General features: G+C 43.7%; 3 protein-coding genes across 4 annotated transcripts; all 3 read right to left on the reverse strand.

Annotated features, from left to right (window-relative positions):
- Nucleotides 1-62,367: 62,367 nt before the first annotated feature.
- LOC133118695 (sialin-like) lies at nucleotides 62,368-73,884 on the reverse strand. Its single transcript, XM_061228845.1, has 11 exons — nucleotides 73,675-73,884; nucleotides 72,120-72,307; nucleotides 71,320-71,553; nucleotides 71,094-71,181; nucleotides 70,372-70,458; nucleotides 69,980-70,098; nucleotides 68,560-68,721; nucleotides 67,563-67,695; nucleotides 66,350-66,497; nucleotides 65,714-65,804; nucleotides 62,368-65,108 (listed from the first exon to the last, which is right to left on the reverse strand). Exons 1-11 carry the CDS (start codon nucleotides 73,754-73,756, stop codon nucleotides 64,971-64,973), a joined length of 1,470 nt encoding a protein of 489 aa, XP_061084829.1. The 5' UTR covers nucleotides 73,757-73,884; the 3' UTR covers nucleotides 62,368-64,970.
- Nucleotides 73,885-78,163: 4,279 nt separating this feature from the next.
- Nucleotides 78,164-114,376, reverse strand: LOC133118081 (ras and Rab interactor 2-like). Of its 2 annotated transcripts, none has more exons than XM_061227775.1 (12): nucleotides 114,212-114,376; nucleotides 104,016-104,138; nucleotides 101,025-101,125; nucleotides 98,151-98,349; nucleotides 96,603-96,717; nucleotides 93,732-93,804; nucleotides 92,521-92,612; nucleotides 87,567-88,556; nucleotides 82,966-83,274; nucleotides 82,598-82,729; nucleotides 81,204-81,367; nucleotides 78,164-80,497 (listed from the first exon to the last, which is right to left on the reverse strand). In XM_061227775.1, exons 2-12 carry the CDS (start codon nucleotides 104,073-104,075, stop codon nucleotides 80,117-80,119), a joined length of 2,616 nt encoding a protein of 871 aa, XP_061083759.1. In that variant the 5' UTR covers nucleotides 104,076-104,138; nucleotides 114,212-114,376; the 3' UTR covers nucleotides 78,164-80,116. The 2 variants fall into 2 exon arrangements, with proteins under 2 accessions (XP_061083759.1, XP_061083761.1); XM_061227777.1 differs by lacking the exon at nucleotides 114,212-114,376 and adding an exon at nucleotides 107,517-107,692.
- Nucleotides 114,377-115,556: 1,180 nt separating this feature from the next.
- On the reverse strand, nucleotides 115,557-121,028 carry si:dkey-187a12.4 (uncharacterized). Its single transcript, XM_061228783.1, has 4 exons — nucleotides 120,539-121,028; nucleotides 117,411-117,628; nucleotides 116,256-116,415; nucleotides 115,557-116,112 (listed from the first exon to the last, which is right to left on the reverse strand). The coding sequence occupies exons 1-4, from the start codon at nucleotides 120,834-120,836 to the stop codon at nucleotides 115,934-115,936; spliced, it is 855 nt and encodes a 284-aa protein (XP_061084767.1). The 5' UTR covers nucleotides 120,837-121,028; the 3' UTR covers nucleotides 115,557-115,933.
- Between the last annotated feature and the right edge of the window lie 868 nt (nucleotides 121,029-121,896).

Consider the following 121,896-nt stretch of genomic DNA (forward strand, 5'->3'; position numbering starts at 1 on the left):
CACATCAGAAAGAATATCTGGTGGCTTTGTTCTGTTTTTCTATTGAGTCTGAAAAACACTTACACACTCTCCAAAGGCCTTACCTCAAGCAGTGACTAAGCTTCCTCCCTGAAACTGATACCTTCCACAACAATGCAAAAAGCCTCGACACTCGAAAGACTAATTTGAGTTTTTCACCTTTTCATTATTCAGACAGGGACACTCGTCAGTTTAAGCATATTTGCCCTGCATTTGATACTCTGAAACCCGGATAACTTGAAAACGGAGACAAGAGGAGAAATTGTCCTCTGTGTTTATTATTTGGCTGGAGTTGTTTGTGTTTCTCAGAACGGGAGTCATTCGATCAGCTCTGCGTGGAAAGTTCTGTTATAAGTGGCGATGGGATTAATGGCCTTTCTCGCACACGCATTCTCTTATAGTCTGCCATCCTCCACGTCAGCATGCAGTCGCCACTTGTGAAAAGTCTATAGTATTGAAGGAAAATAAATACATTTGTACATTTCTATTTAGTGACATGACCTGACAGGTGGAGTAGTAGGGGGGACTGTAAAACTTGGCTGCAGTGCCATCTACTGGTTGTTGACGCCAAGCCCATATTCTGAGCCCAAGTGTCCACGCGAGCAGCCCAGAAACAAACAAACAAGCCTCTAAATGAAGAAAGAAATAAAAATGGACACTGGAGAGCCATTTACTGCCTTTGGTCTTTGGCCTTTGGCATTGTGGCGGGCCTAACTCCTCCCACATCGACAATTTGAATGTTTTGTCAGTGATGTCATCGCCGTTTCAGGCTGACTGTATGGTTAAGTACGTTGTCTGCATAGAAAAGAAAAAGTCATAATGGAAAGAATCATAATGAAAACAAAAGGAAATTGTAAATTGGCAAATAAATGCTAAATATTAGGGTCAGTTTGGAGCTAGTGGAGCTGATAGGCCTACTGTTGTGCTTTTACAAGGTCTAGCTGAAAAAAGGGTTATTAACTCATTATTATTATTATTATTATTATTATTATTATTATTATTATTATTCACCCTTTCAGGTGAAAGTAAAAATTTGAATGTTCTTAACATTCTAATGCTGATGTATTGTAGCATTCACTGACCTACTGGTAATTGAAAGAAATTAAGTTAACTAACTTGCTGAAAACCTACTCTTCAAAGGGCTAAACCTCCTGACTGACCTGAAGGTACGACAGTAAACCTAAAGCAATCCATTTGATTCATTCCGTTTTTAAAGTAGGATAATATGTACACTATGTGCACAATAACCGTTGCACTCATTGCATAGTTTCATTTATAAAATCACTTGTAATATGAGGACAAATGCAGCGTATCAGCAGAAGTTTTAAATCCGGAATGGGCCGTTTGTTTCATTAAACGGGGTTATTACTGCAACACGCAGTCACTTCGCTGAATATCTAGCGGTGTAAAAGGATAGAGAATAAGCTGTGAAATGCGCGGTGCGCTTAAGAGAAGCTCGTCAACAGTCTGATGAAATGCGCCGGCGATTAATTCCATTTAACGGCGGGGCAGTTTGAGCGTTTAATTGCAGGCGTGTTTTCGTTGGTTGAGTTTGCGGTTGTCAGCAGGTTTCTGCAGGATTTACGGAAAAGGCCCTTTGCTTGGTGATCTGCTGGTCAGAGTCAGTGGTGTTAACACCAGTATGTCCACAGGCCCCAGTACGGTCCGCAGGGCTTTCTGGGAAAACTGCCTCTGGGCCATATAGCGGATAATACAACCCTGCCTCTCTGGGCAAAGGGAATGGGCTCGATTTCCCATAACCCCCCTCAGCATGTGATGGAGTGACGTTCGGGCATTTTGGCTATGCGTCTCGCGGAAGCACAAGAACATAAATGCACCGTTATTATTTGACGGCTTTTAGATGTTAAGACGTTTATATGTGAAATGGCAGTGCCGTAAGTGACATGAAGGAGCCCACTGTGTCTAGTATAAAGCTTTGGAAGGTCTAAGGCCAGAGTGTTATTTTTATTCACAATATTTACAGCAATTACAAAGAAGAGATGAGTGTGTGATGCTTGGAGAAAGTGGTTAAAGTAGGGCACTTTCCATCACAGCAAATGAAAGAAGGTGTATAAAGGGTGTAAAAAGCTAGCCAGGTCCTCAAGAAAAGATTGTGTGAAAAAGTAACTTGGGGGTACATAATGACTGGGCCTACCCTATGTATGGGCAGGGACTCACGCACATGCAGTTAGTCTCATTACTAAAACACAATACACACACTACATTTCTACATTGATAAGTAAAAAAAGAAAGAAGATAGAGTTAACAAAGCAATTTCCTTGAGTGGGTCAAAGAGAAAAACAGGGTAAGACTGAGCCCTGTATTTGATTTGATTTACTTTGACATCTTTCTGGTTCTGAGCTCATGGCACTTCCCCGATGGAGAACGGGGAGCTGGTTTTTATCAGGGGGGGATGAGTGATGCTTCACAGGTTCACGAGCAGCGGAGTAAGGGCCCGGAGCCCTCCGGGACGCCGGGGAGGGGCGGAGGATCGCTTCCCCGACAGAGGCCCTCCGTTCCCGCTGTGCCGCGCGGCGGCCGAGTCTTCCGAGTCTCCGTCCGTCGACCGGAACGCCGTCGCCAAGCCAACCCAAAAAACCACTCGAAAAACGAAACACGTGTGTTCTTATCCACCCTCCACCACCACCACCACCCCCCGCCCAGTGGAACACTCCAAGGTCTTTCATTTGTGCTTTAGTATTTTCTCCCGTGGTCCTGCTCATTTTTCACCCGTATTGCATTAAGTATTGATATTGATTTCTTGTAAATGGCTGGGGAATGGATGGGCCACACTTTTTTGTTATTGTTCTGCAGCACTTGTAGGTAATTTATTTCTGCTGCAGTGAGGCCTGTCCCTGTTCCGCCGTCTCTCTGATGGAACATGCCAGGTGCCTGGACATACCTCATTTTCATGGGCGACCGTAAAACACACACGCGGGCGGGGGCTCGGAAAACATACAACTATAAACCAAAAAGACGCAAACTTTCAGCCTTCCGCATCTTACGGGAGGGGGGGGGGCCCTGTGTGTCACAAGGTTTTTTTTTTAAGCTGTTTTTTCTTTGTGTGTGTGTGTGTGTGTGAGTGTGTTGCGTTTACCTGTGTTCTTCCACATTTAAGTATTTGTGTTTTCTCCTGTTTAATGCAGTATTTGCTGTGGTTATTACCCGTTTTGACAGACGTGGCAGTCACCGGCATCAAATGTGGTCTTATTCAGGTATATGTGAAATAACTGCACAGGAACTTTACAGGAACTTAAACACGACTGTTTCATTTGGATGGATTTATTTAAAATCACCTGGGCAGTTGTAACTAGTCAGAGACCTGTTTGAATGCTAACTGTAAATGTTAAATACAAACCCCCCCCCTTTTACTCCCCAATCGTGTTCAGCAATCTCTGCTATTAATATGAGGGAGCTCAGACAAGCATGTGATCTCCAATGTCAGCCACTTCTTACCACATGCACGATGGTGGTCACAGACATGAGTGGGAGGAGGACTCATGTGCAGCTCATCTATTCTCACATTTATATAAGTTCTCAGATTAATGCTGCATTATTATCACTATAGCTCCAATGTTTCAAGAAAAGGGCCAGCGTTGGTCCAAGCTTTTGTTATAGCCCTGCTCTATGGCACCGGATTTAAGCAATTAACTAACCATGCTGTTCGGTCAAGACCTTGATAAGCAGAAACAGGTGTCTAAGTGCTGGACTAAATCAAAAACCTGCGCCCACACCGGCCCCTTTCTGATACGGTCAGACACCCCTGATCTTTAGGTAACAATGTTAATATCATTGTCTGTAGGATTAATGAACAAAGTGCAGGTCCCTGGACTGGGTAGGAAAATATCCGTCGGCATTATACCCAGGCATTATACCCAGGCATTGTACCCAGGCTCTCGCCTGTGAAGAGCGGTGGTTTCTGTCAGATGCGGTGCTGAGCCGTATCCCTAAAAAACCCTGTTTACTCCAACCTCTGCCAAAAGTGAGCTCCTGTTCAGACGCAATTAATCCCATCCAGCCTCCGACACACAGGCTGCCAGCTGTGTTTGACCACTTGTTTTTAATCCGGCGAATATAATTACAGCAATCGAAATGAAGAGTGCCGCATCAAGAGTTTAATAAAGTACAAGTGTTTGCTATCTCTGCGCAGATCATGTTGCTCCGACTGAAAATAGCTCTTGTAGCACAATTTAGATCAATCACAAATACGGGAGGACTATGAAATGAAACTACTGCTTCGCTTAAGCTTGCCAAGTCCCCCAGAGCAGCACAGATGAATCTGTTTGACTTCCGTGAGGGTTGGTTCAGTATCGCCCAGAGGACAAAAACGTGGGACTTGATTTAATTTTCCAAATGGGGGACTGAATCTCGTTTCTCTGCGGTGCACTTGCGTTGAATATTTCTATTAACTATGACTACAATGTAAAGGGCAACTCAACTCCATGTGCCTGAATGTAGCTAGCAAGTTGAATAAAGGTCATTATAGCACTCATCTTATGAGAGGCCGTATTGACTCACTAATGAGGGATTCAGCTGAACCTGGGCTTCCAAACCGGTAGTTTTTGACTACAGCACCGCCCCCCTTCCCCCCCTCTCTCTCCATCTCTCTCTGTGATAAACACTTAGGTGTGCCTATAATGGCTGATGGAGTAGACAGGGTTGGCTACATGCTACATGGAGGTACTGGTGAGGGTTTTTTGTCATCTTTGTTGACATTTCGGTTGATGCCAGATACAGACCTCTCTACGTGGAGAACACCCTGACCTGGAAAATGCAGGCGAAAGAACAGCAGAAAATAGGGCTGTCTGTGAGAGTTTGAAACATTTTCAAAAACGGGCATGTAATTTGAGCTGAATATAAATAACACAGGTCATTTTTAAGTGCAATATTGGATGATGTTATTTGCTTGGTGGCAGCAACAACAAAAAAAACAACAAAAAAAACAGTTGAGAAGACATTAAATCTAGCTGTGAAGTCAACCAGCTGTTCCTTGGAGAATCGGCACATCATTTGATCGCAACCGAAAGAAACATATTCACCTTGTATCATGTTCAATGTAATCTGTCATTGTCCTACAAAAAAAAAAAGGTAATTTTGGCACCTTATAATGTGTAGTACTTTTGTGTCTGACAGGTATATTACAGCTTCTTAAAAACATCAGCATGAATACAGTATGTATATAAATGAATATATCTCCTCTTCCCTAATCTCTTTCCTTACACCCTGAGCCAAAATGGCAGCCGCTTCCCTTAGCTCCACCATATTAGACATCAGTTTCCTTAGCGACCACATTATAGTCTGATGGAAGAAATAAAACCTCTGTCATCTATCGCGATGCAGCCCCATTAGAACATATCAAGTAACTAGGGAGTAAAGCTAAGGCATTTTAATTCCCCTTAAGTCTTTTTATACTCGCTGCAAAGCAGTAACAATTTCAAAGCCCTTGAATTTCTCCAAGAACCAACAAATCGCATCAAATATGAATGAGATACTCAGCAAACAAGGCCCAACGGTCGCATTCCTTTTGAATAAGAGCATTTCCATGAGATGTAAGGGACTTTAATATTGCCTTAAATATTAAAAGAGAGAACTGAGCCTCATCTATATTTCATTTATTGGGTACAAATGTAAGGAGCCATTAATCTTAAAGAAATTACTGACATTTTCATTTGAAATAAAAAAGGGTGCACTTTATCCAGGGTAATAAGAATTGCCTTTCTTAGGTCCTTACAAAAGAATGGTTTCTTGAGGACTGTAGCTAAAGACGCCTTTTTAGTGTTTCACAAATTGCTCATTTTAAATTCAGGCCTTTTGAGTTATATCTCTGTTAAAAGAAACTGCCGCAACAAAATATAGACATTGGAAATGCATAGCGAAGGAATGTTCAGCTTAAATGCAAGTAACTGCATTACAAACACACACGTACACACACACACTGTGAGATTAAGCAGGTATCATATTGTGCAATCCGCTTCTTTCTTAGACATCTAGCAGGGGAAATATTGCCGCCAGTCTCCGTTCTAGCCTGGAGGCTTGCAGTATGTAATTACTGTGCAATAAAGAAATGGTTTTGGTAATGGGGGAATACGCACCAGTCCAAATGGTCCTGATGGAGGATTACTTTGAAGGGAACCCCCAACACCCCCCCCCACCCCCAAATCACAGTCTCAACTGTGGCACAAACTCTCTTTCCAGGCGAGTCCCTGGTGGAATCACTCCACTGAATTATTCACCCCGGCCTGTTGATATATCATCAACCCTGTACATACATTCTTGGAAAATGAGTGTTACAGTAGACTGGGATTTATAACAAAAGCTTGACATACGCCGCTAATTCACCTTGACAGTCTTGTCAGTTCAAGCTGCGTAAATAATTGATACGCGGGGCGGCGGGTTCAGCTAGCGGCAGAGCTTCAGCTGCCGGAATTTGCCGGCGTAATGGATGAATATTTGTTTATAATTTCTGTACACAGCGACGGTGTCGGCTCCCCTGTCTCATTTGCATAGGTAGATTGAGATACCGGGGGTGTAATGAGGGAGCGGGGAAGATGAATAGGTCTCTCGCCTTGCCACCGCAGTTCTGTAAATGTTTGATTAGTTTCAAATGGATTACTGTTAGATTATGTGGTCCAGGGGTTACACTCAGACGCCTCTGCTCCCGCCGCCTTACCCCCCCCCCCACTCGGTGAGGCAGCGGGGGCAGGTGTGCTGCCATGGACACGTAGGAACGGGGCGTGGTTTCTTCTGTTTTCATTTTTGGCAGCGGGGGTGTGGCGGTTTGGCGCTTTTCACATTTTTTAAAAAATATAGTCTTTTATGTAACTCGGTACGCCTGCTGAAAACTCAATTATTTTTGCGGTAATGACCTGGAGAAGGAACGTGTGTAGGATTGTGAGGGATTGGGCATTCAGTCAGATGTAGAGGATCATTAGGTAGCCATTTTACCAGGACACCGGAGCTAATGCCCCTACTCTTTGAAAATGATCGTTTAAAGGATCTTAAATGACCACAGTGAGTGTTGGTTTAACATCTCATCTGATGGACAACACCTTCTAGGGAGCACTGTACTGGTGTGTTGGGTTTCCATCTAAGTTCTAACCCAGCCCACACCCACCTGGCTACAGCAATTACCCACGAGAAGAGTGCTGGGTGGTATGGCTGCTTAGCTTCAGTAGTTAGACCCATAAGAAGGGTACTTGGTGGTATGGCTGCTTAGCTTCTGTAGTTAGACCCATAAAAAGGGTACATGGTGGTATGGCTTCTGATTGTGTTGTGGGACAAGTGAAGCCCAGGTGTTTCAGAAGGTTCATAGGTACTGTCTTCTCTCTGTGTACACATCAGGTAACCAATTCCAGAACATGATCTCAAAAATTCTGCACGCAACGTGATCATTTCTCCAGATCTAATGACGGGATTATTGAGCCGTGTTTCTCCGAGTCGTATCTGGCCCCAGCAGGTCAGCGCTGGCCGATCGGCTTAATTAGCCGCGGCCTGGCGGGAGGTACTCAGAGGAAAAGCATTAAACACAGGGCAGTGAGTTCTCTCTCGTTACCCCGGCGAGCGCTCAGCCCGATGTGTACACCGCCAAGGCTTCGGCCTGGTGCGCGGGAGATGAAATGCGTCTGCGGTCGTTTCTGAATCGATCGATGGTGTTACGCTTTTTCCCGTGTCTGAGAAGACCAGTCCAGAATGGAGTTGGGCAATTCTGGTCCTGGAGGGGCAGTGTGTGTGCAGGGTTTTGTTTCCGCCAGTTACCCTGGCTGAATGAGGTTCACTCGTAGATTAGGTCACAGTAAAATGTTTCGTACTGTGTCGGGACATAAACAGTCATCGGCTGTCACTTATGAAGAAATGTAGCTAAAATGTCAGATGGCATAAATGTTAGGACAAATTAAGTAATCAAGCCCACAAGTGACCATCATTGTCCCATCTGCTATTTTATCAGGTTTGATAACCACCAATATGATAAAAAGATGACAACAGTAATTGTATACCATGACATTACTCTGACATGACCTGACCACTATCATAACCAGCCATGATGGTATATCACGGCTTGTGACATACCCCTGTCCTGATGTATGCAGTAATCATTTTGTTTTGAAATCTGTTTTGTAAAATCCACTGCAGGCATTGTGATAGTTAGAACCTAAGGCTTGGCCATAACTTCATGTAGGTACTGTTATGCTATGCAGTTTGAGTAATGCAGAAAGTGTTACAAAAAGAAGTCTATGCATATGTGCATACATCACCATATCTAAATAATAGATAAGAAAGTCAATTTCCAAATCAAATGCCACAAACTGGATTGGAAGCTATTCTGAATATATATGTTGGAGTAATCCAGCATCTTCATAAGAAGCAGAGATGTTTATGACGTGGTGTCTCCCTCCCTTCCTGTCTCTGCGCACAGCTCCGTGGATATTAAACAGCTTTTAAAATTTCACACTCAGGTGGCCGTAAATTGGCGAGGTGATGCCGCCGTGCGTCTCCCGCCGCTTGTATGGCGATCATGTGGGTGATTATACGGGTAATGAAATGTGCTCCTCCGTTTTCCTGTCTGCCCCTGCGATATCAGGCGCTCTCTCTCTCATTTTCTCACTCCCTCCCTCTCTCTCTCTCTCTTTCTCCCTCCCTCTCCCTCTCCCCCTCTCTCTCACTCATTCCCTCTCTCTCTCCCTCTCTCTCTCCCTCACTCTCTCTTTCACTCTCTCTCGCTCCCTCTCTCTCCCTCTCTCTCCCCCTCTCTCTCCCTCTCCCCCTCTCCCTCTCTCTCCCTCTCTCCCCCCTCCCCCCCTCTCTCTCTCTCTCTCCCTCTCTCCCTCTCTCTCCCCCCCTCCCCCTCTCTCTCCCTCTCTCTCCCCCTCCCCCTCCCTCCCCCTCTCCCCCTCTCTCCCCCCTCTCTCTGTCCCTCTCTCTCTCTCTCTCCCTCTCCCTCTCTCCCCCTCCCCCTCCCTCCCCCTCTCTCCCCCTCTCTCCCTCTCTCTCTCTCTCTCTCTCTCTCTCCCTCTCCCCCTCTCTCCCCCCTCTCTCCCTCTCTCTCTCTCTCTCTCTCCCTCCCCCTCTCTCCCCCTCTCTCCCCCTCTCTCCCTCTCTCTCTCTCTCTCTCCCTCTCTCTCCCTCCCCCTCTCTCCCCCCCTCCCCCTCTCTCTCCCTCTCTCTCTCTCTCTCCCTCCCCCTCTCTCCCCCCTCTCTCCCTCTCTCTCTCTCTCTCTCTCTCTCTCTCCCTCCCCCTCTCTCCCCGCTTAGTGCTGGTGATGCATGGCACTGGGACGGCGGGGTGAGCGGCAGCCCATCAGTTCCGCGGCGCATTACGGTCGCGGGAGCCCCCCCCCGCCCCTCGCCCCTCAGAGCTGCCGTCGCGCTACATTCCCCCCAATCTGTTTGGTTTCCTGTTGTGACCTTTCCTACAGTAAAATGTATTAGAACAGCGCAGTCTCATTAAAACAGTGCATTAACCAAAGACTCTTTTTAACTAAATGACAGCCACAAGACTGAAAGCTAATAGCCACAGGCAGTTAGAAACTTAACTCATGAATCAGCCTCTTAATACTGCTTCATGCCGGGAGCAGTGTGGCTCTCGACAGTCTCTCCCTCGCTCTCTCATTCCTTCCTTCTCTTTCTTTCTCTCTCCTTCCCTCTCTCTTTCTCTTTCTCTTATTCTCTTCATTCCCCTCTCTCTCTTTCTTTTTCTCATTCCCCCTCCCTCTGCCTCTCATTCCTTCCTTTTCTTTCTTTCTCTCTCTCCTTCCTTCTCCTTTCTCTTATTCTCTTCATTCCCCTCTCTCTCTCTTTCTTTCTCTCATTCGTCCTCCCTCTGCCTCTCATTCCTTCATTCTCTCTTCTTTCTCCTTCCCTCTTTTTTTCTCCTTCCCTCTCTCTCTGTTTTTCTCTCTCCTTTCTTCTTTCTCCTTCCCTCTCTCCCTCCCTCTCTCTGGTTGTTCTCAGAAGAGTAAAAGCTCATTATTTTCCTTCTGATGGGGGAATATGAGTGAGCAGGCAATAATAAAGCCTGAATTTTTCAATACTGTTAAAAATGGTGGTGTGACAGCTTGCCGACAGGGCAGAGGACAGTACGCAGAGAGCCACCGAATTAGCACCACCATACATCATAAAATCTAATTAAATCAAAGAGCAGAATGGAATTAGTTTTCTGTGACTGAAACCGCTAGCGAAAGAGCTCTATTAAATGAACTGTAGAGGGCGAATTAAATAATTCACAGTGAGGGATTTTGCATTTATACAAAAATTGTGCACTTAATTGTCCATGCTATATTACAGATTTGGCCTTATGTTAACAATGTGCCTGAAGCACACTTGCTTGAGCATATCATGCGTACATTAAACTGAACGTGGCTTAAAACCGGGTGGGGGGAAATTATACAGAAATCAAAGATTTTTTCCTCCGACAATACTAAGCTACAGTGGCTGAACACCCAAGGCTAAGGCACGGCAGAAATCTGGAGATAGAGTGTGCTAATGTGGGCCACCTATGAGCAGAAGAAAGGTCACAGCTCTTACCAGTGTCACACTTGTAGCTATGTTACAAGGGCCTGCAGAAGAGATCATGTCTTTTCTGTGGGCTCAAGTATTTGCTAAAAACAAATACAAGTGTCTTAAACATTTTGCTGCTCGCAGAGTTATATAAACATAAAATGCATAGTAAACTGCATAGTAAAGTCAGTGGATGAAATATGCGCACATTGTAAAACTATGACATGAAGCATTCAGTCTGAGACAGAGGTTGACAGAAAGTTACATTTATCGTAGGGAGCACCACTTCTTTTCCAAAGATGATTCACTTGTGCACAGTGTTATGCGGGGCTGGGGATGGCCACGGCTGATGTGGTGAACAAACAGATCGACCCCAAATGAGGCTGGCTTATCACCATTTATCAACAGAAATAACAGAAATAAAAAGTTCAAATACAAAGCAGAATCGAATCCACCAGTCTTCCCACCTCTAGTCAGTCCCCAAAACCAGCTATCCCTAGGCCTGAAAACTATTTAATAAGGCCTGTTTTCTAAGGCCCATAATTTGGTAATGGGCCACAGCTATAGTGATTACAATGAACCATCGCTAATGCCATACTTGTGACTGGAGCTGGTGCTGCCACCTGGTGGACAACACCTCAATTCCCTTCCGGAGTACCCAGCGACTGCTTTCGGGTTTTTTTGTTGAGTTTCCCCATTTTCAGCTGTGGAAAAGCAAGTTTCCTGATGACTGACAGGTGCTAACTGTTGATCGTGTGGGGGCGGCCTGTAGTGTAGTGTAGTGTAGTGTAGTGTAGTGGTCGGTGTAGCCACAGATCCGCACAGCTGTTGGGCACTTGCGGAAGGCCCTTAACCCTGCATTGCTCCAGGGGAGGATTGTCTCCTGCTTAGTCTAATCAACTGTATGTCGCTCTGGATAAGAGTGTCTGCCAAATACCAATAATGTAATGTAATATAATGTAATGTAATTTAACGTGCTTCCTTTTTTTCCTTACATGGATTGTTCACACATAAAAGAGCAATGAGTGTTTGTCTTAATGTTAGCCTGATGTTACAGGTCGGCCAAGGAAGACCACTGCAGGTGATGACAGACAAATCCTAAGAGCTGTGAAGACAAACCCTAAAACAACAGTCAGTGACTCACAGGAGAAAATATCACAAGCTACCAAAGTCTACACAGAAGACTTTGAAAGCAGAATTATAGAGGCTACACTCCAAGATGTAAACCTTTCATCTGCAGCAAGAATTTGCCAAAAGATATAGAGACAAGCCAAAAAAGGCATTCTGGAACAATGTTTTATGGACAGCCAAGTTTTATAAACCCCTAACACAATGATGGAAAGCTGGAAGTGTAGAGGAAAGAGTGAATAAGCCATGATCCAAAGCACCCCACCACATCCTCAAAATATAGAGGTAGTGTCATGGCTTGGGCATGTATGAAACAGGCTCACTTGTCTTTATCAATGATGTTATGGTTATGGAAGCAGTATGATAAATTTGAATTAGCAAGTGTACAGATTTTATCTGGCTATGTCCAAAGAAATCCCTCCAACCTCATTGGCCGGCACTTCATCCTGCAATAAGACAATGACCTCAAACACCCTGCCTATACAACCAAAGCATTCATCAATGGGGAGAAATTTCTTGATGCAGTTTCTGCATTTAAGGGCTACGCAACAAAATATTTTGCTTTATTGCTTTGATTTACTGAAGTTCATCCATTAAGTTATGTTGCACAACTGTAAATGGGGGGACTCTTAACAAAAGCACAGCTTTGTCTGTAAAATGGTAAAATGGTTGGCATTTATATAGCACCTTTATCCAAAGCGCTGTGCAATTGATGCTTCTCATTGGCGATTGGCTGCCATGCAAGGCGCCGACCGGCTCATCAGGAGCATTTTGGCGGTTAGGCGTCTTGCTCAGGGACACTTCGACACAGCCCGGGCGGGGGATTGAACCGGCAACCCTCCGACTGCCAGACGACTGCTCTTACTGCCTGAGCCATGTCGTTTAATAAAAGCTGATTGACTGTACTTTTGTCTCAGATCTAAATGTCTTAAGTAAAAAATAGCAAATACTGTACTGTTCCCATACTTCTCGAAGGCACTGTATATTATTTGAATTAATTACGGATTTATTAGACTTATTTTTCAGACTTATTTGTCTTCTGCTGCGGTAGCCTATCCACTTGACGTGTTGTGTGTTCAGAGATGCTCTTCTGCATACCACTGTTGTAATGTGTAGTTGTTTGTGTTACTGTCACCTTCCTGTCAGCTTTGACCAGTCTGGCCCTTCTCCACTGACCTCTCTCATTAACAGCGTGTTTGTGAACTGCTGTTCACTGGATGTTTTTTAGTGTTTCGCACCATTCTCTGCAAATTCTTTAGACTGTTGTGCTTGAAAATCACAGAAGATCAGCAGATTCGAGATAATCAAACCACCCTGTCATAGGACCAACAATCATTCCGCAGTCAAAGTCACTTAGATCACATTTCTTCCCCATTCTGACATTTGGTCTGAACAACAGCTGAACCTCTTAACCATGTCTACATGCTTTTATGCATTTAGTTGCTGCAACATGATTGGCTGATTAAATATTTGCATTAACAAGCTGGTGTACAGGTCTACCTAATAAAGTGCTCACTGAGTGTATGGTAAACTATGACATCCTAAATACAAAAAATTCTAAATGGACATGAAATATTAAGACACTGATTTATGACTTACATGACAATAAACCATTATTATTTTTTCCCAATGTTTTCAATTGTATAGCCGCAGTGCTTTTTCAGTGCATACATGCGATGAAGTGCAACAAAATATGCCGTTAACTGTTTGGATTGTGTTTGGAATTTTCTGGAAAGGGAGAACCTCGTTATCATATACTGTACTAGCAACTTGAATAAATGCATTGGAATTTGGTTTCTGCTGGTTGGATACAGTTCCGTCAAGTCAAAACTGGATTTCGCATTCAGAAAGACACAGGCCGCTCAACCACCGTGGTTACACTGTGGATTCCCCCACCATTACTCTCTCCTGGCATCAGGGAACACAACTTTATTATAGTCGCTGTCAATACCGTAATAATAAAGGAATGCTGAGGGCAGAGAGTGTCGTATTACACTTTTAACAAGAATATACTAGATGCGCATTCAGTGAATATTGAGTTTTAAACTTGTCTTATCGTGATTTGTGGCCTTGTCAGTGCAAATATTTTTCAATGTCAGCGCCAGAGCCCGCGCTGTCACTTCCAGGGCCGGCCGGGGAACGGCAGCCGTAACACAGTGATCCGGCGGCTAATGGGAGCTGCTGCGGCCGGCGCGGTGATGAAGCACTGTTTAGTTATTGGGACCATATTTCTGCTCGGGGACATTATTATAAAACACGGTGTTATTTTGTCAGATTTCAATCATGTTTCTAGCAATTTATCATAACTCGTACAGTGGGCACGTCTGTAATGAAACACTGGGGCGATCCCTGCGGAGAGGGAACCCCGTTTTTTTTTTTAGTTTTGTTTTTACAACCCCGGGTTTAAGCTCTTATAGCTGTTTGTATTTTCGTTTTGATTTTTCGTGAAGGCAGTGGACGGCGTGATGATTGGCGCTGAGGGTTATAATGGGCTCCATACCGTGACACCTTCACCGTACCGTCGCCGTGGTTCTGAGGATCGGAGCGAAGTCTGGAATATCCCCTCAGTGGCAGTGAGCGAGCCTTCATTGGTAATCACACGGCTCCCTTTTGGTATTCGTTTGGGGAGTGAAAGCCAAAGCATCCAGAGTATAATTAGTTTCGAGTAGAAGTGATAGAAAGGCCTTTTTAAACAAATATGTTTGTATGGTGTGGGGGAATATGGGGGCTTTGTGATTGGAGGGTTTAGTGTCCTCCACAACGGTCAGATTGGCTATTACATACTCGTGAACAGACCACGTTAATCAGGTAGTTTGGGTGATGCAGTCACCAGTGATCTGGGATAGGTAGGCCACTGGAGAATGGCCAGACACTAATCGAGGTACAGCATTAACTTTTAAAATGCAATCCCGGGCCACCCTTTTTCAACAGAATGGGCCATTTTGATAAAGATATGTGCACCTATCCACTTTTAGGTCGACTCTGTTGTGCGAAAGGTGAGAGAATTGGCTTCCTGCCCTCCATGCTAAATTATTTTAATTGTACAAAGTACATCAGGTTGTAATAGATCATTCCGATTACATAAAATAAATGTATTTTTATTTTTTTGGCCTGAAACCTATTTTTTGTTTGAACCTAAATGATTTTATATGAAGTGCACTAATTCAGAGCTAGCGTAGCAGATGCTGTTGAGCGGAATGGAGTCCACTGCTAACAGGTCAACAATGCTAAAGTGGCGTGCTTGTTAATTATGCAGATAACAAGCAGGTTGAGGATAATTGTAAAATAACAGTTAAGTTCTCTGGCTCCCTTAATTGTGGATGAATGACTCTGAATGGAGAGGTTTAATGCATTTACTGCTTTGAGCAGAGCAGCATGCAATGGGCTCTTCTGCTGGGAATACGCTCTCCCTGTGCCAGAATCAAACAGAGAGAGGGAAAGAGAGAGATGAGAAGCATACTGTCTTGTCTGACTTCATGCCAGTGAACGTGAAGTTGTGTACCTAGCTAGAAAGTTAGAATTAAGCAGCGGGTATCATTATTGTTGGTAATTGTTGAAGGCACTGTTGATGACATGAATGGGCAGAACATCAGTAATGTCAACCCTATAAGACCTTTTATTTGTTCATATTTTACAACTTTATTTTAATTGTTTGAACAACCATTACATTTATTTAATTACTTTAGCTGGTTCTGGTGAACTATTTCTTTCATTTAAATGAAAACTCAATTGAATTTTGAATCTTCGCATCTCCTTGGCTCTGCTTCGGAACTGAGGGCAATATCAACACGAATATGTTTCTTCGATTCGAAAAAAACCCGTCATATTTTATCCGTCAAGACTCGCATGCTTTTGTGTGGCTCATTACGTCGGAACAATTTAGCACACCGGCGTTCTTTTATGGGTGAAATCATGAATGTTAATACTTATATTTGTCACTTCACCGTCATCTTCCCACGGGTGGCAGCACAACACTGATGACATTATGCAACCTGATCTCTGTGACCTTGAGTGATGCTGTGCAAAATGTTGTCTCGTGCAGCCCTGCCATTTACATTCTTTTGTACTGTAGGCCTACGTTTGAAACGTCGTTCTTCATTGAATTTGGAAAAAAATACTAAAAGTATTGGCTAACCCATAGAAAGCTATCCCTATTTTGATGTCAATTTGTGTGTGTACGCGCGCAGTTTTCTTTTAAGTTTAACCAAATGAATAGTTTCTCTAATGCCCATAGGCTATATAAAATAGGGGCTCAGAAAACGGGACATTATGGTCATTAACGTTTTTTTTAACTCGGTACAAAAAGAATCATTTACATAATGTGTGTTCTGAAATAGCGCGAATAACTAGAAACATCGCTAACAAAAACCTACACGGGAGGCAGTCTGACCTTGAGAACGGCACTGTCCACAGTAAATGGTGTGGGTAAAACCGTAATGGGCTTTTACCGAGCATGGTTGCTGGTGTTTAGCTTTAAATCCGCTGCTTTTTGAAATATTAATATTAATATCAGCCCCGTTGCCCCGGAGTCCTGAAATCGCCATTATCACCCTGCTCCCACTGGCTTGAAACAGAGAGAATATTTCAGCCATAGAACTATTCAGAGTAACGGGGTAAAGAGCGCACCTCAATTATTCCGCCTGGTAAATGAAATCGCAAGCGCTACAAACCGCAATGATCATGTCGCTGTAAAAATGTCACTTTGCTTGTCAATAAGTCTAACGCTGCATAGCCTACCATCTGTGTCCAAAAATAAATGAGTTCATAAATAAATAAATAAATAAATAAATAAATAAATAAATAAATAAATAAATATAAAAGGCTTCTCACTCGGTAATGGTTGTGGAATCTGGGCGGCTTCTGCTGATGATGACGTTAGCCATGGCTCATAAAATCAATCATTCATTACAAACACTTCCCGAGGAATATGAAATGTATATATCGCCAATCTTATCTATTCAGAGCTCTCGGGTGAAGCTCCAACCTGGCGTCAGGGTTTATTGGTTTTTATGTGAGAACTGCGAATGCATTGTTTCGATGAAAATATAAACCTGTATATCACCTATCACGCTCCCAAACAGGGCGCGCGCGCACACACACACACACACACACACACACACACACACACACACACACAGGAACGCACATACAGTGGGCTCCGTTCCAAAGATCAAAATAGTAGTTAAAATAAAATATATATATAATTATTGAGAAACTCAAAATGGCAACGTAAAAAATACTGTACTTTTACTTAATGTTTCAATGGAACCAATCTCAATCAAACATTCCTTTAATAAATAAATAGATTTCACCAAAATAAAGGTTTCATAATTATTGGCACCCCTGGATTAGTGCTTGGTGCATCCACCTCTGGCAAGGATAACAGGATGGAGTCCTCCCTTGTAATGCTTGACAAGGTTATGGAACATATTTGAAGGGATTTTGGACCACTCCTCTACTGATCCTTGCAAGATCATTCACATTCTTGCACCTCAGTTCAGCCCACAGGTTTTGATTGGATTGTGGTCTGGTGCCTGAGATGACCATCGCAGAACATAGATTTGTTGAACTTATCCCTGGTTATGGGTATGCACTTTGTTGTACGTCACTCTGGATAAGAGCGTCTGCCAAATGCCAATAATGTAATGTAATGTAATGTTGTCATGGAGCCATTTCTGTGTGGAGGTATGAGTTGGGTAATTGTCTTGCTGGAAAGTCCACCTACAGCCAAGTTGGTCCCATCCCTGAAGTAGAGGCAAACAGATTGTCAGCCAAACTGATACTTGGTGGAATCCATTATACCCTTGATCTTAACCAGTGCCCCTGAAACTCTAGAATTAAAACAGCCCCAAAACATCACTGCCCCACCACCATATTTCACCTTGGTAAGAGGCACCTCTCCTTTATGCATCTCTGTTTCAATGCCAAACATCTTGATGCTGTATCTGTCCAAGACATTAAACATTGGTCATTGCCATGGTGATTGAACAAAGCTGCTCTGGTCTTATGAATGTTTTCATAAGATACCAATGAGGTAACAAGGGAGGACACATTATCCTTGCGGATGGTGAGAAAGAGCCCAATGATCACAGTTTAATAACTGCAGAGATTGGTAGCATCTTGGGGTCAGCAAGTCTCAAAAACCAAGCATCTGGAGCTTGTCAAACCTCATTGGAATTATGACTGGAAGAGAATTGGTAGGAAGCAACATCCATGTTCTGCAATGGCCATCTCGGTCTCCGGACTTAAATCCCGTCAAAGACCTGTGTTCCAATCACAACAGTCTCTAGTGTTCGCAGAGAATGGTGCGAAAAACAAAAAACAGCAGTAGAGCAGCAGTCCTGCGGGCAAAAACGAGATGTTAATGAGAGAGGTCAGAGGAGAAGGGCCAGACTGGTTGAAGCTGTCAGGAAGATGACAGTAATGCCAATAACCACACATTACAACAGTGGTATGCAGAAGAGCATCTCTGAACACACAACGCATCATAACTAAGTGGATACAGCAGCAGAAGTCTAAAAAATAAGCATAATAAAAACCTAATAAACTGCTCACTGAGTATATATATATATATATATATATATATATATATATATATATATATATATACACACACACACACACACACACACACACACACACACACACACACACGTTTATCAGAGGCCATTTCAGAGACAAAAGAGGAGGATATTATTAGTGGACTGATAGTGAGCGTTAAATACAGCCAGAAATTGTCATGGAAAATTTTGAGCCAGTGATAAATATCATCTCCAGAAAGCCCAGACGGGAGTGGAGGAGTTTAATGTTGGATACAGATACCCAAATCAGCTCATATCGACTCTGGGAAAGCTAATAAAAAAGAGTCAAGACCAGCTCTCCTGACCCTATTTCCAGTCCAGATTTGTTTGATAAAACAGGCACCACCTCAATAAAACCACAACAATAGAAAAAAATAAATAGAAATCAAATTAAGCAGTGGCAATATTGCATGAAGCGCGAGAAGAATTCAGACACAATGGCTTTTTGTGAATTTTAATATTGTATCCAATCCCCACACAATAGACATCCGATCACCACCGTTCACAAATAATATTTATCACCCCGAAAATCTCGGCCCCCTAATGGAACTGGCACATTATTTGTGTTTAAGGGAGCTTATTCATATTTAATAAGGTCTGGGCACAAGTCACTCCGCGGAACAGGGAACAAGTTTAGCCTTTCGCAGTTCAGGGTATGAGAGGCCAAATCATATTTTACAATCTCCAGTTAATGCGCAACTGTTAGCAGTTAATTAGAATCGGCGCCGAGATCTGAAATACTAATAAATAGAGTAAACTCGTTCTTTCAGAAATATTAAGCGTGCTTTTATTGTTACTTAGAGCTCGTGTTTTCATGTTTCCTCGTGTCCAAAGCACTGAAATACATTGTATTAGGCCATTCAATAGTAATTTAATGAATCATTAGAACGGATCAGAATCAAAACATAGCCTATGAGTGTGCGTATCCATATAGGGGATAAGAAATGCGCCCAGAAAAAAAGAACTGGTGCAATGGCGCAAGTTTCTGTAGCTTTCAATAATTAATGCGGACAGTAACACAAAGTCAAAATACTTTTCATGGTTTCATTTCAACTTCTAGCCTCCTGAAATATTTCTGGAGTGGTATAAAAGCAATTTCACAATGCGACGACATGATATGATGCAGGAAAAGTAGTCTACTCTGTCAGTTTCTATCAGTTGCTGTCTCGCCGCAGGCCGTTCTTGTTTAAACCAATTTGCCCAAACATTGACTGCAGATACAGATACATGCCAGAGATACTCGAAAATTCCCCTTCTCGCTCCCTCTAAAATGTCAAACGAGCGAAGTTCAATAGCGTAAACAGCCAGCGCAATATCCCCTCTGCATTCTTTAGACGTTTCCTCGACAGGCAGACAGATTAAAAAGCCACCCTTTTAATCTTAGTCGAGATCTCAGAACAGATCTGATTTGTCACGCTGAAAGGTGACTACTTCAGTTGAACAAAGTAACAATGTAATATGTTTATGAGTTGAGAAAAAAGACTATCAAATTTCATGTAAAATAAGCTTTCGTGCAGGAAATGATACTAATATTTTATGTCTAATTCAGGAGAAAGATATATTTCTTGCTACCACAGAAAATGTGATTTGTGAGACGGCTCCCCATCATGATATCACTTGCCGGTCGGAAGATAAAATGTCGCTTAGGATAATGTAATTGGCCTTAAGGTATGAGGAGGTGAATTATATTCCGTGATTTATAATCTGGAAATTAAAGACTCACTCATTTTCTAATTTAATTCCATCTCCAATGGAAAAATGTTCACTCTGAGCTAAATTGGCGAATAATGTTGCTAATTCAAATGCAGATGTAATTTCAATTCTGGTTGCAGTTTGTCATGATTGACGAGTCCCCGATGGATCGTTACGGCTCCTGTCTCACTATCTCGCCGATCCTCCTGCAGTTGTGATAATAACTTGTGCTACAAGGGAAGGCGAAAGAGAAAGTATCAATTGTATTCGCAACTACCTTGTCAATTGAGACTCCACCCTAATGCTATTTTTAATAGATTGTCTCCCCTTTCTTTTACAAGACAATCTTCTATTAATGCCTGTTTGTCCGCGTGTGTGCGCGTATGTGCGTTACTTTGGTTAGATATGGATTTATACTGCATGTGTGACTCGTCTTTTGAATTTAGAATCGCTTCTGCCTGAATGCAATACAATAATTCATTGGTATGAATCCGCCGTTATGAAGTTGATTTAATGTAGGGTAAATGTCAGTGTAATTCCACGGCAGTACAGGTTAAAAGCAACATTAATTTCACCCGCGGAATGACATTCACGCCGGAGAGGAAGACTCCACCAGTTTATAAAGGTTTCAACCAATCTGACAATTTTCTGGGGCCATGTGTCCCGTCTGGGCTATATTTAGGACGACAAAGCATCTTAATAAAAAAGATCTCTGAGCCTTCTCAGTCTTCCTGCCTCATATGTAGGTTTGAAGTAGAAGTAACCTTATAATATTCCCCCTTTCCCTCTTTTGACAGAAAGGGGGTCACTACCAACATGTGCAGATATTGGATATTGATCTTGCAGGTTCTCTATCAGATATTCATTAGGTTACATCATTCAGCCATCAAGGGTTTACTTTTGTTTACATCATTGATTTTATCGAGCAAAGGCCTATTGAATGACTCATGGAAGCATTTTTAAGTATACCAAACAAAAAGAACATTTTCCATAAAACGTGACCAGCAGCATATCAGGCCCCATGCCTCTTATATGCACACCACTGTGTTTAGGCATTTTAGGTGTCCTGGGTAAGGTTGGCTGTCAGATAATGCGTGTTAGAGTAGTGCCATTTTTTTTTTAAACGGCACACCACCATAAATGTTACTAAATATTACATACATGTTCATTTCAACATTTTCCAAGGCACACCTAGTAAGCTCTGGCAACACCGGTAGAAAAATATGATGTTAGTCATCAGTCATGTAAATGAGAATTTATTCTGATGAAGACATTTTCTGAGACTTCTTTAGGGGACCTGAGTCTAGCACCGTGCAAACACAATGACTGTTCAATGAAATGGGGGGGGAGGGGGGCCTGAGAGCTGTCCTGACCCTGAGCGGGTTGCTTAGCTGTACCGCCTCCCCATCCCCCCATCCTTTCTTTTCTTGTATTAACTTGTTAACTTTTGCTGAAACTCAGGTGGTCTCTCTGGCTAACCGCAACTCTGTCACAGTTGCCCGCGTTGTCACGGATACCGAAAATGACCTCCCGTTCCCCAGCAATCCGCCACCACCCCCGTCCTCGTCCACCACCCCCGTCCTCGTCCGTCTGTCCGTCTGTCCATGGCAGCCGGTCCGCTCCCTCATCGCCCTGCTGGAAGGGGCTAATTCATGGCTGCTCGTTTTCCCCACGGCTCACGCCAGGAAACACCCTGGTCTTTCTCCCGGCCCACTGCAGGGCCTTTAAGGATGTGTCCAAGCTGGGCTAACAGGACCCCCCCCCCCCCCCCCACATCCCATCTCTCTCCTGAGTGGACAGGTGCAAGCGGGACCTGGGTTCTCGCCTTTCTTGGCCTTCGTTCCCAAAATAATATATAAAAACAAGTCAATAGCGGGTGGATATGATGGTGATGGAGGACTGAAAGAGCTTGCCCCGTTTAAGGTGCAGACCACCTCTACCCACACACCCCTCCTGGAGCCAGGGGCAGGGGCTCATCTACCCCCCTAAACACCCCCCCTCCCCCGGCCATGGGATCATAGCACAGCCCCTCTCACCCCCACTCTCCCCCAGGTCCTTCAGAAAGCACCTGTCCCTGCTACAAAGCCGGTGTGCAGGAAACAATCCCCCGATTCTTCAGGCTTAGCTGCATTAAGGGGCTCTGCCCTGACCCGGGGTCCTCTCAGCGGGGATCCGTCGCCGTGCGCAAAGAGAGGACGTTTCTTAAAACGCGATTTCATCTTCGTTGAAAACTTCTTAAAGCCACAAATTGCATATAAGCTGCTGTTGACAGCTGCATTTAGAGTGGCTCTGAAACACACGGACAGGCCTCAGGCCTGACCTTCTTCCTTCCTACACATTATATTACTATTGGGGTTAAGAGTAAGGAGTGCCGACTGGTCAGAGATACGGTCTGCTTATGGCCCTACCTTAAAGCTGGAGTCTTTGTTATTCAATATAGGGAAGGGAAAACGGCTTTTAAAAATCTTTCTCAATACAAATTATTACCAATTTACGCGACGTAGTGTTTCGTTTCGAATTGTGATTAACCGACGTGTCGGTTAGACGCGTCTGTTAATCCGGGGGAACAGGGAGCAGGTTGAAACACGGGAGAGTTTACGACACTGGCTCGGCGCAACCTTGGCACACGAGGCACAAGCAAAACAGAGCGTTTCAATCAGCATTGTTTTTAACATAATAGCGCCATTTACAAAACGTCCGCGAAATTAATGCGGGACAAACGCGTCAGTAACTGAGCCAACTCATTTTTGCTCATTTCATTTGAATTATTAATAAGAGAGAAATATACCATATGCTTCCCGAAGAGCTACATACATTTATTTCAAACAAAATTGCTACTGTTTGGTGACGAGTGTAAGTAGCCTAACTGCTCTTTTGAAAAGCGGTGACTTATATAGGGATTTAATCAGGTATAAATCAGCCTTTGTAATTAGGGTCACAGCTGCTGCTGAACCCGGAGCCAGCAGCTCTAACGGCTCAGAGGCCTCCATCACCTGAATGACTTCATTCAGCTGTCATTAGCCCTCCTCAGATCATGTTTTTATGAGTTAGGGTAATATTTTCTGCTAACGGGGCTCAGAGCTGGCTGTTAAATAAAGGCCCAACAAAACTGCATTCGACTGCTGCTTGTCTCTCTCGCTTTCGCTCTCACTCTCCCTCTCACACTCTTTCTCTCACGCTCACTCTCTCCATCCCTCTCCCAGTCTCTTTCTCTCTCACTCTCACTCTCTCCATCCCTTTCCCATTCACTCTCACTCCCTCTCTCTCACACAGTCTCATTCTCTCCCTCTCTCTCTCACACACACTCATTCTCTTTCTCTCACTCTCTCACACACACTCATTCTCTCTCACTCTCATTCTCTCTCACACACTCATTCTCTCCCTCTCTCTCACATGCACATATTCATTATCTCCCTCCCTTCCTCTCTCTCACTCACTCTCTCCATCCTTCTCCCATGCTCTCTCTCTCTCTCTCTCTCTCTCTCTCTCTCTCTCTCTCTCTCCTGTCATTGTTGTTTAATTAACAGGCATTTAGAGTCACAGTTTCATATGGATAGGCTAGAGGTGGAAGTGCCCCTGCAGAAGATGCACAGTTGCTCTGTGTATAAAGTAATACAAACAGAAAATGTAAGCTGACACAAAATTGTGTGTACCAAGGTGTTCAAGTCTCCCAGAGAAACAATGTGAAATGCTCTGTGTTATTTCAACACATACGTATGTCCACAGGGGATAAAAGTGCATTATGTCAGTGTGAACTCCACTCTCTTAGAGTTGACGGCAGCCATTTTATGTGCAGGCAGCAGTGTTAAGTTAGGCCAGGCTGGTTAGACAGGAGCGGACACCAGACAGGCCTCGGTGAGCCTCTGTCATCAGTGAGCTGAACTGATGATTAGCCGCCTGTGTAGTGAGCCTAACCTTCTCTGCACTGTGGTGTTTAATGGCGAATGCGTTAACTTGTGTCAGTCAATGAGACAGATAGACTAAAATAATTCAGGACGTTACATGTTGGCATCTGAGGTGATTATTGTGAAGTAAAGAAAAAGTGTAGAGAATCAGCCTTCTGAATGACATTTACATATGGACTGTATCTAAGAGTGTTAATGGGGATGCTAGGTAATCAATTTGCCTTGATGACTCAAGAGCGTGTTGCATGACCTTTTAAAGAGGCATGAAGATAAGGCTATTTGAGGATCTCAATGTGATCTTAATGATTGTTACATTTGCTTTGGTAACGAGAAAAATGCAGTTTGTGAACAAAATCTGGAATATGTGCATATCATACCTGAAAGAGAGGTGCCTATGATTACTTTACATTTTGTTATTTAATTGAACGCTGTATGAACAAAACTTAAATACGTATTTTGCCAAATATTTTGGATTATGGATACAAAATAAGTGTCCACTAACAAATATTCTTGGAATTTATTCATACCTAAATAAATTAGTAAAATAACTCATTTTCTTAAAATTGAATTTAGTGTTTTCTCCAAATCGTTTGTTTTATTGTACATTGATAAATAAATAATTTGAAATATTTCAAAATGGGGGAAAACATATGCTTGCCAATTTCTTCATAAAGAGGTGGGTTGCCACCTAGTGGTCGTCAGTCGTCAGTGCAAGTCCTCATCGCCCCCAGAAAAAGGCTTCTTTGAAAGTGTGAATCATTGTAAATCATGATGATGAATACGAGGAGCCATACAGTTCTATTTGTTTTATTTTGAATTCACGGGCCATTTAACGTTATTTCACTCTTAATCATTGATACTTATTTCGTAATTACTGCTAGAGAGAAACACGAATTGCATCCATTTAATAATTATATTGATTCATAATAAATCTTAAACGCAAATCATAAAACAAACCATTTGTTTGCTGTTCTCCATCGTACCTATGTACGGTGTTTGCTCCTCGTGACAGATATTCCCTGCGCGTTCTGTAGGATTCGGGGCCTATTGCAAACGCAGCCATGGAAATGAGGTAGAGTACTTTCTCCTTACTTAGCGTTATTGAAAAACCCGACAACAATCCACCGCTTGAAATAACTGCAACAGACGAGGCTTTCTGTTGGGCAATCAGATTAGACCATTAGGTGTATCAATAAATCGGAAAACGGCTAATTTCCTGGTGCTGTCGCCTTTGAAAGAGTGACCAGAAGCTTTGCATACATGAATTCGATTTGTTTAGCATCCCTTAATAATGCAAAGTTATATTACATATTCCTTTCGTAAATAACAACTGCTTGCAATGTTCCTGGAACTAAAACAGTGCACGCTTTCTTCTCTTGCAAATGTATTATGTGGGTAGGAAAATTGCATTGAAATTCTCCATGCGATACACAGATGGCTATCAATGCTGTTTACCATACTTTTGGAGAAGGGGAAAGGTAACTTGCGAAGTACGCGAACGAAAAGAATTTCAACCGAAACAACCGACCATGTTTTAATCAGTTTAATAGTAATAAAAGCGGCAGATGAATTTAGTTATTCGTCTATGTACCGCGTTTGTTATACTAATAACATATCATAATGATAATAACAATAATACTAATATGTATTTTATCTGTTGTCTGCTTTGGTCATAACCTGGATTTGATAACATCACAACTAAATATTTTTTATCTGTTATTGTTCTCTTACATTGGGATCCAACGGCATATGCATACTCGTAACGGACCACAAATGAAATAAACAACTTGAAATACCGACCAAAGGGAAAACAAATGTCATAAACGTGACATGGCTGGATAAACAGCCCATTTTAGCCCAATTTTGGGCTGAGATTTTTATAGGCCCTAAGACGGTCCTCAGAGAATTTAACCACAGCCTATGTCTTCTGTGATGCAGTACCTGGCACCATTTGCAACAGCAACAAAAGCATACATCATGTGACTGGAGATTTGTTTTCAACTCTAAGACAGGCGGCAAGGAAGCAGGCTTTTGTTTCTGCTGATTTGAGTTTAAGGCCTCTGCTCAGCGAAAATACACCTGCTGCTTTGAAAGAGGAATTGTGCTGCTCGAGTGCCAACTCCTTGGTGTTTGTGTGGCGCTGAATGAAACCGGCTCCGTGTAAAAAGAAGAGGTCGAGGTTGAGATCGCTCGAAGCCCGCCTTTACCGTGGCCTGCGTCTGCGTTAAATCAGGAGAGAGACGATGTCGCGCTGGCGAAGTCGCTCCTCATCCACGTACGCCTCTCCCCTGTACACATCAGCATGGAGGGTAAGCATTGCCTCCAAACATGATGGCCTATCTGGTTCACATTTCTGATTGGCATCGCCATCCATCCAGCTTCCCATAGACATATTCACACCTAGAGCAAGGCCGCATTGAAATGAGTTACTGCCCATGCAGAGTGAATTCATTCCTGTCTGACAAGATTTATTTGAAAATTGTAAACCTGTACTGTTTTGAGTGTAATGGCTCTCCGCTACAAACAGGAGCAGGAATGGTTTTCATGTAGGAAAATGGAGAGCTTGTGAATTTTCACAAGACAAGAACACAGGTTTGCTTTCAGTGTCCATATGTGGCTTGGATTAATCTGTAAAAAAAGTTTGCAGTGTCACACATAAACTGCTAAATTTCATTAATGCAGAACCAAATGAGATCTGTTGCCTGACAGTCCAGATCTAACCTCAATGGAGGTAGCCCTGGGTATCAATCAGACTCCATACTGTTTCTATGGAGAAGTGGTAATAGTGCTGCTAAAGTTTAATTGTTCAATTATTATTAGTTTTATGAAGGGGCAATGATGCGATTTCACTTTCAAAACACCCCCCCCCCCCATCCCCACCAATTTTCCCCTACTGTTCCATAACCCCCAACCTTGCCACATGGTATCTGTAATGGTACGCAATTAGAGAAAGGACCCTTTTGCTAAGCTGGACCTACTGCAGGCTGGACTAATGAAATGCTGTTATTACTCACCCCAAAGCAATTGTTAGTGCCAAATTGCAGGTCATTTCAAACTGCTGAGGTCTACATAGGCAGCATTTATCAGGAAATTACACGTTGAATAATTACACATAACAGGGAGAGTATCTTTTTCCGCATTCGTTTGTAGTGTATTCAATTTTTGCTTTGTTTTTGGTGGCTTACTTGAGCCACCTGAAGTCAGATATAACATAAAATAAAACAGGAAATGCAACCAAGTCTGTTCATTTGGTTCATTAAGACATTTGTTTTAATTGGCACTCCACCGAGAATGTGCTTATTGCTGTAATATTGATACCAGCATTGGAGAACAGCAAACTGTAATGAAGACATTTTCGTTTGACATGCTTCTATACCCAATTTGCTTCAGTGTGCAACTTTAGACTTCTTATAATGTAAAAAGTATTTGAAATGTAACGTATAAAAATTCTTTAAGTATTAGTCGTCTTCAAATGCCCTGTTTGTACCCGTATTACTCTCCGAAAAGCATGTATTTTGAGAGTAGCCTATATAAAGCTAGACATCAGGTGGGAATAAGATTGGAGAAAACAGTGGCAATATAAATGTTACCTCTGCTTTGCGATAACCCCTGTGTAATCAGTGAAATTATGCTTTTCCTGCATAATTTAGTCGCAGATTGCGGCTCACATCGCTGTGGTGACAGACTGGAATGTCACGTATTCCTGTCTTGGCCGAAAGAATGGACTTCTCTCTAATTAAGTCGGTTCAAGCGCAGACTCACATTGAAAGAGAGCCGTCTCTTTTGCAGATGTCGTCTACCGCACAGAGAACAATTGTGGCGCATTCCGTATCCGGCTGACCGGGAGGTAATGAGTATCATTCCAAATGACACGGTTCTGGCCGAACAGAACGGGACTGGAATGCCTGAGACAATAGTTCAGTAATGCGTGTCAGAAGGAAGGAAAGCTGGCGTTTTCCTAGGCAGAGGGGCGCGCGTTTATTAGCGAGATCTCTGTATCAATTAGGGCATTCTTGACATTTCCGAAGCAATGCGCGGTTGACTTTGTTAGAAATCGCTGTGCTTTTTGCATCTTGTGTCCCTTTTCTTGCCTTTTCAAACTTTTTTTTATAGCCTGCTCCTTCCTCATGGTAGGTACCATAACCATTTTTGTGTCAGGATATGGATGTTCAATCAATTCTAGTCGCAAATGGGATGTGTTCCATAATTATAACATATATATATATAACATTGCTGTGCTGTGTATTTCCATCGATCAACAGGCAGACATGGTGCTAATGCACTCTCCATTTCAACCAATGCTGAAAGGCCGAACTGGTGTATATGAACAAAGCAGTGACATGATTAAAGGTTCACCGCCAACCACCGCCCAATTATCTGCACAGGATATGAGCATATAGCACACTAAATGCTAAATCAGCAAATACAATACACGCTCAAAGGGGGAACATCTCATGTACATGTGGTTATAGCAGTGGGTCATGTGGGAAAATGTGGAATTCAGCATACAGTATGTGTACCTGTGCGTGCAAAACGCAGCACTAGCAGTTTTTTTGGGGGTGTATCCTCAACTGTTAAGGGTGGCAAACTTCTCTTCCTTTTTCCACTGAGTGTAAAAAGTACCATGACCATACATTACAATATATGACGTGTCACCTGCCAACAGCACCAGCTAGCCAAGTGAACCAACACACTAACTTCTGGGGGCTTCAAGGGTGAAAAATGAGACAGCATTCGATGACATTACATTATATTATTACTGTCACAACCATTGAACCATAACCAAGCTTCTTTTGGGTGAACACTTGTTTGGTTACAAGCTGGAGCTGATACAAACGGTGACTGAAACATTTTGACTGTAGTCAGCCCCTTATAACTAGTTTCTAATGGATAATGATGCTACTTTGAAACTGCCCAGATTTGGTTTCCATACCCCAATCCAGTCATGAACATTAATGAAGACATCTCTTCACCAGCAAACGAGGCTCGTATGCACACCAGAAGAAGCCCAAATCTGATCCAGACATGGCTTGCCCCATTAATGTATTGCTGTCTGTGCAGATGCTTACACTTACCTTGAGTGGTTTCTGTCATATGGAAACATTTTGCCTGCAGCTAGGCCAGACATACATAGTTCTCTGGATAATTGCGTTTCAAGCTTTGCCTGCATCAGGCCTGCTTTGAGCCATGTGTATCTTGCCAACAGTCAGCCAACAAGGCTGCTGACTTGCTGAAATCATAGTCGTGTTCTAATTGGGGGGTTGAATATCCTGGCAGCCTGGATCACACAAACAGGCCCTAGTTCTAGGCCCAAGATGGGGCAACATTGGCTCAGGTGGTAAGAGCAGTCTGAGGGATACCGGTTTGATCCCACCCTGGGTGTGTCGTAGTGTCTCTGAGCAAGACACCTAACCCCCAAATGCTCCTGACGAGCTGGTTAGTGCCTTGCATGGCAGCCAATCGCCGTTGGTGTGTGAGTGTGCGTATGAATGAGTGAATGAGAAGCATAAATTGTACAGCACTTTGGATAAAGGTGTGAATTAAATGCAGACCATTTCACAGCCTCAGTCCGCAGGAAAGCCACTGTGACATCAAGAGGCCTATCTCTGTACCAAGGCACCATGTACTTGCTTGTTCTTATTCTACTAATGGACTGTGCGCAATCTGTAAATAGTGTGTAAGCAAGTTCCACTTGCAGCCCAATATGTCCTGTGTGCAGAAGTAGCCTCTTCATTTGGTGCAGTTAATAGTCTTCAACAGAACATAGAGTATCAACTGCTGAATTGCTTACAGCAAGTAATTTGGACCAGGTACTGAGTGTCCTCTCTGGTGATCTTCTGCTAGGCCTGTGCTGCAGCCATCTTTAGGTCCTGCTTAGTTTCTTGGGCTAGTTGCCTCAAGTTTTTTTCTTCTGCATATGTTTGGATACAGATTGGGTGAACTATTGACCAATCAATAATTTTCATGTTTTTGGTTTTGAATAACTATTTCCTTGAACTTTAGAATTAATTCTGCTGCTGCAGTTCCATCATCACTGAAGACTGGTGTCTGTGGCAGCCACAAATGCCCAAAACATAACACCCCCTCCACTATGTTTCACAGATAACGGGGTGCTTTGGATCTTGGGAAGCTTCTTTTGGCCTCCACACTTCTTGGTCTCCACGCCATCACAATACAAGTGACTCTTGGTTCATGTGTCCACGTGACCTTTTTCCAGAACTCTGAAGGCTTTTTCAAGCACTTTTTAGCAAATGGTAACCTAATCTTGTTTTTGCGTTCAGCTTGTGGTTTGCACAAATGCCTAAAACATAACACCCCCTCCACCAGCTTTTTCATTTACTGTAGTTAATATTCTTCAACAGAGCATACAGTATCAACGGCAGAATTACGGCAGGGCCTTTCCTCGCAATATGCAAAGGTGAACTAGCGCAAAAGTAACTGTCACATCTCGTAAAATCAGTTACACACTTTGAAATGAACATTTGGAATAAACAGCAAAAATGAAGCACAATAAAATCATTATTGTCAATGACCTCTGAAAGAATGAACTGTGTGATGAATAATTTGTTTAACGTCTGACCACTATGGGCTTTCCAGCTTGTATACTTCGTGATTTCAACGACACAGTTATTGCTTAAAGGGCAGTAGGCAAATCTCAGGCAAATATTCATTGTTTTTCATTAAATAAAATGTTCTCTTCTGCAGTGAACATTAGCAGGATTTTCTTTTTTTTTGCATGCATATCAGATTATATTACAATTCAATAGTAGTCAAGCAAAAATACAAGAATGGTTCCGTGGAAAAGTTGAAAGACATTGGTTGAATAGAGCACGCACGTGCATATGTGCATATTAAGAAAAACATAACAAACATCTTACTGTTTGCACTTCCTCTGCTTATTTGCATTTAAACCGCGCGTGAGGCCGCCCCAGTCCTTGCTGCGCGCAGCTGCTTTTATTTAGTTAAATAAAATACCAATAAAACAAAATGCACCTTCAGCTCAGGAATGTATGGTACAAAATTGGTTAAGATATCATTGAGGGAAAGTACAGTGGATTAATATTATTTAAACCACTTTCACCGTTTGACACCAGTTACATTTCCAACAGTAACAGCGGATTTGAGTAATATTTCAAAAACAATTAAATCATCTGATGTATGTGTTGGTTAGCAATGCATTTAGATGAAAACCAGTGTCTTTGCACATTTTACTTCCATCTAAAGTTAAATGATTTTTACTGAGAGCTTTCCTCATCTGTTAGAATATATACAGTTACATCCATGTTTGGGACAAATACTTTTTTTATTGATTTGGGGCTACACTCCACAATTTCTAGATTTGTAATCAAACATTTCACATGTGGTTAAATTGAACATTTTCTGCTTTTATTTCAGGGTATTTTAAAAACTTCACACTTTTTGTGCCTAGCTCCATAATTTCAGGGCACCATCCTGTTTGAAATATTTGATGTTGTTTTTGTGTTCAGCTAGTGGTTTGCATCTTGCAGTGTAGCCTCTATAGATCTATTCCAGGAGTCTTCTGTGGACAGTACTCACTGGCATATCAACAACTGCCTCCTGAAGAGTGTTTATGATTTCATTGGACAGATGTTTGGGGATTTATTTATTTATTTGTGAGAATTATCTGGTTATCAACCGTAGAGCCATCATTGATCTACCAGCCTCTTTGCAAATACTGAGCTCACCAGTGCTCTTTTTCTTCATAGTGCTGTTCCAAACAGTTTGGAAAGCCTATTTCCAAAATACCTACACGTCTGACTGTTTTTTCTTATTCCTCAGCCTCATAATGGCTTCCTTGATTGTCATTGGCACAACTCAGGGCTCTAAAGGCAATCAAAGGCCGAGAATCAAGACTAAATACTGAAAGCTTTATTCTATATGCTTTAAGGAAGCGATTGACTATTCAGAAGCAACCGCAAAGTCAACTGTCCAGTTACTTTTGGTCTCCTGTAATTGTCCCTAAACACATCACCCGATAAGGACGTGAATACCCTCAAATTAAAGAGGACGGTCTGCACTCTAACCTTGCAATCATTGTTTCATTTCAAATCCAATGTTCTGAACTGCAGAGCCAAAAGAACGGAAATTGTACAAACTGTCCAAATAAATACGGACTACACTGTAGAAACACCAAACACTCTCTTTGTATTTGCAGTCTTGACTGTACATTTTGCCATGAAAGGCCAGCATTGCCACACTCTGGATTTTCTCTAAGACAGCTACCAGAAATGAATGCATCTCCACTTTCCCTGGTTCTGTATTCCTGCACCATTCGAGGCCTACAAATGAAACAGCCCTCCTGCTGGATGATGTATACTGTTTGGCCCTGTCGTCCAGGGGGACCCTCTCTTCTGTAGAGAGAGAGAGTGGGGGGTGGAAGGGGGTCTTCATGATTCATCCTGCTTGCGCTTTACGCTGGTCTCTGAGGGCTAAACAGCGCTGCAGATGGCAGGCCAGAGTTACTGCGCCGAGACCTTAAATGAACAAATTACCGCAATTCCAGAGCTGTGCTGCTTTTAGTGCTGTAGCCTGGAGATAGATCCTCCTCCCGGCAGGGCCGGGTCTGACAGCGGTCTGCGCGCGGCCCAACGGCCAGAGGAGGCATCGACACACACACAAAAACACGGAGGAAGCCGGGATAAAAGACCCTTAGTTGTCTATTACCCCCGGTCTCCTGGGTGCACTAACGCCGGAGCATGTGTTACCCAGACATTTATCATGTAATTACAGCTTTAGGATCGGTTTCTGATGGGCCGTGATGATTACTAATAATTACTGTGCATTTCACGCCTCTCGGAGGCCCAGATGGGTTTCCAAGGCCCGAACACAAAGGAAGGTTTTCCTTTTTTCCCCCCCCTCTCAGCCTTTAGAGGTCCTCATTAGCTTAATGAATTGAACCATATGTGTCCAGTAGGTAATTAGTAAGGCAGAGAGGAGGGGAGGTGCCGGCCCTTCCAGAGGCCTGACGCTGTGAGGTTAACCACTCTGGGCCGGTCTCCACGGGTAAATACCCGCCCTGTCGTTTACAGTGCCGGCCCCGGAGCCGTTTGCGTTCGTTTGCTCTGTTATTGACAGTCAGTTGTTCAGTTTGACCCAGCTTTACGCTCAAATAACGATGCGAAAACGTGCCGGTGGCGTTCTCTATATTGTATTGTTGTATCCGTTGTATCCTGCAAAATATTACCAATAGCAATGAGAATTGAATATTTTATTATTGAGGTGAATATTTGATACTGACTGCACCGTGTCCCTTTTGCTTTCCATAAACTGAACTGGGCTGTTGGTGAAGGATGGGGAGGCCTGTTGTACAAGCCTGATTTCATGTGACAAAGATCTTTATGGTACAAATGGAACACTTCTATGTGCTTGACTTCAAATGTTAAAAAAAATGTCTTCGTTGGAAACCGTTGGCAATTAGTAGCTACAGTATGTTTGTCCATTCACATCCATTGTCATCAGTAATGGGTAATAAGTCGATGGTATTAGTGTGTTTTCAGTAGATTTTCTCTTTCCATTTCACTTTTGTTCGTCCAGCCAAAAGCGATCCTGCGGTTTCATTCCTTATCACCCTGATATATCTCCTATTATGCAAAATGACGATCCAAGATAGTGTCCTGACTGTATTCTTCATATCTGCGATAAGTCTCCCCAAGGGGAATCCATATATGAGAGTGATAGTCACATCGTCATGTCAGTTTATCCTTTTAGTGAGGTGTAAGGTTTGCATATAAACAGGGTAAACCTGATAGTGTGCCAGCGCACTCAGATCACACTGATATGAGATGTTTTATGATTGTTCAGTATGTGGTCTTGGTACTGGAAAGGCACAGATCCTGGTGACTGCCTGAAACTCTGTAACCATGAAATCTTGTTGAATTTTGATCGAAAACTACAATTTTAAGCAATCATTTACAAATGCACAATGCATATATTGCAGTATATGAGCTAATATCTCACCATTAACTATACACTGGTTGAAGAACATCTGCCAAGTATGCTGCTCTCTGCACAAGGTGTGTAAATGAATGCCCCAGTACGTTAACGCTGAATGCAAATTTGCTAGGTGCGTATGGACGCTATATCCCAAAATAAATGTTGGTAAACATGTTCCCGTTTCATGGCCCGCCTGTAAAATTGACTAGCTTCTGACAGTTAAAAAAAACGTTCTCCATGGATTGTATCGTACATACAAAAACTATGTGCGCCGGGTAATTTATTACCAGCCTTTTTTCCAGGATCCAAATCTTTGTTTTGTAGTTTATGGGCCGAATTTCCTTCTGAAATTTATGAATGAAGAGAGGGAACAGGAGGGGGAGAAGGATAAGGAAAAGATCTCCTTGTGAAAGCCAGCCTCTTGTTTCTGTCAGAGCGTATGAGTGTGCCCGCATGCATGCAGCGGTGTAAAATATAGCTTCCCAGCGTAGTATTTCTGCTCTGTAGGGGCCGGTATAAATCACGGAGGTCAAGCAGGCACTGATGTGATCTGGCCAAGCGTGGGGGGCTTGGGGAGGGTTGGGGGGGGGTTGGGTGTGCTGGGGTTTGGAGGGGGAGGGGGGGGGGTTGGGGGTGGCGGACTGTGTCGAGCCACCGTGACCCCACGGTGAACTGTGTGTGTGTGTGTGTGTGTGTCTGTGTGTGATGTGGTGAAGGGAGACAAATCACCAGCAGGTGCAGCCTGACAGAACTCAATGTCGCATTCAAGTTTACTCTCTTTACACGGCTGAGAACGGCGGGATTGTGTGTTTCTAATCCAATACCCCAGGGCTCCCTCGCTCCCAATTCTCACAATTACCTGAACATGAAACAGGGAAATTCTCCTCTTTTTTTGGTTGGGGGGGGGGTGGGGAGAGAGCTCCGCTCTACCCCACCTCCGTCGCCCCCGCCCCTCACCCCCTGGTCAGGGGTAGTTCACATAAAAGGCTGCGACAGGCACAGGCTACCCCCGCCGAACAAAAGCCGACAAAATGTCCCCGAAAAGGGAAAAAAAATGGAACCATCCTGTTTAATAGAAACAAATTGCTCCCCACTTCCCCGTGACACAGATAGCGAGGCCGTTTGTGGTCGCTGGCCTTTGTTTGGAACAACAGAAAGGAAATGTAGTCATCTTGGGAAGGATAGATTTCTGCCTTTTTGTTACCCCTCGGTTATCTTACCCCCGCCGGCCCCCCTGGCTCTGAGCAGGCACACCAGTTAAGCAGCTCAGGTGCTTGGCTACATTCTGCTAGATTAAAGGTCTGTAATTCAGGCCCCGGGCTGCGGGAGGGGCCAATGAATGGCCGTCTTGTTGGAGCGCAGCGAGCGAGACGCGGGGAGGGGGGCTTCTCTCTCCGGCGGGTCTGAAAGAGAGCTTGTTGGGCTGGTTCCTCTCAACCTCTGATGAGACGGGACAAGGGCCGGCGTGCTTTGGGGGGTGGGGGAGGGGGTGGGGGAGGTGGAGGGGTGTTCTGTGTTTCTCCGGTCTCCTCTAAGGCTTTTTTTTGGGGGGGTTGAACAGAAGAAACCCTGCTCCTCTGGAACATGCCTGTATCCGAGTGGACACACCATATAGAATGGCAGGAGGTATCTGCGTTACCCCTCAATGCACAACTTTCATCTCGACAAGGGACAGGTCACACACCGAAGGGCAGGGGGTTTTCACATTGGACTGTGCTGTGTTCTTGCTTAATTGGATGGAAAAATATTTTTTTGGTGACTTTATTGTGAAATTATATTTTTCTCTTGAAGTAGTTTTTTAACAATCAAGTTGGTTTTGACTTACAGTATATATCAAGTTGTATACAGTATCACAGATGTTTAAAATGATCCGGTGTTAGATAAATGTTTTTTTTTGGAGAAATTTCTGGAAAGGAAAATGAATGCAATGTATTGGGTGTGCGTATGGAGTGTAATAGTGTGTGTGTGTGTGTGTGTGTGTGTGTAGAGGGAGAGAGAGGGAGAGAGAGGGAGAGAGAGTGATAATGTCGCGGCCCACATCAGTCCTGCTTTGCTCCTTCTCTGTTTCCGTGGAGACTGAAGGCCCTCTGTCCTTGCTCCAGCCTGGCCTTCTGTTCAACCTGCGTCTGGTCACGCAGAACCAGGGGGCCACTGTCTGAGCAAACTTTTACTGCTGCTGTGTTACTCACCCAAGCATAGGTCAAGTGTAAGTGTCAGAGGTCGGCCCAGAACCCGGGAGATAGGGTTACGGGCCTCTCGGAGAGGCAGGTGATTGGAGCAACGGAATCCAAGATGAGGAAAAGTCTCAGGGGTGAAAGGTCGCCAGAAGACAAATGGAAGAGAGGAAATCGGTAATCAAGTGCTTCTCAGAGCACCTGTTCCTCTATTAACTGCAGAGACGGCCATTAAAAGCCCGCTTTCAATAACGTAGCAGCAAGAACAATTGATGACCTGCCGTTTCATCGTCATCATGAAATAATACTGTAATGTCAGCAGGGCTAATGACGAGTGCTTAGGAAGGCGTGTGATGATAAGTAGAAAAATATAAACTATTTGTCCCTGGGGGGAGAATATGTGCATTGGCAGGAAGAAGCTTTCTCTTGACGTGAAGTAAACTTTCAGCAAAGCACGTCTTCCTCAGCCACCTGCAGAGCGCGGCTTAAAGAAAGCGATACTCCTGTGACTAGCTGCGGCCTATTGTGTTTCAGGCTGCCTCTCCTTCCTGTTTGCCCCGTGGAATGCCAGATACCGGGCGGTCCCTGCGTTTCACCTGCACAGGTAAGGGGACCCCGCCGCGATAAACAAAATGGCTGCTGTAGAGCCTCAACCCCCCCCCCCCCCCCTCACAACCCCCACCCCCCCCTAAAATATATAATAAATCTGTTTACCAGTTCCCATAAAAACCCTACACAAAGAATAACTAGGAAGTCCTTTTCATACATTGTTATGTGTGCGATTGGAGCAGAGATTGGAGCAGTTGATAAACAGTCTCGGCTTTCAAGGAAAACCGATGACACACTCCTGTTGCTGGCAGCCCCGGTTGAGGTTCGCCTGGCTAACGCACCTGCGTGTGTTTGGCGTGCGTAAACACTCTGAGTCAGCGGAATAAGCTTAACAGATGCACTTGCTTTCTGCCAGAGTACAGTAATCCTGCTGGTCCCAGTCTTTCCTAAAGCACTCACTGTTGGTCCTTCTGCATTCCACTGTTCCAGGTCCAAGTTACTGACATTCACTCACCATTTTGAGTGATTTACAGAAAAGGATTTTATCTTCTATCTGAAATGTTTTTCCTATCTGTATGCCTCCTGTGCAGTAAAGGAAGATGTTTTTCTGAATGTTTCTGCTGCTTCTGGGCCAGGGGAACAGTGTTTCTCACAAACCTCTACATGCTGTAGCTTACCTCTTCTTCTTTGGACAGGAATAGGAGTAGCTACAGGAAAAAGGACTGCTATTTGGTCGGGTTGACCAGCTCTGTTGAATACCTGTTTTTGCTTTATTCTCATTATTATTTCTATCCTATATTATTTCTGCCTGCATCCATGTTTATTTCATAGATCAACTTCTTTTAACAATTACTCTCATTCTTGAATTTCTGTCATAGCAAGTACAAAGGGTGTGACAGAGGCAGGTCTGATATGGGTCTCTGTCACAGTGGCAGTGTTGCTGGGCTAACTGTCCTAGTTTCTGGGAAGTGATGGTGCACTTACTGAAACTCCAGTGGGTAAGGGCACTGTCCTACTATGCACACTGAATGGAAAGTTCCATTCTCAGTTCAGTGGTGTCAGCTGTGAATTAGCTCAAAATCCCCAGATGCATGACCCCTATCATTACAATTATAATTGCCCATGGAGTCCCACCCATGCACGTAACTGTCACAAGAAGGCTATAGGTGACCAGTTCTTTAAAGTTCCTGGTGCTCAATGAGGCAGAGAATCTCATGTGGAGTGAATGGACTTTTTTTTTGCTAAATGACAAACACAGCAATAACTGAACCATGTTTCCCATGTGATCTATAATATACATTTCATTAATACTCTTGCTCACTTGAGTTATTTGAGTGTGGACTATCCCTGCCTCTAGGGCTTTGCCTGTGGAATACGCCTCAGGGTTTTTACCAACGGAAGGTGTGCCACACTCTATCAAACTATCCTGGGTTGCTGTTTACTGTAACTGTGAAAAACACAATTCATGCCTGACAAACCCCCTCAGGCCGTTCCACCTTCTATTCCGGCAGATGAACCCAGGGCAGGCTTTCTTTGATCTCTCACTGCTCTTTTAAACGCCATACGTATGAGCATGGTGTTTAAACTCTCAGAAATAAAGGTACAAAGAGTGCCTAAAAAGTTACAAATGCTTGTCGGTGGGGTGGTTCCCGATAAGTACATGACATTGGACCCCTAGCCAAAAAGACATAATTCATTTGTACCTTTTTTGCTTGGAAAGCAGACTCATTGTACCAAAAGAGAACATAACTGTGCTTTCAGGGTACATTTGGGAAAGTTGACTCTCGAAGAACAGAAATGTCACTTTCTGACACATCAGCTATATTTGGACTGTCATCTCTGTGTGTGGCTATGTGGTGTGGGTGACTGAGGTGTTTGAATCCATAGCTCTGCTCTTGGAAGGCTGGATTGCTGTGCACTCACTCAGTTTGACTGGCCTGGGTGCAGAGGGCAGAGAGAAGGTGCTGGGTTTGAATCCTTACTGTGTGGAGTCAGCACGCTCTCACTGTGTCTGTGTGGGTTTCCTCTGTGTCCTCTGGCTCCCACAGTGCAACAGCATGCAGGCAAGGTTAATTGGAGACACAGGAGTGAAAGTGTGAGTGAGTGGTGTCTGTGCCGTGAGCCCGGAGGATTGACACTCTCTAGAGTTCAGTCCTGCCTCTTGCCCAATGCATGCTGGGATAGGCTCCAGCCCCCATGACCACTAATAAGCAGATTAGATAATGGATGGCTGGATGGATAGAGGGTGCTGAGGACATGGTACATTTTAATCTTTCCAATCCCTTATTGTTCTCTTTTCTTGCCCTAAGCTCCACCCATCTGGAGAGACACCAGAAATTGATCAAACTCTGCCATCTTTAGGGTTAGGGTTAGGGTTCCAACCCCTTATATTTTCCTTCTAGGAGATAGAAGTAGAAATGAGGAACACCTGATCCTTTTTTTGACCAAGAAAACATCAGCGCATCCTTTGCGAAAGTATTTTTTTTTGGAAAGCCTGACATATAAATGATCAACCTGTGGATCCCTCTCTCCCCATCTGCCACGCATCTGCCACGGCTGTAACTGACGCGGCTTCAAGCTGACATTTTGTTTGCCGGATTCACGTTTTCTTGACTTCCCCGCCTTTACTTCCTTTAACTTCATCTTTTCCAACCCTCTCCCAATGCTTGTAGGGGTAAGGAAAGGAGAAAAGGAAAGAGAAAAGAGGAGAAACATAAGGGATGGGAAAGAGCTTATAGACCCCTCACTCTGCATAGGCCTGTTGCTGTTCTTCAGGACTCTCGGGCAGCTGTGTCTCCAGCTGTGGCGTACTGCACAACAGTGCCACCTAGGCGCCACACAGGGGTACTGCATCAGGTGGGCCCCGTGCATGAGGGGGAAGATAAAGCCACCTTTGTTTTCTGTTTGCTTAAAAGTGCTTCATAAATGTTCCCTGTCCAAAGTTATTTATGTGTATATATGTGTGCAAATACTCTTCAAATACTTCAGAACAAGCGGGCGGGTTGTAGCAGCATCTTAATGCATATGTGCCAAAAAAATCCAGATCCATTCTCTGTGGGACTTTACAGCTATTAAAGTGAGGTTTTAAAGTTAAATCCATAGATTACATGCCAGACTGAAAATGTAAGAAAGTACAGTACTGTGCAAAAAGTCTTACAGTAAGCGCATGTAAAAAAAAAAAAAAAAAAATCCCTAAAGATGCCTTCAAAAATACTGAAATGAAGTGAAGAGCATTGAGCAGTTAAAAACTAAATAAAATCAATACTTGTTGCAACTACCCTTCGCCTTTAAAAATGCTGAAATTCTCTTAGAGAATTGCTGGTAGGTTGTTCCAAACATATTGGAGAACTTGGCAGAGTTCTTCTGCAGACTGTGGATGTCTCTCTTGCTTCTGGCTATCCAGGTAATCCCACACAGCCTCGATCAATTTTTATCTGAAAAGTGGTCTATTACGCAATACATTACTTATTTAACAAAATACAACTTCTCTTAACAGGAAATCTAAAATGTGCTCTTTTCTGCTGACACACCAATGCAGAAAATAAAATAATAAACATCAAAGACCAAAAGTATATAAAATAAGTCGAGGGTGCTTAAGACTTTTCCAGAGTACCTTATACTAATCCATTCAGAGTGATTGTAAGTGATTTCACCTTTTCTCACTCAAGGCTTCTCTGCAACAATGGAAATATTCTGACATTGGGATCAGTTCCTCACTCGGAAATGCGACAGAATGTGTGCAGGCTGGCCCCTTCGATAGCTGGGTATTGCCTTTAAAAACGGCCCCTGCCTTGATATTGTTTAACATGCATACTGATGACTAACAGGCCTTGTTTTGAGAAGGCATAACAAAGCCCTATTCATCGGCAGCAGGTACAGGTACCCTCCAGGTTGTATCCTCGTGTAGTTTGCATGCGAACTACAGCAGCTCAGGCATGTAAATACAGTGCCCATGCACTACACAGGAAATTCATAGAGGCAGATCAGTATTATAGACACTCATCGCATATACTGTGTGCAATACACACTGTTTGTCCCATAGATCTAGTTTAATACGCATTTTATATATTAAATATCATTTCAAGAAATAATAACTGCACATTTCATTTTAATCGTATGTACCTTTTTTTGCATGCAGTGTCAGCGTAGATACATTTACACCATGGTCTCTGCTGTTTTTGAAATAGCAGCACAAATATTAAGTTATTAATTAAGTTATTCAGTAAAGTGAATCATTAGTTTGCACTTTTTGAGTACAATAGCTATTTTTGCGCAAGCCATTGTCCGTTATAACCATATCTGCTGCTATTACTACTATTTATTTATCTGCTACTATTACTACCATTTATTTCCATAATGAGCATTAATTTATGGGGTTGAATAATGAATCCGGAATGTGGCAGGCAGGTAAATTGGTTCAGTCATATCACAGTGATGATGAAGGATTCATAATAAACTGAATTTATTAGGCTAGAAGCTGAGCACACATCAAGCCTGGTGCATTTACAGAAATGTTCTTAATGTGCATTGTCCCTGTCAAATAAACAAATACATTAAATTAAATTCAACCGGACTTTATACTTTATGCATTATTTTACTCTCCATTATAGTTTTTAAATAATTGTAATATTTTTTTTCTACAGAAGCACATGTGGGGTAATGAAAAAATAGCTTGATAGAGTCTCCTTTGTACAGGCCCTGAAATGGCAGTTATCTTGATAGAAATGGTTGAATAGCCACTCTGAACAACACACTGCACTCAGCCCCCAGCCTCAGACAGACCTCCCTACCTGTCAAAGGGCCCACGGCTGATACCAGAGGAAGAATATCCTTTCCAGGGCCCTCTACGGAGGCCTTAAGAGTGAAAACGCATGGAGTATTTTAACAAGTGCACTATACGCAGCCCTCTAAGAGAAAAAAACCCAAAAAAATCTCCTTTCATGTGTGCCCAACTTGATGCTAAGTTTCTGAGACAAGGCTGCGATTGTAGTTGTCACCAAACAATGACATATTTCTTTACTTCCTTTAAATTCTGGGTCTCATTCTGCGCAGGGGAGCAATTTGTCTGTCATAGGCCCAAGGCAGCGGTCCATGCCAGCCCCATTAATCTGACAGGGCCCTTATTAGCAGTAAGCGGAGCCAGTGCCCAATGAATTTAGCCACTGTTTGGGGGCCGGGCGGCTCAGGCAGGATTTTTTCAGTAATTAATTTGATAAATATATTAATTATGAATTGGGTTGACAGTACAATCAGATTGTCAGGCTTCCAGACAGGCTTTTGTGATAAGTAGCTTTGTGACGGGGGCGCTCCGGTTTCATGAGCTGTCATCTCTCTGGCTCAGCCTCTTATCACCGCCTTGCCTATTCACTGGGTAATTTCCTGTGTGTTGTAATTAAATGGTGGCTTTCTGATTGCAAGTGACTCCCTTTAGCAGGAGTCACTCAGATTTCAAGCACGGCGTTGCTGCCGCCGCTGGCTGAGTGGTGCTCAACTGCCCCCTAGAGGAAGCAGTCGGTATTGTAGAATTGCTTTCACTCCTTTTTTCGGCTTTTCTTTCAGAGGTATCTCAGGTACGGACGTCCAAGGACATTTGTGCAGGAAACCTCAGTTATTTTTTACGGTAAATCATAACTTGTAATGAAAATACGCACAATTTTCTCATTCATTTGTCTGTTTTTTCCACTAATTCATATACAACTGAATAACTGGCTCTGTAATTAAGAGAAGGGCTTGCATGTGCACTTTATTTGGTAACACTTTATTTCACAGCCCGTTAAATACCTAGGATTTACTGGGTAAGTACCAGGTACGTATTCGTTTTTTTTATTTCAGTGGTAAGTACTACGAAATGGGCTGTCAAGCGTATTTACATCGTGTTGGTGGTAGATACTGGCTTCATTTCATAGTACTTACTGGTGAAATCAAACCAGGAAATACAAGGTAATTAACGGGCTGTAAAATAAAGTGTTGCCTTTTATTTTGAAAGGCTCAATGCCTGTGGTGTTCACTGGAATACTCCCCAGTGCTGCCTCTCGGCTCAGACCAAAGCCTCATGTCAGTGGGCTATGTCTGACAGCAGCCTGGGCCTTGAAAGGGGTGCTAACTTAATGTCTGCTCATGTCAACACCAGCACAGGGTCCAAGAGGAAACTGTGGAGCTTTTGTGCGTCTGTCATATCTCTCAGGTTATTAGAGGCAAGAATGAAAAATATTTAAGTGCCTTTGATGTTCGTATGAATTGAAATGCTCTGCTGAACTCTAAAATCATGTTATTTCATCTTTAAAATACCAATTCCTTTGTGTGTCAATATACTGGATATATCGATTATGTTATTAGCAATGGTTATAATTACAGTCCCCTCCAAAAGTATTGGAACAATTCCTTTGTTTTTGCTATACACTGAAGACAATTGAGTTTGAGGTAAAAAGATGTAAATGCGATAACAGTTCCGAATTTCAGCTTTTATTTCCAAGTATTTTTTATCTAGATTTGTTAAAAAACATATCACCTTTTGTATCAGACCAGCCAATTTTTAGTTGAGCAAACGTATTGGTGAGCAACATTTCTTCCAGTTGTGTCCTGTTAGATTGATTAGTTAAGCAATAAATAGTTATGAATGTCTACTCTTGGTTTTAGCCTTGGGTTTTGCCTGTGAAGACTGCATTTGTGTTAGAAAAGATAAACCAACATGAAAGACCAGATAGCTGTCTTTGGGAGAAAAGCAAACCATTTTTAAGCTTAGAGGGGTAATCGATCAAATCGATCAGAGCCATTGCACAAGTTTTGGGGGTAGCTTGTACAACAACTTGGAATGTCCTGAATAAGAAAGAAACCGCTGGTGTAATGAGCAACAGACATCAAACAGGTTGACCTAGGAAAAAAACAGCAGTTGATGACAGAAACATTGTGAGAGCTGTGAAGATGAACTTCAAAATATCAGTCAGTGACATCACAGACAACCACCACAGGGCAGGGGTGAAGGTATATCAAGCAACTATTCAAAGCAGCGATATAGAGGCTATACCACATCCACTCATCAGTAGTAAGAATCGGAAGGCGAGATTACAATTTGCAAAGTAATCTCTGGGCATGAGATGAGCCACAGTACAGAGATGAGCCACAAAAGTTCTGGAACAAAGTTTTATGGACCAAGATTAACCTCTACCAAGGTGATGTAAAGGCCAAAGTGTAGAGAAAGAAGGGATCTGCTCATGATCCAAAACAATGGGTCACAGGCTTGATGGAGTTATTGCAAGCAAGGGATGTGGTACCAAATATTAAGTGTTATTTACTTTCATTTACTTAAGTGCTCTCTGTTCCAATACTTTTTCTCATCTAAAAAATGGCTGGTCTGATAGCAAAGGGGTTATATTCTAAGTAGTTTAACACATCTAACCAGTAACAGCAATACCAGGAAATAAAAGCTGAAATTCTGAACTCTTGTCTCGTGTTCATCTTTTTATCATAACCCCAGACGTATTCAGTGTATTGCAAAAACAAAGGAATTGACCTCGCTGTTCCAATACTTTTGGAGGGGACTGTAAGACCTATGAAGTATACTCAATGTACGTTGATAAAATAAGTGCTGCAGAATACAGTCAGAAACAGGCTTTTCACACATACAGCAAGCAAGAGATAACATTGAGAACAATATACATTACTGTAATGTTTGTGGCTGTTCTGTGTTTATATTAATGTGGCTGTTTTTATGTTAATGATAGCAGGGTTAGTTGTTTAGTTTGTTCGTTTTTATCTGGGATTGATCCAGTTAGTTCTGTGGTTCAATCAATATTTGTTGACACATGACGCTAACTTTGTCCAAAATGCCAGTTTTTCAGGACCTCATAACGGTAAGGTCCGGATTTGTCTTTAGTGGTTACTTTACTAATCTAGATCCTGGCCTTTGTGCTGAAACAAAAAGGGCGTTGGCCCAGCCCGGCCCAACCGTTGCCGCCGGTAACCTGTCCAAATAAAGGAGTGGGGGCCTCCAACAAGAGCGGGCGATGACAGCCGCCTCTATCTGACAATCTCCCCAGGGATTTAGTTGCAGTACTGGCAGCCGGACAGCCGTGGTTTCTGCAGCCATAGATCTTTTCCATCAGCGGGTTATCATTTCCAATTAAACCGAGAACCTTTCATGTAAATGTACAGTCCACTCAACTCTCTCAGGCTGGCTTCTCCAAGAGCGACCTGCTCCTGGCTGTCCTCCAGTCTGTTGTTATTTGTTACTCTCTTAATGTTCGTAACAAATGTATAACAAATATATAACTTAAATGTATATCTATGACTGGATATATATGTTGTTTGTAACATACATTATATACCATATGTTTGTAACAGTGAGAAAGTAACAAATATATACATTGATTTCTCTAAACTGTATGCTGTCTCTAATGTGTGTACAAATATAGTACTAATGTATATGTACACACTCGCTGGTTTACATTACAGCTCCATATAATGACACCGTTGTTTGGCTTTTCCCTGACGGCATTAACTCTGCGTAACCTCTCCAGACGCATGAGGACCGGTACTTTTCAATAAGTGTCACCGTGACATTTCCTCTCCCCTAAAGATATTCCTCAAGGTAAAGCAATAGCATCCGGATACTCTAAATACATATGCAGATTATCCCCCCAGTCTTCATCTCCACCTCTATCATCAGCGTATGTCTGGGTCTTCTCAGTTCCATCTGATAGGGTTCCTGGCCAGAGGCCTGATGGGACATATCTCAGCACATTTGGAGAACCTCCTTGGAATGCGCACTCTTCATAACCATAGCAACAGTGCAGGGGTCAGACAGGAAGGAAACTGATATGGGTAAAAAAAGGCAATATAATTTTTGGAAAAAAATAAATAATAAAAAGATGCTGAATTACTCAATCCCATTCCGTATCTCCTTTCTCAGCTTTAATTCAAGAGCTTAAGTTAGACCCCTGACCAGAGAAGGATAGGAAAACTCATTTTGTTGTGAAGGAAACTTAAAAGTAAAGGACAATTTTCAGCTCTGAATAACATAAAAGGCTGTCACCTCCTTAAAACCATGAACGATACCAATGATGAGTTTGGTTCAGGTAAAACATGTTTTATTTGTAACAAGTCAGTAACAAGTCTCTCATTCCTAATTAAGAAGTGCTTTGTCAAAGGAAGGGGGGGAGTGGGTATCCAAGCATTCGTTTTTATTGAAATTGCTCTCTTAACTTAACACTCAAGATTAATCACCTCGAGGCAAGATGTCAACAATGATAACATTTCATTGAGATAAAATAAAATATCGAATGAAAGTAAAGTCAAATGCAAACTCTGGTCGAAGAAAAGATCTGGACTGATGACTGATTTGGCACTGTGGGATACAGCACCTTGAGGCTGTGGGGATGATGCAGCTGATGCACCAACATTACTTCAATCTCACATTATATCAGAATTATTTATTTTCAGTAAGTGCCACCATTGCCAATATACACTCACTGTGCACTTTATTAGGAACATTTTTACTTCATTACACCTACTTATTCATGTGATTATCTAATCAGCCAATTATGTGGCAGCAGTGCAATGCATGCAGTCATCTAAATACGGGTCAGGAGCTTTAGTTAATGTTCACATCAATGGATGGCATACAAGGTGGTTTGAGTATCTCATAAACTGCTGATCTCCTGGGATTTTCACACACACTAGTCTCTAGAGGTTGCAAAGAATGGTACAGCAAACAAACAAAAATCCAGTGAGCAGCAGTTCTGCAGACACAAATGCCTTGTTAATGAGGAGGAGGAGAATGGTCAAAGCTAACAGGAAGGTAACGCAAATGACACACATTACAACAGTGGTATGCAGAAGAGCATCTCTGAAAACACAACGCAACCTAACTCTCAGTGGATAGGCTGCAGCAGTAGAAGGTCTAAAAAATAAGTCTTATAAATACCTAATAAAGTGCTCAGCGAGTGTATTTCTGCTTAAATGTCAGGCCAGATAAACTCACAACATGTGCTGAATTACAGTGCATACTGCTATATTATATAATATAAAATAAGCCTGACATGAACAGACCATCAAACTCTGCAGGAGCCTGTGCCGGTCGGTTCTAATTCTTCAGGCTCAGGTCCAAACAAGTTACAGTATGAACTGCAGCTAATGCCCAGAAGCAAATCCAGGCTGTCTCTCCTGGCCCGCAAATTCACTCTGCAGTCCTTCTTGTTTTACAAAGAGCGGCTTTAAGTGCAACTCAACACACAATTTCCTCTTTTACCCCTACAGTAAGATATCCTCTAACTTCTGTAAAGCATCCCTCCACCACTTCCTGCTTAATGATATGAAAGTGTACACTATTATAACAGAGGAGAATTCAGATAAGCATGGCATTAAACTCAATTTCAGATTTACCCCTCGTCCTTAATCCTCTTTAACCGGACAATAATACTTTATTTGTTTGGGAGGAAGATAAAACTTCTTCAGCGAGATGTGGTAGAGCGTTACAGAATGCATTTTGAGCAGCGCCTAATCCTTGCGCTGTGCGAGTGTCCTTTACAGAAATAAAAGTGCACTTTGTCAGGAATGCAATGCTAATCTCCTTACTTTTTTAATGGTTTTGAAATGGTATGAAAGATTAAGTAAACAGTGCACTTGATTAATGGGAAAAGAAGTCAATTGGCCATACAGCCAATCGTCAGATTCCGCCCCTCACAAAAGCCCTTTCTTAGAGTGGACTTTGCCTGTGCATCTGAGAGTGAAGTCACTTTCTCTAAAGCTACAGGGCTGGAGCCTCATCTTTGAGCAGAAATAACTCAATTATGGTATTTAAGCAGTCTCCTTAATAGCTGTGATAGGATTATTATAAAAATAGAAACTTTTTTTATATTTGCATATTTATATTTGCAGTTCTGAGGGCAGAAAATGCCTTGATAATGAGTTAAACCTCTTAAGTGAATAGGCTATAGCAGCAGAAGACCAATAAGTCTAAAAAAAGAAGAAGAAATAAATACATAATAAATTGCTCACTGAGCAGCTGCACACAGGATACCAGCCCTGCTGGATGCAGCATAATTGTAGAGAGACAGGAGATTTTGCCCTTGCATTTATGACATTGTCTCTGGGTGTGTGTTATACGGAAGCCTTAACCCTTGGTGTGCCGATGTTAATCATACCTGTGTCAGTGCTGGTGACAGCAGGGATGGGTTATGCATCTTTATCTGAAGAGCCACCCATCCTGCCTGACAAAATGTTCAGTTTACATTTAACTCTGACAGAGTTTGGATGAGTCCAGATGGTCACATGAGTAGAACATTCAACTCAGGACTCAGGACAAAACTGTTTTGACAGAAATGATTGCTGCATTAACCTGATATACATACAGTATAAGATTCAGGTGTTGGATGCATGGGGACGTACTGGACCCCCAAGCTCTCCCTTACATGGGCGCTACTGTGGAAATCCTGTAGACAGGGCCCTTCAGGGGGTGACATTGGTTGTCCCTGAGCAAGACACCAAACCCCCAATTGCTCCTGACGAGCTGGTTGGTGCCAATCACCGTTGATGTGTGAGTGTGTGTGTGTGAATGGGTGAATGAGAAGCATCAATAGTACAGCGCTTTGGATAAATGCTCTATATAAATTCCAACCATTTACAGTCAGATAGAATCCTCTACAAGATCAGACATGTGATGTAACCTACCATGGAACACTGCCTGCACCTGATGGAATAGATGATTTCAGCTCCTCGTTTTTGAAAACCAGAACTGTATGCTGGACAACGGTTGTTAAACTTTCCTTTATTCCACCTTAGAAGTCCACTAGACATTTGACATTAGAGGCGAGAAATATGCAAGGTAGATGCTGAATATTGATTTATATTTGATCTGCAATGCCAAGTTCGAACATTTTTAAACGAGTTTCATAAGCCAGGTGATCTCAGGTGGATTCATTTACATAGAACAAGGGCGGAGTATGTCTTATGCAAACTAACAACCCGCAAATGCACACGACTCAACAGACTGCATCCATCATGCGCGTATGTAGAAAATGCATATGATTCACTGAGTGCCAGAACCAGTGTTATTGCCCCTTTAGAATAAGCTGCAGAGCATGATTTATATCTTGTTAAACTAACAAGAGCCACTTTGTTCCCTTCAGATATTCTACAGCGTTTCATTACTGTGGGATGGAAACATGACTGTTTGTGGGTTTGAAATGCAACCCCCAAACAGTAAGTGGGAGGACCAACAAGTGAATGACAGTTTGAAGGGTAATTGGAATGTGTTCTGGGATAGGAGTACTCAGATCAAAACTATGGGTTCTTGTCCTGAAGATCCCTGTGCCAGACCTGTTTCTCAGGGTTTCAGTTTGTTGTGAGTTACTTTGAGCTCCACAGGATAGACTCCAGGGCTTATGAGATGGCTAACGCAGGGGTGTGTGTGTGTGTGTGTGTGTGTTTCATACAGGTTGAAGTACCTCCTTTGAACAAATACAAACAACAGCAGTGAATTGGGACACAAACTGAAGTTGTACAATGGCAGGGTTTCTCCTGAACCTAACTGCTTGTGAAAGGATTAGATACAGGTGTGAGAGGATAACTAACTTTGAGCCAAAATAGGGCCGGCATGTTAGTAGACTGGGGTTGGGGTCAATTTCATTCAGTTCAGCAAATTCAGGAAATGATGGTAATCTTCACCGGTTCAGTGCCATGCACTCGTCCTCTGCCCTGGATGATCAGGTATTATGTACCAGCAGCAGGTTAGACAATCCACATTTGCTAAATCCACACACACACACACACACACACACACACACACACACACACGCACACTCACTGTGGGGTATTTTCATGGAGCAGGAGAAAAAAAAAGTGCATTTGCATACACAGCATAGTTGCTCTGCCCTCATCGAAACATAATGACTCATTGATATATCCTGCACAAGGTGTCATTTCACCATCTAAGGGGAATATTTTACACATTTTACCCATCATCAGATAGGCTTTACTTATGCTCTCTGTGAGCACATTGCTCTGAAAGGGATCGGTTTCTGCTAATTCTAGATATTCATCCCCAAAGCCTTACCTTATGTTATTTTTGGCTGAGTCAAAAAGATTCCAAGAAAGACTTGGAATTTTTCAAGGAAAAAGAGTTGGAGCACACCTAAAACAAATTTTAGCACACCTTCACCTAACTTAAAGTTACCTAAAACAGCCCATAATGTGAAATGTCAGCTTGTATGTTCTGGTAAGAATCTGCACCTGACCATATGAATTCCCTACAGGACCTTAACTTCTCTCGGTAGGTATTTTCTCGTAAGTTAATGATAGGCTGTCCATGATGTGTACACCAAAGCAATCCCTTAAATGCAGTCATGTCATAGCAGTACAGAGAAACCCAGCAGGGGATATTTCACAGGCAAACAGTGCCCCCTATAGGCTGCTTGAGAAATACCAGCAAATTCCCCTTCCTATTTTTATAGTGTCCCAATACAGGCATTTGCGGGATTTGTCGCGCAAACTGTCAGTCCTGTCCCACATCTACATCTGAGGGGCTGCATGATCATTTTAAAAACACAAAACATTAAAAAAAAACTAAAAAAAACATACACGGACGTAAACCAATCTTGCTCTGGACTGTGCAATCTTAAATGTGACATTTATTTAGATCGGTGAATGTTATTGAAACATACCTACCTTGATAAAAATGAATCATATTCAAATAAGCAGGTTTGTAAACTGTATAACTGCAGTTATGAGGAGAGTGAAGGTCCAATCTCAAGTGAAACTGTGGGAGAGATCATGATAGTCTGTCATGCCTGTCATGTTGTTGTTATAATGTGCTGTTTAGTCTACAGTTAGGGGTTATGATTTTGGTACTTTTCCCCCAGAGGAGCAGAACAAGCACATCTTATTCTGCAATTTGTTATTTAAAGGTTATTTGTTAAAGGTACAATAGGTAATTTCGGACTTCTAACGGTCAAAGAGAGGAAACGCAGCAACAAACACGCTCAAAACACAACACTGTTTATCCCACCCCTTCTCTGTGAACAATGTTTTGGTACAGAGTGCCGGCCCATCAACTGCATATTTTGAAACCCGAATTTGAGGACTATAAACACAGACAGAGGGTGAGTCAACATGTCAGTGAGCCTTTTTCAATGATAGGAAGGGATTTACAATGGTCTTGTAACAATGTTTTAACACGAAAATCTTACCTATTGTACCTTTAAGGGAACAAGGAGCCCAATGATTTGATTTGGATTTGAAATGGAATTGAAGGTGTGTATAATTGAGCCAGCAGTGACAGAATGCCTGTGCATTGTTGGATAATAATATGAATGGTAAATGCTTGGCATTTATATCACGCCTTTATCCAAAGCGCTGTACAATTTATGCTTCTCATTCACCCATTCATACACACACTCACACACCAATGGCGATTGGCTGCCATGCAAGGTACCAACCAGCTTTTAGGGGTTAGGTGACTCGCTCAGGGAGGGAATCGAACCGGCAACCCTCTGGCACAGCTCTTACCACCTGAGCCAATGAGGCAGTTGCACTGCATTACATTGGCTAAAGGACACTGCTTTCCCATCTGCCAGTTGTTTTTAAATACTGTGGAAATGGCATCCAAGCCTCTTTTTCCATGGGCTAGCTAATTGTGAAAAGTGAACCTCGCTATTACGGACCCCGGTCCTGCACGGGGCCCTTAAAGGGGGCTGGGATGGTCCTGAAGAGGCCCTCGGCCTCTCCTGTAACGGTTCGGCGGGCGAGTCGCCACTCAGTCACGCAGACGGAAGCGTCTGAGTCCCCTCCGGCACGCGGGAGGGTCCCTGCGCTCTGAGCGATGTGGGGTTTAAACGCGCGGGCTGCTGGACCATTCTTCACTCACTTTGGCTCTAATAATAGACCCAGCGCTGACTGCCACGGACAGGAACCCCTCCAGACGGGTGGAAAAGAGAGCTCTCTTCTGGTCTCCTGTCTCGCATACTGTAAGGCCATTCATTTATTACCACCATAATAATAATAATAATAATAATAATAGTAATAATTTCATCATAGTAATCATAATGTATTATTCTAAAGTCTGAATTATTACAGTCCAGAGGCCAGGCAAAATATAGATGACATGGTTATGGTTCAGATTCTAAGTATATACGATACTATATATTGCATATCACAATATTGTGAATTTACTTTGATTTTAGTAGTCTTTATATCTGCAATATCTTGTCTCTCCACAGTGTAGCGCTGTTGCTCACAGTTCACAGCAGAAAATGCATACTGATCACAGATGACAGCAGATATTTATTATTTTATTTTGGCACTAAGTTGAATGAATCAAATTTCTTATTTTAAGGTCCCAGGATGAAGATGTCCAATCCACCTTTCCTCTTTCCACTGACTGGATTACAGAGATGGATAGAGTTCTCACAGGGGAGGAAGAGAGGAAGGAAGTTCCAGCCTTTCTTAATCTCACTTTCATTCCTACACACACACACATAGACACACACACACACACACATGCAGACACACACATAGACACACACACACACATGCAGACACACACACACACACACACACACACCTAACTCTGGTGTAACCTTGTACCTGGCCTCAAGATACATACACGCATATCTGTGTGTAGATGAAAACCAGTTTTTCTTGTAATGGTGTTCTTTATTACTACCTCATTCCATTTGAAAGCTTGTTAAAGGTAACCGCAGCTGTCAGTTCCCACACACCCTGCTTCCCTTGTGGGGCTGCAACTCCCAGAGGCTTGGCCTCACCCACAGCACCGACTGGAAGAGGATGGCCTCACCCACAGCACCGACTGGAAGAGGATGGCCTCACCCACAGCACTGACTGGAAGAGGATGGCCTCACCCACAGCACCGACTGGAAGAGGATGGCCTCACCCACAGCACCGACTGGAAGAGGATGGCCTCACCCACAGCACCGACTGGAAGAGGATGGCCTCACCCACAGCACCGACTGGAAGAGGATGGCCTCACCCACAGCACCGACTGGAAGAGGATGGCCTCACCCACAGCACCGACTGGAAGAGGATGGCCTCACCCACAGCACCGACTGGGAGAGGATGGCCTCACCCACAGCACCGACTGGAAGAGGATGGCCTCACCCACAGCACCGACTGGAAGAGGATGGCCTCACCCACAGCACCGACTGGAAGAGGATGGCCTCACCCACAGCACCGACTGGAAGAGGATGGCCTCACCCACAGCACCGACTGGAAGAGGATGGCCTCACCCACAGCACCGACTGGAAGAGGATGGCCTCACCCACAGCACCGACTGGAAGAGGATGGCCTCACCCACAGCACCGACTGGAAGAGGATGGCCTCACCCACAGCACCGACTGGAAGAGGATGGCCTCACCCACAGCACCGACTGGAAGAGGATGGCCTCACCCACAGCCCCGACTGGAAGAGGATGGCCTCACCCTTCAGAAAAAGCCTCTCACAGCTGCACTGCAGTGCCACCGCCAGTTTGCAACATGGAAACTCCTCCTGAACACCTAATTACCCTGCAAAGTTATATCTTCATTTGCATAATTACTCACAATGACTACCCTGTTATTCTAAGAGTGCATGTCAATTTATGGAAATCCTAGAATCTTATGCCCAGTGTTGCAAATTTCCTTCAGTTTTTTTTGTGGTTGCTATGACTACTGGGCATGGCACATTTAACTCCAGTAGTTTTTTTCTATTGTAAAATGTCTGTCCTTTCTATTTTCTTAATTGATTTCCCAGGGGCTAGATGAGGAGAGCTGTGGACAGGAGCTTGTCTATGCTGGATCTGATGGCTGAGGTCCAAACCATGATCAAAGTCCACTCAGCTCAGACCAGGAGCCCAGTCCCTACTGTGCAGCTCATCCAGGAGCCCGGTCCCCACTGTGCAGCTCAGCCAGGAGCCCGGTCCCCACGGTGCAGCTCAGCCAGGGGCCCGGTCCCCACGGTGCAGCTCAGACCAGGAGCCTGGTCCCCACGGTGCAGCTCAGCCAGGAGCCCGGTCCCCACTGTGCAGCTCAGCCAGGAGCCCCACAGTGCAGCTGAGCCAGGAGCTCGGTCCCCACTGTGCAGCTGAGCCAGGAGCCCGGTCCCCACTGTGCAGCTGAGCCAGGAGCCCCACGGTGCAGCTCAGCCAGGAGCCCGGTCCCCACTGTGGATGTGACTCATCCCTCTCTCCTCTCACACTCCTCAGAGACCAAATGCACTTCATACAAACCCTCTCATAATGAAACATAAGAATATTATAACTCCAGTAGTATCCCTGTTCATATTGAATGTGAAAATTCTGGTTAATTTATTTCATTTTTACATTAAATATTGGACATCAAAGTGCCTCAATATTTTGCATAATGAAAAGTCACAAATGAACATGATGATGATGATGGTTATTATTATTATTATTATTATTATCATGTATTTGCAGCCTTTAATGTAATGTGCAATCAGAGCAGACAGACTGCTTATGCATTTTTTCCGTTTACTCAGACCACTTTATTCATCCATGGGTTCAGACTGTACATCATGGAAGCATATCAATTTATAGCCCTCAATATTTAATATCACCATAGAATATTATATGATCACATATCACAATATTTTATATCACATCTCTCACCTGTTGCTTTGTCATGGTGCTATGTTCGGTTTCTGTTTTTGACTGTTTCCAGCTCGAAGGCCCTGGACAGGATCCCGCTGAGCGACTCTGTCCACACAGGAGCGCAGCCTGTCTTGCATTGTGAGACGGTGACGTTCCCTGCAGCACCACCTACTGGTTAACTGTGTTAGCGCGGCCGTCCCTGCAGTACTTCAGGTGTCCCAGTGACTCTACTGCTGTCCATGTCAGAACCAGCGACATTACGCCCAGACAGTCAGCGGAAATATATTAAGACTTTGTGTAGTATTGCAGTATTATGCTGTAGTTATTTTGATGATCTTGTGCAATCGTGCACAAAAGGCATTATTTGATTAAATTGTGATTTGTTTTGATACAGTATACTGTATGTGAGTCAGAAACTAGGCCATAGATCTGCAGAATTATGAAGGGGGCCCAGCAGAACTACTAAATAAATATTTACTGGCTGGCTCTCTCCTTTCTCTCAAAGCGAGGAAATGATTGCTTTAAAACACTGTCTGTTTTTCAGGTTTGGCTGGGTACCCAAGGTCTGTTGTTTCAGAGAGATTTCTCTCCTAATGCAAGGAGCACGGCTTGTGTGTTTTTAGAGGAATGTATTTATCTTGTATTTTCACAGGTGACAAGGGCAGTGGATTTAGAGGCTGGGGCGTGACTCGTGAAGTCTCACAAGGGCAAACAAAGCGAAATAAATCCTGTTCACATCCTCAGTGCTACAGTTCTGGTCCTGCGTTCGATTTATGAATCCTGAAATGGAATGAAACGGGGTTTCGGTGTTGCTGAGCCGCAGTGAGGAGTCATTGCAGTGCGCTACATCACATTTTATTTCATTGCTTTGCATTACAGTTACAATACAATACATTAATTTAACAGAGGCTCTTCACGAGAGTGACTTACAATGTAGCAGAAACAGAAGTGCATTCATCTGGTTAATATGAGCAAGCCTCAGGCAGTCAGTGGTGGCACCAGGAATCTTTCCCTGAAGGTGAAGGGGAAGCTAGGTCGATACATAGATGTGCTGATAATTTACTTTTATTATAAAATGTAAAATTGTAAGAAAGTGCTTGAGTGTGTGCTGGTGCTGTGCAAGATCCCAGCTCGAACCACCAGTGCCTTCATACTGGTAGTCCTCCTATGTCTTTGTAATAACTTTACGCACCTGCAACAAATGGGATTCATAAGAATGCCTGCCTGCTTGCTCTTGTCTGGCCACATACTACATTACTGGCATTTGGAAGACACTCTTATTCAGAGCGACATACACTACGCTACAGGCCGCAATCTGACATCTGAATACTAATTTGCAATCTGAATCTTGGAGGACTAAAGGACAAGCTGTTTTTCTGTTTTCTGTTTTCACTTGTATTTCTGCTCAAGTTTGCCAGTTAGGAAATGCATAACAAGGCCATATCATTTCACATGCTGCTGGAGTTGATCTAAGGTGGTTATACACATGCTGTATGGCGGCGCCATGAAATTAATTAATCAAACTCCAGTTTTAGTGTTTATTGATATTTTTAATCACAGAGATTGAAAAAGGATGATCTCCATATTTAAAATGATTTCAATGACGAACATGGGAACATGTCAAAGTTATTGTTTGCTTCTACTGATGACGAATTAGCCGAAATATTTAAAGAAATTTCAAATATTTACACAATGATTCAAAGTTCAACCAGATCTTTGGAAATGTGATTTGGGTATGAACTCAATTTATACAGGATAGTAATTCTGTAAAATGTTCGCCTGCCCTGTGAAATGAGTTTGAGACATGTATCTTAAGCTTGTGCAGGGTAACATTTATGATGCGAAATCGATTTCACTGTAAAAACAGCAAATCCTCATCAATGAAACAAAACAAAGAAGGGTGCCAAAACGGGTAAAAGACTCCTCTTAGAAGAGCCTTTAAAACACCGCTAAATCTGGTCAGATTTGGTCAGAATTAATGGTCTCCTCAATGCTGAGATGTACAGGCAGATACTTATCGATCATGCAATACCATCAGGGAGGCATCTGATTGGCCCTAAATTTATTCTGCAGCAGAACAATGACCCCAAACATACAGCCAATGTCATTAAGAACTATCTTCAGCGTAAAGAAGAACAAGCCCTGATCTCAACATCAACAAGTCTGTCTGGGATTACATGAAGAGACAGAAGTATTTGAGGCTGCCTAAATCCACTAAAAGATGTTTGGAACAACCTACCTGCCGAGTTCCTTCAAAAACTGTGTGCAAGTATACCTTGAAGAATTGATGCTGTTTTGAAGGCAAAGGGTGGTCTATATTGGCAAATATTGATATTTGAATTAGATTTTTCTTCTGTTCATTCACTTCTTCTGTTCATGCATTTTGTTAATTGATAAAAATAAACTATTAACATTTCTACTTTTGAAAGCATTCTTATTTTACAGCAATCTTTCACACCTGCCTAAAACTTTTGCACAGTACTGTATGTCTGAAAACATTCATGATGAAAAATGAAATTTCTGGGGAAAATACATGAGATGTCTAAAAAGTTTGGAAAATGTAAAAACGCAATTCCTGATAAACATGTATCATGAATCTTGTTTACATTCCATCCAATATGGAATAAATGAATATATATGTGTCTGAAAAAATTTATGATGAAAAATGCATTTCAGGGGAAAATGGGAAATACATAAGACTTGCATATGTATGTATATCTATGTATATCTTATGTCCAAAATGTTGAGAATTTTTTTTTGACAATGCAATTTTTCATACAGAAAAGGAAATCATGTTTGCATAACAATCAATATGAAATGAATAAATACAAATGTGTTTGAAGTAGTTAATGATGAAAATTGCATTTCCGGGGAAAATTGGAAATACTTAAGACTTATGTCCAAAAAGTTTGGAAATGCAATTTTTGATAAACACATATCAGGAATCTTGCTGGTATTCCATCCATTGTGAAATAAATGAATACATACGTGTCTGCAAACATTTATGATGAAAAATGCTTTTCACAAGAAAATACACAAGACTAATGCCTTATGTCTAAAAAGTTTGGAAAAAAAAGCAATTTCTGATAAACATGTTTCATGAATCTTGCTGGCATTCCATCCATTGTGAAATGAAAAAAATTCAAATGTGTTTGAAGAAGTTAATGATGAAATTGAATTGAATTTCAGAGGAAAATGGGAAAATACGTAAGACTATAGTCTTATATTTCCCCATCATTCCCATCCTCTATTATTTTCCCATCATTGATTTTTGTTACATTTGTAAGTACATTCTGTGTGTACCATGAATTCCTGTCATTTCATGATACGTTTGTCTTCACTTACAGTCACATTAAGAAGTTAATTTACTCAAAAGAAATTTTTTTAATGACGAGCCAAGTTGGGCTGAATGGCCTGTTGGCTGAATGGCTGAATGGCCTGTATTTTCCAAAAATATGAAAATACATCTCAACTATTGGGGGTATCATGTTTCATTAATGTGAAGAAATAATAATAAAATATAGCTGCAAGCAGCAATGAACGGGCCCAAGCACCATGGGCGCAACCGCCTTGGTGGCATAGTTGCGCCAATGACATGTTTCACAATATGTACACACTTTGGAAATAATCACCTTCCTGGACAACGTATAGTGTGCACAGGAATTCCCCTTTGATCAATGAAGATGTTGCTGCTGCTATTGGAATGCATCAATGATATAAGCCTCACTTCCTATTGCCAGATGGTGGCGCTATAATATTGAGCCGTGTATGGTTCATGGATTTGATTACACTCCAATAATTAACATATTTGTACATTTTCAGCCAAATTGGAAGATGTCAAGTAAAATTAAAGCCACTTCCTGTTCCCAGATGGTGGCGCTATGCCATTTAGCCTTTCTTGGTATATGGATGAGATTACACTCCAAAAATGAACATGTGTGAAGTTTCAGCCACATCAGACAATGTAGAATGAAACAAAAATTACTTCTTGCTTGCACAGTGTAATAATATGCTCCAGTCCTGTATGGAGAGCAGAGATGAATTAATTTCAATAGATTTTACAGCGGGAGGCACAATTTACGCTTGAGAAGTCATTCGGTTATAAATATGCACTCAAAATAAAACCATTGGCGTAAAGAAACTATTCAACTTTATTGTGGCCGCACCGGGGATGGAACCGCGGACCTTGCATGTCTTAATCCACTGTCTGAACCATTAAGTTATACTGCCCTCTTATACACGTACGCCATCTATTGGCCAAAAGTTGTATGTTTCCTTTTATCCTGGTTAAATAATTTTTCTCCGAAGTGTCGGATAATATTGCATTAAACGTCGAGTTAGCCAGCATCATTCTTTTCCATTTCACCGGTAATTATGCTGCCTGAAATGCATTTGTTCAGCCAAATCTAAAGGAGATGCCAAGTCTCTGCCCTCAATCCGGTATTTTCATATTAAGTCAAAAATTCCTAGCGAAATTGTATGTTCTCTTAATTCGTGTTTAATGACAAGCAAAATAAACTAACATATCTGGCGATTTAACTGAAAGTTTTCTATTCATGTAAACAAACGTAGCTGACCTGTTTTTTGACTCACACAGACAGTGGACAGGCTGGCTGCTGTTAGCCAATGCGCGTCATCTCGCAACGACCTGCATGCCATACCTTTGTTGAACATAACGGTCTCATGTTAACACAGAGTTCGACCAGAGCCATCTCAAACGTTAACGTTTCTTTTTGACTTTTGACTCTTTTAAATATATGCTACTCTCCTGCCAGTTAAAGACAGTCATTAAATGTCTTTAATATTTATTTCAGATATTCTATTCAAAAATGAAAATAGATGCAAAGAAACGTCGGGCTGGGTGTTGTCAATACATTTTGTCACGTAAGCTGCAGCTGTAAATCATACATCGTTATGCCTACTGGCTCGCTAGAAAAAAAAAAAAAAACCTATCGTTGAAAAATCACTTGAAGGAAGAAAAATATAAAAGTTCCACTTTCTGCCAATAAATGGAATCCCCGTATCAGAAATGGGGGGAAGTTACAGCGACGCAGTTAGTCTGTGAGTAGAATAGATTGTGTAGACAACTTCACTGTTTCCACAAAGGAACCAAAAATGTGCTTTTTAACAGGACTTGGTCAGTCTAATGATATAAATGCTAGCATTCGATTATGGTCAACGGTACCGAAAATGCGCGTTGCACCAGCCATCATAACAAATGTCCCAATATAGGATCGATTTAAACCTCTATATATTTTTATTTCACGTTGACAGTGTAGGCTATTATGTGTATTCCGACGCGAATTACATTTAATTGGGTTACGGCATTCACTTCAATCGAATGAAGTCAAATAGAAACGGCTCGAATTCCTTAATAAGGCTTCTTGGTTTTCAAGCTAACTTTCCGAACAGCTGTTTTGTATTGAGTCCTTAAAATGCTACAACACGATTTTTTTTAAACCAAATAACATTGAACGTCATTGCAAGATATGCATTATATGTGTTAATCTTTGAAATATATGCTACTTTCCTGCCAGTAAAAGCCTGTCTTTTATTTTAGTTATTCAATCCATATAATTAAGGTAGATGAGAAAAAACGTTGCTGTGGGCTGGGTGTTGTCAGTAAATTTTATTACGTAGGCTGCCGCTGTTACTCATACATCGTTATGGTTACTGGCTCGCAAAAAGAAACAAAACTTGTCATTGACGAATTACTTGAGAAACAATACCAACTTTTGCCAGTAGATGGCAGTCGCGTATTAGAAATGGGAGAGTCATTTGCGACTTGCGTTGAAGTTTTAAGACTGGATATAATGAGTCCCCAGCGAAAATAGTGAACTATTATTGCTTAATGGATGTGATGACACTCCAACAATGAACATATGTGAAAAGTGTTAGCCTCAAAATCAGGCAATGTAGAATTGAATACCTTTTTAAAATTATTTAATACATAATTGTATTAAAACATGAACTGTTTGGGCAGCATTACAAGTTAATTTTAAGGCTGACCATAGCCATACCATTCCAAGATATTAAAAATCAGTTCATAGTTGTGTGTCAGGGCTATAATATCTTGCTGACCACATTTTGTGTGAATGTGATGAACCCCCTAGGAAGAGTATTTCAAAGTTTGGTATGTGAAAAAACACTTAAAAACACACAAAATCCAAAATAGCTCACTTCCTGTTGGGAAAAGTTAAGGGATGCAAATGAGAAATGTGTGTGTCTTGAGGAGACCCTTATGCCTACCAGACGTGGTGCATTTACGTGAAAGTATGTGTCCACAATATTAGAAAAAAGCCATAGGGGGCGCTGTGTAGCCACGCCCAGATGAATGTGGATCTGGATGTGATTGCACTCCAAAAGTGAATATATTTGTAAAATATCAGCCCGATCAGATGATGTAGAACGGAATTAAGACCACTTCCTGTTTTTGGGCGTAACGTGTGTATTATACGCCTCGCCATTGCCAAACCGTTTGAGATATCAAAAATCCTTTCGTCATTTAGGGTCAGGACTATTCTAAGATCATGATGACTACATTTGGTGTGAATGTGATGAATACCTTAGCAGGAACGCATACAAACATGATAAAAACCTCACGTCCGTTGCCAGATGGTGGCGCTATAACATAGATTTCTTCTTGGTATTTGGATGTGATTACACTCTAACAGTGAACATATTTGTAAAATATCAGCCAGATCAGACAATGTAGACCATGAATTTATGGCTACTTCCTGTTGGCGCGGCGTGACATGAAAATTGTACGCCTCGCCATGACCATACCGTTTGAGATATCAAAAATATCCTTTGGAATTAGTATCATGACTATCCTGAGACCACTTTGACCACATTTCGTGTGAATGCAATGAACCCCCTAGGAGGAGTACTTAAAAGTGTAGTACGTGTAAAATGCACAAAATTCAAAATGGCTGACTTCCTGTTTACATATTTGATTCGATGTGAATGAGAAATGTGTTTATCCAGAGGAGCCCCACATGCATACCAAATTAGGTGAAGGTAGCTCAAAGTGCCTGTCCACAATAAAAGACAAAGCATTAGGGGGCGCTGTGGAGTTCCTTGGCCACGCCCAGGTCTGAGCATCTGATACATCCTGAGAGCCAACACTTCTCATGTGTGTGCAAAATTCTGTGAGTTTCCATCCATGGCAAGCACCTCAAAAATGCAAAATACATTGAAAAAAAAGAGAATAATAATTATAGGGGGCGCTGTCTAGCCACGCCCCGATTGATATGTATATATCTGATATTGTACTGCTACAGTGAACATATTTGTAAAATATCAGCCAGATCGGACGATGTCGAAAAAAAAGTAATTTTTTTGCACGCAATATGTGTACTGTACGACTCGCCATTTCCATACCGTTTCAGATATCAAAAATCCCTTCACAACTTAGCGTAAGGACTATCTTAAGATCTTGCTGACCGCATTTGGTGTGAATGTGCTGAATGCCCTAGCAGGAATGCATACAAATATGTTAAAGACCACACTTCCTATTGCCAGATGGTGGCGCTATAACATTGACCTGTTCTTGGGATATGGATGTGATTGTAGTCCAACAATAAACAAAGTTCTAAAATATCAGCCAGATCAGACAATGTAGACCATGAAATTATGGCCACTTCCTGTTGGCGCGGCGTGACATAAAAATTGTACTCCTCCCCATGACCGTCCCGTTTGAGCTATCAAAAATATCCTGGCAATTTAGCATCATGACTATCCTGAGACCATTCTGACCACAGTTGGTGTGAATGCGATGAACCCCCTAGGAGGAGTACTTAAAAGTGTAGTACGTGTAAAACTCAGAAAATCCAAAATGGCTGACTTCCTGTTTGGATATTTGATTAGATCCGAATGAGAAATGTGTTTGGACCGAGGAGCGCTATATGGCCACCAAATTAGGTGCAGGTAGCTCAAAGTGCCTGCCCACAATAGAAGACAATGCGATAGGGGGCGCTGTGGAGTCCCTTGGCCACGCCCAGGTCTGAGCATCTGAGAGCTCCTGACAGCAACCACTTCTGATGTGTGTGCAAAATGTCAAGACTTTTTACGCATGGCAAGGCCCTCAAAAAAGCCCATTTGCCTGAAGAAAAAGAATAATAATAATAATAATAATAATAATAATAATAATCCTTCCAATAACAATAGGGTCCTTCGCACCCTACGGTGCTTGGGCCCTAATAATACATGTTCTTAGCTGAAGAACTCAAAATAGATAAGACTATTGGGGATAATATCACCTCCAAAACATCAGGGATAGTAAAATACTGTATTCTTTATTTTTGTGGTTGGGAAATTAGGTACATTTCATACATTTTAAGAAATAAGTAAAACACAATTTTACACAGACAATTTGATGAATATGTGCTTCAGTGAAAATACATAGGTATACAGGCTTATCTCCAATATTGTACTTGCAGGTTAGCTAAACTGCAACTGAAGTATTTCATCTTATGATTTAGTGAGGGGCAATGTGATAAAAAAATACAAATAAAATAATAACCTTCCAGGATACTTGTTTCTTGGAGTAAAACATTAAGCACTGAAACCGAATACTGGGCAAATAGCACACTATCTCTGCCATGGTTCTGTGGGGAATATTTAATGGTCTAGTGTCAGGAAAAACAGAACAATATCACACAATTAAAGCCACAAGGATGTCTGCATATCATACAATATGACAATTTAATTATGCATACATAATAATTAGAAAACTATACTAGAAAAAGGGAAAAAAAATCATTATTTTCACGAGCATATTTATTGCAGAACATAAAAATTTAAAATAGACAGCACCGTTCCGTACAGTGTAACATCCAGCTTCGACAAGGTCAAGCAGACAAACCTAGTGTTTTTTCATTATGTCATATGCTGATGTCTAAACATCTTTAAGAATAATGTCTTAATGGAATCTGAAGTACTGACCAGGATTGAGTGCGTTTCTTGCAGACATGGAAGGAATCAATTGCAATTTAACTACATCTCATACTACGCATGTTTTCTACCTTTCCCCTTTTATGATTATGTTTTCTGAATCCCACAAACTAGATACAGCTTGAGCTACTGTAAAAACTACATTTTATACATTACGAGCATGTTATTTTGGCGGTCTGCATGAAGGGTACAATTGTTCTATTAAAGGTGTGCAGAAACATACATTATGTGACACATTTTTACTTCTCTGTCATTGCTTATTATTGAGTGAACTGTTATTGAGTGAATTGTAGAATTCACCTTTGGAAACAGAACATCCATTTTCAATCTTAAGGAGATATATAGAACAGATGCAGCCTGTGTCAATGAGGTTTTTGTAAGTACAATTGTCTTGATTATGGCAATGAATTCATCAAGATGTTACAGAGTGACAGATTATCAATCTGTCCAAATATCCCAGAATTATCCAGAATATTTGAGTAAACTTCAGTTATAGCAGGAGCCCATAAAATATTAGGGACATTTTAATCTGGCTGAAGCACTTATTTGAAAAGAACCAAAACATTGTGAAACGTAAATCTGGAATTTAACTTTCATGTTTACAGTTTTCAGTTTTTTCCCTTTATATTCCCTTTAATTTCCCTTCTATTTTATCCCTATATAATGACAGTAAATTCAATCATAGTTCATTCATATCAGGGATTACAATTATTTTTCATTTTGTTTCGTTCTGAAAAAAAAAAAAAAAGATAAACCAGCATAATAATATTTCTGTTCCAGTGTTAAGCTCACATAAAAAAAATAGAATAAAGGCACAATTGCAGCTATACAATCTTGGTCTCATGTCGGTCCACAAGACCTTGTTCCAGAACTCTGCAGGCTATGTTAGGGAGCTCCGAGCAAACTGAAAGCTACATGGCCATACGGTCTGTGCAGTGAACTAGTGGTCTGCATGTTCCAGTGCAGCCTCTGTAGTTCTGTTTCTGAAGTCTTCCAGACAGTAGTTGCTGACACATCCACGTCTGCTTCCTGGAGAGTGTTTCTGATCTGTTGGGACAGACGTTTGGGGTTTTTCTACATTATGGTGAGATTTGGTCACTCATGAGCTGAAGAGGTCTTCCATGGCATACCAGGCCCTTACTGACCAAACCGATTCCCCCCTAAGAGGAAGATTCCACGTACAGTGCGTAAGGTTATGGCATTTACTGGACTGGACTGAGATTTGCATGGAGAAAAAAAAACATAACATAAGGTTATTAACCGGTTTACATACTCTGCAAATACTCTCTCCAGAACACTTGAAAGTGACTTTGTTTTCATTTTTGTTCCATAAAAGAAATTGTATTTGTTTTGCTTGTTGTTTCCATTCTGTGAGCCGTTTCTAATCCCTGATATACGTACACAAAACAAAGCTAAACAGAGATTGCACAAATTAAGGCAATGATACAAAAATTGATTTGTACTTTTTCAGATTGTCCCTGCTCTTGTGAAAACAAGCACTGAAAAAAGAAAATCAAAAATAAAAGTTTTGTGCAAAGTAGCATAATTGGCTCTGTCACACTTCATTTGGTGACATACGTAAGAAATACACTGCTGCAAAGCCATACTGCCGCTATAACGTAGTGTTACATTATAGTCAGTTACTACTTGGATTTTGATTTGAGATTCTAGTCTCAGCCAATGATTAGAGTCAGTTGGAGCTGATGCTGGTGTAGTTTGTCCCTTGAATTGACCAGACCAGGTTGATTTTGGCCGACTCCCTCACTAGCTGTTACAGTAAAGAACTGTAAATAAAGCACTGTGGGCTAACTTGCCATTAGCTAACAGAGAGAACAGACCAATCGTTGTGTGATTTCGACAACTGACTACAAGACTGGAGACAGCTGACTACTGACAACTGACAAAGTGGTCAAATCCTGCGGTTTCAGCTCCTGTGAGAGGAGAGCTTGCTAGCAGCCCAGGGTTGGAGCACCCCACTCCCAAACAAGGTGTAGAAAGTGGCACCGAAGACATTTATGGCGGCGGAGATGTAGAACACTGTCCGCCATTCCTCTATGGTATTCTGCAGTGACACAAAACACAAGCCCAAAGCAGACCAGACATAAGGATACGTACATGTGAAAATGAGTAAAGATCAGAATAAGGATCAGTAATGTCCAAGTTCCATGAACTGATCAGGTTCAGCAAGAATTTGTAGAGTGCCAATGATAAGATTTTCTTTTTTTGATTAGTCTAAAATTAGTCTAGATTTTTAGTCCACAATAACAAAAACTAACAATACTCCTCTGAAACTATTAAAAGCATCAATAGTTCACAGTATGTCTGATATTACCATTAGCACTGTGAATGAACATGCAGTCAAAATAATAAGAATAAAATGGCCCACAAATACAAAATACAGGTACATACCTAGGCATCTTCAAGAGTGCAAGCAAGGGAAAAATGTGTTTTTATAATATGATACACATTACTCTATCATGGTGTTCTCCTCTGAGTGCAAGTCAGTCAAATAGCCATACTCTATGTAGCACATCTTAGGATCTTAATTGCAAGTACCTGTAATTTGTAGACAATGCTGTATATTTTTTAAATGGAAGGTTATGACATGTGTACCGCTCACATATTTCCACCAAGGCTTCAGTAAATCAGTGCATTTAAACCTCGTACATGTGGTGTCAAAGCTCTGGCAATGACTGGTCCCACCATCCCAGGTATCGTAGCAAATGTGTTAGTTATCCCCAGCAGGATTCCTGCGTACCTGACGAAAGAAAATGAAAGGAGAGATGATTAGTTGTGTAAAACTTCATGGCTGAATAACACTTTCTAACTGGACTCATGAAACACATAGAAAGGCAACATTCACTGATAAGAGATTTACTGTGGGAAAGGTCCAACCTCTTTTTTTTACAATAATACAATGACGTACAGTTTTTTCCGTGTTCCAGAGGGATGGACAACATCGTATCAATGGAATGTCCACCACCTCAGTCCTAACTCAGTGGACCCTACATAGCTTCAAGCGTCTGGCAAGAGAGTAGTGTAAGAAGTCACACTCGTCTAAGGGTAACTCGGCTAGGGTAATGCCATTCAGTTAATATGACTATTCCCATTTTATCATAGGTGCGCCCAGACATCCGGAGCTAACTCCGTTTAGAAATCACAGCCGCTGACCATCCGATTGTGATTTGAGCACAGGAAAAGCCGGAAGTTTGGACCTCCCAGATTTGTCTAAAACCGGTAGTTTCTGCAGATCGAAACAGAAGTTCTGGCCTCGTGGTGTGCGGCTGTGTGTAGAAGTCTCACGAGGGAGCGATGTCCAGGTGGTTGATGTTGAACCCGGCGGCAGAGAAGCCCCCCAGGGCGGAGGAGAGGGTGAGGAAGCCCACAGCCGAGGTGTAGTCACAGCCCGTGTGCCCGGCCGCCACCAGGAACACTGCAGGGCCCACCATCCCTGCTCCGCACAGGGACACATCCATCACACAGCTCCTCCCTAACAGCACTGAGGACTCCCTGCTCCACACAGGGACACACATCCATCACACAGCTCCTCCCTAACAGCACTGAGGACTCCCTGCTCCACACAGGGACACATCCATCACACAATCACACAACAATCACACAATCACACAACAATCAGCTCCGCCCTAATGGCACTAAGGACTCCCTGCTCCACACAGGGACACATCCATCACACAGCTCCTCCCTAACAGCACTGAGGACTCCCTGCTCCACACAGGGACACATCCATCACACAGCTCCTCCCTAACAGCACTGAGGACTCCCTGCTCCACACAGGGACACATCCATCACACAGCTCCTCCCTAACAGCACTGAGGACTCCCTGCTCCACACAGGGACACACATCCATCACACAATCACACAATCACACAACAATCAGCTTCGCCCTAATAGCACTGAGGACTCCCTGCTCCACACAGGGACACACATCCATCACACAATCACACAACAATCAGCTCCGCCCTAATACCACTGAGGACTCCCTGCTCCACACAGGGACACATCGATCACACAGCTCCGCCCTAATAGCACTAAGGACTCCCTGACAATCCGCACAGTGACACATACCAATCACACAGCTCCGCCCTAATACCACTGGAGCAATGGTTATGCAAATAATAAAAATGTTTTGCTCAGAAGATGTTCCCAGTGGAATATGAAAATTATCCTTGAAACTATACAATTCAGGGTGTGGTTACGAATATAACCTGGTGTTGCACAGACATGCAAAAAGACATGCAAGTTAGCTATGATGCTAAAAGACATGCAGGTTAGCTATGATAGCAAAATACACGCACGTTACCTATGATGCTAAAAGTCACGCAGGTTACCTATGATGCCAAAAGCCATGCAGATTAGCTATGATGCTAAAAGACATGTAGGTTACCTATGATGCTAAAAGACATGTAGGTTAGCTATGATGCTAAAGGTACACAGGTTAGCTATGATGCTAAAAGACATGGAGGTTAGCTATGATGCTAATAGACACACGGGTTACCTATGATGCTAAAAGCCTTGCGCACAGCCACAGTGGGGAAGAGGCAGGTCTCTCTGAGGTAGTCAGCCAGCTGTCCACCGAACAGAGCCAGGACCCAACATCCCAGGTAGGGCAGGGCCGAGAGCAGTCCATTCTGTGGTGACGAGCAGACACAGTGGGTCAGGTCTAAATTACTGCGCGCTGCAAGGAGATTATAGACCTCTCAATGTGATAGTCATACACCATGGAAAGGACTGTTCAGAGAAATGAGAGTTTTCAATAGTTTGGAATACCAATCATTCAAACCTGTCAGTAAAACACTACCCCAAATTATCTGGTTTAATTTCAGATTTCAAAATACATATTTTAGCATAATTATTACTGTATATTAAATATATTAAAATAGTGTGGAGGCAGACTTGTAATATCGATCCATTCAACAGTGGCAAGCCAAAATAAAGTACTATACTTCCATCCATCCATCTATTTTCTTAACCCATTCAGTGCCAGTGTTCTGGAACAGTAAGCCAAACAGTAAGCCAAAGTAAGTGTTCCAAACGCTAACGTCCCCGTTGTGCCAAACCAATATGGTACACTCTACTCCAATAAAACACATTATTTATACTGAACCAAATTACTTGTCGATGAGGAACAGAAGACATAGCAGGGCTACTGAACTCCAGGTTCTGAGGACCACAGTGTCTGCAGGTGTTTGCTCCAACCATGAACTAGGCCACTTGATTTCACTCAGTATTTTACCTTCTTGGTTCAGGAAGTCATGAGTGAAATCTGGTGGTGTAGTGCATGGTTGGAGCAGATACCTGCAGTCATTGCGCCCCTAGAGCCTGAAGTTAAGTAGCCCGGCTATTGGTTATAGGCATATCCACATGTAATATTTCACCCTATAACACTAGTGCCGTCACAAGATACATACTAAGCGTATCATTGTAGGCTATACAGGCCACAGACACGTCCGCGTCTACATAGATGGATAGCGGTCCAGGAACGGTGAGGTCACCTGCTGAATGCCGAAGCCCAGGACATTGTTCATGTAGGTCGGCAGCAGAGTCAGCAGCGTGTAGAAGGTCCAGTTGTAGGAGAAATGAGCCACTATGATGGCCCACAGAGGCAGGGAACAGAATATGGAGGACCAGGGGATAGAGTCCACAGAAGGGGAAAGCTGTTAAGGAAAAGGGTGATTTCACACAAAGATTTCATGTTAAAGATGTCTCTAACATAAACAGCATTCAATGAATATGGAGAGTAAATTACTGTGATATTATTAACGGTATGTAAAGGTTAAAGAGGACAGTGCACAGAACAACATGTGTTGCTTTTCTCTCAACACACAGCTCAATTAGACATTGTCAAACAATGCATCGTGACCAGTTGGAACAGAGTAAGCTTTGAGCAGAATGAGCTGGACTCCAGTGTACAGTGTAAGTGCCGTAACGATAATACACATTGGGGGGCGTATCCCCCTAATATTCAGATATGAGGATGTATCCCCCCAGTATATTTGGCTAATTATGTATTTATTTATGTGTTGCTATTCTGTGGCAGGCAGCTCTGGATTGCCATCGATCACAAACACAATTCTTTTTTTTAATTACTACATTTAAAAAAAAGATTCAAAAATTGAAAGATTTTTTTCCAAAATGTCAAAGAATAATAATATATATAATTTTAAAAAAAACATAACTCCAACACTAACCCAAACCCTACCTCTAACCCTGATCAAAACTCTAACAAAAACTTGAAACGCAACCCTCGCTGAGCCCTAGCCCTAAACCTAACTCCAACCCCCGAGAGCTAACCGTTCCATGGCAAGGTCTCATCTTCGCACTGTTTTGCATCTCGCTTTGGCTGCATTTGTTTGTGACCCCCTACAGGTGGAGATGATGACGTCACAGTCCCGTTGCAGAGATCCTGGGAGCTACACTGGAGCGAAGACACACTGTTACCATGGAAACCCCCTTCAGAAGGTGAGGAGGCCAGGACGCCACTGACCATCGCCTAGCAACCACGCTGGGTGATGCCCGTAACTGGGGAGGCCAAAAGATCATCACGAAGCCGCTGAATTAAAAGATGCTGGACAATAAATAGCTTGTCTCCTTCTGTCCTTCTTCATAAAGCAGTCCGGTCATTCTAATACTTGTGACATCTATGTTTCTTTGTAAAATAAAATACCACTCACACTTTTATACCGACTCTCAGTCATTTGGAGGTCAACACCTCCAAATGTGGACAATGTGGAGTACATGGTTATGGCCTTGCCTTATGCTGATACGTTGTATCATGCAAGGCTGCTGCATACAGGGCTGGTAATGTGATGTGATTAGAATAAGTAAGAGACAATCCTCCCCTAGAGCAACAGGGGATCTTATGTGATAGAGTAATGTGATGTGATAGAGGAGATCAGGAGCTCTGAGTGTTACCTCTTCCTTTAGTGACCTTGTGATGTATAGTCTCTCCGCCTCTGATATTCTCTTGTGTGTGTCTGGAGTGTTGCTCACCAGGGCAGTCCACAAGATAAACCACAGCACGCCGACCAGTCCTGAAGGCACCAGGATATGTCAATATTTGTTTCCAGTACTCAAAGTAAGAACAAACATTGGCCGACCCAGGAGGGATGGTACGTCCTGCATCGAGATTCAGTAAGCTAACCTTTAGAATCGTTTTGCATTAGATGGATTTACCTAGCAAACTTGAAAACTTTTCTCACAGTTGGCCAGGAAGTTACTTAGTTGGTGAAACACCACCACCCACAGGGTTGTAATTTGGCCGGAGCTCAAAAATCACCTTCTTGAAAGCTACACGGTCAACATACCGAACACATAGAAGACGTAGGTCCAGTTCAAGTAATAGCAGATATATCCGGACAAGGGCAGGGCCACAACAGTGCCCAGTTGAGCTCCTATGGGGGGAAAAAAGTTCAAATACAAACTGAAATGAACAAAATAAAACAATGAGCTGATTGATAGTACTGAGCAGTGAGATCTACTTTGCACAACTGCACACAGCTCTACGTCCAGGGCTGGTGATCTTTCCCCTGGTTGTGCTTCTCTTCTCGCTGGTCTCTGGGCTGTGCCACTAAGCCTCTGCAGTTAATGCAGAATGCAGCCACACAGTTTCTATTTCCTGGAGTGCTCATGTCACAGCCCTCCTCATCTCACCACACAGCCCACACCAAGTTTAACACCAGCCGCTGTAACTGTACCTGTGTGCTGTAACTGTACCTATGTGCTGTAACTGTACCTGTGTGCTGTAGCTGCAGTGTCCGCTCACAGAGCAGAGAGACCTGTACCTGCTGATTGTAGCTGTGTGCTATAGCTCTACCTGTATGCTGTACTCTGTACCTGTTGGTTGTAGCTGTAGCTGTGCTCTGTACCTGTTGGCAGTACCTGTGTGCTGTAGCTGTACTCTGAATCTGTACCTGAGTGCTGTATCTGTACTCTGTATCTGTACCTGAGTGCTGTATCTGTACTCTGTATCCGTATCTGTACTCTGTAGCTGTACTCTGTAGCTGTACTCTGTATCTGTACTCTGTACCTGCATAGGATATGGTGAGAAGCCGGCTCCTCTCCAGGGGTGGGGCCCAGGAAGCCCACATACTGTGCATGGCAGGAAATGTCACACCCTGAGGGACAGGACAAAATCAGCCCGGGAACACTTTCAACACAAACCCAGGGACAGCATGCAGGGGGCAAACACACACACACACACACACACAGTGCACACGCGCACACATGCACCCCCACTCACACCGCCTCCGTACCTCTCCGACTCCCTCCAGCGCCCTGACGGCGATCAGGTAGCCGGGGCCCATGTCTGCGGCCAGCGGGGTGAGCAGGGTGAAGACCGCCGTGGCCACGATGCCCAGTCCCAGCAGCCACTTGGCCCCGTGCTTGCGCGCCAGGTACCCGCCCGGGATCTGCATCAGGATGTACCCGTAGAAGAAGGAGCCCAGCACCCAGCCCTGCGTCTCCGAGTCCCAGTCGTACACGCTGGCCTGGGGACGGAGAGACGACACTGAGCACCACAGAGATCCAGCTACTCGAGATTACAGCCCTGCTGTCCTTCAGAGGAGGATGCGTGTCTCCACAGGTCAGCATGAACTACAAACAGCCTGCGATATCAACACGCCAGCCAGTCGCTGTTGTGGCTAACAGCTGTTAAGATACAACACTCCTCTGATTGGCATGGATGTATGGACAACAGGGCACCAAATAGTAAAGTAATACACTATAGTTGCAGGCTTACAGAGAAGAACAGGGGAAGAGTGCACGTCTCATGAACAGCAATGTGGTCTGAATGTGTGGCAGCAGGTACAACAGCAGTAAGCAATGAGATACAACTTGGTGGGGAAAAAAGGTGGAAAAAGCTACTAGCATAGTTCTCATTTAAACTCTCTTTTGAAAGGTTCATCATGGCTACTGTAAGTTCAGTTCAAGACTTGTAATCTCTGGGCCGAGATGAGAGAACAGTGTGGCACACTCACATCGTAGATTTCCCCTAGATTTGTGATACAGGAGCAGAGCACGGGGCAGTGGAGGAGGAGCGTGGGGACTGGCTGACCTTGTGTTTACGCTGGAACAGCTCCGGGTTCTGTCTGGGGCAGAGGGAGGCCCCGCCCGGGGCGCTCCTGTTGGAGCGCACCATGTCCACCATGGCCACGCTCAGGTTGACCCTCAAGGTGTACGCCACAAAGAAGCCGTAGCTGGCCAGCAGGGCCAGGCCATACCGCGACGAGCCGCAGATGGGCGCTGTGGAAACAACAACAGTCACAATTTCACATGGGTTCACAGATGAGATAAGACTCAAACCCCCCGCCATAAGGCTGACATAACGCTGTCATACACATGGCACAGCAGCTGCCACAAGACGGCATAACGTCATGTCAAATGACATAAAACGGTCATACTACTATCTGAATTGTATGACAATAACATGTGTCATAAGATAAAAGTATGAGACTTTTATATGATTTGACATCAACTGACATGATCCGTTATGCAATTTTGTTACAGCTGCTATGTCATGTGTATAACAGTGTTATCTCAGCATTGTGGTGCGGGGTTCAAGTAAAGTGTTACATATAGTTTCTATATGAATGCAATTTTGTTGTTGTTGTTGTTCTTCTTGAATGATAACAGGCAGCTATATATGCTAACAGTCCAAAGAACAAAAAATAAGGGCAGAAGCACATTTATTATCCACTCAACAAATGCAAAAAAAAACAAAAAACAAAACATTCATGACATTTAATAAACCATTATCAGACAAAAAAACCCAGAATGTGTTCAACAAAGAACACCTGAAACTTATTGTAACACTAGCTGAAAGCTAGAACATGTGACATGTGCCAACCCTGTGGCACTGGTTCTGGATTTTCCTGCTTGAGTCACACAATGACCAGTATGCACATTTAACTGCATCCCACTCCAACTACAGCTATTCCCACACATCTCCCTGCCAATACACTTTTTTAAAAATCATTATTTATTTTAAAATTACAACATAATAATTGAACATAATAATTGTGCATATTATGAACAGTATCCTACAATTAATCTTTACATGAATTAAGATTGTTGATGGTTTCTGCATGTTATCCCTTCATGCACATTACAAGCGTATCCAGACGTACACTACAGCCTGGGACGCAACCATTCCACACTCTCGCTCGTTCTGTGAGAAATGCAATTGATTGGGTGTTTGATAGACCAGCAGCAAGAGGTATGTTCATCCAACTGGCGTTTCAAGACCTTCGGAGCTTCATCTCGCAGGGCTTTTTTGAGCGAATGCCACACAACTTAACTTTTTGTCAACTACAATACAATGTCAAATGAGTTCTGACAATGAAAGAGTTTCAAATATAACGAACACGCAGTGTTACACGGGGTATTTATAATCGTTAGAAATAGACTGTCCAAGATCGAGTTTACGTAGTCTACGACTACTGGAGGTGCACCACCTACTCAGCATGGAAGAACACAAAAATGAATTTAACTGCGTAACACAGCGATCAAAAAACATGACACCAAGTTATACACGGGTGAAGATAAATTATGCAAAGGTTCCAGACGAATGAAAATATGAAAAAAAATATATATATGCATTTATGACTTACCTTTTTCAACTTTCTCACCGTTAGCACGTTGTATCAAAGGCTTTGTAAATTCGTCACCGTCTTCTCGTAGAGAGTAATCCATTGCAAGTAAGAATGCACGACGCGAAATTGATTTAGCACAAATCCAATTTTATAATCCCACCACACAAGTTACTGCAACTACACTCCACTTGCACTTCGTACTAAAGCAGATCATTTCTGTCATTTGACGAGAACTCATCCGGAAAGGGAAATCTAAACGCGCCGGCGCAGTCAGGCATGTCAGTTGACGCGTAGCATACTTGCTGGACGACGAATAGCCGACTAATACTAATACTGATACTAATAGCCCGAATTTCTATAGAAGCTTTCATACAACACTGCAGCCGAAACCTCTTTAGAATGGCAAGACAATACAATAAAATACAGTAGCACAATAAAATTGAGCTACAACTGTAAAACAAAAAGACTGCAAATAAGACTGAACAAATAAGCAGAATACGATGAATAATAACACCAATAAAACATAATAATCATATTATTTATTTATTTATATATTTATATATTTATTTATGTATTTATTATTATTATTATTATTATTATTATTATTATTATTATTATTATTATTATTATTATTATTATTGTGGTGCAGTGGGTAGCACTGCCGCCTCACAGCAAGGAGGTCCTGGGTTCGAATCCCCGTCGGCCGGGGCCTCTCTGTGTGGAGTTTGCATGTTCTCCCCATGTCTGCGTGGGTTTCCTCCGGGTACTCCGGTTTCCTCCCACAGTCCAAAGACATGCAGGTTAGGCTGATTGGAGAATATAAATTGCCCATAGGTGTGTGAGTGTGTGAGTGTATGAGTGTGTGAGTGAATGGTGTGTGTGCCCTGCGATGGACTGGCGACCTGTCCAGGGTGTATTCCTGCCTTTCGCCCAATGTATGCTGGGATAGGCTCCAGCCCCCCTGTGACCCTGTTCAGGACCCTGTCGTTAGGAGAATGAATGAATGAATGAATGCATTCATATAGTAGTACATGCCTTTGAATGTAGCATTCATTACTCAACTGGATGATAAAATCTTGAATAAAATGAAATTCCATCAACAAATTTGTGACAAAAACGACATAAACACTCTTCGGTCATAAAACACATTTACTACATTTGCAAGGGGAAAACAGGTAAGCCCTTACATTTGCACACAATGGCTACGGTGCTGAACAGGTGTTGAGCATTCAGACCAGTTTGATGGGTCTGAAAAATGCTTATAGTTAAACACTATGAGCATAATCTACATAGACTTTTGTCATTTACTGGCATGTCCTGAAAAATGAATAGTGCAGTTGAGAGCATTTATCAGGTAGCCTTTAGATATTGTACTTGAAATCTGTAATTGAAAAATACCATTAATATTTCCACTAATTGGCATTTGGGTAGCATGCAATAAGTAGTCATCCTAAAAAGCTGAACATTCAATGTTTGTTGAAACATACAAGTTAGCGCGCTACGCGCCTGAAACAGGAAGCTCATACCATAGTGATCCACAAGATGGCAGTGTAGGCTTTACACAAACATGCCAAGTTGCATATATCCTGCTTTCAAAAGGTGATACAGCTCACTAAATCATATTCAGAGCCTGCAAGATTTTAAACAAACCTCAATTTAAGATATCCTGGAGCACAATTAATTTTTCAACAATTGATTAAAGTATGAAAGTATGAAGGTACAGAAACCAGAACATAAATGTTAATATATTTTTGTTTTGGGACAAATGTAAGTTCTGCCCACCTGTTCTTCCAGCACCTAGCTGTACTCATTCATTAATTCCCATTCATTACCTCAAAATTAAAGCCCCCCGTGAACCTAATCATCTCCAAATCGCCCGTATTTCACCCACGCTATTTTGTCATCTGGCAGTCAGAGGGTTGCCGATTCGATCCCGCCCTGGGTGTGTCCCTGAGCAAGACAAAATGTTCCTGACGAGCTGGTTTGTGCCTTGCAAGGCAGCCAATCGCCGTTGGTGTGTGAGTGTGTGTATGAATGGGTGAATGAGAAGCATCAATCGTACAGCGCTTTGGATAAAGGCGCGATATTAAAGTATATCAGTCTGTGAAAATTCCCATTTGGGAAACTATGACATTTTCCTGTCTGTGACTCCACCGCAAGGCCTCTATGTGCCCTTGACTTGCAGCAGCCCCACCGTGAAGGCAAAGGTGGGAAAATGGTCCCTTTATGATCACTTGGGCTCTGTTTGAAGATCTGCACTGAGAAAAGAGGCGATATTCCCACAGCTCGTGTGAAACTGCCATTGCGTTTGAAAGCGATACGGACACACTGAAACCAGAGCCCTGATGATGGAGTGTGCGCGGAATGCTTTTTTCAAGCTCCACTTCCGTGACAGAGTGACAGCCGGTGTCGGCGAAGCGTGGCGGAGTGGAATCTTACAGAGCCGGCCTGTGACTGACCTAGAATCGGCTTTCTAGCTGACTGAGTGATGGGCCTTGTTGAAGCGGACACGTGCGAGAAGGCGCACAAAGGAACAGGAAGATTTGGAAGGCTGTACAAAGAGCAAACGGCTATGCCTCGATGCTGCCTTCAAAATCAATCAATTGAAGGCGCCTTGGAAGGCACCGTTTTTGCACACTTTGGAATGGAGTGGCACTCCGTCACAAAGTCTCAAAATCAACCATAAGACGCCTCCTCCATACCAACAGGCTCTTTGGAAGGGTTGCACGAAGAAAGCCCTAACTGAGAACAACCAACAAATTCAAACTTCTGGAGTTCGCGAAACGTCATTGGAACTATGACTGGAATAGGGTGCTATGGTCAGATGAGAACAAAATTGAACTTTTTGGCCATGTACACCGTTGGCATGTTTGGCGTCAAAAAAGGGATGCATACAAGGAAAAGCAGCTCATACCTACAGTCAAATATGGTGGTGGATCATTGATGCTTTGGGGCTGTTTTGCTGCCAGTTGTCCAGGGGCTCTTGTTAAGATCAATGGCATAATGAATTCCATCGAGTACCAGGACATTTTAGCCAAAAATCTGGTTGCCTCTGCCAGGAAGCTGAGACTTGGCCGTAGGTGGACCTTCCAAGAAGACAATGACCCCAAACATACTTCAAAATCAACAGAGAAATGGTTCTGCGAAATCAAAATCAATGTTTTGCAATGGCCATCTCAGTCTCCGGACTTAAACCCCATCAAAAACATGTAGTCTGAATTGAAGAGGGCAGTCCATAAGCGCAAAACCTAAGGATGTTGAAAGGTTCTGCATGGAGGAATAGTTCTAGATCCCTCCAAATGTCTTCTCCAACCTTATTAAACATCATAGAAATAGGCTCAGTGCCATTATCCTTGCCAGGGGAGGCTGCACCAAGTACTAAAAACAGGGGTGCCTGTAATTGTGAAACTTTTGTGTCATTTTGGCCGATTCCATTGAATCATTAATAAAGTAAAATATTTTCCACATGTTGGAAAATTACAATAGATCTGGGTAATGGTATTATTTGTTGCTAATTTTCATCAAGGGCACCAATAATTCTGGACTGGACTGTAAATAGTGAATGGATTGTGGTGTGACATTGGCATTTCTCCCAGTTAAAAATAAAATAAAATAAAGTTACTATGAAATAATATATTTAAATACAACCCCTAGTGGTACCATTTATCCTTTACAAAATATTATGAGTATATACTCTTAATAAGGAAATAATTATTTTACCTATAAATAATAATGGCGTTACAGATACGTAGGTTGGCTTTGAATGGTATTTTTAATTTGCAGAAAAAACTGAATTGGCTTCAGGTGAAACCCCCAACCCCCATTCTCTGATCGTGCCGGAAGTCTACACTCACTGTCCACGCCACATATTGCGGTCACTGTGGAAGTAATATTTGCATGCCGTTTCCTCTGTGCGATATGCGGGGGATGTCTTTATCACGGTCTGCCAGCGACACATAAATACCTGTCGGGTGTGTGGGAGGTCACGGCAGAGCAGCGAAAGGGGAAGGTGAAGGAAACGCTCTGAGGATGTGACCCCAGCGCTGAACCGCAGGGGACAGTTTAGGTGAATCCCAACCCAACAGATCCCAGGGTAGATTCGCAGGTGGTTTTAATTTCCTGATTTTAGAGAACAATGCCCGATGAATGAGGAAGAGATTCTTTTGGAAAGCATCAGGAATGTCTCCTACATTTGCGTGTCGGTAAACACTCGACTTTAAATTGCCTTTCGGGAAGGTTAACTATAATCCTCTGAAACTACAATGAAAGGCATTTTGCATAGACAGCGGAAACGTTATTTCTCATACATATTTTAGACACAAATAAACAAAACAAAATCTCATACTAACATGCTGCATGATTTTCTGGACTGATTGAGGAACTGACTACCAAGAAGCTACTTTAAACATTAAATCCCCCGCCCCCCCCAGTTATTCTTTCGTTTTTGACTGATGTGACCAAACATGCAGATAACTGTACACAACAGTACACAACAGTACACAGTACCTTATTGGAACCGGTAATCAATTTATTCATTTAAACAGCATTATACAAACAGGATTATACATATTACTACAATCCACTGTGTGTAAATGAAATATATACAGGATACATGACCCAACGTAAGAAATGGCTTTCACGGTATCTAAAAAGGAATACTATACATAGCTTTCCCAAATGGAGATTCAGCATAAACGCACAGTATTGACACATTAAATGGCATATTTTTAAAGTGGTCTGTGAAAATCCAGCACAGACTATAAATACATATTTTACAGATTATTTCATCTTTAAATTTCATATTAGAGGAGCTACACAAATGCATAAATACCATTTTGACACTCCACCTTACCGTATACATTTTCAAACAAATAAAATTATAGTGTTTTTGACAGTGTTTAAAGTGTACCTGCCATGAGTGTGGTTTGTCTGGACCACTCATTGAACCACTCAATTATTTTATTATTATTTATTAACCTTTATTTATACAGGGTAAGTTGACTGAGCGTACATGCTCTTTTGCAGCAACGCCCTGTTAATGCCCCCCCAAGTAGCCTTTAAGCCCCAAGTAAATTAAGAATACAACTATACAATCTCAGAATTACAAGGAGTATGGTTTGATTTGAGTTTTTATGCATTTTACTTATTTGTAAAAATTCAGTTCCGTTTCAAATGTTTTAGTCAACCCATATGAGGCACTAATGATCACATATAACATAATGATATTTGTTTTCTATTTCAAGCACTATCATGGTATCCTTGGTGATGAGACACTTCTAAGAATCTTCCAATTACTTGTTAACCCTAAACTAGGGTGCGAAAAAGGATATTGCCTTCTAAGGTGGACTTAGAGGGCATTGTCTTTTATACAAGATACAGTCATTACTGTAATTACATGTTTCTTAGACGATTGATTGAGGACTGTAATGATGTCATTGTATTTTCAGCTGGGCCTCTGTCCTAATGGAACAAAACCCTTAAACATTCTCAAACCCCCGGCCGAGCTTTCAATGTCAAACCAGACACAGCTGTCCCTTGTTTACGTACTTACATACTTAAGTAGGCAGTACTTTTGGGAGGAGACTGGAAAGATAAGTTTAATAACAGCAAAGCCATTCATCATCTCAATAATAATGGTGATATTTAGTCTTCTCCCGCAGTGGGTTTGGTCAACATGATACACATTTCAGACTGTTCTTGTTTTTATTTTATCAATGTGCAAATATTCCACATTTAGGGTACAGATTTCCAAGTTATTAATATTGGTATTTTAGGCATCACTGGTGAGAATTTGGCAATCAGTGACAACAATGTCTGCTTCATTAAGTTGACACACAGGAAATATGTTTAAATCACATAAAAAAATGAATAATCTATATAATACAGTTTACCAGCAACTGTAACAGAAAATGTGTCAAAAAGGAAATTTGCTGAATAAAAATATATAATTACTGTACAGGTATATACATTTGATTATTTTTTATTATTTTTGTTGCCTTCATTTCGGAGAAATACGCCATCCTTAAATCCAGTACGTAACAGTCAGATAATACTACAGCCTACAAATCCCAGAATGCTGCTTGATCCTGTCCACTTAAGAGCATTCACTGTTGATGCTTCCGTTAGGTCAACAGTTGTACAGTATGGATAGTGTCTGGGAGGAGGTGAGGTAGCCTACAGACCCACACTCCCAACAGCCTTCAAATACAAGTACTTAAGCTTAAAGGCTACCAAAAGCTGGGGAAGAATTCATTACAGGGCCCCTTGCGTAGCTGCCCTCAGCATGCCCGAACACATTAAAGGACCCCTGCTTGGCATGGCTGCTCCAGCTCTCGTGACTAATCTGTAACACATTAGCTTTGCGGTTGAGGAAAAGTGCAAGCTAATTTCCCCCCCGTGCTGATGAGTCACCGGCGTACGCGGTTTCCGACGGTTTAAAAATAGAGCGAGAGACAGAGAGTCAGGACCCCACTCCTTTACTGCTTCCCCCTTCCTTGCGGCTGTCAAGGGACCGATTTTCCCCCGGCTTGTGGCGGATTCCTCCGGCCCTCGGGGGCCGGTCGGCGGGCGGCCGGGAGACCCGCCGGTACAGGAAGTGGAAGCGGGGCGGTCGGGGCTGGCCGTGCAGCTCGGCCTTGATCCTCTGCGGCCGGGTGTCGGGGGCCAGCTGCTGCACGCGGTCCCCGGTCAGCAGGAACAGGGCGTGGCTCTCGGGGTCGCCCACGCGGAAGCGGCGGGCGCACAGGCGGCACACGTCCGCGGTGGTGAACGCGGGCGGCACCGGGAAGGTCTTGGCCGTACAGCCCCCGCCAGCCTCCAGCAGGGCCACGCGCAGGTAGTTCTGCACAAACACAGGGAGAGACGCACTCAGCCGCTCAAGCGCCAGCATTCAGTCTGGGCCTTCCACTCTCCACCGTCCTCCGTCCTGGGCCTGGAGGGGGGGGGGGGGGCTGCCAGAGGAGCGAGTTCACTGCGCCATCGGCTGCTTTGATTGGTCAAATAAGTTCTGAGCGATGATTAAAACATCATGCCACCCTCCAGGGCCAGGGCTGAGGAACTCTGCTTGAACCTTAGTTGGCAGTCAGCAGAGTGGAGAATGTAATACCGTAGATGTACACTTGGCGGTGCTAACAGTGGTATGTCTAGCCATTTGTGTTTGTCACATACTGAGGGACAGGGCGCGTTCGTGTATTTAGCAACACAACAGATGTTTGTCCACATATCGCTAGCAGCTACGCAATGCAAGCGTGTCCGAGCATAGCTAATGTAGCAGCTAAACAATGCAAGCGTGTCCGAGTATAGCTAATGTAGCAGCTACACAATGCAAGCTTGTCCAAGTCAAGTTAGCAGCGACACAAAGTACGTATGTCCCAGTCCAGCCAGCAGCTGCAGAATATAAGTCTGTCCAAGAACAGCTTTAGACGCACGTGGAGTCACACATAACTAACGAACGAGGGCTTCCTTTGTCCGACTCCCCTCTCCGCGTCCTTCTCCTCAACCCTGTGCAGGAGAGAAGCGTCCCTTGGCCGCCTGCGTTTGGGCGGTACCTGGAAGTCTTCGATGCAGGGCCGGACGCGCTCGGAGGTGCGTCTGCGGTGCCACTGGTGGAGCGTGTTGCGCGTCTCCGAGCTCAGGGTGCGAGCTCGCTTCTCCTCCTGGAAGTTTCTGATGAGGGCCATCGCTCCGTACGCGCTGGTCAGGTAATACCCGCCTGGAGGAGAGGGACAGGGCTACCTTAGATTTCAGTTCTGTATGTTCGTGTGGATATTGGGCTTGCCTCACAATCGTGCAAGTCGCGCACCTTAAATGACTCACATGTCTTGGAATGATACAAAACATGTAATTAATTTAATGTCAATTAATTCTAGGCAATACTTAAGCAACATGCACCAGAGGGAGCGGCGTTAAATTATCACGGTCGTAGGAGTGAGCCCACAGGCTGACAGCTGAAGTCACTCACAGCTGTACAATATAACTCCACGACCTTGAGTGTGATATTGCCTTTATACAACAGTTCTATAGACAAGGCTATTGAACAACTAATGGTAATTTGAGACAATAATTTCAGACCCTAGATGCTGATTTAATGATTCATTTGGCTCCGCCAAACAAAATAGTTATATGGGAATTCCAGTAGCTACTGTTGCCAGGCAACGCTATAAATAAACACAACGACTAGCTCACCATAAAAAATGAGGAACACTCCCCCCCCTTGCCCCATGAGAAAATCTGGACAGACATGTTTGAAAGGTCACTGTAAGAGTAAGAGTTGAAAACATTTACGTATGTTGTCCTTCTAACATACACGGTAGACTATTATCAGTTGGCAACCCTCCTCACAAATCTAGCCACTGTGTCCCATGACTGCGAGATAGTACTTCTGTTGGCTGTGGTTTACATTATCTGTACATTTCCACTGATTTTACAGATATCTGTAAATATCTGTTAACAGACAGGGGTGATTGGAACTCCAGACAGGTTTGTTGGGTTTCACTGGGGCTTGTCTGGATGTATACTACACTCCAGTGAAGGCTCAGAAACAACACGGACCAAAACAGCGTTTCTATTTAATGTAAACAATGTGGATTGTGCTGTTGTACTGTATATCAGCACCTGTAGACTGTGTCTCGGCCAATCAGTCTTTGTCTCTTCTCTCTTTGTCTCACTCTCTCTCTGTTTTTGTGCCTTCCCCTGTATTTTTCCTCTGTCTACTGGTAGAACAGTCTACATGTGGCCTTTCCAAACACAGTGAGTCGAACAGCATTCCTGTGAGAAAGAGACAGCTGCTTTGCAGTGGCGCTAGCCTCAAGGGTCGGCTCAGCCAAGACCACAAGAGGCAGGCACGTGAGCGACTGTGGTCTGAATGACAAGGCGAGAATGATTTGTTGGTGTTCCTGCGGTAAGTGGGTCAGGGCGAGGGGTGAGAGGTGAGATGTCGTACCTTCTCCTTGCAGGAGGGAGGGGTCCAAGAGCTCCATCATGTACTGGATCTCGGCGTCCAGCTGGGGCATTTCGCACTGCGCCAGGACGTAGGTCAACATGGGCAAAAAGTCATCCGCGCCGTAAAGCCTCTCTGTCACACACAAACACACGGCGCGGCTGGTCAGACAGAGTGTGTGTGTGTGTGTGTGTGTGTGTGTGTGTGTGTGTGTGTGTGCGTGTGTGTATTCGGGCTTCGTGCTTGTGTGAGAATGCTTGCGCCTTAAAAACCCACACAGCACTCCTCCACCCAGTACACACAATAGAGTGCCCTGTCTTTGAATAAACACTTGGAAAGCAGCCAGAGAGAGGCTCTCGGTGGGGGCGTACCTGAGTTTTCCTCCATGATTGTGTAGATTTGCTTGCACACCCGCAGCAGCATGGCCACCTTCTTCTCGGGCGAGTACAGTTTGCCCATGACCAGGAACTTGTGGCGTATCCTCTCGATGGCGTCCGGGTCGGGGGGCACGGCCCCCTCCACGCCCAGCTCCTGGGGCTCCTTGGCTTTGGCCAGCGGCAGGTTCTCCCTCAGCTGCTGCCACGCCCCGCTGTTCACCTGGCAGTCCCGCAGGGCCGCGTCGACCACGCCCTTCAGGGGCTTCAGCACGCACTTGTGCATGGCCTTCTCCAGGACCTCGTCTGTGGAGAGAGGGAGAGGGACAGGAGGGTTAGTCTTATCCTACAGGAGCTGATCAGAGTGAAGACCAAACTTCTCCAGGACCTGGTCTGTAGAGGAACGGAGGGAGAGATCAGTTCAACTCAATGAAGTTAATTTCATATAAAAGTTGAAGACACAACACAATTGTATGAGCCCTGTAGACACGTAATTGTGCCGATGGGCTTCCAAATACTGACGGCATTGCAGACGGCCTTCTGAGCACCAACGTAATGCGTTTTTCCTTAAGCTGTCTTAAGCCCTCATTCCCACAGCAGCATTAAGCTCTCATTGAGCTTCACCTATAGCGGGCCTCAACAGGAGACGTGACTCTGTTAGCCATTATTCAACGCCACGCAAACCAGAGGAGTCCTCCCAGGACAATAAGCTTCAAAGAAAAGAGATTGGATTAACCGACGGTAATCCACTTAAAAACTTTACTTCAGCTGAAAAGAGCCCGGCGCCACCCAGCACACGTCCTCTGAACACACCATTTTGGGTAAGGCCGGGTGGCCCGGAAGTTAGCCAAGTTAGCTTCAGCTAAGACTATACTAAATAATGCTTTGTTGTGACTTTCCTTTGGGAAAGCACACACACACACACGCACACACGCACACAAAATGACTATATGGACAGGAAGTCTGAAACCGTGATCCACTGCTGCTGCAGCCGTGTGCTAGAGGGTCTACAGCAGACTGCAGTATTGTGCTAGTCCTCCATCATGAGTGCACTTATTGATCCTGCTTATGGATCCTGTCTGATATCGCCCCAATGTAGGTTTCCAGCAGAGGGCCCCGGGCGGAATGGCTCTTTTAAATACTGCAGCTGCAAAACAGCAAACAGGGACTGCCTTTGGGAAAATAACACGTAGGGGAGCTTTACTGTGTGATGCCATGACACAGACAGCCCGAGTGCGTGGCACTGTTCTGGATCTCATTACGTTCACTTGGAAGACAGGCAAACAGGTTCCCAGTTCGGCGACTTCTGCCAGATCTCATCCATCTCTCAGTGGGTTTAATCACTACACACACACATAGGAACAACAACAAACACCTCCACGACAAACTGGTTATTTTGGTGATTTGTGCTTCTCAGAAAGAAGAAATTTGATTTCCTTGTGGGCAGCCCAGGGCTATCAAATTACAGCACCTACCCCGGCTCGTTGTTTCCTGGAGAACGAAATTCAAAAAAGGAGCTGGTAACTGAAGCAACTCAACTGGTCGACCTGGTTTTGACACCCAAGGAGTTGCTTCATACATGCAGTATGAGGTCTACATCGACACCCATTTGCTCTCAGTCACACCCATGTCTTAATCACATGTTAAACTGTGGACTGTTTGCAGCTGGCTGCAGGGAAGTACAGGCCTCGGTTTTAGCCTCAGCTGCTAGCATCCGTCAACACTGTGTGTGACTATTCAGACCATTCAGACGGATCACAAAGACGCCATTCCGGCTCTTGCCCAGAACCCCTCTTTCACAAACGGTAAACATGCTTTTGGGACGGAGAAGCTGACTTATGACTCATCTGTGTGTGTGTCTGTGTGTGTGTGTGTGTGTGTGTGTGTGTGTGTGTGTTTCTGAGGGAGGGGGGGGGTTGGGGGCAGGCACGTGAGTCAGAATTCTTGCACCCTGGAATGTGCCAATAATCCTGGGAAATACAAAAGTGGGCCACATGTGGTATCCACTGGACCCCAGCTGTCATGAGTCACAGCTTCTGCCCCTGCAGATGTACAGAACTACACACTGCAGAACCTGCAGATGTACAGAACTACACACTGCAGCCCCTGCAGATGTACAGAACTACACACTGCAGCCCCTGCAGATGTACAGAACTACACACTGCAGAACCTGCAGATGTACAGAACTACACACTGCAGAACCAGCAGATGTACAGAACTACACACTGCAGAACCTGCAGATGTACAGAACTACACACTGCAGAACCTGCAGATGTACAGAACTACACACTGCAGAACCTGCAGATGTACAGAACTACACACTACAGCCCCTGCAGATGTACAGAACTACACACTGCAGAACCTGCAGATGTACAGAACTACACACTGCAGAACCTGCAGATGTACAGAACTACACACTGCAGAACCTGCAGATGTACAGAACTACACACTGCAGAACCTGCAGATGTACAGAACTACACACTGCAGAACCTGCAGATGTACAGAACTACACACTGCAGAACCTGCAGATGTACAGAACTACACACTGCAGAACCTGCAGATGTACAGAACTACACTAAATGGACAAATAAATGAAGGACAATCATCTTCTTCTTTAGTAATGTCCTCACTGCTAAAAATAAACAGCCCTTGAAACAGGATCTGTGATTTGTGCCCACTTGCATATCCCCTCAGGCAAAGACACAGAAGCAGCTCTGATGTTCCTCTTATGCTTCCCACGCAACAGAAACACACACACGCACACACACACACACAAAGACACAGACACAAAGACACACATAGACACACACACACACACACACACACACACACACACACGCGTGCGCGCGCATACACACACATGCAAAGACACGCACACACACAAAGACCCGCACACGCATACACACACAAAGACACGCACACAAAAAAAGACACAATGACACATACACACATATAGACAAAGACACACACACACCCAGACAAAGACACACACACATACACACACATAGACAAAGACACACGCACACGCACACACACACACACACAGCGTTGAATGGTTTTTAAATAACTATGGAACGTATGATTCATGTTATCCTTTCATGCCAGTAAGCTGAAAAAGAGCTCAGTTAAGTTCTTGATGAGTCTCTCCTCTTAAGCACTGCAGCTCTAACAAAACTGTGCCACCCCATAATGTAACTTCAGGGGTGCCTGTCCACTCCGGTGTATCGCTCTGCTCTGTCAACACAATCACAATACTGATCACAATATACAGACCAGCTGAACAGGGCCCAGAAAAACCTGCTCAGTCCAGACCACGGTATATTTCAATGTCGGGGTAGTAAACACTGACCCACTTGTTGCTGACCAGAGAGCCAAGCGTGGAACAAGGGGCCCGTTCTCCATTTTTACTATGGTCACGTCCCCCTGCCCACGAAAGGGAAATGAGCACCAACAAAACTCAACAACACAGGAGAGCAACAGAACTTCCCTCAAAGCCTGCTTCTGTTCAGCCTGGCACGATAGAGAGAAAGAGAGGGAGGGAAAGTGAGAGAGAGTGAGAATGAGAGAGAGTGAAAGTGAGAGAGATAGAGAATATGAAAAAGAGGGAGAGAGTGAGAGTGAGTGAGAGAGAATATGAAAAGGAGGGAGAGAGAGAGAAGCACCGCTATCATCCATGAACGGACAGTTTTAGCGTGAACCCTTTGCAGTACACACAAACGGCAGGGGCGTGAAATGCTGCACTCCTTGGCGAGTAGCAGCTCAGGTCTCAGCAAAATCAGTACTCAGTAGTCAACAGTCAATAGTCAATAAATGACAATAGTCTCTAAACAACATTGTTTAGACCAGAGAAACAATGGTCTTCCTGACTACTGATTTGTCAATAGATGGCAGTCAAATTGTGTACTAGCAGGCGACAAGATAACATTTTCAGTGAATAACCTGGATAAACAACCCCTGCCGTGTCATGAGAGCCTTGTCACGCAAAGGCAACAGCGCTGTAGGGACCAGGAATAACAGGTTTCTGCCCAGGGACTGAGCTCATAGGCTGGCTGGTTGCTTGGAAACCCAACACCTGCATAACCCCATACAACCCTTTGCTTTGACCAAATACCAGCCCTCCACACATGCAAACTTAAACTGCACTGCCTTTGACCACGACTGAGAGATACCCCCTCACACTGGAGTACAAGGCACTGCATTCAAAGTCCCCCATACTCATGTCAAACGCCACTGAATCCAGGCGAGGACATCAATCAGTCACAGCAATGCCCTTTGAAGTTCTAATTAGAAATGGAATACCAAGGGTTCCATTACGAGCATATCCCCCAATTAAAGGACTTCATGGAATCAGTCTGCTCAAATTCAATGACCCATGCAGATCAAGCAATACTGTATAACATATACTACAGACCATCAATACAGCATTTCAAATCACCTCTATTGAATGTTAATAAGAAAAAAAAGAAAAAAGTCCTTGGGTGTTTTTCCTAAATTCAAGGGCATAACATGTTTTCCCTGTGGCACGTGAAGGAATCTTAAGGGCTGTAACATAAAGCTGCAGGGGGGGTGTGAGCAGTGGGGCAGGCGACGGGGCTCACCGATCTGGCTCTCGTGGATGAGCTGCAGCAGGGAGGGGTCGAGCTCCGAGCTCTGGCACAGGTAGGCCTTGAGCTGGGTCATGAACTGCCGCAGGGTCTGCAGGAGGTCCTCCCCCGAGGTGTGAGCGCCCCGGTTCTCCTGCAGGAAGCTGATGTGGTCCTGCACCAGGGAGCCGAAGTACGAGTCCTTGTCCTGGGAGAGCTCCAGGACCTGCCGCTGCAGCCTCTTCTCGGGCGTGCGCAGGGCGCTGAACACGTCGCTCATCTTGCGGAACTTGCCCTTGAGGGTGGTGGGCAGGGCGAAGCTGCTCCTCCGCAGGCGGGAGGGGCGGGAGGACGGGGACGGCGTGCTTTCGGGGTCGCTCCCCGCCCGGGCCTCGAAGTCGTCCTCTTCGTCGTCCAGGCTGCTGTCGCCCACGACCGAGGCCCCGGGGCCCTGCAGGAAGATCTCGGGGCTGAAGTCCACCGAGTCGGACGAGGAGGAGGAGCTGATGTTGCTGAGCCGCAGGCCCCCCGGGGCGTTGCGGTCGGGCTCCTCGGTGGAGCCGGGCCGCGTGTGCGGGGACAGCGAGTCGTCCAGGGGGTCGGGGTGCGGCCGCAGCAGGACCTGCGCCGGGGGGACGTCGATGGGGGCGCTGGCGGGGCCCGCGCCGGGCGAGGGGCCGATCCAACTGGCCGTCTCAGGCATGGCTCTACCGTCTCGGGCCGTGTCCGAACCGGGGTCCCGGGTCTTCGTTGAGGGCGGTTCGCTGTTCACCCAGGCGACCTTGCCTCGGGCTGTGGAGGGGGGTTTGGGGGCCGAGGGCTCCTCCGGGAGACGGTGCGTCCGCAGGAACAGCGGGTTGATGAAGCACAGGGCCCCGTTGGGCCGGCTGCACTCCAGCTGCGATGGGGCTCGCGTGCGCAGGGCGGGCAGGGTGGCCCCTCTCCAGCCTCGGTCTCGTCCGGGCTGCGGCGAGTCTCTCCTCCGGCCGGCAGAGTCCCAGAACGCTGTCGGAGCCAAGCGGGAAGAGCGTCAGGAAAACTACCACACAGCAGGGTTACCTACACGTCAGCACACCAAAGCCTTCAGCAAACTGCACAACAAAGGCCCGTTTGTCAAGGCGATTTTCTGTTTGCGGTCCGTAGCGGTATGTACTGGGCTGCGAGACAGAGAAGTTAGGAACAGTCCTTTCGCAAGTGAATTCTTAATCAGTTCTGCCGACAAACACAGTGGTATGAGTCACATATGGAGGTGGGAGGGATCTTTCACTCCTCCCAGTCCCTCCCTCCTTCCCTCCCTCCCTCCCTCCTCTGACCGAAAACACGCTTTTCCCCACAGCGTCTGAGAATGCAGTAATCCTGTTAGTGTTATTCTACTCGTCTTATCATTCACTCCCCTTTAATTGTGCTGGAATTATTCTCCCCCCCCCCCCCCCCAACTACCCAGCAACAAAGTTCTCAGAAACGAGCAACCGCAACTCATTTTCCGCAAAAATATTTTTCTCAGTCCGTAAGAATGTGATGTCTTAGCACTATCAAGACTATTACTAGGCAGTACCTACGCAGCAGAGACACATAAGGCCATCTTATCTTGGTGGTGTGAGTGTCAAAGTGTTTCAGTGGCTGCTCACACACAATATGCATTTCCTAGCAGTCAGTCTGATATGAAATATCATAGCATGTTTTTTAAGGGTTTTATGCAATCGCAGAAAAAACCATGAAATACTAAATACAAAGAAACTTTAAGATGCAGTAAGTCACAGCTACACATTGACCATGACTGCACCTCAGAGGCAATATGGGGAGGGTGTGTGTTTTCTTTTGAAGTGGGCGGGAAGTTCCAGCTCCTGAAGGTGTGTTGTACAGTGCTGGGAAACTGTCAGGAAACTGTCAACAAACTGTCAAAACTGAGCATTGACATGCCAAAACCAGAAGCCAAGATTTAAATCTGATAACACACCCCCAAAAAACAACAACACACAATACTAAATATACCGTCAGGATATTTTGTGTGCTATTCATAAAAGGCCCCCCCCCCCACAAAAAAGAACCACGGCCTAAGATAATTAAATAAGACCTATGGCTTAAATGAATAAAAGCAACATTGTTGATTTATGCACAATTACATGCACTTTGTTTTGCTGGGGATTACACTTTGCCGAGTGAATGAAAACTACAGCTTGAAAAATAACACACTGAAGTAGTTAAGACTAATTCTGTGCGCTTTCAAAAAATGCCCAAAGACTGACAGGTTCCCGCTGAGTAGTACCAGGAACTTCTTGGGAGGAGAGGTGCAGTGATCCGATAAGCTTGAGCTCAGTGTTCAATTAGCTGACTGACATTACAAACACACCTGTATATAACACGTGCCTTTAATTTTCAGCTCTTGAGTGATTCAATTCACTCACAGCAGGCTACTGCTACAAAAAGTCACATTTAAACCATTTCATCCCAAAACTTGAAATGTGCTTGGTGCAAGTTTGTTTAAACAATTGAATTCAGGTTCAGAATAACTTTCAGTTAAATATTAAACAAAAATGTATTCCCTGCTGAACAGGAAAAACAGCAAGCTATGTTTTGAAACAGCTAGTAGCTGGTTGACCAGTTCAGACCAGCTCCAACATGGTTTGACCAGCTCAATCTAGGATTTAAAACAGCTGGAAGCTGGTTGACCAGTTCAGACCAGCTCCAATATGGTTTTGAGCAGCTCAATCTAGGTTTTGAAAGAGCTAGTAGCTCATTGACCAGTTCAGACCAGCTCCAACATGGTTTGACCAGCTCAATCTAGATTTAAAACAGCTGGTAGATCGTGACCAGTTCAGACCAGTTCAAACATGGTTTAACCAGCTCAATCTAGATTTAAAACAGCTGGTAGCTGGTTGACCAGTTCAGGCCAGCTCCAACATGGTTTGACCAGCTCAAGCTGGAGATGCCACAGATGCCCCCGCCACCCTCCCACCGCACCGGTCCAACAGCTCCTGGCTTTCTCCAAAATAAACGCTCTCAGCTGTTTCAGGACGACGCAATTGCCGCACTCCCGGCCGTAAAGTTGCAGCTCCCTCGCATCACCCGGAAACTCAGTTCGGCAAAATTTTAAAATAAAATGTATGATATTATGAACAAAACAGATGATATGAAACGGATGATTCTAAAAGCGGCTAGGCAGAGTCTGTTCTCACTGTGTGTGTGTGTTGTGTGTGTGTGTGTGTGTGTGTGCAGAGCTCCTGGCATGTCTAAAATGAGCAGCATGCCCTCCTGATGCCAGAACGCGAGGGCAGAGGACTGCGTTTGGCAGCAGCACTCAGGGGAAACTCGTCGCACCTTTCAGAAAGGTTGCTGGGTGGGACGTGTGGGAACACAGCCAGAACGCTAGAAACCCCCACGAGTCACACATTCACTGCTATCAGATTCAGTTATGACACTTCTGGAAAATTCTGTGAACGTTCATCCGGTTCGTTCGCAAGTCGAGACGACTCTGTAGCTTTCCATTCAAAAAAACCCCTGCACGGCTGTCTTCCATGTACATTAAGGGATACTTCGTATTTGTGATGCTAGCATTCCTCTGAAACATACTGGGGGGGAAAAGCTCCCTTGCTGTACTTTCTGAATTCCTGAGGTCCTTAAAGAACTTTTACAGGACACAAATCATCCGAAATGTCACAAGATACATGCCACAACAGCACATGCAGGCCAAATGAACATATCTCACCCATGTCTCACTGGTTATGCCCTGCTTTAATACATGCATGTATCTTCCTGAACGCATATGCTTCATATTTCTCATGGATGACTAAAACTGCCAAACTGTTTGCTGGCGCCGACGTTCTAAAACCACGCCACGGGTAGTTTTCCACAGAGTACAGCTGGTTTATAAATACTTCAGCTGTAAAGACAACTGCTTCATCTCTTCATCGGTATACCGTTTCTCGACTCTAAGAATAGAAACACAGGGCACAGTACCCAGCCCAAGGTTGAAGGACAGAGAATTCCCGGTCCCACATATCACAGAAACTGTGCCAGGCAAGTGCTACTAAATGCACTCTCTGGAACCAGCCTGGTTATTATAATGAACATTTGCTTATAACAGGTGTGTGGCTTCTGTAAACACTATTTTTGCTAAAATACAAAAAAAGGCAATTGGGAATATTTTCTCAGCAAGAGGATACTGCTACTGTGTTTTCAGTCAGAACTCTGAGCTCATGCCAATCACAGCAACTTTATTATAATAGGCACCACATACACTTTAATTGTATTTTTACAACTCCAGATATTGTTACAGTGCAGCATGAAAATAGGCGGTGAATTGCAGTGAATCATTGTAACTAACTGTAGCGGTAAACATTAACCAAGCACTGTAACTGTAAGCAAACCAAGCACTGAAACTGTAAAGACTAACTGAGCAGTGTAACTCTAAGCACTGTAACTACGCACTGTAACTGTAAGCACAGTAAACACTGTAACTCTAAGCACTGTAACTACGCACTGTAACTAAGCAGAGTAAGCACTGCAACTCTAAGCACTGTAACTAAGCACTGTAGCATTAAGCACAGTATGCATTGTAACTGTAAACACTAACTAAGCGCTGTAGCTGTGAGAACAGTGAGCACTGTAGCTGTAAGAATAGTCAGCGCTGTAGCTGTGAGAACAGTGAGCGCTGTAGCTGTAAGAACAGTCAGCGCTGTAGCAGTAAGAATAGTCAGCGCTGTAGCTGTAAGAATAGTCAGCGCTGTAGCAGTGAGAACAGTCAGCGCTGTAGCAGTAAGAATAGTCAGCGCTGTAGCTGTAAGAATAGTCAGTGCTGTAGCTGTAAGAATAGTCAGCGCTGTAGCTGTAAGAATAGTCAGTGCTGTAGCTGTAAAAATAGTCAACGCTGTAGCTGTAAGAACAGTGAGCGCTGTAGCTGTAAGAATCGTAAGCGCTGTAGCTACAGTGAATTCAGGATGAAAAGGGAGGAGGATGAGGAGGTGCAGACCTGCTCCCTGCTCAGCCACCTCCTCCAGCTCAGCGTGGGTCCGGGCTCCTGCGATGGCCTCCGGCAGCCGCAGAGGGAAGGGCAGGACGTCCCTGACCAGAGAGAGAGAGGAGGGAGGAGGGAAGAGGGATGTGAGAGACAGACACAGGGCTCATTTTCATCAGACAGCGTCTGGAGCAATGCCATTCAGCAGAGCTCAGAGGCCAGTTCTGTTGACATCCGGGAGACACGGAACTACACACACACACACACACACACACACACACACTAATGCACGCGCACACACGCACACACACACTTAATATCTTAAACTATGTAACACACTGGCTATGACAACTTTGGGAACACTAGCCTGGTTTTTCTGGAAAATAAAACCTGGGCATTAATCTCCTGGAAATACACAGCAATTCTGTTTTATTTTCCAGACAAACCAGAGCAGTGTTGCCAAAGCAGTCATACATAGTAGGAGAGATTAAGTGTGTGTGTGTGTGTGTGTGTGTGTGTGTGTGTGCCTGTGTGTGTGCATTTACACTTTACTGCTGTGTTTAGCCCTTCTGATTCTACACCTAAAATGTGTAGGTGCCTAAAGTTAATGTTTTTGGCATTAACCCACAGTAGCTGGTGTACATTATTTTTTAGTTTTTAAGTGTCATTGCATCGTTTTTTTTGTGGTCCTGTAAAGTAAACAGATGTTTTCCAGTAACCAGTTTCAACCGGTCTGGCTCACTCATGTAAGAGTATCATATCTGCACCAATCCTCGTGCCTTGGTGAAGACGTGTATAGTATTTTATAATAATCGCTGTATTTGCTGACAGCTGACATGAATTTGCTGAAGTCGGCGGGAAACAAGACAGACGGAAGTTTCAGAGCCAGATTTCTGCTTTGGACTTGGGCTCCTTGCATTCATTTCAAAGAAACGTCCTATTTATGAAACTACATGAGCCAAAACGTCTGCAGGCCCCACACTTTCCAGGAAGAACAGTGCCAAGGTTCTACCCACCAACCCCCCATCCCCTCCTCCTCCCGCCCAACTTCCTGTATTAGCACAGTCATAACTGAAACACTAGTAATAACGGAGAATAAGCATATTTATGTTGCGTTACGTAGGTGAGAGACAACTGCCACGCCAACAGAGAGAGGGGCTGTGGTGCACCGTGCCAGAACATGCGGGGTCCCTGCAGAGGATCATGGGAGGAGGGGTGGGGGCTACCTGCTGACGCAGTAGAAAGCCACCAGGCGGAAGAGGTCTGCGAAGCTGATCCCAGAGCCCTCCAATGAAAAGGCTGCAAGCAGAGGCAGAAAAAGAAGAAATAAACCTTTATTTACATAAGAACGAGGGGAAGAACTGTGAGGGAAATGTGTTTGTCATTCATTATTTTAGAATTCTTGCTAGCTTAAACTTTGCAAATGTTCCTTCACAGTGCTTTACATTAATTAAGTTAATTGCTTATGCAATGTATTTTGTGTTGAGGTAGCAGCAACATGATTTTGCTATAGCCCTACTTGTTGCTAACGCTTAACTAGAATACATACATTAGGTACATAGAAACTCCTTCTGTTATCCATATATGCAGTAAGTAACCTCAGAACTGAATGTTTGGAGCTGTTCCTGTTGAGCTCTCATAACACAGCTTTTGTTCTGCTTCTGAGTTTCTCTCCTTGTTGTTATTGACTCTAAAGAAATTGCACAACAGAAACACAGCCTTCCTGCGCACGTAGGCCACTGCTGCCGGGTGTACTAATTAACATCCATCACAATTAAGGAGGCGTTCGGAGCCTCCCACATTCTGGCACGTTCCACAGCTCGGCTGCACAGAGAGCGCCGGCTGAGGAACCGGTCTTTGCGCCGAATACCAGAAACAATAGCTGACAATAGCTACATTCAGTGTGCGCCTGCTAGACAGGAGCTCTCTCCCCAAACAGCTAGACCCCTTCCAATAGGAGGGATTTGCTTTATTTCCGAAAGGCCTTCGGAAGACAGAGATGAGCACAGTTGCACAACACAACACGATCTGACACACAGTGATAAATTCTAACAAAAAGTTAGGACTGATAAGACAACTGAAAAGACAGCACCTTTTCTGAAAGAAGAACAGCTTCAAAAGCAACATTCTTCAAAAGCACCTTCAATAACTTCTAAAACAATTGGCATTTTGAATAACAAGTAGAAAGACAAATGTGTCCAATTGGCCTGCAGCAACACTATTGTGCGTCATTTTGTATTCCTGGTTCACACACGCATTGTCAGTATCAGTGCATGCACGCTCTGGTGCGTACACGTGCGGCGTCAGAACGTGCCCCAGGGTAGGTGCAGCTGCAAACAGCACTCAACACACACCACAGAGCAACTACAGCACTCAACACGCACCACAGAGCAACTACAGCACTCAACACGCACCACAGAGCAACTACAGCACTCAACACACACCACAGAGCAACTACAGCACTCAACACACACCACAGAGCAACTACAGCACTCAACACACACCACAGAGCAACTACAGCACTCAACACGCACCACAGAGCAACTACAGCACTCAACATTACATTACATTACATTACATTACATTACATTATTGGCATTTGGCAGACGCTCTTATACAGAGCGACGTACAACAAAGTGCATACCCATAACCAGGGATAAGTTCGCTGAAAGACCCTAGAGGGAAGTACAATTTCAACTGCTACCTGTACAACAAAGATAAGGATGAGGGCCTTTTTTTTTTTTTTTTTTTTGAGAACAAAGAAACAAACAAACAGAGCAAAAGTGACCAAAGTTAACTATCCAAACACTGCTTACCTAGCCAACTAAAAATACCGATACACAAAGCAAGTCACAGAGACAACAATTAAGGTTCAGAGCAATTAAGAGCAACTACAGCACTCAACACACACCACAGAGCTGCCACACTGTGTGGCGTGTGTCCTGTGAAAACTTGCGCTTGTTGGCTAAACACCGTGTTCTGTGGCTAGGTCGCACTGCGCTAAAAACATTAGCGGGGACCTGAAGGGCACCGCAGGCTTGGTGCCCTGGGGGGCTGCTTAGGAAAGGCCAGGAGAGAGAGCCACACAGGCGGCTGAACACAGGGACACGCAGGCAGCTGAACAAAAGGGGTACACAGGCGGCTGAACACAGGGCCACACAGGCGGCTGAACACAGGGCCACACAGGCGGCTGAACACAGGGCCACACAGGCAACTGAACACAGGGCCACACAGGCAACTGAACACAGGGCCACACAGGCAGCTGAACACAGGGCCACACAGGCAGCTGAACACAGGGCCACACAGGCTAAGGCAGCCTGCAGGTGTGGGGCTCACGGTGGTTTCAGGGTGGGAGGAAGCAGGGCATCATTAAAGAGAATTATGGGACAATGCTAATGTTAGCAATAATGCTAACCATAGCCAAGACATCAATTAAGACCCAAAACCAAGGGTTGTAATAATATTGAATATTTAGCTGACGCTTTTATCCAAAGGGACTTATAGTTGATTTGACTAAACAGGGGACAATCACCCCTGGAGCAATGCAGGGTTAAGGGCCTTGCTCAAGGGCCCAACGGCTGTGTGGATCTTATTGTGGCTACAGCGGGGTTTGACCCACCATCCTTTTGGGTCACAGTCATGTACCTTAGCCACTAGGCTACAGGCTGGTTGTAACCAACAGGTTTTCAGAATGTAGTAACACGACATGGCGACATGGCTCAGGCAGTAAGAGCAGTCGTCTGGCAGTCGGAGGGTTGCCGGTTCGATCCCCTGCCCGGGCTGTGTTGAAGTGTCCCTAAGCAAGACACCTAACCCCCAAATGCTCCTGACGAGCTGGTTGGCGCCTTGCATGGCAGCCAATCGCTGTTGGTGTGTGAATGGGTGAATGACAAGCATCAATGGTACAGTGCTTTGGATAAAGGCGCTATATAAATGCCAACCATTTACCATTTAGTAACATTTGAATACGTAGTAACCAGTCATAACAAATCATATTTATTCATAACCAAACTGGTCTATACCGCACTCATCATCACCATAACAAACGGCAGGTGTTATAACAGTAATAACAGGAACATGGAGAGTGAATCACGTACTGTACTGGCCCTCTTTCACAGGGAAGTCTCTGTGAAGAACAGTGGATGCGGTCTCGTCCAGACGCAGGGAAATCACCTTCTTCTGCAGCTTACAGGACTTTCTCACCAGGAATGTCTGTAAGGCAAGTTACCGCAAGCGGTAGAACAGGTCAGGTCTGTTCCAGAAACCACCTGTGCCTCAATGCACCTTATTATCTTTTTAATACCTTTCATCATACGCACAGGTGGGCTCCGGTTTCACGGTTGCCTAATCCACTTCAAATCTACTTGCGTCATACACATGATGCTATTACAATACGACTCTTTTGATTGGGGCGCACTACACAGGAAGTCTTTTTTAGATTCGGTGTACTTTAGAGGGGAGTTTCCATATTAGAGTGCCTGCTAGCTCTAACACATTTCCAGGAGGAAAAACGTGGCGGGAATTGAATCACTCAAACCCAAAATTATGCAGTTTATATGAATGTCACTAAGGTTCTGACAAGGCTGACATTGTTGGCACCCTATGGTTGTCTCCAGAGTGACAAACGCCAGAGGAACAAGTCTGTGGTGGACTGCTGTCTTCTTGCCCCTACGCTGACCGCAGAGGTAAACGGGTGTGGGAAGTTCCGACTAAAGAGCGTATCTCACTTCTAGGGGGATCCCCGTGATGGCCGGGGCGATGTCACTTCCACTTGTTCCAAATTTAGGAACATACTCCCACCCAGTCGATAAGCGCAGACACAAACGTCACCGTCACAGTCAGAGACACAACTACAATGCTTCTATTCAACCAACTAAATAAACCTGTTTGTCACTTTGGCATCTCTTCCGGTTGATGGTCATCTCTACCTCTTACCAAAGCTCATGCTAAATGCACATTTTGTGTTTTTGAGTCACCTTTGGGTAAAAGCACAAGCTAAATATACAAGGACATCACATGTTTGTGATCTTATCTTGCTTCACAATGAGTTTCCCGCTAGAGATTATATACATATATACACTTGTGTGAAAAAGTATTTTCCACTGACTATTGCATATTTGTCATGCAGAATGGTTCATTCCAACAAAATGCTATTTTATACAAAGGGAACAAGAGTAAACACAAAATGCATGCATTAAGACAATGATCCATATGAAATAAAACAAATTAAATTAAAGTTTTGGAGTGGCTTAGACTTGAAGCCTATAGAGACGCTAGAGCAGGACCTGTTTTGTGTTTCATTCAGTGTGACAAATATGCAGTAATAGAGGAAATCATGAAGGTATGGGGGCGCTGCACCTTTCCACGGCACTGTAGATACCCCCAAGGTACTTTCCATCCCTCACGGAAACCAGGAGGGCAGCAGCTTGAAGAACCAGGAAACTAATCGTTTATGGTTAAACTAGCTAGCTGACTAACATAGGCACAGATAAAGTTCATGACATTAAATTAGAGAAAAGCTGCCTGTGAAGTCATATACACACATCCTCTGTGGCTGACTGAGCCCTCCAGACGTCACTGAGGGACGGAAAGTCCCCTGGGACAGAGTACCCGGGGCAGGAGGGCCGGGGCGGCCCCTATCTCACCCCGGGAGGCTGGAGCTCCAGGATGCGGGCGGCCTCCTCCTCGCTCAGAGAGAGCTGCAGCCAGACGGGGTGCGTCTGCACCAGCCTGTCCAGCACGCTCATGCGCCTGCGCAGGGACGAGTACCCCGAGTCCCGGGTCCCTGGAGCGCCCCCGCTGGAGGGAGGCTGCAGGAACACCCCACTCACCATCTCCTCCGCCCTGCACACACAAAACCACCAGAGTGAGCAGGGCCAGAGCAGAATGGTCCAGTGGTGCTGACTTTACTGACTTTACTATACTTACTTTACTTACTTAGCCTTACTTAGTTCACCTTACTCGCTTCACCTTACTTCCTTTACCTTACTAAGAGTACTCATCATATCTTATTTACTTACTTTACATCACTTTCTTTACCTTACAGCACTTATTTACTATACTACTTACTTTTTGGATTAACCTTACTCACTTTACGATTTTTTTTTGCTTGCTTTCCCTCACTGACTAAAATTTACTGACTGATGTCATCTAAATGATTTACTTTACCTTCCCTACTGTACTTGACCTTACTTACAATACTTTACCAAACATAACCCTACTTCATTTACCTTAGTTACTTAACCTTACTTTATCTCAATACTTACATAACTCTACTTACTTGGTTGTTTTACCTTAAAGGAAGTGACTTATTCTCATTTACATGGGATTTACATTTTGGGTATCGATGTAGCATACAGACATACGACATCAAGCCAGTAAATGACAGTGCTCGGCAGGGACCATGAATGACTCAATGTTGGCGTTATTTCAGTGTAATAAATTAGTCAACCTTTCTACACACCTAGTATCTGTTTAGGTCATTACGCTATTCTCTGACGCAAAATAGTGATAGTGTAAACAACCACTGCTACCTCTCCCTCTGCTGGTGGAGAGGCTGTACTGCACTCCAAGCAGAAAAACAACACTGCTGCTGGAAATTCAGAACACTTGTACATCTTGATTTCACAACCTCTTCTCTGTTGAAAAGGTTGCGCAATATTGGGATCCACAAACAACTACTTCACGAGACCAAAGAAATTACAAAAAATGTGTTTCTTAATTTTTCCACGAACCAAACTTAAACTAACCACGTTTTAGACTTTCTTTTCAGTGTTACTGAGTTTGACTTAAGTCAATGATTTCATGAAAATCAGCACATGAAAAACATGAAAACAACATTTTGCAAAAACAGATATAAAGCAAACAAACCTTATGAGAAATGAAATCAAAATGAATTGACCCACAACCACAGGGGCTACACGCAACTCCCAGAATCCACTACTATGGAGAGTCAAATGGGACAAAAACGGCTCACCGCCTCACTGTCAATACGAGGCCCTGTCCTGAGGAACCACATCCCTGTGAACCCCAGCAAGCAACACAGGGACAGAGAAGAACACCGCGTGATTACAGGTGCATGACACTGCCATTTACCATCTGTAATACGTTTAAACGGATATACAGTTTTAACCGTTCATCAAACTCCTATGTCAAACTCAATCAGGTTTTTAAAAAATAAAAAGTAACCACAACCAAGTACAAAAGTAAGCACAAATTAAAAACAAAACAACCTGAACTCTCATTAATAAAGTTTAAACAGTTCACTACACAGTTCATTTTTCATTCCAAAGGGGATTTCTGTATCAACTGGGGAAGGGGGTTGTTAACAGTAACACTTTCAAAAAGATTTTGTTTACTTTTCTATGTTTCAATAAAGGAGCATTCGGTTATTTAAAACCCCATCTAGTGTCCACAAGGCAGAATGCATGCTACTCAACCCAAAGCATTGAACCTTACAAATTGCTCAAAAACTCCTTCCCTGCGAGTGTTTGCCGCCTGTGTCTTCGTGTGTGCTGGTGGCACAGAGTTGAAAGTAGTGCGATTAGGGCTAGCTATTGTAGCATCAAAACTGTCAAGCAATGAATCTTACGCCAGACACGTAACAAATAAGATTTTTATCCAACAACTTTTTTTTTTTTTATTCCCACAACTTTTTACCCATTTTCCCACAACTTTTTTCATTCAACTTTTGAGATGGATAGCGAGGTCTCTTGGGCCAGTGGGGGTTGAGCTTAGCTGGCTCTCGGGCGGAGCTGTGCACTAATATAGCCAGTTTTTAATTTATTTATTGTAACTGCTAGCTGTGCATTTTATTTAAGAAAAAGCTACTGGTTCAGGAGCGTTGTTGGAGATGGTAAACCCAGTACCCGACATTTCAGACAACACGGCTAATGGAACATAAAATATACTTCAAATTACAAATTCAGACAACTTTTTTTTTTATGGAGAAGCAATACTTTCACTCTGCATCTTTCTGTAAGCTCTGTCGATGTCTTATTTAAAAACCTTTTTTTGCATGTGAAAAATCTAGATATAAGAATAAGCATATAAAGTGCTGTAATAACTTGGTTGCATACAACTGACAACTGATAACTTCCAAATGGTGGCATAAAGTCTGGTGTAAAGCCAACATCCGTTTCTGCAGAAATAGAGGAATCTAATTTAAAGCAACATAACATAAGGTGCACATTTCCTGAGTCATAACTGAACCTGTTAGAACATATCTGGACAGCACATTAACTGACCCGTAACTGACCCTGTTGGACATGTCTGGACAGCACATTAACTGACCCGTAACTGACCCTGTTGGACATGTCTGGACAGCACATTAACTGACCCGTAACTGACCCTGTTGGACATGTCTAGACAGCATATTAACTGACCCGTAACTGACCCTGTTGGACATGTGTGGACAGCACATTAACATTGACCCATAACTGACCCGGTTAGGACAGCACGCCTCAGGTCACGTGGGCCGGGGCGTGCTGTGGGTGACCGGACGCCGGAGACGCACTCACCCGCTCAGAGCCACCATGGCGGGGTCTCCGTCCAAAGACACCGTCGTCTGGCCCCTCTCCCGCTTCAGCTCCCCCATCTCCGCGGGGAACGTGTCGATGAGCTGAGGGAGACAGCGGGCAGTCGTCAGGACGATATCAGAGCCAACCAGGGGAAACCGGTCACGGCCAGACACCGACACGCACTGAAGCCTGCACACACACGGCCTAATGCGGAAATGTTTAGTCACGGTCCGGGCCTCTTTGCATTGTCAACACTATTGACTTCCCATTCCTCTTAAAGGCCAGCTGGAGAAGAAATGGAGACGTGGCAGACAATGTTAACAAACGCACAAAACATACTGAGACAGAGCGACACATTAAGGCACGGAAACACACTGCTGATGTTAAAACATCAGAACCTTTCCAGCTGGAAGCTGCAACTCGTAGTCAGAGGTTGGCACTGTTTAAGGCTGACATCCTAGTTCCAGTATTTACACACAATAAGAAGCTACACAGAAGCACACTCAGCAGACTACGAGGGGATACAGAGGGTTTGCACTGGTGTTACGAGCTGTTGGGGTCTCCATTCATGTTCACAGAGAATCCAATTGCATAGAAATTCACATCCCTTGTGTTTCATTAGATTCATTTAATTTAATGTAAAACTGGACGGTTAAAGAGGATGAACTGTGCGTGCTTCCAGATGACCAGCAGAGGGCGGTATTTAACTCATCGCATTCTGAGTGAATCCGAATCTGGGGTCTCTTCTGCATAACCTTGTGCTCACAATGTTGTGTAAAGCACAACAACTACGGAAGTACACATAACGACCGAGTGCAGCAGCTGTCTGAGGGAAGTGAAGACCGTTATCTTTTCCGGTAACAGAGACTGCCCCCACATGTTTGGAAAGGGGGCATTTGGGGAAATCACAGTATGATTTACATCGTTGAGGAAATGCCAATAAGATAGAAAGCAGAGGAGGAGCACCAGGGATTAGAGAAATCACAGCCCTGCAGTTGTGCCTGGTCTCAGTATGAAGTAGCTGAGTGGCAGAGACAATATTGCCTTCATCCACATCAGCAGACTCCACACAGGGACCACCGGACATCCAGGCACACGTGTTCTCTACTGGAGACAAATTATTCCCAACACTTGTCCCCAGAAGAGCTGAGGCGTATAAAAGAAAACTTTGTTGAAAATGACTGTTGAGAAAAGAAATAACGGGAAGAAAAACAACCGTGAAATTGCTTTTAGACTGTATTTATGGCCCTACTTAGACCAAGCCTCCCCCCCCGCCTGACAGACAGCACTCTGAAATGTTTACACTTCCACCGTTGCCTAGTCAGCAAAGTGCAATTACACTCTGTCCTCTTTAACCGCGGGCCGCTGCCAAGACAAGCAGCCTGAACGAAAGGGCAGGAAAACACGGAGGCCCAGAGAAAGCCACGCTCAGTCACTGTATCCCCGCTAAATTATTTAACACTGACCTCACTTAACACGCGGCCGTTTGGGCCGATTACGGCTAACTACGCGCGCGCGCGTCACCGCCGGGACGAGAAGGGGCGTGGAAGGGCCGTCTTAAATGCGGCCGGCGGGGCGTGGACCGGCGGGCGTGGACCCTGCGGCTGCTTGCTCAGCACCTTTTCACAACACTTCCTCTGCCTCGCACCCAGAGCAGCGAGGGAACCGGAGGCGCACACATCACGCGTGTCAATCGCTTTCAGAGAAGCCGCCGGAGTGTTCCGCGCTCGCTCAGACCGAGAGAGCGGCCGCCGGAGGGAAAAGGGAAGGGCCTGGGGAAACTGGTCCAGAGAGGTCTGCTGAAGATGGAGGAAGAGAATGTGAATGAGTGCTGTAAGCGTTGGCCATGCCAAATAACGGCAACTGAATCGACCCAAATTAAGGAACTGTGGAAGGGGTTAAACAAGGGAGAGAGCGCGAGAGAGAGAGAGAGAGAGAGAGAGAGAGAGAGAGAGAAAGAGAGAGAGAGAGGGAGAGAGGGAGAGGGAGAGAGGGAGAGAGAGAGAGAGGGAGAGAGGGAGAGAGAGAGAGGGGATGACAGGGGTTAACAGATTACTCTGGGCAGCCTGAGAAATGAATTCTGATGGTGAAATAAGCACAGGCTATTTCCTTCAAAATACTTTTTTACGAGGAAAATCTGAGGGTCTACATCTTGCAGTCGAGGACTAGCCTGTCCAAACACCTGGGGACCACTGCTGTTCCAGAAGGTTCTATCACCAGTGCTGAAGTTTCATGAGCACATTGGTCATTGATTCTCTGTGTGGAAATAGTAAAAGGGCTTCAGTAAATTGGAAAATATGTGAATTATGTGTTCGCCCACAGAGAGGCGGCCGAAAGGAATTGGACAGGGTGCAAATCTGCAATCACGTGGCCTTCACCTGCCACACAGAATCTCCTCTCACCTGTCCCTGCTACCCATCAGCTAGCAGGTACCCGAGTGCTAACAGGTACCCGGGAGCCAGCAGGAACCTAAGATGGCCCCTCCTGTCTGTCAATCCTGCACAACCCCCCATCAGTCCCCCTTCACTCTGTCATGTCACTTGCCCCTGACGATTTGCAAGTGGAAATTTCCAGAATCTCTCAGCGTACGCTCTCCTCTGATGATGAGCAGTAAGACGTTGGGCTGAGGGAGAGGGCAGAACCCTGGGCTCCAGCACAGGCCTGGTTCTTCGAGGTTCTGTGTGCACAGAAGTGGCAGAACCACACTGCCCACCATTCTGAGCCTGCTGTGGTGGGTATACCAGTGCACGCCCGGCACATTGGGTGGCACCCCTCGCCTATTACCTCCCTGTGACCTCGGCCAATTTCACACAGCCTCCTCTGCACGGGACAGCTGTGCCCGATAACCGCCGGGGACACGAGTCAGACCCAGGCACTGATCACATGGCGCACAGTTCACCTAGCCGTCCTGCGAGGGTCATTTAGAGCAGGGGTTCTGAAACTGAGGAGAGTTGAAATAGAAAATGATTTAACCCCCTCTCCACACCTTACCTTAAATAGGCACCCGGTCCTGTCCAGAGGGCAGGGCTGCACCTCTGAGCTCTTGGCCATGCTCTCCTTCTCCAGTCCGTGTCCGTGAGCACGTCTGTGAGGGCCTTCTGGGCAGCCAGAGTCCTGCGAGTCACAGACACACTCTTCAGCCAGAGTCTCGAGAGTCACACACACACTCTTCAGTGAGTCCTGCAAGTCACAAACACACTCTTCAGCGAGTCTCGAGAGTCATAGACACACTCTTCAGCCAGTCTCGAGAGTCACACACACACTCTTCAGTGAGTCCTGCGAGTCACACACACACTCTTCAGTGAGTCCTGCGAGTCACAGACACACTCTTCAGCCAGAGTCTCAAGAGTCACACACACACTCTTCAGCCAGAGTCCCGAGAGTCACAGACACACTCTTCAGCCAGAGTCCCGAGAGTCACAGACACACTCTTCAGCCAGTCTCGAGAGTCACAGACACACTCTTCAGCCAGAGTCTCGAGAGTCACACACACACTCTTCAGTGAGTCCTGCAAGTCACAAACACACTTTTCAGCCAGTCTCGAGAGTCATAGACACACTCTTCAGCCAGTCTCGAGAGTCACACACACACTCTTCAGTGAGTCCTGCGAGTCAAACACACTCTTCAGTGAGTCCTGCAAGTCACACACACACTCTACAGTGAGTCCTGCAAGTCACAAACACACACTTCAGCCACAATCCTGCAAGTCACAAACACACTCTCCAGTGAGTCCTGAGAGTCACAGACACACTCTTCAGCCAGAGTCTCGAGAGTCACACACACACTCTTCAGCCAGAGTCTCGAGAGTCACAGACACACTCTTCAGCCAGAGTCTCGAGAGTCACACACACACGTCAGCAAGTCCCGAGAGTCACAGACACACTCCTCATCAGAGTCCAAGGAGATTTGTCTTGGACGCCTCACTATTGTATACAGTACATCAGCTCTGAGAGGCATAAACATCCAGACGGACCCAGTCCCTACCTACTGTTGTTAAGGAGCTTGATTGACAGGAGAGTAAAGGAATGCATACTGAGGGGCCCTGTGGAGCCTAGCTGGGACCTGACCAATCAGAGATCAGCCAAAGATACCAGTACACAGCCGCATCTGATTTGCAGTTAAAAAACATCACAACATACCATCACATGACTTGAACCTCTAGGGGTAAACAGATGCGCTTCAAAGGAAATGTATGTGCAGCTGCATACATTCACAGCAGGAAGGTGGGAGGATCTAAATCACTAAACCTCAATTGGTCAGAGCAGGCCACAATATAGACTTCCCAGCTGTTTCATAGAGAAAACACCTCAGCAGAACCGGTAGCCTACATATCAGCACATTCTCAGGAAATGACTAAGGAGAGATTGAAAGTGTATGAAAGAGAGGGTATGCACAGTCATTTTCAAAGGGTTTCCTGAAGGCAGCATCCACGACGAGCCGTGATCCATTAACCCTTTCAGTCCCAAGCCCAGTAGGAAGTGTATCCACCCTAATCCCAATGAGCTTTGGCTTTGGATGAGAAAACTGAGAAAATTGAGTAGGCTTTTAATAGAGGCTCAAAACAATAGTATAGCAGTCATTTTGAGATATGGTCAAGATATACATATGGCACTCCTGGGATTTTTTGGGACAGAAAGGATTAATAGGCATTATTTCTTGTGAAGCCTAAATAGCTTTTAGCCATCTTGTCTGTCATATAGGCAGTGAGCAGACATTTTGTCACAGCAGAATTCCTCCTTGCACTGCACTGTGGTCTAGGGAAGATCAGGAAGGTTTGTCCTCATCGGCAGAGGATGAAGGCTGGGAATGTGAGTAGACTCACTGTGCCAATCCACTGACAGCAAGACGAACTACGCTACACGACTGACAAACAACCGCAGTGAGTGCAAATGAGTGCCACTAAACCCCACGCCATCATCCTGATCAGTCCAGTGGTCCACAGACTCTTACCTGGCTCCAGCATGACCAGGAGGCCTTAACGACAAACAGTTTCTGAATCATTTGTGAAACAAATCACTGAAAATTCTGAAGTGTACTGAAGTGCGCTGTTCGTTGCTATGCAGTGACCAGCCTGCAGTAATGCCGTTGGCTCCGGAGCAGACTACGTCCACGGTTACCATGACAACCTTGACAAACACATCCAGGGCTACGACTGCCGTCGCCCGGGCCAGACCGAGTGCCTTCATTCCTTGCCAGTGTTGGTGCAATAAAGCCCGCGGCGGCAGCCATTTTGGTTAATGCGTGTGTGATGTGAAAGACTTAACTGCTCCCACAAAAAGGGCATTCACACCCAGCCCTGCACGTCCAGACCCACGGAACAGAGCCCCCACTGTTCCCCAGAGAACCCTGAGCCCACCCTCCCTCCTCCATCTACCCCTCCATTCACCCACCATCCACACAAGACACACAGGTACAGTGGCACCAGAGTCCCTTCACAACAGGGCGACACCAGCCCAAAGAGCTGACAGCATATACTGTCATTTACCCCCCCCCCCCCCCCCTCCAGGTTTTTTTCTCTTACCATAAATATTTTGGTGTGCTTGTGGCTGTGCCTGGTGGGCTGAGAAAACAAAATGGAGCCACAGCCACAATGCTGGAATAAACTGGCTTAAAATTTGATGACAATACCACCAAAAATGTTTCCAAAAGGCAATTTGCAGACTCCAAAATGATACTTGATATTATGGGTCTTATGAGGTATACAATACTACACATTGCATACTAAATGTGTACAAGCCCCCTGCTTGTCACTCTTCGCCTCCCGCTCCCTCTCCCGCTCCCCCTCTTGTCTTCTTCTCCGCTTGCCACCTCTGGCAGCAGCAGGTCTGGGAGATTGTAAATTCTATTGATGTTTCCTCCAGTTAGGACAAGTTAAAAACTACTAGCCACATGAATTTGGTTCTCTGGACCATGATAAGGATCATTGTTTGATCCATGATTCATGTGGTCTGTGGAAGCATAGAAAGTGAAGACCACCAAGTTTGTTTCGCCTCCGCACCAGACACAATATAAGGGAGCTGCAAGCAATGTAAAATACATGCAGATTTAAAAGTGAGTTTTAAAGCTTTCAAACGCTATATCCTGTGACCAGACTTATTGAAAAAAATGTTTTCAAAAAGGAACCAATGCAAATCAATACTGACATTTATTGCGTAAATCAGCAATTATTACCTGATTATGCAAAAGATTATTACCATTTCCTGGATATTTTTTAAAAGAAAACAAAATGACAAATGACAAATTAGCCCAAATATTAACAGAAAGCAGTCTCACTCTTGGTGATGTGGTACCTACCACCAGAAACAACCCCGAGTTAAAATAAGATTACCTTTTCAGAGATTATGACAAATTAATCTCAAACAAAACACTCTAGACGCCGGTTACGGTTTAAGGTAATGGTTTGTACGCCTTCCGCGAAACGGAACGAAGCTCTCAGCCTAGACCCAGCCCGCACTGGCCTCCACAGTAACCCACAAGCAGTCTAAAACCGACCTTCTCTGGTTCCGCACTGGAGACCTTCAGGCGGCCGCCGCAGCCCAACCGCCGTTCTGCTAAGCAGCTGCAGCAGTACCACGCTCGCGGGGGATATCAGGCAGTACACGCTGGCTTCTCCTGGAGGGGTGTGCCTGGAGACCAGCGGAGTCAGGTCACGTCCACGCCTGCGTCCTGGTGGAAGCTCGCTCGCGGTCTTACACGGTTACCCGGACTCCGCTCCGGGGCTTCACGTTTCACGTAGGGCTCGGCTCTCCGCGTATTTTTAGCTACGCCCGTCAGCGTATTAAAAAAAAAAAAACCTCCACTGGGGGTTTGAGTCCTGAACTTTCATCGAGATTAACGAGGCTTCCTTAATAATAAATAGCGGCAGAAGTAATGAAAAGAGAAGCTGCTCACTCTACAAAACTCTTTTCATTGCAGTAAAATGGTGGTTTGCATGCGTGTGTTTTTGTGTGTGAACGCATGCGTGTACATGCGTGTATGGACTAACCTTGCTTTACTCAATGAGTGAATGATCTTCATTTGCCTAAATTCAATTACCCCCCCCCCCCCCGGAACGCCTTTCAAAACGTGTAATCCTGCAGTCAATGGAAGACCCCACCTTCCACAGTCATCACAAAGAACTAGCGATATTGCTACAGGCTGTTTTAAAAAGTTTCAGGAAAAGGATATTACAACTCACTTCAGTTGGCTGAATCACTCATAAACACAGCTGCTCACACAGGCTAGTACATGCCTGCCCGAAGCATGGAGCAGTGGCGGTTTATGGTCAGACAGTCCAAATACTGAAGCTACAGTAACTCTGGGGCTAAAAATCACTGTGTGTGCATGCGTGCATCACTAACGCAAGCTCAGTGTGCGGTCATGTAATGATGAAAATCTCCACAAAATGCAAATTACACAACAGTGACTCATTCTCACTACATCTCGGTCATTCACATTGGTTTCGGATCTCGCCCACGAAATGCGTTTCCCAAACATATACTGTCCGGAAAACAACGTTGCTAAACAAGAAACGTGACGCCGGTCTGCAGGCGACCAGTCTCAGAGTGTCCGTTTCAGAGGGGGGAAAGCCACAGACTGCAAATCTTTAACCCAGATTAATCAGAGACGCTTTTCTTCCTGCAGATGTGTGGCAAAAAGCCAGCAGAACTGAAGCTTTCCCTTCCCTTTCCTGTACTATCCATTGCAAAGCCAGCCCAACTGGGCCAGTGGATCATAATGAGCTCACTTAGCCGTTAAAACTCAGTCCTTACCTTAAAATGCTCACAAAAGAGACTCCACCTCAATGAACAATATCCATGCAAGACCAAACACGCACCAAAAAAACAATTACCCAGATTTGTCTCAGGCTGATTTCACTGAACAAGCCAAGAAGAGCAGACTCTTGCACCACTTTCACAGATTAGAGCCAAAGAATACACATTATACAGCCTATCTGAAGTACAGAATCAGCTCTCTAGAACACCAGCTGTTATTACTATTAAGGCTACTTGCTTAAGGAATGCCGTGGATTAACATGTTAAAGACATCATCTGCACAGTTCACAGATCCGGCTCTAAAGGATTCTGTTCCTGCACACTTACACACTCTTGGACATCTCTGGCACCACTCTCTGAGTGGATAAATGCACTGTAAGCTGGAGCTCAATAGGCTATTTCTCCAGCTGGTAGAACAGTAAGAATGATCAGGAACTGCACAGCTCAGAAGATGGAAACCAAGCAGACTAATTTCTCGTTTTCAAACGCGCCACCGGCACGAAAGGGGAAGTAGTCAGACCCGCGGAATGGCTTTCTGAGACGGCTCGGTTTTCTCACGGCCCCGCGTCAGTTTCGATCAGCACACGCCAAAAACGTGAAGCCCGCCCTGCCTCATTACTGACGGTTTGACGTTAAACTTCATCACTAAACCCAAAGAGGTACGGCAGCTTTGTTATAGTACAGAGGTCACCAACCCTGGTCCTGGAGAGCTACTGGGTCTGCCGTTTTTTGCTGTTACTCTGCACTTAATTAATCAATTAGAGCAGATGATTACACAGCTAACTCACCTCACCTGGTTACCTGGGTCTTAACAGGGTGCTGTTTCTAAGGTGAAAACAAAAACCAGCAGACCCAGGACCAGGGTTGGTGACCTCTGTTATAGTATAACACAGGCGTTTCACACAGGTCCGGAGCAGGAGAGGCGGGTGACGGCGGGCCGACGGCAGCAGAGTGTCAGGGTACAGTCCGGTGCGTCTGGTGGGTACGAGTCCTTGCCTGGGGTCGGGCCTTGCACAAGGCGTCGGGGCCCCGTCAGTGGGCCGCGTTTAGAAAAGTAAAACAAAATGAAAAAAGAAAACAATAAAGAAATCTGGAACTTGTTGGTTGGCCCTTCAAGCCAAACATTGCAGCAAAAAGGTTGGTGTGGGAGATGCGGCTAGGTGCAGAAGTGGAGGAACCCAATACATCGGCTAAATGAAGACTTGCTTTGGCTGAGGCAAAGAACTCAAATACATGCAATGTGAAGTCAGGCTAAAGGGGCAGTGTTAAGACGTTGTCGGAGAGTTGGGACAGATCCTGACCAGTGCTGACAAGACCCCCTGTTGAGGGTCAACTATCGGCCGCCCGATGGTTCGCTGTTCCATACTTTGGTATCCAAAATGTATTGTTTTAAACTTTAATTAACTTCCGAAGTGGCTTCTTACAGCAAGAAGGTTCTGTTCTGCACAGCTCAAAGCTACCGTCGCTGGATGCTATACCCGGGGACTATCTTATGCACAAAATCAATGCTTTCAGTACCACCATTAGGATACACATATTGATCCAGGATGGAAAGGCAGAAGTTCTTACATCTTATAAATCATTAAGCTTGGCTCATTGCACTTATTTTACTTTTGTTCTAAATGTGGATAAAATGACTGTATGTGTTGCAAGTACTGAAGAAGTTACATATATATGCATCTATATTCTATGGTGTTAGCCTAGTTCACCAGTGTTCAAGCAGCATTCATCTCTCCTCACTGCAATCTGCACATAGCCTGTCAGATTCTGTCCTACCCCCATTCCTCCTTCACAATGCAATCTGCACACACCCTGCCAGATTCTGTCCTACCCCCATTCCTCCTTCACAATGCAATCTGCACACACCCTGCCAGATTCTGTCCAACCCCCATTCCTCCTGCACACTGCAATCTGCACACACCCTGCCAGATTCTGTCCACCCCCCATTCCTCCCGTATACTGCAATTTGCACACACCCTGCCAGATTCTGACCTCCCCCCATTCATCCTGCACACTGCAATATATAACTTATACAACTATAACTTCTATAACTTTAGACACAGAATTCTGCCTGATCAGTTTGTTGCTATTTGGGAAGCAAGACATTAAAGAGAGATAAAGGATTCCCCTGCCACAACCCAAAACATGAAACACTGGCCTAGAATAAGAATACAATGGGATGACAGTTGAACCGCTAACAGGATGCTAGCAACATCCTTCCGAGCCTCGTTGGCTCACAGCTAAAGCAGTCCTTACGGCCTGAGGGTGTGGAAATGCTGCTCTGGGAAGCACATCATGTCCAACACCGAGCTATTCAGTGAAAGTTTCACAGGCCGCACAGAGCTGCGGCCATTAAAGGACTGCCCTTCCCCACATCTCCTACGGTGGATCCAGAAGATTCCAGCCTTTTCTATACAGGGTATTTTGGAATGTTGAAAGTCTAGAACTCCATTGCGTTCCAATAATTACCAGTAGTGATCGTTACATCAGCATTAGAATGTTCAGTTAAGAACATTCTAATCACATATGTGTGATAACACACCTTAAAAGTTGAGACGGTCACATTTCTCTGTACATTCATGACTGTGTTATATTTTCATTGTAAACTGGACATACTTGGAAAAGAGGGTCCTTTCTGAGTGTAAATAAAGGTTCATAAAGCATCATAGCATAGGACTACGGAGACCACGCAAGTGGCACTCTGAAAAACCCGATTGGGCTAGCCTACTTGATGAAGGGTGTGTGCCCCACTTCCTTTAGAATAACACATTTACATTTTGTTTCAAGGTGAAATTACACATGCAGGCTTTTTACAAACAAGTTATATAATCAGCTTAATATGGCATGATATACACTAGATCAAACAAAACCTAGCAAATAGCCTTACACAGAAAACTGTATGCCAGCAGTCACAAACCTGGGCTGGAACAACAGGACACAAAACTCAGAACTGCATCACACCATAACTGCAAAGGCTTTTAGAATACATTGAGAAGTAGCCTGCTCAGCCCATTCATCCACACAAGGCCTAGCCTACATTCAGGCACAAAATGTACACAAGCAGAGGAACACAAGCAAACTGTGCCACCAAATAGCAAAATAAGCTTATACGTTTTGCATACAAGTAGTTCCAGTATAGCAAGTAACACATCAGTGATGAAACATCTGGCTGAAAACCAGTATACCTCCTTATGCTTTGATCTGAAATGATCAGTAACTATTACCCAATAATTAGGAAACACTCCAGAGGCTCATATGTTAAAATGACATCCAAAAGGCAAGACCTTGAGCTTACATTCACAGTACTGATGAAGTAAGACCCTGAAATCCCCACCTATGAATGGCACCTCCACTATATTAACCCCAGATGATTACGATTAGTCATTTTTTATATTTTCAGAAATTAAATATAAATATGCACTCGGGCTATACCAAAGCCACAACCCAAACAATTTTAAGAGAATAATTTACCTGCTTTTTCACTTCCCCATTGACCAGGGAGAAGTCTAGCAAAAGTTTTTTTTTAAAAAGGACCTTGATTGGAAAAAGAATCCTGGTTTCAGTTTAGATTATGAGTAGTCGCTTACTCGTTTACACTGTTTCTGAAACATGCTGGTGAATTTTTATAGCAAGATCTGAGAGGGTCGCGCAGCAAACATGGCACAGAATAAGGCAACTGCCGGCAAGAAACAAGCATTTATCTTTTCATTGGTGTTTGCAAACCACGCAAATTCCAAAATTGTGTAGGCTGCATCATTAACGGGAAACTCCGTTTTAAATTGGTTACTTCCTCCGTGAATCATATAGACTATGCCATTCTAATGAACTGTAAGCCAGTGGGTTAGGCCATAGCTGTTCACCATCCATATCGGAGCTGAACAGGAAACAAGGGCATGTTCAGTGTCACAGTACTGAACTAGAGGAAAGATAAATATGGCTTCACCAAGAAGCTAATCTCACACATGGTAAAACGTGTGAAAACACACCCCCAGGAAAAAAAACCCACAGTACCCACAATACCCAAAAAGCTATTTTCAGCGTGATGTTAACATTTAGCAACTCTAATCCTTCAGCAATGTGGCCGAATTAGCTGTCATGCACAGTCTAATTCCACTGTCCCAAGACAAACTACCCAAGATGCAAAATTCTAGTGTTAGACATACCGCTACACCAAACCCTACCTGCCATGGTTCTGCTGTATTAACAATGGTCATGGAAACAATTTCACACCTGCATTAACCAGACAAACTGTAGCTTGCCTTTAGTAGGAAAGCAGGTAAACCCTAATATTGTGGAGAGACCTCAAATTAACTCAATTTGTTTCACTTCAACCAGAGATTTGCTTTGCAAAGGACAGATCTCATCATATCGCTAATTTTAGCCTCATATGCTTCAGAAACGAAGGAATGTTCCCTACAGCTAACAGGGACTGGAGCAAACCAGTTATCGTCATGTGGTGCAGTGTGTACAGGACGAAGAGTATGAATTCTCAATATCTCTGCGGAATCCTGCTTAAACTGCTGTCACCACTGCCCATTAAACCGAAAACTAACGTTTTTGGGACACTGATTTTTGTTCAATGTGTGAACAATGTACAATATGCATTTATTTTCTCATCAGGCGCATTTATGTATGTATGTGTCATCTAACATTTCGTCAACATTGAAAGAAATAAAAGCATTGTTCGTCTACGCGCCTATATCCATGTGTGTGCGTGCAGCGTACCGTCTGTCTTACTGTACTTGCTAACGTTATGCGTGTTACGGGAGGAGAGCACAAAATAGCCTGAAGCAAATTAACTAAATACATTGAAAAAAACTCAAGGTTGAAATCTTCCCACCCTAAATAACCAAGAGGGACAATAACTCAATTAATGGAAAGATGAATAAACATGTCCATGTATTCTAATAAGGAACAATACATAAAGTTTAGCCATAATACGTTGCTAGCCGATAACCAAGTCAGGTTCTAATAATGTCAATTTCTTTACCCGGCGGAAAAAACACAATCAAAAGTTCATATATAAGCCATCATTTGCAGACCCATCGTAGCCTATAGAGTATAATGTAAAATGCATGATTAATTATGTCTTTTCCTCATATATATATTTTTTAAAAACATTAATTTTGTAGGCTAACATAAGAACATTTAACTAGTAAATACGCAGATTATGCAATTGCAAAAAGTAGGCTAACAGCGCCGTGCTAAAAATTGCTTTATTTCTCCTGGTCTAGTAAAATGAAAAACTGTGGCAGCATCAACAACCACCTGGCAAGCTTGTCTTAAGCGTTAGACAGCTTTCGTGTGGACCGTAGTAATGGAGTTATACTTAGTTAAAAGTTATACTTGCTAGCAAACTAGCTTGTCATTATGAAGATTTCCACCCAATTCAGCAAAGCAGACGACAAAGCCGACAAAGAAATTAAAACAAACCTGTCTTAAATAACTCGTTCCACCGCAATTCCAAAAGCCGCTGAATCCCAACGTGTGTAACCGTTTAAAGATTCACTCATTCACTGTATAATTCAGCTCTCGCTTCGCGAGTTATATCCTCTGATTGCCCATTGAATAAAATGCTCCTTCGTCTTTGACACTTCAGAAAACTTGGCGAGGAAGGTGGCTGAACAGCGCATGCGGGCTCCCCGGCAAAACAAACTGTGGAGAACAAATGTAGTTTTTGTTCACTGGAATCAGCTGTGCGCAAGCGCCGAACAAATTCGCCGAGAGATAAAGCATACAGATGGGGGTAATACACACAAATCATACTTTGAACGCATCCATATGCTTTACATTTTTGAGCTCTTCGTCTGCCCAGAAATGTTGCTCACGTATAAACGATGCATTTGGATTGGTTATTTCAGGTCTGTTGTTGTTTTTGTTTTTTTTATGGCTCTAACGCTCTCGACCTGTTATTTGCTAATTAAGACATTTATCACTTCCAGGACGGCATTGATGCGAATCCTGTAAATCAAGACAAAATGCATAAAAAAAACAAGCATTATAAACGAGAAACAATGAGAAAGCGTGATTATTGCTAGAAATTGCATTGCTTGCTGTGGCCATGTCAGGACTACATTAGCTTATTTTGACGATAACTAACATCACAAACCAGACGTTTCCAATACAGGCCGTATATGCCCTAATAAACAACCATAATATAAATATCAAATTCTATATTCATATCAAATATTATCCCACTTATTTGATTAGGTTGGCAATAATAGTTTCAGATTCTTACCAGTTTTGTCAATAACATTGTTTGTCTAAAAGTCGGACATTAAATTTTGACATTTTAAATTAAAACTAAGGACTGCAATCTGTTTTTATACTTTTATCAGGCTTGATAGGATTGAACATTTTCGATAATTGTTTTGTCGTTTTCAAATGCACTATAGCAAACAGAAGGCCGAGTTGTAAGCCACTGAAATGAAACGTAAACTCTGTCTTCCATGTACTTACAAAGGATCATTCATTGAAGCCTTTGGTTAAATAAGCAGTTCATACACGAACAAGCCAAATGGGATGGCTCAGCAGGGGCAGAATCGACTCCTGTCAACACCCTGTTTATCACTACACTACTCATTTTATCCCTCCAGCTGCAAACAATGCCAGTGGCAGAAGACCCAGACTCATGTTGCAATGCAATCAGAAGTCAAGTTTATGCACTCTGTCCCAGTGATCTTACTTATTTAAATCTACATTGGTCTAGCAAGTGATTACCATTCATTTATTCCATTTGTGAGAAATGTTGATGAGAAAACAGTGCTGAAGAGATACATTTGCTCATGAACATAGTAATAGTGTGACATTTATTTGAAATCAATATACGGGACACTGTCACGGCACAAATAATATTTTCCAAATATAAGAATTCAAAAAACAAATACTGCTTGTTTGGTCACAATACAATTCGAGTTTAAAGGGGAAAACTTTAATGAGTAACAGCACTTGGTTACATTGTGAGAGCAAACATATGAAATATGTTTAGAAAGCAATCTTTCACAATTTTAATACGTTTTGTAAAAGTGATGAGATTTAACACACAAAGTGATTTCCTGTTTTTTTTTTTGGTTATATACTTATGTTGATAAATGATTTAATCCACACATGGTTAAACAAAGAAGCATGAAAACAATTACAATCTAAACTGTGGTCTCAATCTGGCAAGAGTGTCATGTGGCTTACTGAGGGCATGAATTCGACAGAAGGTTTGTAATGTTGCCGCCGCCCACTTCCCCCTTGCCTGAAGGGGGCGAATCGTAGCCATTTTTTTACTACGTCTGCAAACTGGTGGTGTGTCGCCTCCTTTCCAACTGGAGTTCGCTTTAGAGCACCTGGAAAAAATTGAAATGACAGCGGTGACGTCAGTTTACATCAGAACCGGACTATTAAGTTCACAGTTAATGCCTCAGAGCAGGCTGAAATAAACGGCGCGCAGTAAAAACCGGATGACACGGTAAGAGAAAAGACTTCTTACGGAAAAGGACTCCCTGGAGCCGGGTGTTTCGAAAACTCCTCTTCTGGCCTCGGCCGACCCAGTTCAGCTCGGACCCGACCCCGAAGGAGAGCACGGCCTGCATCAGCCGACGCACAGCGTCGTCCACCGTGGCCCCTCCCATGCGGGACAAATGTGACACCTGCAATTTCACAAGATTTTTAATGCAATGGACTGCACTCGTATTTGAGATATTTAGATTAAAAACAGGGCTGTTCAGATCAAAATAGTTCAGTAACTACATTCAGGAACAATCCACACTCAACATTTTTCATTATTATGAAGCTAAACTATTCAGTCGTGTGGCATTTTGCCTTCATCCGTGAGATGGTGTTATACACAAGTGGTGTTGCTCCAGAGTTAAGCATGCACGACTGCTACCAGCATACAACACCATTTCACTGATGAAGGCAAAATCCTGAAACATTTTTATCTTATAGCCTCACTTAAAGCCTTACCTATATTTCCTGAGCGTTGTTACAATATTTGAAAATGCAAATACAAAGACAAATTTACATTTACATTTACATTTTTGTCATTTGGCAGACGCTTTTAATCCAAAGCGATTTACAAGTGCATAGGTTCTACCATAAGTGAGAGCATCACATCCAGAACTAGGAAAAAACACATGGAACATGGAACACATGTGGTTCTAAACATAGTCGTCATCGTAAGTGCAAATTATTTTTTTGGGGGGGGGGGGGGGGGGGTTAGATAAGGATAGGGATAACAGAAAGGAGGGGCGGGGGAAATCAGGAGGGAGGACTAAGGTAGAGTTTGAAAAGGTGGGTTTTGAGTCTGCGTCGAAATAGGGGGAGGGATTCTGCTGTCCTGACAGTGGTAGGCAAGTCATTCCACCACTGAGGAACCAGAACGGAAAACAGGCGTGAACGTGCAGCTCGACCGCCAGGTGCACGTAGAGAGGGAACCATAAGGCGACCAGAGCTGGCAGACTGGAGTGGTCTAGCTGGGGAGTAGGGAGTGATCAAGGAAACTTGATCACTTAATGGTTTTATATTGGTACACTGCCCTTCAATTTGCGTAAAACATCAGTACAGCAATACAATCTGGTACTGCAGTACTCACAATAGGCTTATTAGACAAGTGAACTGACGGTAAATCAGGGTGCCATCTCACCATCTTCTTCTGTGCTCCAGCATCCTCCAAATGTCTCTCCGTTTCGTCCAGTTGCTCCATTGACCTCAGCGGTAGGTCGATGTCAAGAGCTTCAAACTCTTCCTCGCACACCGGGCCCTGCATCCTGGTTTGCAGCTCCTTTAAAACAGCCCACTGTTTCTGCTGCTCTTCCTTAATCTCCAGCAAAAGCGAAATTATTTTCCTCTGTGACGCCGTCTCTGAAGGTGAGAAAATGAATATGTGAATTAATTTTCTATTCCCTCATCAGTTTTTGCTTTTGCACAAGATGAATAATTTGAAAATGCAACCTCCTCCTGTAGGTTGCTCTGGATAATGGAAAAGAACAGAAATTAACAGAATGGAAAAGCCAGGCATATATGTATACAGTGCCATGGAAAAAATAATTTCCCCCCTTCCTGATTTCCTTTATTATTGGATATTTGTCAGACTGAATGGTTTCAGATATTCAGAGAAACTGTAATATTAGACAAAGGGAAACTGAATAAACAATTTTTAAAAAATGTCATTGCCATTTCATTTATTTAACACCCGATAACTCTTCTGAAAAAGTAATTGCCTCCTTAAGTGTCATAACTGGTTTCACCACCTTTAGCAGAAATAATCACAACCAAACCCTTTCTATGATTTGATATCAGTCTAGTAAGAAATACTTAATTCAGACAAAATGGTAGGCCACTTCAAAGCCAGTTCTAAGGCTCTGGAACTCCACCAAACCACTATGATCTATGGGGGAGAAAAATAAATAAAAAATAAAAATAAAAATAAAATGGCCCTTGTCCTTATCTTTGTTGTACAGGTAGCAGTTGCAATTGTACTTCCCTCTAGGGTCTTTCAGCGAACTTATCCCTGGTTATGGGTATTCACTTTGTTGTACGTCGCTCTGGATAAGAGCGTCTGCCAAATGCCAATAATGTAATGTAATGTAAACAGGTGCATCAAAAGTGGAACCTTTTGGATGATAGGGGACACATTATATCTGCTGTAAAGCAAATACAGCATTTGACAGTAAGAACATCGTACCAACAGTCACATGTGGTGGTACTGTGATGGTGTGCTGCTGCCACTGGACCTGGGCAACTTTAAAACTATTGAAGGAACCCTGAGTTCTGCTATGCACAAGAACATTCTTAACGGGGATGTCTGGTCATCTGTCTTTGAGCTGGAGCTGAAATGTAATTGGGTTATGGAGCTGGGCAATGATAAAAAAGAAAACAAAATAAAATGTTTGGAGTGGCCCAGCCAAAGTTCTGACTTGAACCCAATAGAGTTGCTGTGGCAGGACCTGAAATGAGTACTTACCAATTTGTCCGAAGTTTAAGGGGGAAATTACTTTGACAGAGGTGACTTTGGCATTTGATAGCTTTGTCATTCTATAAATGAAATTGTCATTTTAAAAATTGTGTTTACTTGGTTCCTTTTTTCAAATATTAGGTTTTGTCCAAAGAGCTGAAACCATTTAGTGTGACAAATATGTAGCTAATAATATAGAAGATTAGGAAGGGGGCAAATACTTTTCCACTGCACTGTATACAGTGAGCGCCATAATTCGCATTTTCTGTTATTTTGGAGTTTGGAAGGATACAATGTCAATATTGAAGTGCAGACTGTCAGCTTTAATTTGAGGCTATTTTTAATTGATATGGGGTGAACCGTTTAGAAATGACAGGAACTTTCGTACATGGCCCCGCCATTTTAAGGTACTACAAGTATTTGGTGAATTGGCTTCACAGATGTGTTTCATTACGCAGATGCATTCATGTGTGTCCTTGGTGACAGCACAAGAGAGATGTTGATGTCTAGTCTTGATTCTAGACATTGCAGATTGTACCAGAGTGGTGGAAAGAGGGGAAAGTGTGCAGAAAAAAGGAAATGCCCATGATCCAAAGCATACCACCTCATTCGTCAAACATGATGGAGGGGGTGTTATGGCTTGGGCCTATATGACTCGCTTGTCTTCATCGATGATGTGACTGCAAACAGAAGTAGAACAATGAATTCTGAAGTCTACAGACGGCACTTCATCATGCAACAAGACATTGACCCGAAACATGCTAGAGAATCGAAGGGGTTTTTGACGGCCAAAAAGTGGCAAATCCGTGACTGGATGAATCAATCGGATCTGAATCCAATTGAACAGCATTTTACATGCTGAAGAGGAGACTGAAGGCCAAAAGTCCCTGAAACAAGCAGGAACTGAAGATGACTGCAGTACAGGCCTGGCAGAGCATCACCAGGGAAGATACCCAGCGTCTGGTAATGTTGATGCCACGCACACTTCAAACAGTCATTGCATGCAACGTTTATGCGACCAAATATTAATTCTATTAATTATTCTACATTATGTTAAACTGTCCAATATTTTTCAATGCCCGAAAATGGATTGGACTATGTGCAAAAGTTTCTATAATTTCTAAACGGTTCAACCTCATTGTCATTGTATCCTTTCAAACTCAATGTGCTAGAGTACAGAACCAAAATAACAAGCAAAAAAAATGTATCACTGTCCAATGAATTATGGTGTTCACTGTAGCAACAGTGTACTACTCATGAGTTCCTGGTTTGACTCCCAGGTTCACTGCTGTTGTACCCCTGAGAAAGGTAGCCTACTTAACCTGGATTGCTCTGGATAAATGTACAATTTGAACAATGTGACTTCCCCAATCCGTTTCTTTTGACACCAGTAGCTTCACACTTAAATATGCTATTTTTCCATCATCTCTGACCACTGAATTGTCAGCATGTTTCAAGACAACTACTCACCACTCTCAACCATCACATTTCTGATAAAACCAGTCTGCTTTTAGTCACTAGGTCCAGAAAGCAACTATTTATAGAGCAGATGAATTTCACCCAAATTCATAAAACAGAACTGGCACTTGCCTTTAAAACAAATTACAGTGACATGACAAGTATCTGCAAAAACACGAGATGCTCCATAACAAAAGGTCTGATCAATTGCAGAATTATTTCTTTTTTTGGTCCAATGAAATGCTCAGTTATCCTTCGTCGATAACATTGGCTACACGTTTTAAGATGGATCCATAGTAACTGACAGTTAACTTCACAACAGCTGTCCCCGGAGAGAAAGAAGCAATAAAAACGTTTACCTGAAGAAGCGGCTGCTGGCATTAACTTTTCCCCAACACCCCCGGAGTGGTGCATATCTGACTGTGATTCCACTTCAAAAGTGACATCTGCACGCCTTGGGACATCCTCTGCACGTATCTGGACATCTTCAGCACGTCTTGTTGCGGCCTCTTCTGCCAGATGGTTAATTTCTTCTGATACAGCACTAAGCCTGTGTTGTAGTGTTTCGAGTGCCATGTCTGCCATGTGTTTATTCACCAAACCTTCCACACGTCGCTGTATTGACCAATGAGAACTATTTCCATTGTTTTGAGCCATCGATGTCGCAAGCTAGCGAGCTAACTTTGCTAGCTAACGTTGCAATCAAACGAATTGCTAAGCTCTTTATGAAACCTCCTTTTTCTGGGATCTGTAAAGAGACTTCATAAAGAGATTTAAGAAAATAAGCGGAAGTACTTAGCGAGCCGTCCCCAGCAAGCGCACGTTATCACGTTGCTTAAACGTCACAGTAACGTTGCGAGAATATTGGGAGTCGCGAGTGTACTACATTTCCCACAATCCACGATAAAAAAAACCTCACCCTCAGAGTGGAATGTGTTTGGGTCTCGGCGTGAGAAAGTCTCAGTGCTCTTTTGAGAGTTCAGTCCAGTAATGCATATTGTTTTCTCTCCAGAATGTGATTGTTTGTCCTGATCTAGTTTAATCGGCTCCGCTGTCTACTTCTATTTTACGATATATTTGCAAGCTAACTATAGTTGCTATATCTACTGGTATTTACAGGAAAAGAGGTACATTTGTACTCAAAGCGACAACGTTGAAATGTATACAAGCGATCAACAAGACAGTGGTAAAGGCATTACAAAGTTGGCTGGTTTTCGGGTTTTGCTGTGTAATTGAACAGTCTCAATTAATCACAACGGCAACATTCAACTAGACGAAGCTGGCAGCTATGAATTTGAATGCTACAGAAATCTCCATGAAGACAATTCTATCCAAAACTGGATGGTGTGGAGCACAGTTGTTTTGAAATGTTACGTGAAATGTTTAAAATATTGGGATGAATCTGATATAGACCTATGAGACTTTCTGGGAATAATGCCAGGATCATAGTAGGCTATTTTTATTTATTTATTTATTTTGCTCAGCACTCCCTTGTTGCAGTTAACTTAAGTTAAAAGACTGCTGATACACTCAATTTTAATTTCTCAAGTCCAAGACCCACATTAAATTCTTAGAAATAGTGCTACACTGTGGCCTGTTCTGGATGGCTGATTGAATGCTCATTGAATGTTATTGTCAAACGCTATTGCATATATCATATATCACTGTGGAAAATGTAGAATGGTCCACTGTGCATAATGCTGTTTGTTTATAAGCC

The sequence above is a fragment of the Conger conger genome, chromosome 18 (assembly GCF_963514075.1).
Source record: "Conger conger chromosome 18, fConCon1.1, whole genome shotgun sequence".
Lineage (NCBI taxonomy): Eukaryota > Metazoa > Chordata > Actinopteri > Anguilliformes > Congridae > Conger > Conger conger.

Bases quoted from the DNA above. Each gene is read 5' to 3' on its own strand.
- LOC133118695 (XM_061228845.1), bottom strand. From the start codon at position 73,756: ATGGATTACTCTCTACGAGAAGACGGTGACGAATTTACAAAGCCTTTG. The intron at 70,099-70,371 runs GTATGTTGACCG...TGGTGCCTTCAG, and splicing joins CTACGTCTTCTATGTGTTCG to GACTGGTCGGCGTGCTGTGG. The intron at 67,696-68,559 runs GTGACCTCACCG...TCGTCACCACAG, and splicing joins TGGGCTTCGGCATTCAGCAG to AATGGACTGCTCTCGGCCCT.
- LOC133118081 (XM_061227775.1), bottom strand. From the start codon at position 104,075: ATGGCCAAGAGCTCAGAGGTGCAGCCCTGCCCTCTGGACAGGACCGGG. The intron at 83,275-87,566 runs GTGAGCCCCGTC...CTCTCTCCACAG, and splicing joins CATCCACGAGAGCCAGATCG to ACGAGGTCCTGGAGAAGGCC. The intron at 82,730-82,965 runs GTACGCCCCCAC...TGTGTGTGACAG, and splicing joins AATCATGGAGGAAAACTCAG to AGAGGCTTTACGGCGCGGAT.
- si:dkey-187a12.4 (XM_061228783.1), bottom strand. From the start codon at position 120,836: ATGGCTCAAAACAATGGAAATAGTTCTCATTGGTCAATACAGCGACGT. The intron at 116,416-117,410 runs GTGAGATGGCAC...GTGAAATTGCAG, and splicing joins CTGGAGCACAGAAGAAGATG to GTGTCACATTTGTCCCGCAT. The intron at 116,113-116,255 runs GTAAGAAGTCTT...AATTTTTTCCAG, and splicing joins GCTCCAGGGAGTCCTTTTCC to GTGCTCTAAAGCGAACTCCA.